The sequence below is a fragment of the Prosopis cineraria genome, unplaced genomic scaffold, assembly GCF_029017545.1.
Source record: "Prosopis cineraria cultivar Desert tree isolate PC_DT_omini unplaced genomic scaffold, ASM2901754v1 PC12, whole genome shotgun sequence".
NCBI classification, from domain to species: Eukaryota; Viridiplantae; Streptophyta; class Magnoliopsida; order Fabales; family Fabaceae; genus Prosopis; species Prosopis cineraria.
Genome location: NW_026555343.1, coordinates 42,229,896 through 42,347,525, shown reverse-complemented (window position 1 = coordinate 42,347,525; position 117,630 = coordinate 42,229,896). Strand labels below are relative to the sequence as shown.

General features: G+C 33.2%; 10 protein-coding genes and 1 long non-coding RNA gene across 13 annotated transcripts; 4 read left to right on the top strand and 7 right to left on the bottom strand.

Annotated features, from left to right (window-relative positions):
- Positions 1-9,339: 9,339 nt before the first annotated feature.
- LOC129289542 (uncharacterized protein At4g00950-like) lies at positions 9,340-10,399 on the top strand. Its single transcript, XM_054926319.1, has 2 exons — positions 9,340-9,994; positions 10,122-10,399. The coding sequence occupies exons 1-2, from the start codon at positions 9,392-9,394 to the stop codon at positions 10,209-10,211; spliced, it is 693 nt and encodes a 230-aa protein (XP_054782294.1). The 5' UTR covers positions 9,340-9,391; the 3' UTR covers positions 10,212-10,399.
- A 1,684-nt stretch (positions 10,400-12,083) lies between these two features.
- On the bottom strand, positions 12,084-14,347 carry LOC129288828 (uncharacterized). Its single transcript, XM_054925597.1, has 3 exons — positions 14,155-14,347; positions 12,762-12,844; positions 12,084-12,352 (listed from the first exon to the last, which is right to left on the bottom strand). Exons 1-3 carry the CDS (start codon positions 14,231-14,233, stop codon positions 12,317-12,319), a joined length of 198 nt encoding a protein of 65 aa, XP_054781572.1. The 5' UTR covers positions 14,234-14,347; the 3' UTR covers positions 12,084-12,316.
- A 9,785-nt stretch (positions 14,348-24,132) lies between these two features.
- Positions 24,133-26,184, top strand: LOC129289374 (uncharacterized). Its single transcript, XM_054926133.1, has 4 exons — positions 24,133-24,249; positions 24,297-24,473; positions 24,576-25,265; positions 25,402-26,184. The coding sequence occupies exons 1-4, from the start codon at positions 24,133-24,135 to the stop codon at positions 26,182-26,184; spliced, it is 1,767 nt and encodes a 588-aa protein (XP_054782108.1).
- A 6,294-nt stretch (positions 26,185-32,478) lies between these two features.
- Positions 32,479-35,522, bottom strand: LOC129288529 (uncharacterized). The gene is made up of 3 exons (XM_054925154.1): positions 35,278-35,522; positions 33,445-34,392; positions 32,479-33,217 (listed from the first exon to the last, which is right to left on the bottom strand). Exons 2-3 carry the CDS (start codon positions 34,362-34,364, stop codon positions 32,734-32,736), a joined length of 1,404 nt encoding a protein of 467 aa, XP_054781129.1. The 5' UTR covers positions 34,365-34,392; positions 35,278-35,522; the 3' UTR covers positions 32,479-32,733.
- Positions 35,523-41,606: 6,084 nt separating this feature from the next.
- LOC129287401 (uncharacterized) lies at positions 41,607-58,694 on the bottom strand. 3 transcript variants are annotated; one of them, XM_054923543.1, is made up of 16 exons: positions 58,047-58,684; positions 54,597-57,296; positions 53,889-54,303; positions 52,324-52,552; positions 51,790-51,954; positions 51,217-51,489; positions 50,853-51,098; positions 49,747-50,133; positions 48,247-49,653; positions 48,108-48,164; positions 46,781-47,209; positions 45,815-46,038; positions 45,243-45,376; positions 43,185-43,427; positions 42,928-43,106; positions 41,607-42,393 (listed from the first exon to the last, which is right to left on the bottom strand). In XM_054923543.1, exons 1-16 carry the CDS (start codon positions 58,435-58,437, stop codon positions 42,277-42,279), a joined length of 7,596 nt encoding a protein of 2,531 aa, XP_054779518.1. In that variant the 5' UTR covers positions 58,438-58,684; the 3' UTR covers positions 41,607-42,276. The 3 variants fall into 3 exon arrangements, 2 of the variants coding, with proteins under 2 accessions (XP_054779518.1, XP_054779519.1); XM_054923544.1 differs by having other exon boundaries at positions 54,597-57,276; positions 58,047-58,214; XR_008587701.1 differs by lacking the exons at positions 41,607-42,393; positions 42,928-43,106; positions 43,185-43,427; positions 45,243-45,376 and adding an exon at positions 46,254-46,363 and having other exon boundaries at positions 45,899-46,038; positions 58,047-58,694.
- Positions 58,695-71,947: 13,253 nt separating this feature from the next.
- Positions 71,948-72,770, bottom strand: LOC129289627 (LOB domain-containing protein 25-like). Its single transcript, XM_054926428.1, has 2 exons — positions 72,552-72,770; positions 71,948-72,436 (listed from the first exon to the last, which is right to left on the bottom strand). The coding sequence occupies exons 1-2, from the start codon at positions 72,717-72,719 to the stop codon at positions 72,074-72,076; spliced, it is 531 nt and encodes a 176-aa protein (XP_054782403.1). The 5' UTR covers positions 72,720-72,770; the 3' UTR covers positions 71,948-72,073.
- A 5,060-nt stretch (positions 72,771-77,830) lies between these two features.
- LOC129288899 (protein KINESIN LIGHT CHAIN-RELATED 1-like) lies at positions 77,831-82,526 on the bottom strand. Its single transcript, XM_054925711.1, has 3 exons — positions 81,358-82,526; positions 79,035-79,943; positions 77,831-78,406 (listed from the first exon to the last, which is right to left on the bottom strand). The coding sequence occupies exons 1-3, from the start codon at positions 81,927-81,929 to the stop codon at positions 78,172-78,174; spliced, it is 1,716 nt and encodes a 571-aa protein (XP_054781686.1). The 5' UTR covers positions 81,930-82,526; the 3' UTR covers positions 77,831-78,171.
- Positions 82,527-86,917: 4,391 nt separating this feature from the next.
- Positions 86,918-87,540, top strand: LOC129287874 (uncharacterized). Its single transcript, XM_054924138.1, has one exon. It carries the CDS (start codon positions 87,055-87,057, stop codon positions 87,301-87,303), a length of 249 nt encoding a protein of 82 aa, XP_054780113.1. The 5' UTR covers positions 86,918-87,054; the 3' UTR covers positions 87,304-87,540.
- Positions 87,541-92,989: 5,449 nt separating this feature from the next.
- LOC129288517 (uncharacterized) lies at positions 92,990-95,484 on the bottom strand. The gene is made up of 2 exons (XR_008588015.1): positions 93,705-95,484; positions 92,990-93,483 (listed from the first exon to the last, which is right to left on the bottom strand). It is a non-coding gene; the product is annotated as an uncharacterized LOC129288517 (long non-coding RNA).
- LOC129288515 (laccase-6) lies at positions 93,790-96,670 on the top strand. Its single transcript, XM_054925132.1, has 6 exons — positions 93,790-94,055; positions 94,164-94,315; positions 94,395-94,639; positions 94,936-95,064; positions 95,343-96,284; positions 96,359-96,670. Exons 1-6 carry the CDS (start codon positions 93,936-93,938, stop codon positions 96,487-96,489), a joined length of 1,719 nt encoding a protein of 572 aa, XP_054781107.1. The 5' UTR covers positions 93,790-93,935; the 3' UTR covers positions 96,490-96,670.
- Positions 96,671-97,771: 1,101 nt separating this feature from the next.
- On the bottom strand, positions 97,772-99,974 carry LOC129288516 (pyridoxine/pyridoxamine 5'-phosphate oxidase 2). The gene is made up of 7 exons (XM_054925133.1): positions 99,851-99,974; positions 99,723-99,772; positions 99,588-99,645; positions 99,079-99,105; positions 98,734-98,829; positions 98,230-98,397; positions 97,772-98,148 (listed from the first exon to the last, which is right to left on the bottom strand). Exons 1-7 carry the CDS (start codon positions 99,932-99,934, stop codon positions 98,047-98,049), a joined length of 585 nt encoding a protein of 194 aa, XP_054781108.1. The 5' UTR covers positions 99,935-99,974; the 3' UTR covers positions 97,772-98,046.
- Positions 99,975-117,630: the final 17,656 nt, after the last annotated feature.

Sequence of the window (117,630 nt, the reverse complement as noted above, 5' to 3'; positions counted from 1 at the left end):
ATAAAGAGGATATAAAGCTAGTTCGATCATGCACATTATCCAATTTGTTATATGTTATTAAGTTTGTGGCAAGTCATGATATTGGACTTGGCCATTGTCACATGATTGTTATTATTGTTGCAATCTACCTTGTATAATTAATTTGGCTATTGTCATATAGTTGTTAGCATTGTGGCAATGTGCCTTGTGATTTTGACTTATGAAAAGATAAGATTATGATGATTTATATGAAATAATATGAGTTATATATGAATTTGTGATATATGTGATTCTATGCCTTATATGTGTGCTTTGTTTTAAAAAAAATGTCAATTAATATGCAACTGCATAGGGTAGAGAAATCTTGGTTATTGAGTAGTTGTGTAAGGTCTCCCATTAAACTCCATAATCAAGGTAATTAATGAATTAACCCTTAAGGATTGCCAAAGATGTAAAATTACATAAAAGAGAAGAATGTTCAAATCATATATAATGGAATCCCAAAACTCAATTTTCAATCTTAAATCACACACTTAACATGTTTGAATTAGAGTTTGAAAGTGATGCCACAATTGGAAAACAAACGAGACCCAAAACAATGAGTTTCAAAACTCAAAGTACAGAAAGCGACACATGCACTGCGGCTTATGACATATACACCATGGCTTACCCTTCTCTGTGCCATGCATTCGATAGCATGGATTGAGGTGATATCATTTGCATGAATTCGATAGTATCAGTTGATATCATTTGAATTCGATAGCATTAGTTGATATCATTCGATAGTTTCAATTGCATGAATTCGATAGCATCAGTTGATATTATTTGACAATATAAGGAGCAAACTTTCAACGCGTCCCAAATCTCTATTTGACATTTGATTGAGGTGATTTTAGTGTTTACATGGAGCTTTCTTCTAACTCTAGCTAATAACATTAGTTTCACACTTAACTTCTTTTTCTATAAAAAGTTGCACACCAAAACTCATTTTACCATTTTTTTCACAAAAATCTCATAATTTTGGTGTCCCAACTCGAACATAAGTTTCAACCGACCATTCGACCACACTCAATGAACTCTAGCAGACCCATGTAATGTGTCACATACAATTAAAAATACATATATTTTAAAATCATCACTCAACCCCAATTTTCACAAAAACACAAGGGGGAAATTCTTGCATAAAATCATCATTCTCATTCTAAATCTTTCAAAATATACAAGTTCCTACTTACATAAGTATTTTGGCCTTATCCATGAGTTTACAACTAAAACTCACTAAACCAAGGCATAAAATACACAAGTTATACAGTTATACACAAACTAATGCAAGTAGTGCAAAACAATGACAAGTGATCCTAATTGGCAATTACATTAACATATACACATAAAAACAATAAAAGAGGCATACAAAAAGGATTACTCCATAATCCTAAGCCTCTGCGTATTTTTCTCGACTCAGATTTGATAAGCTAGATCTTGAAAATGTTGAAAAATAAAGGGTGAGTACAATCATTCAGTAACTAAGTTTTACCTAACCTATACAATTGCATATCAATTGTAAACAGATACAAATAGTCAAGAAACACAAATACCGCACATACAATGTACTTGGCCACTGTTCATAATACTAACAATCATGTGATCAGGCCTAAAAATACATATATTCATACTAATTTACAATGCAAATCACGAGATCGCAATAATACCAACCATGCGCCCTTAACACATGCCAGACTACAATACTAACAACCATATAGCTGAACTTATATGCATGATCATATGCCAACTTTATATCCTTATGTTACCTTTGACACAAAACTGGTGGCTATCATATGGCTACATCCTTCGCGGATTAACCCAGCCTTTCATTTGTTAGGAGCTACCCAACTAAGGTTAACTTATTCACTTATGTAATTCAGTTTTTCCCAATACTAATAACTATGGGGTATTGTACCCTTAATTTAGCCTTCTCATGAACTGGTGGAGACTAGTTAGATTTGAGTCCCTTATAGAATAAGTAAGACATTCCTAAATCAACTATGGAATACTGGCTACCTCCCGATTCTAACGATCGATGCTAAGGCGAGTTCCCAATTCCAACGGTCATTGCCAATACCACGTGGATTTAAATCAATCTACTCCTTTTCTTAGGTGAATTCTTTCCAATGATAATGCTATATACATTTCTCACATAATATGCATTACAAATAATCAATTCAAGGCACATAAACTCACATACTCATGTTCAAATATTCCACATACTCAACATATTACACATCACAATTATCCACCCACAATGATAAATATCAAGATTTTCCTTTCGCAAGTTAAACATATTGCCAACATGCATCATTAATTTAAATCATTAACCACATTTCTCAACACAATTAATATTTAACTATAAAAATTAGGTTTTTCTCGTTTATCTCAAAATTTTGAGAGGTCAAAAGTTTACCCCTCACACAAAACACTTTCAAAGCTTCTCTCAAGTTTGAATGGTGCCAAATTAAACCTTACTACATTCATAATACAAGAATACCATCATTATCTCATTTTGAGGATTTTCCAACACCAAACTCCACATATCTATTCTATCAATTTTGTAAATCACTACCCATTCATAACCAAAGGGTCCATTAGGCTCCATTAATACACATTATCATTTATAAATCTTTAAATTACCATTAATAAACCTAAAACTCTCCCAACTACCATATTTATTACAAAATTCTCATAAACATAAGTCACCCTAACTAACTCTTGATAAAATCATCAATATAGGATTTATATACCATAAACAACTCCCATTATTTTTATTTTAACTAATGGGATTGGATCTATACTCTTATGGACCAAAAATAAACTTTTTAACTTAAATCCTATCATAAATTTTCATAAATAAAGGAGAGAAAGGAAGAAGAAAGCATTATATACTTACCTTGTAAGTTAGGAAGCTCCACAATATCCCCAACAGGGTCTCAAGGTGTACCCTACAGAGCATTGGCTGTGTTCTTCATTTTCTATTCTCCTTCCCTTCTGATTTTGCATGTAAAGACAAGCTGATTTAATCAAAATTTTGGCTGAGTTACGGTGCATGCTGCCCTTCGTTATGACGTATGGCACAGAGAGGACATTACATTTGAATCTACCCCTATGCGTTGTGGCGGATTGACCACACACCACTACATGTGACATGAAGGGCAAAATTTTACTTTTTCTTCCTCTTTTTTTGCCTGGATAGCCTGCCATCTATCTGGACCAACTTTTAAGGTTAAAATCACAATAATTTACATAAATTAGGCCCCTCTGGCCACACACCTCATTAACTCACTAATCACACTCATTAGATTAACTAATTACAAGTAAATTTTTTTGAATGTTACAGGTTGTACTCACCCATATCTCTTAACATTTTATAACCTTTAACTTAGGTGATAAAAAGAAAAAAGTGTTAGAGATTTAGGAATCTATTTCCCATTGTAAATCCTCTTACTCTATAATAATGTGTAATTTATGATGATAATACCAACTTTGTCTATGTTTTGATCTTTACTTGCACTTTGTATTTTATATGGTCAATGCATTGTATTTTGGAGCTTTAAGGTTATCGTATAAGTTTGAGTAAACTTTCTAAAAGGCTAAGGTTTCAGTACAATTGTTGAATTGAATGAAAGCTCCTATTTGAGTATGAATATCATGTGTTAAGTAATGCTAGACCTCCCTTATCTATTTTTTATATCAAGGGGTTAAGAGCTGGAAATGATATATTAGAGTTATTTTATGCATGTGGTGTGTTGCACAGGCAGTCTTAGGTCCACTAAGTGTGTTTAGGTGTTAGTTGTAGTTTCTGGTAGAAGAGTTAGATTTTAGACACCCTATGTATTATGGAAAGTATGAAAATAAAGTTAGGTGTCCAACTCCTTTGTATAAAATTATTTGAGAGTAAGATTCATGGCACTAGCTAGTGTATGAAAGAGCTTTTTGTAGAAACCTATTTTGCCTTAATCGAATGTCGGACGAAGAATTGGGGCATATAGGGAGTTAGCGCCCACTAGTGTCACATAATAACAACATTATTATTAGTTCTATGCACCGTGCCGTAGTGTGAGGTGCCTGTGTTGTGGCAAGTCACACAGAGAGGAGCACGCCAAGCTGCGGCGCCTGCCTCTGTTTCATGTTGTTTAGATTTTCTAAAATTTCTTGCACTGCTTTTGATGTGAAATGTTATCTTATGCTTCTATAATTATCTTAATCTCTATTTTGGATCGATTATTGTCCTTAGAAATAATTTTGAATAGTTTGAACACTTGGGATCCTAATTTGTGAAAGAATACCATTTGAATTCAATAATGTTTTGAAAATGATTAATGGTAGGGTAACTTGTTGGGGTTAATCCCATGAAAATCTCAAGAGTGTTAAATATATGGATTATAAGAGAGACTTTACACCTACTTAACAATCGCATAGTTAATTGCATCAAATGCATAATTGCATAATAATTTTGATCACTTTGACCTTTATGTCTCATTCCCTATAGTTATAATTTTTATGAAAATTGGTCTAGTTGGAGAAGTACCTGAGGTGTAGTTCTGGTGTGTGGAACACCACTTGTTTTGTAAGCCTTTATATTGTTTTATGCATATCTTGCCAACTTTAAGGCATTTATTTTGTATTGTAAGCATGAACTCCCTATTTGGATGAGACATGTATTTGATTGCAATGAATTAGTTTTTGTGACATTCATTTCCTTTCTTAGTAAGTTCAAATTATTAATCAAGTGTTTGAGGTAGAAAAGTATTTTATGACTACATATGTTGTTTTATTTTTAAATTAACTGTGTTAGATGGCTATAATCCAACTTTGAAAGTCTTGAATGTATGTGTTAATGTGTTTGGGATGTGGTCAAGTATCCTACACTTTAGCTCTTAGCTTTGGTTTTAGTTCATAAGGTGTAACGTTATTTAGAAGTGTGTTTTGTCTTTAGATGGAACTTTATGGATAAAATTCTCACTTAGAGTGCTTTTTATACCAAACTAAAGCCATTATGTAGATTATTTAATAAGTTTCATGTAGATACTTGAATTACTTAAATTAGATATCTGTATAAAAAGTTATATTCATCCAAATTTTGAAAATACTATTCATATTGTCATCTATTTGATATAGTATTGTGAGTTGCAATGCATGCCTCGTTACTCGTGGCATATGGCATAGAGAAGGGAATATCTTTTCTATGTCATATGCCATAAAGTATGATACACATGTCACGGCGCATGACACGGCTTGGACATATTTCCTTCCCTTTATTTTCTAAATTTTGAAATGGTCTCTTTTGATCTTTTGATCCTTTTTTAATTTATTTTTGGACAATTTGGCCCTTAAGAACCATGTTTCATTTATGTTTACAATTTTTAACAAAATTAGTGGATTTCCACACTTGTTTTCAATAGAATCTCATTAGCTATACTTTATATGATTAAGTTTTCCATTAGTTTTTATTTGTTTAATTTATTTAATTTTTAAATTATCATGGTATGTCTATCTACTATGTTTAATATTTTTTTTACCATTATAGTCCTATTTATGAAATGCAATGTTTTCAGAACCAAATTGGATATTAAACCAAAAATGCCAGCTATTCATGGTTCGTATGGTCCAACCGGTTTAGACCAATGGTTAAATTGGTGATGTAATAATTAAATAAAAATAATATTAAAGTATATATAAAATAAATACAAGAAAAAATCTATAATATGTTAATAAAATGAGATAATACAATTATAAATTAACAATATTATAAATTATCATTTTATTACTTGACAAATATAGGTGAGTCTTGGTTAAATTAGATATAAATAGACTCAAAAGTATCTATATTTGCATTTATAATTGTCCACATTTTTATAAAAAAATGACCTCAAATCATATTTTATATACTTGAATTGTCAAATAATAAAGTTGGCCTTTAATAGGATCTAATTTTTGAATTTTTTTTATTTTTTAATATTTTGTTTAAAATTCTAAAAACTATTCCAGTTCTTGGTTCAACTCTAGTTTTTGACTCAATAGTGGCTCAACTTTGGTACAATTTGACTTAATTATGAAAATAGTTTTTTAGTCTAAATTGAGTCGTTAATAGCTCCGGTCGATAGTATGACTAGTTCGACCGTTTAGTTCTTAAGCCATTGGTGAAATGTTTTAATTGTAAGAAAAGTTCTATTTACCATGTTAAGCATTCATTAAGTGATTTTGGCTCTTAATTATCATGATCATCTCCTTTCTACCATGGTAAGGTTTTAAATTATTATCTAAAATATTTTATATCATGGTAAACCTTTATTTACTACGGTAGATTTTATAAAAATGAATTTTACTCTTTATTATTATGGTAGATACTTTTCTATCATGATAAATGTTTAATGGTTAATGTTGAACTACTTAAATATATTTTTGTGAAAAATTGAAGAAATTTTTAGGGTGTTACATATATGATGTCACTTAATTTACCAAAAATGTGCAAGTGCAAGTAAAATTTAAAACCAAAAAAACATGCCAATAGTTTGTTGTTCTAGTGGCAATGCCACCTCCATCATTAGGAAGAGGTTCTTAGTTCAAGTTCAATGTTGCATGTTTGTGTGGGTGCATGTGTCTCCTTTTTCTATAAAAAAAAATTAGGGAGAATTTCATTTAAGGATCAGAGAAGCATCATATCCTTAGGTGGCTTTCAAAAAATTTCAAAATATTAGTTTAGTCTTATGGGACTAATTGAAAATAAGTTAAAAGTAAAACAAATTAAAATACCCTCAGTTTAAATATTAAAAAAAACCACCAACCACCATCGCTGGTGATTGAAGCTTCGCTAGCGATAGCAGCCCTTGGACCTCTATCGCTAGAGTTTCGACCACCGGTTGGACCACCGTCACTGGAGCTTTAGCTGTCGGCTAGACCACTGTCAGTCGTGGTTGGAGAATTATGAAGAATTAATTTTTCCCAAGGTAGGTGTAGAACCCAAGATCTCTTGGTTCACCAAAAGGTTTTAGACCATGAAGCAACTCAACTTATTCAATCATATAATGCATAAAATTATATATATAATAAACCTTGTTTTCAAACTACTTAATTATTACATTACTTGTTAATTGCGTAACTTTATTTGTTAATAACTTAACAGGACTTGTTAATTATTTAACTTTTCTTGTTTACCCCATGACTCTTGTAACAGAAATAAATTACTTGCTAATCAGGTAACTATACTTGTTAATACTTTAACAAGACTTGTCAATTAAAAAAGACTACTTAAGTTCATTTTGTTTTCTTCTTATTAAACAAAAAATAATTATATCGCTCTTTTTTCTAAATAGATTGCTGCAAATACTAATGAGCAAAGCCCTTGATTAACAAGACTTAACATGTAACTTAGCCTAGGCGATGATTATTTAATTCAAGTATTAGAATCGTATCTATGATTTGAGGTTTTCTCCAATTTAACATTGAAAGTGACTAAATGCTTTCTACTTTTTGACTTTTGCATTTTGCCAAGCTGGCCTCAATCTTTTCTCCTGTTTTCAGCATCATCTAACAAACTATTTTCCCTTCTTTTACTTTTTTTTTTTAAATATAGTTAAGCCCCCAATGAAGATGTAAAGCTGGAAAACATTTGGATAGGAAGGAACTTTTATGTGTATTAAATTTATGAACATCTGAAAATCATAATGTCATATATCCAAGGATATTATACCTTCAAAATAATTCATTAATTACGAAATATAAAATATTATCTTCTTTGATCATTTTTAAAATATTAACTTAAACATCCCATAATTGTATCATAATTTTGAAAAAAAAAAAAGCATGTTCTCTAGTTCATTGGATCATCACATGAAGTAATTTTGTGGTTTAAATTAAACTAACGAAGCTTGAACAATTTGGAGCTAGGATAGAATCTATAATAATATGAATATTAGTTATTGAAATTTATTAAGCAAAAACAAAAATATATTTTATTAAGCGTGAGTTTTATTATTTAAATTTAAAATTGTAACATTTATTTTGACAAAAAATAAGAAGTAATGGCTGTCGTGTTCAAGTGAAATAGAAGTGATTTTGTGTGTTTTAAGCTTTTTATTATACTGTCGGTAAAAAGAGTTTTTTTTCTTATTATATTCCTATCATTTTTTCGGTCCGAGTCAACCATAGAGCAAGCTGCCAATTTACTGTGACAACCAAATGATGAGCCACCACTTTTTGATCTACAGTTTTTTTTTTGTCTTTTTCTCGGATTAGGTGAATTAAGTATTGCTAAATTCAAAAGGTATTAGGTAATTTGATTATTCATTTGGAATGCCTTCCATTTGCAAGTAGCATGACGTGCATAATTTTCAGCAATGCACATAATTTAAAATAAGAGAGGTAAATTTACAATACAACAACAACAAGCCTTTATCCCACTAGGTGGGGTCGGCTACATGGATTGCAAGACGCCATTGTGCTCTATCATTTATTAAGCTTTTAGAAATATTATTAATTAAGAGATCACGTTCAACAACTTCCAAGAGTGTTCTCTTAGGCCTTCCTCTACCTCTCTTAATCGGACTCAAAGTTATATGTTCCACTCTTCTCACTGGTGCCTCCCTTGGTCTTCTTTGTACATGCCCAAACCATCTCAACCGATTTTCTACCATTTTTTCCTCAATAGGTGCCACCCTCACTTTTTCACGTATGTGCTCATTTCGAATTTTATCTTTACGTGTATGTCCGCACATCCATCGTAACATTCTCATCTCTGCTACTCCAACTTTATGCTCTTGCTGTCCCGTTAGAGCCCAGCATTCACTACTATATAACATTGCCGGTCTGATAGCAGTACGATAAAACTAGAGAGGTAAATTTACAATGTCTGTTGTAAATAGTAATAAAGACGGAAGAAGAGAAGAGAAAAATCTAGAAGAAAATAAAAGAAAGAGAGAAGAGAGAGTTTTCTTAATATTTTATATATATATACTGATTTTATTATAGGAATAAATCAAACTTGATATTCATATCTTATTTAATATATATATATATATATATATAAAAACAAATCCTCGCCAAATCTAACTACACGTAAAATGAATTTTATATAAAACAAGATCAATTAATGATTTATTAAGTTCTGTTGGCCAAAAAAAAATTATTAAGTTCTGTATGTTTTGAAAAAATAAAAATATTAATCATGAAATGTTTAATGACATTAATTATTTTATTTAAGAATGTAAAAATATTTTGGTCTATAAAAATTTCGTTGTTTTATTTGATTATATTCACCCACGTTTTTTAAATGATTTAACATTAAAAAAAAAATAGCGCACACTGGCCAACCGCTAACCGGCCTAAACTAGAGCACTTGTGTACTCCACGTCTTCGCGGAGAAATGGGAATGGATTCCAAAGCAGAAGCAGCGGAGCAGAGCTCCACCATCAGCGTCCCTGTTCTACCCGTAATTCTCTCCTCCTCCTCGTCCGTCTCAACACCGCCGTCTCCGGATCCCTCCGGCACCCTCACTCCTCCCCTCCACTCCGCGGCTGCCGCCGTTCCCTTCCGATGGGAACAAGAGCCTGGAAAGCCCAAACACACCACCGCCATCGTCCCCTTCTCCATCTCTTCCCTCACCATCACCGACTCGTCCCCAAAATCCTTAGAACTCCCTCCCAGGCTCCTCGCTGTAGAGAATCCTCCTCACGGATTAGGTAGCAGCAGCAGATTTCGCTCTCCCTCTTTGAGAATGGGCTCCGATTGTTACGGTTCTTTCCGCGCTGAAGGAAGCTGGGCTGTGATTCGGAGCGGACGGCAAATCGGGTTCGGGGCGGGAGAGAAACGGCGGTGGTTTGGTTCTTGGAGGATGAAGAAGAGAGAGGTGAATGGTGGTAGTCACGTGTTCCCATCTTGTGGCGCTGATCATCGAAAGACTAGTGACGTTGTTGCCATTGGAGGCACTCGGAAGAACAGAGTGAAGATGAAAGGCACGGGTCTCTGGGTAACGATGATCATTTAATCTAATTTGACAAGATTTAAATCTTAAGATTGATTTCGTCTTATTTATAGCATATAGTGATATTTTGTCCAACAAGTGCTATGTATATAATAGTAAGTGAATGATGCAGGCATCAATATGGGAGGGGTTGAGGCAGATGGGAGTGTGGAGGAGTCAGAGCAAGACACTGAAGAAAGATGAATATGCATCGAGCCTCTAATTACCAATTTTCATGAGGCCGCGCTGCCTACTTCACCGTAAATTTGTGGTTTTATTTGATTTTCTTTATTACCTGAGTGAGTGTATGTGTGTTGTTCTTCTAGAATCAGTCTATGGCTGCTTAAATACGTGAAACTCTACATCCGCTATCCAGATTGTTATTTCACGGCCTAGCCTATTACAAAGTTATCTTTTCTGTATAAATTTTCTCCGAAAAATTACAAGTTATCTTTAAGAAAACGTTTTTTTTTTCATTTTAAAAAATGCCATGTTTCCCATTTTCATCCGCACGAGTGGAGCTGATTTAACGACCACTTGAAACCAGCCACGATGCGCAAAAACTAATGATTGAGCTTGTCTAAATATATGGTCGTATGATTTCCTTATAAATGCAAATATTTTATTTGATCTAGATCTTTATCGTTACATATATTATATATAGATGATATAAATAACAATTACGCATGAAGACCTTTTTTTTTTTTGGCCCAGAAATTATGCATGAAGACTGAAAGAAATATAAGTATATTGAATAATGTTAAAAATATAATCATACAAAAATTAAGAATATGCGAGTCATGATTTACTGTTTCAATTCCTCAACATCCTAATGTCCAAATTAATGTTTTTTAAATAGGCAAAGAATATATATCGGCAACATAGACTAAACTGCTAAAGAATAGAAGGTAAGCTTTGAGTTTTAATTTTAATAATTAACTTTTCCACTACACAGAGGTTGAGGATTAGCAACCAATTGCTTAAGAAGCAAGAACCTACAATTCACATAAACTTAAATCTGTAAATGGTGTAAAATTTTATTAAAGAGAAATGTAGGAACAAAATTCAGCAACACAGACCATTTGGCAAGAATATCCAAAATGTGTTTTCTATATCAATTCACCAAACATGTTCTTAGATGGGTCGAGATAGCAAGCAATTGAAGCCGTTGGTGATTTTCAGTTAGAACATCCAAAAGAATTTTTGAAGTAGAATTTGGATCCAAATGTTTGGTTTTCAATTTCTTCCAAGAAGTCCAATTTAAAACATGGTTGAATATGGTTTTGACCAACTCAATTTGTTTTTTTACTTTTAAAACTTACATTCTAAAAGCACACATATTTATTCAAACTAACAAAAAATTTATCTAAACACAAATATTATTACAATAACAAATTTATATCATATTAACTTTTACCAAATAGCCTTTAACAAATTAATTTTTGAAAAACTGAGAACCAAACACATTCTCATAAACATGATTCTTTTTCAAAACAAAATCATGTTCAAACTATAAGATGAAAACTCAGCCAAAAGTCAATTACCAAAACAAGAATATATCTATCAATCCTGTAAGTTAAATCTATCAATGATAAAGAGATCCTACATCTAAAAATTAAAAGATATGTCATGAATATATAAAACTTCAGGTGTCTAACCAAATGATTTAATCTATATTTTGGTGATGTAGACTATCTTCAAATATACTTATCCAAAGAATTTAACAAGATATCAATAGCCATTAGATTAAGGACAAAAAATTGAACAAGAAAAATGAAACACCAAAAAACAAGAGTTTGAAAAAGAGAGTAGAAGAAGAAGAAAAATTGAACAGACTAAGATTTTTGAAATTAAAAAAAAAAAAAGTGCAAGCCCAGGTGAGAAGAATAAGGAAGTAAAAGGAAAAAAAAAGTAGTAGAGGGGATGTTAAAGATAAAACAAGTCTCACAACTATGTTGGTTAAGTAAACTATTCTTAAGCATATTTAGCCAAAGAATTTGACAGAATCCCCTAAAAGCCACTCCATAAGGAATTCCGCGTAAAAAAATCCCTCGAGTTGACATGATGGAATTGGTTAGAAACTCAGAAACCGTGCTTGCTAATAAGACGCAATATTATTGAGGCAAATAAACTGATCGATATTCAATTCATCCCCTAAACTAAAACAAGAGATAGGGAAATCGCTGAAAATGCTTGTAAGGACAGGAATATGTTCACAATGGAATGCTGCCAATTCATATATAACATAATTGTCTTATTTTCTCCATCCCACTCTGTGAAAATTGAGCTCAAACGGGAAAGTAGTTAGAAAACCTGCCCTTGAGTGGATCACCCTTGCCTTTTACCAGTCATACCTGCGACCACCTGCGAGATGCAAGGCATCAATATCAAAAAACCGAGATGCAAGGCATCAATATTAGAAAACCTTTAGATGAGATGGAAGAAAAAGCAATTGTTGATTCATGGTCATGGTTGGTTGGCATCTATTGGTGGCATCAGTGACACTGTAGTGCTCTGCCTCAACCGGTAAAGACAGGGAAAATGGAACTTGGAGGTGATCCTAAAATGACAGACTGCAATGTTCCTATTGATAGCTCTAGTTACATGTTGAGCAGGGAATGGTATAGACATTAACAATAGAGTCAAGAAATATTGTATTTCAGTGAAATAACCAGGCACGTTTACCATGTAATCAGACAACAGAATCTGGCATCAATAGAACGGTTTTGACAGGGTAAAAGATTTTACAGGTTAGTGCAAGTATATCACTCACATCACTTAAAGCGGGTTGAGGGGGTTGCTTGGAAGCTTGATAGGAATCCAGTATGGGCCTCACAACAGCTGGAAGGAATAGACCTGACAATTTTGAACGGCATAGCAAGTTAATGAATTGCCAATAGAGAATGAATAATTTCATAAAATGAGAATAGCAAATTACATCTAATTATCAGTGCTAATGGAGAATATTTCAAGCATATCATGAGAAGAAAATAAGTAATCAGGTAAACATCCCGCTAGCTTGGATTTCTGTCTTACTCAGGCGGAGTGACCAGTGAGAATCATGAACTTGGAATGAATTCAAATCTCTTTTTATTTCTCCCCTATCATTAACAATTAATTCCACATATAAACTGAATTAATCTGAACAATCATGTAGCTATCTCAAACTAAAGCATAGAAGACTTGCAATGAATCACAGGCCAGAAGAACAAAGAACTACTTTCATCCACTGCGAACTGATCTTAACAAAGCTAAATTGGGGATCACTTGAGCCTGGTTCTAATACTGAACCTTTCTCTGATGCAGATTATGAGCCACTAGCAATCACGTTTCCAAAAATGCACTTATTACTGCAATGCTCATAACCTAGCATTTATTTTTCTTTTTGATGTCATTGTGTATCGAATAAGATACTAAGGTGTCATAAGTCCACCCTTGGTTATATAAAATTTAGCACCCCTCATACATGCATGCCAGACAGATAAGAGCCCTTCTTGTGGCATTATTTTCAATGAAAAAATTTACAAACATTTAAGAGAAACATTCGATGTAACTAATAAAGGCCACTGGAATGTCAAATTTATGTTTCGGTGTAGATTATTAGATGGTAACTAAAAACTCGTAAAGAACAAAGAGACAGAGGTACATTTCAGAATGACGAGGTAAACGACATTCCGATAATCCATCGTCACCAAACTACCATAGGCATTTAATTCTTGAAGCGTAGATGTTTTATTAAGGCACAATTCAACAACATAGACAACTAGTTTCATGACCCAGCATGAGGCAGCATGAAAAATTTAAGCGAACAACGACTAGTTGGGAAATGGGCATCTAAAAGAAAGGCGGTTTTAAATATAGACAATTAAGCGTTGAACGAGGCAGATGTTTCAATCGGAGAACCGTCTCAACTCAGATAGTCCAAATTCCTTTTATGAATCATGTTTCTTTTTAAGTAACCTTCTCGTTGCTCAACCAAGATTCAATTAATAAATCTAATGGGTAAGATTCAATATTCCTAATCTCACAAGCCATTGTCCAGGAAACGTTGAACATCAAACTCCCACCTTTTGAAATCACTCAGCTCCAGACCGGCGAGGATTGGAATTTTAGAGAGGAATAGGATTTAAGGATTAGGGTTTTCAGTGAGATACAGAGAGGCATACCAAAGCCAGCAATGAGACAGGAAGCTGCGACCACTGGTTCCTGAACGACGAACATCTTCAATCTCTCCATGACAGCCATTTTTGCCTCCTGTACCTCTCTTCCTTGGAGACGATGGAGTTCTCTGTCACCCCGCTATTTTCTCTCGAGGAGTCGAGCCTTGCTATGTTCTGTGCTTTCTTTTTCTTTTTTAATCCAAGCCATACCATAGTGTTACCGTAACTCAAATTGGATCTTATGTCTTGTGCTGAGCCCGGGGAAAAGAAAAAAAACAAAAAAAAGGAAAATGATCATAAAATTTTATCAAAATATATAAATAACAATCGATCTTATAAATATTATAATTCTTTTGAGGTTTTTATATACTTTTTTAATATTAATAATTAATAATTAAATTATTTTTTATTTAAAATAAAAAATAATAATTATGTAAAAAATTGTAATTTTTTATTTAATTCTTACTATTAACAGAATAAAAGTTGTAATTTCTTAAATAAAAGTTATAACTAGTTATTTTTAAAATTGGGACTTCAATGATAAAAGAAATTTTATGTGAGATGTTGTGATTTCTTATTCAATTCTTGCTATTTACAAAATAAAAGTTACTAATTATTTTGAAAACTTGAATTTTAATGATAAAAAAAATCATGTGACAAGTTGTAATTTTTTATTTAATTTTTATAATTCATCGAATTAAATTTGTGATTGCTTAAACAAAATTTATGATTGGGACTAGTTATTTTCAGAACTTATTTATCAATATAAAAGAAATTTTACGTGAGAAGTTGTAATTTTTTATTTAATTTTTGTGATTCACATAATAAAAATTATAATTTGAAAAATGGAGCCAGACAAACACATTATTTACACATTTATTAGCTTAAAAAGACCATTTTACACGCCTATTAAGTGTTCATATGCATTCAAATCACATTCTCAGTGCAAATTTGCCTCAATATTGAATTACATGCATTAAAGGTATTTTGATCATAAAATGTACTTTTCACCAGAATGAGGTTAAACTTAAGAATTATGTCTTTTGATGGGCTAAAATGATTAGTCAAATTAATTTTTATTGATTCATCCTATGTTGAAAGTTATTAAAGAAAGACAACATTTTAAAGTTGTTTCCCTAAGGGTTTTCTTTCCCTTTGATTTTTGTTCAAGTGTGTGCTTGTTTATACTTGTGTCTTGTAAAACTTTTATATTCATTTTCCTTAATTATTTTATTATTTGGATGAATTAAATATTTAGATCTTAGTTCAATTAAATAAATGTCACGTTATGGCTATTTGATTATTTGACTAAAAGAATTGAAGACATAATTCAAGGCAACCAAAGAAAGGCTTTCAAAGAGCAAAATAGGTGTGACATATTCAAATTTAAGGAGGTGCAAATTAGACTTAAAATAGTGCATTGTATTGGATCAAAACTCCAAAATCATTATTAGTTTTGGCTACTTGGGTTATTGTTTGAAGACCACAATCACTTTGCAAGTTTTCATAACTTTTCTCTCATTTTCTCTTATCCCATTTCATGCACAAGCCTCTGCATTCAGATCGCATACTAATTTTTCCATCTTCAAATATTTTCTCTCACTTTTACACTTGTTTAATTTTTCCATCCAATCATCCACTTATATCTCTCTCAATTTACAATCAAATCACACAAGACTACTCTTATTATTCTCCTCTCTAAAATATCATCCATACCCTTTTAAATATTCAAGGATTGAAGGCTCAAATCAACCATGGAAGAAGATAAGAGATTTGGCCAAATTAAGAACTTGATGGCTTCAAGTATAGTAATGGAAGGTTAGAGATCATGGAGGATTCATGGGAGGAGATGAAAGAGATAGAGTTCACACACACTTGGCTAAGGATCTTCTAACTATAGATTATCTTCATTTTACTTTAAGTTGTAATGCTAGATTTAGGTTACAATTTGATTGGCTTATGACTTTATTTGAGATCATCATCTTTTGTAATGAAAGAATGTAAACTCTATTGACTATTCATTTGCCTTATTCATAGCTTGAATTTCGTCCATAGCATGTTGCTACATAATCTTGAGTTAATGTGATATGATTTGTCTTGAATTAGCTTTTACATAATATTGTGGGTTAGTTCGTTGACTTGACTTGGGTTGTTGCATAATCTTGTGATGATTCCATGTCTTAAGCTTGCTTGACCATAGCAATGTTTAAGGAAAACACACTAGGACACTTAATCTAGATCGGTGGCCGTGTCTCCTTTCACCTTAATCTAGGGAATTGAGTTAGGTTAACTAACTAATCCAACTAAGTTTAATTAAATCTAGGTGGGACTTGATCTAGTGAGGAATGAAACCTTAGTTTATCACTTTAGTGAGTAGTAAAATCTCTACCATTGAATTTTTACGGATCTCCATAATTAACAAAGGGTATGTCATTCATTTCCTTTAGCTTAGTTTGCACTAGTGTTCTAGATAGCTTAGTATAGTTTAAACTTTAAACACTTAGGTAATTTGTCCACTTGGTAACCTCACATTTGAATAGGGAGATAACTTAAGGTTGACCTTTTGCTATATTAGGATTAAACTAGTAACTATTTTGAGAGGTGTGCAATTAGACTAATTAGACCTATTATTTTTATTTTAAATAAGGGACAATTTAGTCATCTAAGCTAAAATTATTAATGTCAAAAAGGTGCCTAGAGATTTTAAAGAAATTATGATATTTCGAAAAATCTAATTGTCATTTATATATTTCAATAGAATTTTATTATCATTTTTTCAAAAAAAGGTCACATCTTGTGCATCCTCCTTTTTCTCCCTAAATTAATAAATAAGGGTCATTTTTTGTGTGTTAAATTTTTGAGATTTTTTCTATCAAAAAAATTTGAGAATTTTTTATGTTTTTCTCCTTTGTAAGTTTTTTACTTTGAATAAGGATGGGAATAGATTAGGCCAAGCACTACTTAAACCTATATAGAAGCCATCTTTTTAGGCTCAGGCTTGAGCCTGTCATAAGAGGAATTGAGCATGAAGCCTTTTTAAAGACCTACTTAAGAGAATATCTTACCCACAACTCCATTAAATCTCCATTTACCTTTTTATCAAAACCTAATATTGAGGTTCGATTATTCGAACCTTTTCATGTACCATGAAAAAATTAGAAAAATAATTTGAGGCTTTACCCTCTAACAACCTTCTCAAAAAAATTAAAAAACAACTTAAGACATTATTTATCCTAGATAGTCCTACCCAAACCTCTGAATCACCAGCACCAAGAATTTTAATCATTAATGTTTTATCAAAACAAGAAGAAACCTCTTCATCATAACCAGTTCAGAGTCTTGAGATAAACCAAACCTCTTTTACTTAGAGGACACCTTCAAAATATTATTACCTGAAAGTCATAGCCTTAACCTCTTATTAGAACAACATTTGGATCAAAATTTTAAACATTTTAGTGCCAATAATATTTATGATGGAATATAGATGGCCAAAACGAATATAATATTCTCAACACCCTCTAACATATGACCATGGTAAGTACTGCTTACTAAACAACCTACAACTATATTGAAGAAGTCATAATTAACCTCTTTGTTGCAGGATTTTTCCGAATAACTTAAAGGATGGTGGGATAATTATGTCTCTCAAGAAGAAAAAGGCTAAATTTTTGGAGCTGTTAAAATAGAAACTGATAGGACCCCCATTACCTATAATGGAGAACTTATCCCTGATACTGTGAACACATTAATATTTACCAGAATTCAACATTTCATTAATGATCCTTCCTTATGAAAAGATAGATCTGCCGAACTACTTTCAAACCTTAAATGTAAGACTCTTGCTGACTTTAGATGGTATAGAGACACCTTCTTAATAAGAATATACACTCGTGAGGATAGCTAACAACCATTCTAGAAAGAAAAATTTCTGGCCTTCCAAAATCCTTAGGAGATAAGGTTAGGGAGAAAATTAGAAACTAAGCTAATGGAACCATTCCTTATGAACATTTAAGTTATGGGCAACTCATAGCTTATGTTTGAAAAGTTGTCCTAAAAATTTGTTAAGATGACAAGATCAATCATCAACTATCAACAGAACATGGCCAAAATAGAAAAGACTTAGGCTCTTTCTATAAACAATTTAGGTTTTTATCTTGTAAAAAACATAAACCTAAATCCGAAACCCCTTAAAAGGACTATCATATATCTCCAAGAAAAACCTCATACCAAAATCATAAACCAAATGAACTAGCCTAAAAACTTAAATGAGAATTTAAATTTAAACCCCCTATTGATCTCCCAAAAAATGAATTACATGTTACAAATGTGGTAAATCAAGTCACATATCAAAATATTATAGGTTAAGAAAGAAAATTAGGACCTTAAAAATTGATGAAAAAGAAAATATTTGATCAACTCAATAATCTTATGATAGAAACATTTGATGAAGAAAGCAGTGAGCAATCTTCTGAAGATCTCAATCAAATCCAAAATGATGACATTTCTTCTTTCGAAGAAGAAATTAATGTCATCACAAAAGAACAAGATTTCTTATTTGAAGTCATTAATGCCCTTTCGAATCCTGAAGAAAAAAGACTTTACCTTAATAAACTTAAAAAAATGTTAAGAGAAAACCCTCTTATTTGAACCTTAAAACTCCTCCTATTATAGCCAATAAATATAGTTTAATCGAAACCTTAAAAAGATTTAAACAAGTTCCAAAACTAGCCATAATGCAAGACCTCCAACATGAAGTAAATAACCATAAAATAGAAATCAAAGATCTTAAAATAGAACAAGAAAAACACAATATAGCCTTGGAAGAAATAAAATTTTCTAATATTCAAGAACCAAACTTTGAAAATCAACATGAAAATGAAGAAAAGCAAGGACAGAATAATGAAAATGAAGAACTCTCTGAACCTTTTCATAATTTAATTTCAAGATTAAAAGTCCAAAAGTTTTACATCAAAATTAAAATTATTATCAACCAAGAATTTGTTCTTGAACAATTAGCCCTATTTGATGCATGAGCATTTTTAAATTGTATCCAAAAAGGTCTTGTCCTAACTAAATATTTTGAAAAAACCACTAAAAGGTTAGGCATAGCTAGTGGGTCTAGGCTCCTTGTTCAGTATAAGGCAACCAATGTCATTGTAGGAAACCAAGGATTTCAAGTCCATACTCCATTCCTTTTGGTAAAAAATGTAAGAAATAAAACTATTTTAGGAACTCATTTCAATAGGAAAATTCTCCTTTTCTCCATTTCCTATGATGGAATAACCATTCAACATGTAAGTAAACCAGATCTCTTTGAATTCATTTCCAAACTAGTGATTAAAGAAGTTAATCACATTCTTATTAAAGAAAAACAAATTAATTTCTTATGGAAAGAAATTTCCTTAAAAAATATAGGGACTCAAGTAGCCAAATCAAAAGTCTAGCAAAAAGTCCAAACCCTTTTAACTCATATTCAATAATCCTAATGTTCTGATCTCTCTAATGCTTTCTAGGAGAGAAAGAAGCATTTAGTCAATCTACCTTATAACAATATTTTCATGAAGCCAAAATTCCAATAAAAGCAATACCAATCCAAATGAACTAAGAACTTCTTGAATTTTGTCAAAAGGAAATTCAAGAACTCTTCACCAAAAAATTAATCAAAAAGAGTCGTAGTCCTTGGTCTTGTGCTACCTTCTATACTAACAAAAATGTAGAAATAGAGAGAGAAGCTCTAAGGATAGTAATTAACTATAAGCCCCTCAATTAATCACTCCAATGGATTAAGTACCCTATTCCTAACAAAAAAGATCTTCTTAACTGCCTTTATTTGGCAAAAATATTTTTTAAGTTTGATATGAAATTTAGATTTTGACAAATTCAAATTGATGAAAATAATGGATATAAAACTACATTCATAGTTTCCTTTGGCAAATATGAATGGAATGTCATGCCATTAGGTCTGAAAAATGCCCCCTTTGAATTTTAGAGAATCATGAATGAAATTTTTAATTCATACACCAAATTTATTATTATTTACATTGATGATGTTCTAGTTTACTCTTGGTCAATTAATCATCATTTCAAACATATCCACATATTTGTTAATATTGTCAAAAGAAATGGCTTTGTTGTTTCAAAGATAAAAATTAGTCTTTTTCAAATCCAAATAAGATTCTTAGGTTACTATATTCATCAAGGAATGATTACTCCCATTGACCAAGCTATTCAAGTTGCTAATAAATTCCTAGATCAAATCATTGATAAAACCCAACTCCAGAAGTTTTTAGGGTGTTTAAATTATGGAGGAGATTTTCTCCCACAGTTAAACAACTTTATTAAACCTGTCCATGATCGCCTTAAGAAAAATTCTCTACCATGGACAAATACCCACACTTATATTATCAGACAAATCAAGTCACAATTTAAAGAGCTCTCGTGCCTAGCTTTGCCTAACCCACATGCATTAAAAGTAGTGGAAATTGATGCTTTTGATGTAGGATATGGAGGAACCCTCAAATAGAGACTTGATGGGAAAGAAAGCATTATTGCTTTCACATCAAAGCATTGGAATCTAACCCAGCAAAATTATTCAACTGTCAAAAAAAAAATTTAGCCATTGTTTTATGCATCACAAAATTTCAAAGTGATTTATTAAACCAAAAGTTTTTTGTTAGAGTTTATTGTAAATTGACTAGAGATGTTTTGCAAAAAAATGTTAAAACTAGTGCATCAAAATAAATTTTTGCTAGATGACAAGCTTTATTATGTGTTTTTGATTTTGAAATTGAATATACTTGAGGCTTTGCAAACTCTCTTTTAAATCTCACAGAGAATTTTTGTAAGGAAGGTAGAAATGCCTCCCAAGAAAGGAAAAGAGAAAATGAAGAATTTTGATTTAGCAGCACTATTGTTAACAGGGTAATTAGCCCAAAATCTAAATGAATCATCAACTTAACTATTAACCAAAAAAGTAGGGTCATCTACCCTAAAACCCCCTAAGCTAGAAATACCAACCTCTTCTAAATTAACTCCTAAACCAACCTCTTCAAAATCAACTACCTAAGCAACAACCACAAAATCATATGCCTTTCCTATTGAAACAATTTAAGCTTTAGCATCGCAATGATTAACCCATCTACCTAAACAAACATAGGCAGATATTGTTGAGGAAGAGGATTTAGACTTGATAACCCTTTCCCAGCTCATTGAAAACTTCAAAAATAAAGAGGTCATTATTACTAATCTAAGAAACAGATAAATGACTGAGTTACCCTTAACCAATTCACAAAACTAAAACTAGTTATATCCCACGGCTTGATAAAGCCACATATATTGTTCAAATTAAACTTGAATTTTTCCCTAAAAATCTAAACCATGTAGCCTCACAAATCTTTCCTCCAAGGTTCTGCTTCAAGCTAACAACGTTGAATAAAACTCAATAATTTTATGAACTTTCTTAATAGACACCAAGTCTATAACCTTGAGACATAAACCTAAAGAAAAGAATGGGATAAAATACCTATCCATTTAGACCCATTTTACACTTCAAATTAAAAAGGTCCTTACTCTTGCTGGCTGAGGCCAAAACCCTAGTAAACTAAAAAAATTCACTGTTACTTTTAACCCAGTTGGTTATAGCTATTGGGATTGTGTTGATGCTTGGCACAATATATTCTGGTATCAAAAAAAGAATAATGGCATCACATATGGTTCCTTTATTTCAGAAGGGACTGTAATCCTTATAAGTTTCCCTAATAGTTCATTAAATGGTGGGATTACTTTGGATTTATTGAAGAAATTTTAGCTCCTGTCATTAAACAAGGGTTTTCAACCTTTAAATAAAAAATTAACCTTGTAGATGATCCTTTTTTGATTCTTTTACATTTTTCATCAAAACTATCTTTATCATTGATATTTGCTTGGCATTACAAATATACTAATCCACCCAGCAAATACCTTATTCTCTAAAGGATTCCAAACATAAGGTAGTATGTAGACTTTGAAGACTAGAGAGCTAATGTCTCCACTATCCAATCATGATTTAAAAAGAACCCCTAATGACTCATAACCTTATAAACTAATATGTTTTTAAACCAGACAAGCCATATCCATGTATGCTTGGCTTCAACCTTAGACAAACAAACTTTTATTAACCAATTAAAAAATGCACTCTTTTTATTGGAAAAAGGACAGTCCATTGCAGCCTCTGCCTCTGCCTCTGCTTTAACTTCAAAAACTTTAGAGGAAGAAGATTATACATAAGAAAATGAAGATGAATTCTTTAGAATTAACCTCATAGAAGAGTAGGAAAAAATTTTTCAAAAAAGGTTGACCATTAACCATTGCTAACGGTCAAATAATGACTATCAAATGTTGACCAGATGGCAAGTCATTGACCATCAGATGAAGATAGTTAGATGAAGTATAAATCATTAGATTAAACAAATTTTGATCATTGAATTTTGTAACATTCTGAATTTCTTAATCCTATGATTAATTATTAACTAAGGGTAAAGTGGTAATTAGTGTGGGATTAGAGATTTGGATGATTACTTGATAATTTAACTCATTAAGATGTTGAATGAATAGATATGGGTGGAAAGATTTCATTTTGGGTTAAAGAAAGTACGCGTGGTGAGAATTAATTTCACTATACCACGTGTCGCTACTTGTATTGTATGTGCCGTGGCGCATAAACCAAAAAATAACTTCTTATGTAGTGAAATTTTAGAAATTTTGGATAGAAAAAATTTGAAAACGCATGAGAGGAGAAGAGAAGAAGGGCTGAAGTGTTAAGGCAAGCCATTTTACGTAATTGGAAGGTGCTTTTGATAGGTTACTTAATAGATAAGCTATGTATAACTCTTACCTTCCATTCTACACAAATTTCTCTAAAAATAAGTTATAGGAAAATTGAATCAGTGAAGTTTTAAGGGTTTAATTCTTTTTCAATAGTAATAAAAAGGTTCGTGTGAGTTAAATTAGAGCTCTGTGACTGGTTTAAAGCTGAACAGTAAAACTTTGAATTCATAGGCTCAATTTGGCCCTAAGAGAGAGATTTTAGGGTGAAAATTTGATTTGAATGAAATGAGACTAGTTGAGGTGATGAAAAGAAATAATCGAGTAGTAATGGACTTAATATGAATAAATGGAAAAGAATTTATAAATGAATATAGCTATAAGTAGTAAATATGTGTTTTTAGTCAAATTAAATTAAATAATTAAATTGTGTCAATTGTGTTTAGATTGACATATTGAATGTATGAGTTGAGAAAGGAGGCTTGTGATAAGCCATTGTGGTAGTTGAAATCCACAGGTAAGCTTTCGAGCAACAAAAGGGTTGAGGTAACTAAATAACTTCCTTTGTTTGACAATTTATTGTAATTATGTGTGAGTATGCTATGTAGTGCATAAAAGTATTTTGAGCTAAGTGTCACGTTTCGTCATTTTTCATAAGGTTAAAGAGATCCGAAATGCTCCAGAACCCTCCAGAAGGCTCCCAGCTAACCTTAAGAGTGCTAAAGAATGCAAGAACATTCTAGAAAAGCCTACACAACTCTAGCCTCAATATTTTAATATTGCCTCTAGATTCTTCCATTTAAATATCTAGATATTTGTTAAGAGAATTCTAGAGAATCAATTGTAACCGTAGGATAGATTTAATCTCCACCATCCATTAAGGAGGTGGGAACATTCTAGATCTAAAGGGAGGCCTATAAATACCTCATCCCTCCTCATTTGTAAATCATCCTTGAGTTCTCAAAGCTATAGAACTCTCACATTCTCCAAACTCTCTCTACTCTCCTTTGCCTTCAAGCTTTCCCTTTCCTTTACTTAGCCAAGCATCCTCCTTTCATACGAGTTAGGCTTACTTAGCAACTTCCAGTAAAGGTTGTCTAAGTGCCACACGGGTCGAAAGACTAACCCCGTGATAGTTGGTATCAAAGCTCGGTTCTACCGTTGTGCTTGAAGGAAGATACGATGGCAACTGAGAAAGGAAACGTCGTTGGCACGAAAGCACAGGAGCAAGCTCATGCACAACAGGAGCAAGCTCACCCCAGGTCCAAGCGAGAGCGAGGCCAGAGCAGGCACCCGCAGGTGAGTCCCTTGAACCTCATGTTGTTAGCTTGGAATCTAACATGGAGGAAGTGAGAACTACTATAGGGGGACTCAATGATCAACTTAACAATCTCATCCAAGAGAATGCTAAGATAACGCGGGCTGCCAAGTTGATGATTGCAGACCTTAACGATGATTTAAGGGAAGACATTCGTTCCCTCAGACGTGATCTCGCCGATCTCCGCAAATATGTAAGAGATGAGGTGCGAGGTCTACACTCAAATGGATGAGATTCGTCATGAATGGGAATCTATCACTGTGTGAGTAGCCCTATTAATGGTAGTACTTCAAACACCACTTCTCAGGGTCTGAAAGTGCCCAAGCCGGCCATGTACAATGGGGCTCGTAGTGCTACAATTGTGGAGAACTTTCTCTTTGGGCTAGAACAGTACTTCGAGGCCATGGGAGTCTCTAATGACTTGATCAGAATCAACAATGCTTCAACTTTTCTCCGAGATGCAGCCCAACTATGGTGGTGCAGAAAGCATGCTGAACGAGAGAAGGGCATCTGCACTCTCAACACATGGGAGCTGTTCAAGTCAGAACTCCGCAAGCACTTTGTTCCCCACAATGCTGAGACAGAGGCTAGAGGTAAGCTTCGCAGATTGAGACAAACTAGTAGTATTCCTGACTACATTAAAGAATTTACTACCATCGTGCTCGAGATCGAGGACCTGTCCGACAAGGAGGCTCTTTTCTACTTCATGGACGGACTTAAAGACTGGGCGAGAGTAGAACTCGATAGACGCAAAGTGCAAACTCTAGATGAGGCAATTGCTGCTGCTGAGTGCATAATCGACTACTCCACCAAGTCCAAAAAGCCTAATCCTAGTAACAGTGAAGGAGACAAAGGAGGACAAAAGAAGAATTTCGATCGTAAGGATGGTGGTACATTCTTTGGTGGGAGTTCTAGACAAGATAGACCACCCTCAATCAAGCGTGATGCTCAAAGTCACCGAAGCCATACTTCATGTGCGATGGTCCACACTGGACTCGTGATTGCCCCAACCGCAAGGCTATGAATGCCTTGGTTGCTGAGATGAAGGATAGCAGGGATAAAGAGTAACAGATCGACCTTGGTTCCCTCCAACATTTGAATTCCTTAACTGGACTCTTTTCCCATCCAAGAAGGAAGAGAAAGGTCTACTTTATGCTGATCTTGCTATTCAGGGCAAGTCTGCGTCTGCCATGCTCGACACAGGAGCATCCCACAACTTCATAGAGGTTGAAGAAGCCAAGAGATTAGGTATCCAGCTCAACAAGGGAGAAGGCACCATCAAGGCAGTGAACTCCCCAGCCAAACAAGTCCTTGGGATTGCCAAGGATGTGAAGGTGAAGATCGGGGACTGGCAAGGTACGTTAGACTTTACTGTTGTCCCTATGGATGATTTTAAAGTTGTGTTGGGACTTGCTTTCTTTTGCAAAGCACATGCCTTCCCTATTCCCGAAGCCAAGTCTATGGTGGTCATTGACTCTAACATGATCCGGGTAATTCCTTTGAAACGCTTGGAGAAACCCAACCCTATGATTTCTGCCTTGCAATTCAAGAGGAGTCTCAAGAACTCAGAAGGGTATATTGTCACTGTACGTTCATTGGCTGAGGAAGAGGATGGCCCAACCAAGCCACGGGAAACCTTGCCACCTTGCATCCAAGAGGTGCTACAGGAGTATAAGCACGTTATGCCCGATGAGTTGCCCAAGAAACTACCTCCTAGAAGAGAGGTAGACCATCAGATCGAGTTAGAGCCTGGTGCCAAACCACCTGCCTTGGCACCTTACCGCATGTCACCTCCAGAACTTGCAGAGTTAAGGAGACAACTGCAAGATCTCCTTGATTCTGGATATATTCAACCATCTAAGGCCCCATATGGTGCTCTAGTCCTCTTTCAGAAGAAGAAGGATGGATCGTTGTGAATGTGCATCGACTACAGGGCTTTGAACAAGATTACCATCAAGAATAAGTACCCGATACCTTTAATTACTGACTTGTTCGATCAGCTTGGAAAGGCCAGGTACTTCTCTAAGCTTGATCTTCAATCCGGGTACTATCAAGTACGCATCGCCGTAGGTGATGAGCTGAAGACAACCCGCGTAACGAGATATGGAGCATTTGAGTTCCTTGTCATGCCCTTTGGACTGACGAATGCCCTGGCAATGTTCTGCACACTCATGAACAAGTTTTTCCACCCTTACTTAGACCAGTTCGTGGTGGTATACTTGGATGACATTGTAGTGTACAGCAAGACTCTTGAAGAGCATGCTCAAAACTTGGAGAAAGTCTTCCAGGTACTCTCTGATCACGAACTCTATATTAAGTTGGAAAAATGCTCTTTTGCCAAACAAGAGGTGGACTTCTTAGGGCTTATGATCAAGGATGGGAAGCTCATGATGGACCCAACTAAGGTTCGAGCCATCCAAGAATGGCAGCCTCCTACCAAGTCCCAGAGTTAAGATCATTCCTTGGTCTGGTGAACTACTATCGGCGGTTCATCAAGGGGTATTCAACTATCGCTGCTCCATTAACAGATTTACTCAAGAAGAATAGATCTTGGTAATGGTCATCGGATTGCCAGGATGCTTTTAAAAAGCTGAGGCAGATGGTCGCGCAAGAGCCTGTTATGTCCTTGCCCGACTACTCCAAGCCGTTTGAGGTACACACCGATGCCTCAGACTTTGCAATAGGCGGCGTGTTAATGCAAGAAAGACACCCTATTGCGTATGAGAGCTGTAAGCTCAATGACATGGAGAGGCGCTACACGGTGCAAGAAAAAGAGATGTCTGCCATTATCCATTGTCTACGAACCTGGCGTCATTATTTACTTGGGAGCAAGTTCACTATTATGACAGACAATGTTGCTACGAGCTACTTCCAAACACAAAAGAAGCTCAGCCCGAAGCAAGCTCGCTGGCAAGATTTTCTTACTGAGTTTGATTATCGGTTGGAGTACAAGCCAGAAAAAGTGAACGTGGTGGCAGATGCCTTAAGCAGGAAAGCCGAGTTAGCCACTCTCTCAGCAAGCATGCCCCAGAATGACTTCCTTAAACGAATTAAGGAAGGTATGTCTCAGGACTCATCCGCAAGCGACTTAGTAAAGCTTGCTACCGAAGGCAAGACTCGAAGATTTTGGGTGAATGATGGAATACTCTACACCATTGGGAACCGAGTCTATGTGCCAAAATGGGGCAACCTTCGAAGGGATGTCCTAAAAGAGTGCCATGATTCCATGTGGGCCGGACATCCAGGTATAACCAGAACACTTCTCTCGTACAAAATCATTTCTATTGGCCACATATGCAAGACGATATCGAAGCATATGTGAGAACTTGCTTAGTGTGCCAACAAGATAAGGTTGAACAACAACATCCTGCTGGTTTACTCGAACCTTTGCCAGTGGTTGAGAGACCATGTGAGAGTGTCTCCATGGACTTTATAATTGCTCTCCCTAAGTCTGAAGGATGTGAGAGTATCATGGTGGTGGTTGATAAATTCAGCAAATATGCCACCTTTATACCAGCCCCAGCAGATTGCAAGGTCGATGAAGCGGCACGCTTATTTTTCAAGCATGTTGTGAAGCTATGGGGGATCCCTCACAACATCGTCAGTGATCGAGATCCCCGATTCACCGGGAAATTCTGGAGAGAACTTTTTAAGCTCTTGGGGACATATTTGAATTTCTCAACAAGTTTTCATCCTCAGAGCGATGGACAAACAAAGTGAATCAATGCTTTGTTAGAGCTCTACCTTCGGTACTATGTGAGCGCTCATCAACGAGATTGGGCTAAGTTGCTCGATGTGGCCCAATTCTCTTACAACTTGCAGCGAAGTGAGTCGACAGGTAAGAGCCCTTTTGAGATAGTTACCGGAAAACAACCTCTAACCCCCAACGCACTTGCCACACTATACAAGGGAAACAATCCAGCTGCCTATAAGTTTACCAAGGAATGGCAAGAAGAAGCCGACATTACTCGTGCATGCCTGGATAAAGCTTCCCGAAAAATGAAGAAGTAGCAGACAAGAAGTGGCGCCCCATTGAGTTTCAAGTAGGTGACTTGGTCATGGTTAAGTTATTGCCGAATTAATTCAAGTCACTATGCAAAGTCCACAAAGGCTTAGTCAGGAGATATGAAGGCCCTTTCCCTATCATCAAATGTGTGGGAGAGGTTGCGTACCAGGTACAACTCCCTCCCAAGCTTAAGATTCATCTTGTCATCCATGTTAGTCTCTTGAAGAAATACTATAGAGATGAAGAAGATCCATCTCAAGGTATCTCTAAGAGAGCACCGACAGCAGTCGTCACCGACTACGACAAGGAGATAGAAGAGATCCTTGCAGACAGGGTGATCAGGAAGAGAGGAGTTCCCAACTACACTGAGTACTTAATCAAGTGGAAGGGTCAACCAGACTTTGAAGCTAGTTGGGAACGTGAAGACCTCCTCTGGCAGTTCACTGACCAAATCCAATGCTACAAGGAGGAAGGCGCGACGAGGGCGTCGCGAAATTAAGTGGGGGAGAATGTCACGTTTCGTCATTTTTCACAAGGTTAAAGAGGTTCGGAATGCTCCAGAACCCTCCAGAAGGCTCCCAGCTAACCTTAAGAGTGTTAGAGAATGCAAGAACATTCTAGAAAAGCCTACACAACTCTAGCCTCAATATTTTAATATTGTCTCTAGATTCTTCCATTTAAATATCTAGATATTTGTTAAGAGAATTCTAGAGAATCAATTGTAACCGTAGGATAGATTTAATCTCCACCGTCCATTAAGGAGGTGGGAACATTCTAGATCTAAGGGGAGGCCTATAAATACCTCACCCCTCCTTATTTGTAAATCATCCTTGAGTTCTCAAAGCTATAGAAATCTCACATTCTCCAAACTCTCTCTACTCTCCTTTGCCTTCAAGCTTTCCCTTTCTTTTACTTAGCCAAGCATCCTTCTTTCATACGAGTTAGGCTTACTTAGCAACTTCCAGTGAAGGTTGTCTAAGTACCGCACGGGTCGAAAGACTAGCCCCGTGACATAAGCATGTTTTATAGTATTGTATGAATGTTGCATGAAAATGGCTTGTGAGCAAACAAATGACTAAGGAAAATGTGATTTCATATCGTATGTTTATATATATATATATATATATATATATATGTGAGAAAGTATATAAAGTGGTAATTTGAAACCTATGTAGTTCGAAAAGCATGATCATAGGGGTGGAAGTTCACTCGAGTAGAGAGGTGGTGATAAGACTATATGACATATTCCTCAGTTCTTAATAAGGTACGGTGTTAGAAAATTATACCTCCTTAGTACCTTTTAAGGTGCGGTGTTGGAGATGATCTCTTTAGTACCTGTTGAAGTGCGATGTTGGAGATATGGGACTCTTTAGTGTTTGTGTGATATGATGTTGGAGTCAACAATACCTCATTGTGTGTATTGGGAAAAACTATAATTCAAAAGTGAGATAGAACACCTTTGGCCGAGTGATACTACCACCAAAGGTGAGCTCAGGGTCAATAAGAGTGTATATTGATCTAAGATGAGTTTATGGTTTTGTGTCGGGGTAATTTAAAGGTTAAATCATTATTGATCATGCTATATGATGCAATATGTTGCTATATGCTGTAAAAGAGGACAAAAGTGGTGAAATGTCTAATATGAGTGTTAATTAAAATGAAATATGTGATTTGTTATATAATATGATATATTATGCTTTACTTTCATATAGTTGCATGTGATAATCAATAGGAGTGAGTTATTTCATTATTGAGATTTTTATCTTACTCCCGTGGTTACATTTTTCTAGGACAGAGCAGCGATCAAGGTAAGGGAAGAGAGTTTAGACCGGCATAGTAGTGCTATAGCTGCAAGACCCTTTTGACCTTGTGTAATGAACTAAACACTTGTGTATATTTGTAAATATGAATTGCCATAGGATTGCATGCATGCTTTGAGTAGTGACTCTGTGAAATCTTAGCCCATTTGTGTATATATGTAATAAAATGAATCAAGGGCTAAAGATTTGAATGTGTATGAGTTTAGAATGTTGTGTTTTTGGTGAATCTTAGTCTGTGTGTGAAATTATAATGAAATAAGTAATTTGAGACTAAGATTGAATTGTGAATATGATATAGATGTAGTTTTATATGAATTTGTAGAAAAAAAAAGCCAAATAGGCCAAGTTGTGCCAAGTAATGACAAATTGTGAAAATTTATGAAATGTGAAAATTGGCCGTTGAGGGGTCAAATTTCAATATATGAGTATGTTTGTGATATATTATAGTTAATCAAGTATATTAGGTTCTTTTAGACTTAATTCAAAGCCTTGTATGGTTTAATAAGAGAAAGGGATCGATTTGAGCACTTGGATGTATAAAATTTTTTAAAAAGTAACTTTTTGTACCCGGGTGTCTAAATTTTGATTAGACTATTAGATTGTATCCAAACATATCTCATTAGCTAACTTATGAGATAAGTTTCGTGTAGGCACTTGAATCACTTCAATCAAATGTCGTATTTGAAAACGACGCACGCCGAAAATTATTCATTTTACTGTCAAAATAATAGCAAAAATTTCAGATAGGCGTATAGCAGTGCATAGTGTCATATGCCACAGCGCATGGGATAAAAAGTTAGGCGTGTAGATCTATCCCACATGCCGCGACTCTCGTACTGCACGTTGTGGCGCACAAACCATTTTCCAACCTGATTTTTATAGTTTTAAGGCATGCAATTGGTAGTATGAATGCATATAAGTTGCTTTCGCTGTGTATTGTTCAAATATAATATGGTACTTGATTATTTTGTGAAATAAGTTTTTGGCCAAAGCTTTTCAAATAAATTCTTTGATTATTGATTAGTATGTTTAAGTAGTGATTCTATTAATCTTCTCCTGTATCGAGAATATATAGGGGAGGGTTACAGATTTTTTCCAAAGTCTATATGAACCCATGTAAGGTCCCTTTCAAGGGCAAGCTTTGATTGAGAGAGAGAGAGAGAGAGAGAGAGAGAGAGAGAGAGAGAGAGAGAGAGAGTCCTCTTTGTAAGCCTCCTTTTTCATCTTCTTTAATAAAATTTTCCATTAATCTTCATTTACTTTCTCATACTTCTGCATTTATATTCTCGCACTTTAATTTCTGTCTTCTTTTAAACTGTGCAGACTACTGTCATTCTAGTACTATTTTAAATTATAGTTCTTTACTTTCTGCATCTTTTGTCTATATCATGGGGTTACCGTCGTTCTAGCATTATTTTAGTTCTTTATTTTTTGTTGTTATTGTTATTTTTACAGTCTAACCCAGCAATTCATCTACATTGTACTTCTCTTCCCTATTCTTCTTTTCTCCCTCCCCCTTTCGGGCACTCTCCTCTTAAGAAATAGGCTTTGAAGAGCCTTCACTAGATTTTTAGCCTTTTTAAATCATTAACAAGGCTCAATCATTTAACTAAAAGAATATAAATTAAAATATAATAATACAAATTAAATGTAATTTAATAAATAAATAAAATATAATAGATATAAAAAATAAAAAGACTTAAATAGACCAAGCCTATAAACTTATAGGTTAGGTTTTGAAGAAATGGACCTTGCCTATTTTGCCAAATAGGCCTTAAAAATATGCCTATTTAGCTAAACAAGTTAGGCCCCAACTAAGCTAGGTTGTAGATCATCTAATAGGGCTGGATTTATTTTCACTCTTAATTTTAAATTAGATTGTATTACAAATAGTATTTATAGATATTGTGGCCAGTAACAGACAACAGTTGCACAGTAAGGTGAAATCCTGTTCATATAAAAGACATAAAATGATATAAAAGAATTATCCAATTATCCTTGTGATTGTGGGGAACAATAGTTTAAACTTAGGATTCTGCCTCACAAGACAGGTTTTAATTTCTTTTCCCTCTCGGCCAAGTTACGTTTTTAATTGTCGATACCAGTTGGCAAAAAGAAATACTGTCAATGCCAACTTGGATCATGAAATGAGTATTAACAATTGAACAGAACACTAGAGAGCCATTTAACCACACTAATGACTACATGTATCCAAACATGGGGCCATTTAGCTCGCTCCCCCAAAAATTCACTCCTCTGGCAAAGTGGCGGAGATCCTTGTCTTTTAATCTGAATATTCACACACACACTCACATTTCACAGAATTGTTCTTTACTGTTACTGTTTATTTGTACAAACGAGTGCATTAAAGTGGACGATCCAACTTGCTTGTCTTTGGAATCTAAAACCAATGACAAAGAAAAACTGTTCCACATGAAGTTCACCCCACAAAGATTTACGTACATCATCTCATTGATCCATTCATTACACGAAAACACACAAGAATTTACATCACAAGGACTCACAGGTCTGCAAAAGTAAATACACAGTCTGTTAACCAATACCCCTCGTTTGCCACCATTGTTCATGGCAAGAAGGACTATGTACCAAACCTTTTCAGAGAGAGAGGGAGAGAGAGACTATAAATGAGGTGACATCCAACCCACAGTCCATCCTAGAAGTATTCCAGCCCCAACAAGACTTAGTCCTAAGGCAAATGCAACAGCATACGTTGTAACATCTGTTTTTGCCTGGTCTTGCATTTCTTGACTGTCTCCCCCAAAATTCTGCTTTCTCTTTCGTGTTTTCCTTCCATTGCAAGACTTGGAAGGAAGTGCCGTGGGGAAGAGAGTGGAGACCAGCTGATCCTTACTATTTGCCTGAAAGTACAGAGTTTCCAGCTGCAACAGTTGAAGCCATTGCTTATATGCAAAAATCTGTGAGGCCTGTTTGAAAAAAAACTTCACAAGGTCCTCCTTTTCAGCAAAAGCTTGCCTCACTGCCTCTTCGGCTTCCCTTGCACGTTTTTGGGAATGATCCAATGCTTCCATAAGCTGAGCTCTACTTGGATCTCCCTCAAGGATTTTTTGCTTCTCCATGCTTTCATCATGAATTTCAGTAGTACTGTCACAAAATTTTAAGTTCAGACACATGAATCTAAACAGAGCATGATTACCTAGTTCCAACAACACATCCAGAATCCAACGGGAAAAGTTAATAATTCAAACAAGCTTCACTCACTCAACTAGTTAAATTACTTTCCTAGAATCCATGAGAGTGGTTTCAAAAAAGATATAAAAAGTTGGACCTATGCAAATTGCAAAACAACAGCATCCATCAGAGGAAAATACCTAGAAGATTTGTTGGAAGCAGAGTGCAAAATTTCTTCTTTGGCTGAAGGTCTCTGATTCCCATGCATTAGATTAGGATTCAAACATTCTCGTACATGAACAGACAAGTTGGAGGAGCCACTTGATTGGGCTTCCCAGTCAAAAGATGACGTCTTTATTTTGTCATCTTTAGCATTACATGGGTGTCTTCTAAGATACTTCTTCTGAGGTGGAGGAAGATCACAATTCTCAAAATGGCTAAGAGATTTCTGAGAAACAAAGAAAGCTAGTTCATCTCTATCTGTAGTCCGCCACCAAGGCTCAGTCTTGTCACTTTCAATCCAAGAGCAATCTGAACCCAAGCAGGAATCATTTGTTTTCTTGGACACTGAGCAGCCAACGGGATTGATCTCTACTGTCTCATGTTTACTCCTCATATCAGATAATTCACAATATTCTTCAGAATTCTTAATATATGCCTCTTGCATTTTGTCCTTGAAAACTTTCTTCGCATCATTGGTCTCAAAGTCACAGTGCATATAAGAGGATGAATGGTGGCTCTCATCACCAAATTGAGTAACTTCTCCTTTATATATTTCATTTCCATCAAGAGCTTTCAAAGTTTCCAATTCATCCATTAATGATGAATTCAAGTTCTCATATGTTGGGCACTTCTGGTACCCATAATTAGGTTGTGATTGCAACCACCACTTGGAAGCAGGCGATAGATTCGAAAATGAAGATTTTCTGTTAAAAGGCACGGCATTAACATTAAACTGATTTGATTCATTGGCTGCACTAGCAGGTCCAGCATCAACTGATTTTGATGTTGCACATGAAGATTGGCAACATGCTAACTTGGGAGCTCTTTTAGCATCTTCTTGAACAAAGCATCGATTAGCAGTTCGCTGCAATATGGCCCTTGCTTCTCCTGCTGCCATCTCCCTTACCTATTTTTCTTCATGGATTCTGTGTAAAACAGAAGAAAAAAATAGGGTTAAAAGTTGAACAACATAAGGACCTACACATTTTGAACAAAACAATACGGACCTGAAGTCACTAGAAGAGTGTAAAATGAATGAACATCATATGCACTTTTGTCAATGAATAGAAAAAGGCAAGATTCAACAACAATGTAGAAAGAAAGGGAACATATGCCATTGTGGCATAAATATCCTATCAAATACTCACATTTTAGAGCATGGAGAAGATTCTAGTTTATAAGTTCTAATTGTCATTGAAACAGATCAACGATATAATATGATGGCGTATAAGCAGCAATGACAATAAATTGTTTCACCCTGCACCAAGATCTCTCTTGCCAGTAAAATGTCTTTCAGAGTAAGATAAGATGAATGCTTGCACGGTGGGTTAACAGAAATCAGAAAGCTATGTTTAAGATCTCATAATATTTCCTCCTTCTAGTGTTCACTGATCAAACACGATACTTAAAAACATTAAAACAGGGTAACGATCAAACACAAAGTTCAAAGAGGCGAAGAAAAAATAACATAGAAATTGCATAGTCCGCTTCACCGCGAAATATGGGACCTCCTGTAAAAGATTGATCAAATCAGATCAAAACGGTCAACCCCACAAGAAATATTCATGACATGCATGAAAATTCAACTATCACCCAAATAGCATAGGAAACAAATACAGAAAAAGAGAATACAGAATCACCCAAAAATTTCAATATCCGAGAACAACACGATCACTGAAATAAGTCCAAATATAAGTTGGAAAACATACGCCATTTGATCAAATAATCACTATAAAGATGCCTAGGGTGACAATCATTTGATAGAAGTGAATAGCAAATCATAGGAAAACAGAAGGGTTGGGATTACTAACCAGAAGAGCAAATGGGTAAAATGTTGGAATGAAATTGGAGGAAGACAGGCAATCTGGTACTTGTAGATCAGACTGAAGAGAAGCTGGTGACGCTGATGAAGAATATGTAATTGAGATCCAAAAGAATCAGAAGAAAGTAGAAGATGAAGCTTGTCGGCTTTTTGTGCCTCTGTTTTCTCGTTATCATCCTATGCTGTCGGTTTCCATTGGCAACCTTTTGCCCCAGTCCAGTGACAGCTCCACGTTAGACTGTTACGACGCCGTTTCATGCGTCGCATTTTTCTCGGGCATGAGGGGCCGTTCATTGAACATCGAAGCCGCAGCTCCAGTCCAGTTTTTACACCATGCGTCTTTGTTGGACACATGCTAATGGAAATGTTTTTAATTGATAATGAGGTCGGAATTAATTTTTGAAAACCTTAGCCCAAAAAAATTAATTCATAAAAGAATTAATATATAATTTGAATCATGAATTATAAGTCTAATGGCAATTTAAATTTTAAACTTTTAAAAAATATATTTTAAATTTTAAATATTTTGAGTGGGAATAATTTTATCTCGTTATTAAATTTAAACAAATATTCATTAGTTTTTTTTTAAATTGAATTCTAATGTGTAATTTTGAAAAAATTTCACTAACCTTCTCTCTCTTACTCTCATTTGAAAAAAAAAATCACATATTAAACATTAATTTTTTAAAAATTGACGGGCGTTTGTTCAAATTTAATGAGGGGGCGAAATTGCTCTAATTTTAATTATTTAAAATTTAGAATATATTTTTTAAAAATTTAGAGTTTAAATCACATCATATTGTACATTAACCCTTCTTAAAAGGTAAGTTTTGGCAATAGAAAATAAAAAAAGGCATAAATATTGAATGATTTGATAGTGTCAAATATATAAAAAAATTATTTCATGTCAATTTTTTGTCAAACAACATGCAATAATTCCAAATAATCCAATCATCACATTTGTAGTTTCCTTCCATTTCTCCATCCTTAATCCCTCATCAAATGAGATGAGATCTTTTCTTGTTTGTGTTGTTATATTTTAAGTAATATTTAAGGTAGTTGATTTGCATTAATTTTCTAATTGAATATTCCGGACTTTACAATGATGCTCAATATAAAATATTTTAATTTCAATTTTTTTAAAAAAAAAGCTTAGATATTCCTTTGCCCGTTAGATATATAGTTAGAGAAAATTTTAGATAAATCCAATGCACCAAGTTATTTATAGTTCATTTAATAAAATTGCACCATTCAATTAAATAAAATCTTATATGTCATATTTTTAATAAATTTATTTTTATAATAAAATATCTATTTAATTTCTTAATTTTTTTACTATCATTTATATTTAATGTTATATAAATATCATATTTTTATTAAATAAATTATGAATGACTTGGTGCACTAAATTTGTATATGTACTTTATTCCAATCATTTCAAGATAATTGACTATTTTTATACATCACTTACCATGTTGCTAATTCGATTATTAATATTGATAATTTATTCGTTAAGTTTGAGGTCCATATGCTCTAATTTTTAATATATATATATATATATATTTTTTTTTTTTTGGACCAGTCTATTTTTTTTTTAAATATTGATAGCTTATTTTTTGATTGCCATTTCCTCAAATCCTCCGAGCCTTTGTCAAATTGGTAGGCTATTCTTGGAAACGGCGGGGTCCATGCCATATAATGGAGATCAAATATTCAGTGTTGCGCGAGATTGTTAAGCCGGTGGATTGTTGACATGTGGCGAATGGCGGCCGACAATGAACGATATAGATATGCTCCACGTTATCTGAGAAAGATAGCACCTCAACTCTTGCAAGGGTGTACATAGGAAAATCCTATATCTCAAGTCCCAACTACCATTTCAGCGGTTCAGCCCAAGTCCCAACTAGCATTTCAGCGGTTCAGCCGCTTTGTCATTTTATGTCTATAATTTATTAATTTTTGTATTTTACAAATAATGTCTTTATTAAAACTGAAAAATACTATTTCGATCCCAGCACTTTATTTGGATTGTAGAATAAGTTTTTATATTTTTTTTAATATTTTAAATTTCTATATTTTTATTTATATGTGTCTATAACATTAGTTTTTATATTTTTATAGAGACGTTGAGGTAACACAAATAATATTAATAATGCTAGCATGTCAATTAATACTATTAATTTTATACTCACGTGTCAAATTGACACTAACATGAAATTTTTAATAAGCAATTATTATTTTTTAAAAAATGTCTACATGAAATTTGTACATTTTGTTGATAATTCAAAAGGTTAAGATCAGCTTTTTTATTTCATCTAATGTAGTTTTTTTTTTCTTATTAAATAATTTCATGTTAGCATCATTTTGAAACATAAGCACAAAATTAATAGTATCAATTAATATGTCAGCATTATTAATATTGTTTATATCATATCAACATCTTTCTAAAAATGTAGGGATCAATATTGTAAATGGAGGAAAGTATAGAAACCTAGAGTACAAAAAACAAAGTACATGGACCTATACTAAAATCAAATAAAGTATAGAGATCAAAAGTAGTGTTTTTATTTAAACCCAACAAATTCGTCACCCCTTAAATGTTTTAAAATGACATGTAATTTTTAGGGAGAATTTCAATAAAAATTCTTGAATCATGCTTATTTAAATTCAAAGCCCATAAATTTTTAAAATTTAAATGTAGTCCAAGGCACTAATTTAATATTAAAGTTTTGAGAGAAATAATAAAATTATCTCTCATTTTAACTAATATCAAAACTTTCTTACTTCACTTATTCATTTCTTTAAAATAAAATCAAGTAAAAGTGTGACAATGAATAAATGAGATAGGGCAACAAACAACAACAATCTGTAAGTGAATAAATAGCATATAGTATAAGAACCAATAAGTTATCTTAAGATGATTTAAACACCTAAAATGAAAATAAATTAAGTAAGGCAATGAATAACATTTTATAAGTAAATTAACAAATGAAGTACAATAATGAACAAATAAGTAGGGAAGTTCTTATATTAATTTAAATGAAGGAAAATTTTATCATCTCTCTAAAAAATTTAATATCAAATTAGTTTCCTTACAGTAAAATTTCATAAATTTAAAGGCATTAAATTTAAATAAGCATGGTCTAAGGGTTTTTATTGAAATTCTTCCTAATTTTTATTAGTATTGTTTGATATTTGATTGATGCTTTTGTATGTGATCACGCACCAAGTTACTAATGATTTCTTTTGTTTAATATGAAAAATATAATCTTTAATTCCTATAATTTTATCGAATTTTATTTTTAATTCTTTTAGTTTTTTACCAAGGTTTTTAGTCCTTATAGTTTCAAAAAGATTGGGTGATATTTATTTTTAGATCTTTATAGTTTCAGTTTTTTCAATGCTTTGAGTTCATATAAGAACTAAAAATACTAAAAAAATTACGAAGATTAAAGAAAATTCAATAAAACTATAGAAATCAAAGATTATGTTTTCGATATTTAATGATCATTCCACAACATAAAATTGCTAGAAGCATATCAAGAAGAGAAATGCTGTGTCTCACCACAAAAGAATGTACTCCCATATTTTCAAATATAAGAGAAAATAGTCCATTCATATGGTTTAAAAAATTAGTTAAGTATAATAATTATATTTAAAACTTAAAAAACTAGACTAAATTATCCTTGTAATCAAAGAAAAGTGCATCTAGTTGTTTAGGACAAAGTTTGTAAACCAAATAATAATGGAAAACTTGGTGCTAGGCAAGTGCAATAGTAGAACAAAGCCTTTCAAATGAAGCTAGGTTGGGTTCTGATTAAACAACAAGAAGCTCTTTAAGTCCAAGTTGGTCGTAACAAGTATAAATGTGGCTCAAATGTGATTCCAAAGGTTGAAGGAAAAAGACCTAGCCCTAGCGTTTGAATCAAGATTAAATTCACTTGAGAGTCTATTAAGTCTAGAATTGTAATGAATGCTAATCGTCATGATGCCTCGTAGAAATGGAGCAGCTGTCAATATTTAGTCTAGTCAGCTTATGAATATTTAGACCCACCTCCTGCTAATTGTGTTACTACATAGAAAAAGATTTGGAAGCCATGGATCCCTGAAAGATGTAAGTTTTTTCTATGGTTATCTTACTACTGACTAACAGATCACGAGAAGCGAGTAACACATGTGGAGGAATGCTGCAAGATTTGCAAGGCAGCAATTAAGGACATCATGCATATGCTAGGGGGTTGTTTGAACACGAGAAGATTCTGGTTATATTTTCAGGACCACAGAGATAGAAGGTCATTTTTTGATGTAAATCTGCAACAATGGATCCAACTGAATATGTGCTCAACGGCAACCAAGCATGGTGTTCCTTAGAGCTCTAATTTCTTGATAACCTATTGGCTCATTTAGAGACAACAGAATGAGATGATTTTTCAAAGTAAAACTACTTCTAATGCTCTATAGATGCACAGACCTTAGTTATTATTAATACCTTCACAGAATATCGAAGTAAGCTTAAAGGTACAATGTAGAGAAAATAGGATGGGCGTTTGCTAAGTGGCACTTAGATTCTACCAAGTGATGATTGGCTCGAGCTTAATGTGGGCAGTGCCTTCTCTGCATGTACAAATGAGGTTGGCTGTGGTGGACTAGTGTGTGACTTTAAGGGAGAGTTCAAAACAACATTTATGTTTAAAATGATAGATGGGAACTCATTTTTTGCTGAACTCTAGGCTTGCTTGTGGGGGCTTAAATTAGCTTGGAACTTTAGCTATAGGAAGCTCATACTTGAATTTGATTCATGTGAAGCTATCAATGTATTTAATAGTGTTAATCCTCTTAACTATTTGAATGCTAAACTTCTTGTTGAAATTCAAGTGTTGCTAGCTCAAGAAAAGGTGGTACTTATTTAACAAATTTCAAGGGACGCCAATAAAGCTACTAACCTTTTTTCCAAGCTAGTTTTTTTTTTTTTTTTTGTGTTAATGGGTTTCACCCTGTCCCCTCCCCCCCCTTGACTTAGTTGTTATTTTGGTGCAAGACACTAGCACCAGTGTTTAGTTTCTTTCTTCTTGTGTATCCAAAAAAAAAAAAGAAAAATATTTACTTTATAAATGATAGGGAAAAATGTAATAAATGCTTTTTGAAATTTGTAGTTTTATTTATAAATAAAATAAAAAAAGACACATAATAATTTCTCTTATATTTGAAAACAAAAGGAATACAAGAAATTGTGAAAATAATTGTATATATAACACTGCTACAAATCAAAAGTGAAAATTTTCCATATTTGTTTCAAATTTTTAATACTATATATATAATATCAATATTTATAAAAAATAAAATAACAATGATTGTTTTATTATTGTATATTTATTTATTTTTACAAAAAATGCGGATGAAATAAATTTTTCCGTACATTTATGGGGGCCACTTTTTCGTGAGACAAAGCCTTGTGAATGCATTATCCTGTATTACTTAGGAGTACTTCAAGAATTGAGATATGATTAGTTCTGATCAATTCTATGTTATACAGACCTTGGTCCAATTTACTTGGTGAGTTGTTTTTTTTTTTTTGTTTTTTGGGCCATAGAAATAAATTTAATCGGTAAGATTCAAATAAAACATGATAAAGCGTCAAATCATGTTAAATCAGTGCCCCATCACAATGATGGAGTATGCATGTACACACAAAAATGATTTCAAATATGAAATGTTGAACTCTTTCGGCATCAGGGGGACAGGCAAGTGAAGTGGTTCCATTTGTATGCACACCCTTATAGTTAAACAATTCATATATATATATATATATATATAGGATTTTTAATAACATAATTCGGATATTTCTTTCATAGCCATTGAATGAATTGGCCATGAATATCTACACACTTGTGCTGCATTGAGTGACCTTTTATCAATTTTATATGATACCTGGATATATAAATTATATTTTTTATTACTCTTTCTATTAAAAAATGTAAAACATTTTTAATCAAATCTCACCCTTTAATAAAATAATTACCCACTTTAAAACTAATCATATCTCTTTATATTTATCTCTATTAAACAACCTACAATAAATATAAAATTATTATTAATAAGGGTAATTTTGAAAAAAAAATTAATTACACCTCAAAAGATTAAAAATACTTTACATTTTTTAACATTAAACTTCTCAAAAAATCTCTTACATTTTTTGACGGAGTATTTGATAAGCTCTAATGTATATTTTTCTCCATATATAAGTGGCGGATAATTTGACACTTAACATTGAGCATAGCAACACGTGAAATTTTTTTTAGAAGGAACACACAGCACAGCTAGTGGGAAGAGCAAGCTTATTATAAAGCTGATGCGTCAATTAATCTCACCATCATAAATTCCACCAACTCACTCTCAGAGTTTGTGTATATTATCAATTCTATAACTTGAAGTAAATGAAAGAATTCCCTTTTACATACGAACCGTAAGGCATGATTACAGATGGACATAGACCCTAGGCAACGGAGAAGCCTAACAGTCAGAAAAGGCCAAACTAGCACCCTCTAGACTACCTTAACAATTCCAACCAAAACCAACAACGAAAATACTAGCATTCTCTAAAAATCTTGTCAGCCTCAGGGCTTCCTTACCTTGAGAGAACTATGGTTTTTCTCAGAAAGGAAGGAGCGAAGTCAGCGTCAATATATACATATATATATATATATGTATATATGCTGTTCAAATAAGTGATGCGTTCACATGGATGAGAAGTTCATGATACAGGATGCATTACTCGTCCAAGTTAAGGACTGCTTCCTCGTTCTGTATAGGAGCTAACATATCTGTGGTCTCTGGATGTACTGGAGAATTCCTTCTTGCAAAAATGGCACCATCTTATGCCAGCGCTTGAGTCAGTTATCCATATAGTCTTAGAAACTTCTCACTGCTTATGCCCTTATGAAATATATTTGTAGCATGGAAAAAATCCCGAGCATGTGCCTCAGACGCATCATAATTTAACTTCGTGACGAAGCATGTTCCTATTCAGGGGCACCAACTTGACAGTTCCATCCCCACCACACGAAAGAAAACCATGAGAAACAACTTGGATGTCTGTAACAGCAGCCTGTAGCATTTTAAACAAAAAGGCTTATTGCACGCACATAACCAAGAAATTTATTTATTTATTTTTTGTATAAAAATTTGAATGATGCAGAAAACACGATGAGCTAAGTGTTAGTGTTTCTGATAAGTGTTCTAAGTGTTTAGTTGATTAGTGTGACTAAGCTGTAGTAGTAATTAGTTGATGGCGAACTTGTACACTATTCCGGTTGAGTAGTGAAATTTCTTGCTTCTCACATTTTCGTTCAACACAATGCAATTAGTGGATAACTACTTCCCAGGACCATCGTCAAAAGTTGAACCTAGGACATTTTTTTGTTGACAAAGTTTAATCTTAATAATTGTACCAACCATTGCTGTCCCTAGAGTAGATTACTTATGTTTGCGAAGTACTACTTTTTTCTTGTCTTAATTAAAATCGAAGCTTGGCACAATATCTATAGCCAGAGGCTCCTTTATTAAAGAAATGGTAAAGGCATGCAATGTCCAAGAACGAAAAAACATGATAACATGCTTTTATGCAGGTGTAAATCATTACCCGAACAACACCCCCAAATCCACGAGAGCTTGGCTGCAAGAAGGTGTGCTTTTCATGCAATTTTGACCACTGATAGACTAACTGGGTGCTCTTGACATCCCAGAGTTTGACATCTCCATCCTTACTACCAGTCAAAAACAAGCTGGTATTTGGGATGGCAGCTACTTTTGTGATGCTCCCTGTAATTGGAAAAGTTAGCAAGATGATTTAATTGTAGAGAAAACCATAACTATAGGGGCACAGAAACTCGTATTTACCTGAGTGAGCCTTCGGAATATACCAAAGCATCCCATTTACATTCTTGTCCTTGTCAGAATTCAATGACTTGGGGGTGCTTTGGATGCTGTTATCAGCGTACCTGTGCCTTTTAGCTTTTCCAGTAGCTATGTAACGGAAGTCATGAATTCCAACGTCACCATTTTTTCCACCAGTCACAATAAGAGGGGAAATAGAACCGCTTCCTAAGTCGTTATCTATTACAGAAAGGGAGCGAGCACCACCTTCACAAGAAAGAGCACCGTTGACACCATAAATACACATAAGCCAATCCTTATACATGAAATAAGAACTAATCTTTAGGCAGTAATTCATTGCATCCACATTGATAAAAAGACCCTCACCTCCCAAGACTTAAAAAAAAAAAAGGAAAAAAAATCAGTTCGCTCATAGCTAAGCCAAGTTCAGGGCCCATCCAAGTTTATGATTTAAGCTTACCTCAAGGCTAAAAATTTGCATTATATCAACGAAATACAGCCATGAGGAACATTATTGGTTTATTAGTTAAAGAGTTATACAACAAGATGAAGTTGTTTTATCCCTCTTCGTGAGGTCAACTATATGGATTGTGTGACTCCATCATGCTCTATAATTTACCAAACTTTTAAGAATATTATTAACTAAGAGGTCTCGGTCAACAGTTTCCAGAAATATTCTCTCGTCTTATTCTACCTCTCTTAACAAGATTCAAAATTATCCATTTCACTTTCCTCACCAATGCCTCCCGCAATCTTCTTTATACATATCCAAGTTCTCTTAAACGATTTTCTACCATCTTTTTCTCAATAGATGTTACACCCACTTTTTCTAATATATCTTCATTTTGAATTTTATCTTTACGTGTATGCCTGCATATCCATCTCAACTACTCCAACTTTATGCTCTTGCTGTCCCATTAAAGCCCAATATTCAATACTATATAACATAGTTAGTTTTACAACAATTTGATAAAACTTCCTTTTAAGTTTAGTAGATACTTTTCAATCACAAATAACTCATTTAACCTCTCTCCAATTAAATCACCCAAGTTGCATCCTATGTACAACATCCCCATCATGTTGGATAATAACTCTAAAATATCTAAATTTTTTCACTTGAAGTATAATTTGATCTTTCAATTTCACTTCCAAATTATTGCTGAGTGATCTCCCATCAAAATTACAATACAAATATTCTATCTTACTCCTGCTCGGGGCAAACCTTTTGACTCTAATGTCTTTCTCTATATCTCAAATTTACAATTAATCTCTTATCTTGTCTCTACAAAAAAAAAAAAATTATATCATCTGCAAAAAGCATGCATTTGGGAATAATAGTTGAAGAGTTATAACTCTGCATATTTGTACGCTAAACCAATTTTATGAGGATGTATCAAATTTAGACAGTGTAACTTTATTAACACATATAAAACTTAAGAAAAATGATAATAAAATCCTCTCAAATTATATAAATGACAATCAGGTCTCTCGAAATGCCATAACTTCACTAAACTCCCTGGGGACTTTTGTGTCAATAAATTTTATAGTAAAAAGACCATTTAACCTTTGTTGAAAATAATAAGCCTCAATCACAACCATTTTTTAACGAATAACAATTTTAGTTTTGTGAATTGCAAGAATTGAACAAGAAATCATTATTTGTCAAATGTAATTTCTATTATTGAAAAAAAATTCTCAAAATAATAAACTCCAATCACAACTTTTGTTTAAAAAATAACAAGTTTTGTTCTGTGAATCGCAAAAGTTAAACAAGAAATTACAATTTATTAAATGTGATTTCTGTTATTAAAAAACAAGTTCTCAAAATAACAAGTCCGAAACACTTTTGTTTAACGAATAGCAACTTTTATTTAAAGAATCGCAATAATTGAATAAAAAATCACAACTTATCAATAAGGATAAAATAGCCTTTTCAATTTAAAATTTATTGATACAAATGGAATTATAACATTTCAAGAGACCGGAATATTATTTATATAATTTGGAGGGATTTTATTGCCATTTTTCCTAAAACTTAAGTAACAAAAATTTGAGCAAAACCTTCATGACATAAAATTGAAGCTCGAGAGGTTGTTGCAGGAGCTAGAGTATCCCATATAACCACATTGAAATTATTTGAGCTATATCCAGCCACAGCCATTATTGATCCACTTGAAGGAAAGTAAGTTACATCCCTGAAAGCATACATGGAATAAAACTTAAGGTTAAATAAAAGGAGCAAGGGAAAGGGGGGCAAACTTGATGCACATTATACTTACAAAACATGCATTAAATGGTTGTTCATCACATTCATAATTGTGGATGAGAAGTTACAATTAATCCCATTTCTGATGACAATGAGTCCTGAATTTATTGTCATCCCTCAGTTTCAAGTGACATGTTTGATAACTAATTCTAGTAAAATCATGGCTTACAGTTTTAAATCTGATACAGAAAAGCATTACATAAAGAAAGCAGACTTGGATACTTTTCAATTTTCATCATATATATTGCAGATTGAAGAATAAAAAAAGTAACTTATTCACAAGGACAAAACTACTAATCCAAATGCAGCTTTAAGTCAAGCGGGGCAAACATTATAAATGGAAGCACCAAAAAAGTAAAATACATACGACGAGTGACCATTGAAGCAGAGGGATGATTCTGTTGGACGAACATTGCTCCTTCCTCCTACCTCTAGCTGCCATGTGCAGACAGTTCCATCTAACGCTGCAGTTGCAAATCGGTGTCCATAGTGATCAAACTTTAAAGCTGATACAGAAGCTAAAGCATATGGTGGAGGCACATTAGCAGCAGGAAGAACTCCATACGTAGCTTTAGCTTTATCTTTGTTGAACTGCGATTAGAGCAGTATTTATCAACCAGATACTAGAAATATTGACAACAAAGGCAATTGCCTTAATGCACTTGAGTAACTCAGATATTACATCCTATAATTGTATCCGTATGCTAGAATGCCTCTAGTATTAACAGAAAAATAGATTTTTTTCCTTAAAAAATTCCCCTTTTTCATTAATTCTATAATGCTAGGATCTCAAGCACACCAAATACCATGGTGGGAATAATTGGCACACTTCACATGAAGAACAACTATTATGTCTGAAGAGCAGCTTCAAAGTTTTCTTTCTTTTTTCCCTATGCCTCTGTCAGAAGGAAGACACCTAGAGCACCATGCTAAATGTTACTGGCTTATAGCTAGACTGGACGTAAACTTCTTGCAGATTGGAAAGAAAGTCCAGAACAAAATATTATTCAAGGGCAAGAAACTTCCATTTTATTTCTTTAGTATGCTTTTGCAAGAACATTTAGGGCTGTAGTGAAAATGTAATTTTGATCCTAGTTTTTGAATTAACTTTTTTGCAAGAACATTTGGGGTTGTAGTGAAAATGTAATTTTGATCCTAGTTTTTGAATTAACTGTTTTGGAAAAGGAAAGTATTAGTCTCCCTACTTAGGAAACTTCAAGAAAAGTTCAAGAGGGGGAAAAGGCCTAAAAAAAAGCTCCACACCTGCTAGTAAAAATACATGCACATCCAGGTTCAGCCACATTAATATGCACATCAACTTAATATTTCATACCTCCCACAGGTAAATGTGCGTATTGCTTGAACCAACCAAAAAGAGTGGCCTTAATGGATGACTGGACAATGTCCTTGTACTTATGTTTTCCACAGTTGCTGGTGGATCGACTAAATCTTCAAAGTCCCCCTGAATTTCCCAACCTAATCTAGCAGCCCCAGTTCCAGCATATTTGGAAATGCCAAATGCTCCACCAACTGTAAAGTCTCTGCTAGGCCTTGCTGAAAGGTCCACACCAACTGTGGCTCCACCCAGCCCAAGGTGTGCCCCTTTCTTGCTCCCAAGACCAACACCAGGGGAAACACATGTTGGAGCTGGAATGGATTCCGAACCTGCCCACCCATTTTGTGGCCAATCAGCCTCAGACCACAAATGAACTGATTTATCACCAGAAGGTATCCCGTCATCCATATGAAAGAATAGTATGCCCTGAATTAGATTGAAGGAAAAAACAAAAGAAAAGACACTTATGTACATTTTATGTCATTTTAAGAGAAGGACCACATACATTTGTAAAATTACTACGCAAAATGAGCATTGCAATAATCATCATTATTTCCATAGGGGAAAAAAAGGGTGGGGGGAGGATAACAAAACCTCCAAAATAAAAACAGGAAAAAAATAAGGGACAATATATTACAGGTCCTTACAATTTCACTCAATTTTGAATTAGGTCTTTATAGTTTATTTTGTTTTAATCAAACCCTTATAGTTTCATCTATTATATATAATGAATTATTAAATTTTACAAAAAAAAAAATTGCTCTTGGAGTTTGCAGAAAATTTAATTGAATACTTTTAGCCAAAATAAAAAAAAAATTGATTTAATCCATTGTTTATATTTTTATTATTATTTTTTAATGAAAATTCTACATGTATAAAAAATATTTAGAAGACAACCTAATTATATAAATTTTGAGTTATAAAAATTATGTAATTAATTCTAAAGTCTTATAATCATTTAATAAAAATATGAAAGTTTTTATTTTTTTAAAGGAAAAATTAATGGATTTTAACCTTCAAGGATTAAAAAATTTAATTGGTTAAACTATAAAAATTCAATTAAAACAAAATACACTGTAGAGACCTAATTCAAAATTGAGTAAACCTATAAGGACCTATAGATATGATTTCCAAAAAAATAATGCAAAAGAGGCTAAAAAATAAATAAAGTTTATCAATCTCCTGTATATCAGACAAAAAAAAAATATGTTAAAATAAAAACAAGCTGAGCACCAAACACAAGCCACTAACACAGGACAATTCGACATAAAAATTGTGATTTAAGAAGAAACAGAGAAACTAAGAATAGTGAGCAGGAAATGACCTTCCGATTGCTAGCAAGTGCAGCTTCCCGTTGATTAGTAGAGTTTATACACAATGCCTGCTCAAATGTAGCATCATGTCATTTTGTGACCTACATTACTGCCAATAAAAACAAGACCAAAAGAGAGAGAAGAAATCACCTCAAACAGTTCCCCATTTCTTTTGTGTATTTCTCTAGGACTCTGGAAAAGTGTGATATTTTTACTACTTGTATCTTTCTGGTGGGAATTTACAGAAGCATGGGCACCTTGAAACGCTCTTTTAACAGGTGACACAACTTCATGACTAGAACTGATGCCAACCTTACATCCATAATCATGTGCATCGTCAGTTTTATGTAGCTCTGTCAATTTTATATACATGTCATTCCATCCTTTAGTAGGAAAATGATCCAAATAATTTGACCAATCAAGTTTTTCCTGTGCAAAGCAGTCAGATATCAATTTTGGATCAGCACAGTGATCCCATAATATTTGATAAATCGAGTAGTTATCTTTTGTGTTAAATTCCAAATTGATTATCCCTTGACTTTGATCTTGATTGGACTCTGACAAACTAGGCCTTTTTAACCACTCAAAAGTCATTATGCTCAGATCATTTTCCAATTTCTGCCAGAGAAATGCTGCAAGTTTTTTGATATGATAAGAGGAAGTGTATGTAACAGTTGTCTTCAGTAGCTCACATAAGCTCAATGAAACCAACCTCATCTGCTCCAGAGAGTTGATACCATCAGAATCCAGAGCCAGGAGAGTTGATGCCTTACAATCATACTTTCTGTGAAAAGAACCAGACGGATTACCATCTTCATCTTCAAGTGTGTCAAGGATAGTATTCAAATTATATATCATGAATCTAGACATTTGCTTCCACAAGCAAGCCCCTAAAATCATCGATTTTTCATCATCAGGAATCAACTGCTTTACATTCGCAACATGTACATCTTGTCCACATCTTAAGGCATTGTCTACCAAAGAATGTTGAGCCTCCAATTCCATAATTTTTGGGATAAGTTTCTTCAGATTCACGATATCAACCTCATAAGGGTTACGGTCATCAGCATGAGCAATCAAGAAAGGTTGAACCATTAAAAAAATAGCTTCTAAGTTTTTTTGAAGCCAAGCTAATGAAAAGCGTAAATAATACTCAAACAGATTAAGAACATCAACAGTTTTCTCCATAATACTTTTGCTAAAAGAACCAAACCGGATCCTCAAAATGGCTTTTAAATGCCAAAGCGAAACCAGGACACCTTCAACAAAGTGAGACTCCCAAGCACTTGAAAACTTTAATTTACTTTCAATATGTGCACTGTTCTCAAAAAAAGTTAAAATTTGTTGGGAATTACCCATACTGCAGGCAGGAAAGAATCTTGAAAAGAAATAGGAGATTTCTATTGTAGACTTGTAAAGAGGTCTAAGCCAGGAGCAATACAATGCAGAAGCGTCAACTGTATCATTATTCTTATGAGATTGATCTCCTGGAGCACAACCAAATGCTATATCATATCCTATGTTCAGTAATCCCTGATGGCAAAGTGAGAGTAAAATCTGCAGGAAAGCACGAAAAGTAAGATTCTTCTCCAGAAGAATAATGTTTAAAGTGGCCAAAGGGTTTAGTCCAGATTATCGTGAATTACATACCATTCTTAGTAAACAGAATGGAGCCAATGAAAACCTCTGTTCAAACAGAGCAAGCCCAGCATACAATTTTTGCCTTAGATTTTCAAGTGATTTATCATACTGCATAATGGTTTCATCAGAATACGCCAATTCCCCATCACATCCTGCAACCTTATCTGGCCAACTTGGATGATCTCTTATCAGTTTTGATAAATACTGAAGTGCCAAGTTCAGTTTAGTATGGAATTCCAGATGCACAGACACATCAGCAGAAAGCCAGTTAGCTGATTTTCTTGGCAAAGGATTAAAATTACTAGATAGTGCCTCATTTCCAGCACCCAACTCACTCCCTTGATCTGCAGTCCCAACCATGCTCATAGAAGACGAGAAGCACTCCAATGCTTCAAGCTTGAAACAAGATATACATTTCATAAAATTACTCATCAGAAACATATTAGCATACACATGTAAGTTATATTGTTCGTGCATTTTATTGGCATTGTGTTGACACACAGTACTTCAGGGCCTGAAGCAAAACACGAAGTTGTTATCAATCAAATTTACACTTAGACACCACAATGAAAATGGTCTTGATGATTTACATGAGATATGGAAAGTTTGAAACAGTTCAAAAACTGGGAATTTACACTTCTAAGAATTCCTATAATGGTTAGTACTGGCTTTTTGGCTGGCCACTAGGAGCCTCTGCAAGACTTCTTCACCATAAAGCCTTTCCAGACTGACTAAACTGGTAGATGCATGGATTTACTTGAGAAAGGCATGAAAATCATACAATAAAATGATAGAGAAGAATTTCTTCTTGAAAGAATTGAATATATAAAATTAGAATATAACAAACTGGCTTTTATACAGTCAATAGTTACAAACCATTTATGAGAGCAGCAACACATGCAAGGCTATGACAGTTCAACAAGTATGTTAATCTAACAGTCTGACGTCCTCCTCAAATGAAGCCAATTGTGGAAGAGCACACATGCTACATGTCAACCAGAGCTAGACAAACATAGCATGAATCTCATTCAACTTATGACTGAAGTTTTAATATGTTTGTTAGAACTGGTAAGATATGCTAAGCAAAAAAATCAAGTCTCTTAAGATAAACTTACAGGAGTACCACATCTGTTTAGGGCAATTGCAGTCATAAGAGTAGCCCATCTCAGAAGGATAGCTGAATTTTGCTCCCCTACAGCATTCTTCAAACTATTCTTTGTTGCAAGCATTTGGCAATAAAAGCCAACGTTTGGGTCCAAAAAAGGATCACAGTTGGAGAGAACAATGGGGTCTTGAGCCACAGGATTTATTGAAACATCTAGCATTCTCCGAAAAGATGGATAGTAATTACCCAATTCCCACTACAAATCATGGAAAACTAGCTGTAATTGGAACATGCACAAGACAAGTATAAATGCAGAATATAAAGGAACCTTTTAATGATAAAAAATATTAATCAAATTTATTTATTTTAGGCACCTCCAGTAGGCTTGCAAGCCAGAAGTCCCCCTTTTCAATTGCAGATGGAAGTATATACTTTGTTATCAGGTGACGCTCCAATGATCCACCATGGCCCTCAACAAGTCGACAAATAACTAATGCAAGTTGTTCATCTCCAAGGTTCTTTGCACAAATATTTACAGCAGAAGAATGATCACCTCCAAGCAAAAAGAAAGCAATAGCCAGTTCCAGATGATGCTTCCCCAATAAGACATAAGCATTTTTTAAAGCAGCTGCTTTATTTTTCTCATCCTGTAATCAAATAACTATGTTACCTAAATAATTTTTTGGAGCATCAACAATAAAATAGTGCATGTTAACGAGGAAGTTTCACACTTGCATAATATACGTAAATAAAATTGGTACAGGGTTCCAAATTAGTAACAACAAAAACAAAATTCATAAAGGTAGCTTAATTCCTGACTATCTAATCAGCAGCCCTTATTGGCTTTACTGAACAATAAGAAAAAAGGATCAAAGTCCCAGACAATGAAAAAGATACACAAAAGATCAGGGTCATAGCAGCTGTTCTTGTCAGAATTTACAGAGTACCTCAAAATTGCGTGAGAGAAATCCCACTAAAGGCTTGTCTTTCTCATCCTTACTAATTTTGAAAAGTCCAGCCAATACTTGAGTCCTATTTAGTGCAATATATAGTAGTGCACAGTCCTTAGGATTTTTGTTCTTCAAATACTGTGCCCTTGCCAGTTTCTCCATCTAGAGTTAAGGGGGTAAAAGGGAAGCATTAGAATTTAGAACTGTTTAAATTGGACATGGTAATGAACAAACAGATACAATATAAAAGTAATAATCTAAAGATGAAAAGTTCATGTACAAATAACCAATCAATAAAATGCTGCCTTCTTGCTTATAAGTAATCCCTTTTCTTTTCCAGGCAACACAGCGTCAGCAGAAATTTAGAGTGTAACAGAAAGATTGAAAGAACCTTCAACGTCTCCCTGAGAAAGTATCATAATACTAGAAACTTCAAAATTCAACTTCAAAGCTTTATGAATAAATTTAAGATCTTGATTTTCCCCATATAGCACAGAGAGCACTGGGAAAAAGAAAAGGACTGAGCATTACCCTAGCACGCAATTGAGGTACATTGGCAAACCAAAAGCCAATACCCAAAGCTTGCATTTCTTTCCAAGATGGTTCACTAGGTATGACAGAACCAAACAAACTTTCTTGACAATCAGAGTGGTAAGCCCATACAAACAGCCTTGAGTTAACTATCAACTCTTCTGTAGTTGCAACTCTACCAAAAGTCCGGACAAAAAGCAGTTGCCGAAACCTTAATCCCACCCAAAACCTGCAAACACAAGAAAACCATTTATTAAACTGCATCATAGCAAGAGCATCTTTGTTGACAGTGCCAAACATGCCATATTGCTTATTTATTTCAATTTTATTCTGTATTTAGCTTTATTATCTCTCATTTATCTGGAAGTTAGTAGATGTTCTGCTTTCAGATTTCTTTGAAGGCATCCCTGAATTCTAGGACTATCCAAGCTATCTGTGGCATCTTAATTGTAACCACAGAGAGAGAAGCCATGACTCTCGCTGGTTTTTTGACACTCACTTCTACAATCTTAGGTTATTACTCTTATCTATGCATGAAGCTCTTAAGTTTTGCAGTTCTATCAAACAAGAATTACAATTCAGCAAATCTTTACAAGTGGACACTACAATTAGATTACTTAGCAGGTAACGTAAATACTAGTGGACATTATAGTTCCTAAAGGGGCAAAGGATACAAAGCTCTGTTGTTAACAATTTAGGTTAGAATAATTTATAAGCGAAGTGTGTAAGCTTTTAATTGAAATTTTATATTTCCTAGCCCATAATCAAATACTAGAAAAGGAGCTACCAATTAAGTTGGATTTCTCCCCTTATAGATTTAACATTAATCATCCTTTATCCTGTTTGCCCGAAAGAAAATATATATATATATATATATATATCCTTTATCCTGAATCAAGACTTAAAACACCATTTCTTCTTGATACCCAACAGAGCCTCGGACATCTGATTAACATTCTGTGTAGGCCCTAGCATGAGTTCCATAGGTCACAGATAACTTTCAGTGATAAGCTGATTGCTCATTCCTTTATAACTAAATTATTCTTATGCAAATGCAAAGGTGCATGATATAGAACTACGCGGATCAATTAGTACTAGAAGTCTCTGGAAAAAGGTAACATCAGGTAGGTGCCACTAAAGTTTTAATGCAATAACTAAAAAGCAAAAATATAAAAAGCAATGCAAAACACTTGAGCCACTAATGTCTCAGAATGTAAGCTTAGTTTTCCAAGAGTAGATCTCTTATGCACGTTGTTTTGCCTCCTGTGAGCAGTACAGGACAAGTGAAGCTTCAAGGTACATAAGAGATAAGAGTTGTTACAAGAGATTCAGTGCAGATTAAACTCAGTTTATTTTGTCCATTGTAGAGTTGGTAAATGCAGTTTGATCCAACCTTTTTTGTTTCTTCTGGCCGATTCTAGGGTTTCCATTTTGTTTACATTTAGAGAGGATATGCCATATGCTTTTCTTGACGTCTTCCAAAGGATTTCACTCATAAAAAAGAACAAAAATTCATATGAAAGCATAACAGAAAGCTAAACATTACTAAACTAACTTAGGGATACCTTCGTCCAGGCTCATCAAGACTTTGATATGCAGAAGATGAGTGTACACTATTAACTTCACTGAGCAGATCAATAACTGCAAGAATCAGTGTCTTTTTTATGTTGATAATAGCTTCTAAGTTAGGCAAATTTTCGAGCAATTTGTTGAAGCCATTGAGCTCAGATTTTGTTGAGGGTGTATTTTCAACAGTGAAACCTGAATGATATGGAAACTGCATGAAGCGGCTTTGAGCATCCACACTCCATTGGAATGCCCTATCTTGGGAACTTTCTGAAATAAGTCCTTCTAAATAATTCGACAATAAGATCACTGGAGGGCCAATTTTTTTGGAGATATAACTGTTTTCAGGAGTATAATTAGAAATCACAAATTCAAAAAGATGCCTCACAGCCACATATGCACGTTTCCAGTTGCCTGAAAACATTAGAGAAAAATTCCATGAATTATTTGATGCAACCTCCATTGCATGCCTCATAAGTGAATTCTTTCAAACAATATCAAAGCAGATTGGGAACAAAAATTGTCTTGCAAATCACAGAACAACCTGTTAACAGTAATTAGCAGCAGATTAATTGGAACACCATAAATTACCAAGTCAAGACGTCTTTTTATAAAGCAAGCTCTTATACTTTGCTTTTAAGTTGGATAAAGTCACTGACAGAAGAGAAAAGAATAAAGTTGGAGAACCAGAAATACTCATCCATTACCTGAACTTATATTAATAAGGAGTACATCAGGGTGATAAATAGGCAAAGATCCACTAAATTTTTCCACAATTTCAAAGATGCTCCATAAACCAGTGTAGGTACTAAGCTGGGCCTCCAATTGAGACTTAACCAGAAGTATGCTGCTATTTAGTTCATTGGCCTTCATATTACTTTTGATAGGCCGCATGGACTCACAGTCTCCACTGCTATCCCCAATTGACAGCTCTCTAAAGGTCCTGATGTCACTATCAGAGAAAAATGCAGCAAGCGTTTCCTCAAATGCACCACCCTTACAATTATAGAGATTTGCTTTTGATTCACATGAATGAGAATTAATCTGTTGCTTTTCACCCACATGGAACAACCAATTACTAAATATAGTAAAGTAATTCCTATGAACGACCACTGCTGTGGCTCTGGGCCCCCACAAGAAATCATTAATGGGAAGGGGAGTATGAGCAGATGCAACACAAACCCATATATTCATCTTGGAAAAGTTTCCAGATGTTAACAAAGTCAAACCATCATAACGCCTCTGAGCATATACTTGCAATTCATTTTGCAAACAAACCCCAAGCAATAACTGACCAGTCCCCAAAGTGAACCAGTTTAAAGTAATAACGTCACCATCAAAGGTTAGCTTATCCTCCAAAATAAAAGTCCCTGCACTGGTCAGGTTTACAGCATGCCATATATGGATGGCACTAACTGCATTTGAATTACTCCTGTTGCAGAATGTAGCAATCTTCTGACCATAATCAGTCAAACATATACCATCGATGGGACCTTTATGTGCAGCAAACGTACCTGCAAGCTCCCATGGCAAGTGCAAGGTTGATATGTTACCAGGCGTACTACTCCACAGTTTCAAGCTACCATCAGAGCAGCCTGTGACGAGGGTATATGCAGGATGACAACTACAATGATCATTTGCGAAACCAAAATTTTGTTGTTTTTGGCTAACAGTAGGCGGACAAGCCACAGCAAAACTAGTAACCAGACCATCAGTAACAGTAGTAGGAAACTCAGATGAGCAAGGATTGACCCTAATGCAGTATCTTTTACCAGCAAAAGTACTTTCAAATGCCCACATACTGTTGTCAGAAAGACTCTTAGCATCAAAATTGCATTCACAATAGCTTGTTGACATGTCAAATGAGTGCAAGGTAATTTCCCATGACAGGGCCTGAAATCCCCGCATCCAAATTGCCAAAAGCATAAACTTATGGTCAGAAAATGTTTTATTACAAGTGGAGTCCAAAGAAATTGCAAAGATATCAGTAGGGCCATGCTCATAAGGACCATGACCACTGAAAGGTATAGAGCAAAAGTAGTGGTGGTGCATGTTTTCTTCTTCAGTTTGACAAAATTTGACAATAAAACAATCAATGCCTCCAGCATGTCCCATGAAAAGAACCTTTTCATCATCAAATACTGAAGGTGCCCACCTCAAGCTTGTATATATGGAACAACAGTCTTGAGTTACAAGCTTTCCACAGAGTTGCCAAGTGGGAACCAAAGTTGGACATCCCACCATGCAGTTTGAAATCCCAGAAAGTGACCAAAAAAGTAGCAGTCCATTAGAATCCAGAGAAGCAGCAAGTTGAACTTCATATGTACAAGGATGAATAGAAACCTTTAAAATTCTCCCAACATGACCATCCAAATTTAAAACTCCGCCTTTCAAATGTGAGACGTTCTCAGTGTTGGAATTATCAAGGGAGTTTTCTGCAGCATCATTTAGTGATTGAATATAAAAAAATGACCGGATTAAGGAATTAGATGGCAATAACTGGACTAGAGAGCATGTAACTGGAGGGCCAGACCAGCGGTTCCTCAATAAAATGACTTTATTCAGAAGTAATACTTTTCTGAAATCAGATGAGTTGAACCTGTAAAGATTTCCTGTTTCAGGGTCACTGAGTTCATGTCTCCTCCACAACTTAACTCGGGGAAATCTAAGGGGGGAGAGGTCATCAAGACAGTGGATGGACCATAAGCTAAGTGACATTCCAGGACCAAATCCAACTAACCAATCACATGGTCCAACTTCATGGTCAAATCCTTCTTTGGAGAAAACTTGGATGGTTCCTTCAAAAATTTTAAATATCCCTCCACTTTCTGTTCCCCATGTCACAAATATATCTACACCGAGAGTTCCATTCAAGGCATGGTTAATCTCAATAACAGAAACAACACAATAGCGAGTCTTCCTCGCTTTTCCATCATCACCCTCACTCCATAACCTTAAAGTTCCATCTAAGCAACATGTCAGCAATACATGCCTAGCTGAGTGTCTCCCTTTCCGGTTTGATGGCATTCCTCTCAATGGTCTCCATTGAATCATTGTGACAGGTAGAGGATGATGTAGCTCAGATTTTGAATATTCAGAAAGTCCATTGCTTTGACTCACTAACACACATTTGCTTACCTTATTAACTAAAGACTCTTCTTCAATATGCTGTTTATTAGGATGTGCTGCAGTTGCTGAAGGGCCATCAATGGACCAGGCTGCACAAACAAGAGTTTGGGGCTCATCTGCTTTAAACTTCCATACTATTTCCCAACACCTGTTGCTCTTTTTCCAGAAAACCACCTCCATACCGCCAGATATTAATCCGTTGCCAGACCCTGTCCATCTGATAGCCTCAACCTTCATTTGATGTGCAAGCACTGCATTCTGGCTCCAACAAAAAGAACCTGAATATGAGTAACAAGATTGTGGTTTTAATATCTACAATTCAAATGGGACAAAAAAGGGAGTAAGAGCAAATGCTCATTCGACAATTAATTCTAGTCTAGGTTAACAGAGTATGCCATACTTCGAAGCTCTGTTGCACAATTGTTTTGTACATGAATAGAAATAAGTACCTGAATAGTTTTCTACGTTTCAGAAAGAATCACAAGCAAAAGGCAAACTTCTGATATTTTAAGAGATCTTAAATTTTCGAAAATATTCTACAAACAGTTTCATAAATTCATCTCATATTCTTGTCGGTAGGAAGCCTAGAAGTAACCTGGAAAGCCCCCAGACCCAACTCAAACTTTCCTCAGCATCAAAATAAATAAGTAAAGAAATAGGGGAGGAGAAGGAAATTAAAGAATCAAAACAGGGATCAGAAACCAAATTACATTGAAATCGATATGACTAATCATTTAAAAAGAAAAAGGCAAAAATAACAAAAGCTTGACTGCGACCATTGTAGCGTATCTCATCAACTTGTACATCTACAATGAACTTTATCAAGTAGAAAATGTAAACCTCAAATCCTCAGTTCTTCCAAATTGCAGAAATATCGATGGGTAAATGAAATGAACAAACAGTTGCACATGCGAACCTATTCCAACTTCGAATTCAGTGTTCGGTCCATTTTTATATCCCTCTTCAGTAATCAAATAAAATTCAAACTACTCAGTAGAGAACAAATAAATAAATAAACTTTCACTCACCTTTACACTTGAACGAATCATGCGAGAAAAGCCAGATACAATTTTCAGCTGCAGCCGCCAGCTCCCCAATGGATGGCGTCCCCGGAGACCAAGAAACGGCGGCCACGACAGACAAGGGGTCGCTGGAGAGCTCGAAGACTTGCCTTAAAATGGGACCAATATGAGATTCTTCGGCAGAGAGAGGAGAGGGGAAGTGGGAGATGACTAAGAGTGAAGCCGCTCCGTAGGCGATCCATGAATACCCGGAAAAATCCGGAAGCCAGTCGATGGTGGATTGGGAACCAGTGGGGGCAGGGGTGACGATCTCGGATCTGTGAAGGCCGAGAGGAAGGTGATCAATGGGATTGATGGTGGAAGGTGTGTTAAGAGAACCAGAGCTTGTCTCCGCCATTGTGAATCTTCGAACTCTTTATCAGCCACGCCAAGAGAAGTAGCATCTAGCAAAGGAAGAACCCTGAAGCAGCTGATGAACCACGAAGCATCAGGCAAGCTAGCACCAGGAACCTGTGACTTACACTCCCTCCATAATTCGCATTAGAATCGTAAAGTGGCATAATTCTACAGAACTATCCCGATGAAGTGAATCAAAGTGGGAAGAATGTTTGTTTTTCAAAGAATTTGATGTTGGTATTTCAACCAAAAAATGAAGTACATTTACAAGTAAATGGCATGATAAATACAGCGCGCGGAAAATTTCCGCGGGGTTATAAGAAGTTAAGAACTAACAAATGTTTTTCTCCATGATTTGCGTAATCAAATCAAATTATAATTTATAATATTATAGCCCTTCATTAAAATTAAATCTGCTTATAGTTTCAGGTCATAAAATCCGTTTATAAGGGAGGGAAAACTTAAAACCCGTTTCATACGCTGGAATTTGGAGCATGAATTTTTTTTTTTTAAATACAAAGTCATGGAAAACCGTGGAAGACAACCAAAATCTAGTCATATCTAAGATTAAGAGGCTTTTACAATCTTGCAAGGATCATCAAAAATTGTAACATCAAAGTTGTTATATATAATTAGTTGGATTCAATGATTTGTTTTTTTATATATAAGTAGTTTGTATATTACATACTTCAATACTATATTAATTGTGCACTATTAATGTCAAAAATGAGATATATAGCAACTTCAATATTTTAAAATAAAATTTTAATTTTTTTTAAAAAATAGTTGAATCACTATAGAATTATTGTGATTTATCTCGAATTTGAATTCGCCACATGACCTAAATCTACTCATTCAGTAAGTATATCTATAAAATCAGCATTTTTTTTTAACTTACATCAAATGTTTTTCTTAACAATTTAAATATTTTATATTTAAATGATAATTTAAATACCTATTAATTAAAGTAATTGTCGAGTAACTTATTTCAAATTTTAAATTTGTCGAGTTAAATTTTTATAATTTGTGAAAATTAAATTTATAATTTTATTATAAATTCTCCATTTATATTTTTAGTAAAATGTTAATTACAAGTATATCTTAATTCAAACTTTTTAATTTCAGACATAGTTATCTGGATTAATTAATTTTTTCAAATTGTGCAAATTGATTAAAATTTGCTCATACATAAAAGCAAACACGAAGAAGTTGATTGATTTAAATAATAAAATATTTTATTTTATAATTTATTATTTAAATTTATATATTATATACAATTAATTATCTTATACATATACAAAATATAAGTAACAAATGATAAATCTCCTACATTTACAAAAAAATATTAGATCTCATACACACTTTTTTTTTATGAGTCTCATACCTTTAAGTATTTTTACTGTGAGTCCCATATCTATTTTTTAATTTTTGTTGTAGGTTTCACATGATCTATTAATATACAAAGTTTAAATTAAAAAAGAAAAGAAAACATCATTGTTCATCCATATATAGATGAACAGTATCATGATACACTTATATATATATATATATATATGGAATCATAAAAAAATGTTTTTTATTATCATGAAAAATTTTCCATGTCAATTATTTAGTGGAATTGGCTTCATGTTAACCCTAAAGATTTCAAATTTTTTTGTTCCATACTCCAATTTTTCCCCCTCCCTCTTTGTTTAAATCACAGTCGCAATCAAGCTTCTTGCCATTTTCTTCATTTGTTAGCGACCTTCTCCTCCTATTATTGCTGATAACCTTCTCCCCTTATAATATAATCTAATTATCACACTAACTTAACCATATTTATCATCCATTAACTTGGTAATAAAAGATTCAATATCTAAAGCTTAATCATGGTGAAATAGAAACTAAAATTCAAATGAGATCCCAAGTTTTACAATTCAAAACTTAAAATATTTAAGCTAGGGATATCAGCTAGACATAAAAACTTTGCAAATAATATCAAAAAGGTCATTTAAGCATAAAAGGAGCAATGTGCCACAATTAGATGCTCTCTGCACCATATACTACAACACATTGCACAGCACATGACAACATCATGCTATCAAATGATAAATTCTAAGGTTGAATTCTGACATGTTCCAATTCTTCATCCAATATCCAATTGAGATAATTTATGTATCTACAAAAACTTTATTCAGTGAACTAGCTACTACCATTATTTTCATTTCAAAATTAGTTCATATCACCAAAATTGAACACCCAAAACAAAAACAACACCATTTTCACTCTTTAAATCCTTCCAGGTGTCTAAAAACCAACCAAAGTGCTAAAGCTCAAACAATCACCTAGACTAAACTCAAATGACCTAGAACAACTTGTGCAGCACACCACAACACACAAATCTCATTTTTACTGCCTAACCCCAATTTCATCAAAAAAATAAAAGGGGAGTTGATCATCATTTAATTTACGGAATAAATATTTAAAATCCTAAAAGAACTCTAAACATACTTACACCAATATTTTAACCCTAAACAAAGATGAATAACTTATACAAACTAATAAAGTGCGCAAAATACCAACAAATAACCACAAAAGTATGCAATGGTGCAAGTAATCAAAATGATCGTCCTAGTTAGGAGTGTCAATTTAATTACACATATATCAAAAGTATTATGATGCTTTACAAAGGGAAATCACGTTCTTAAGCCTTAAAAGCCTTTCCCTTGTCTTGCCTAGAGCTAATGCTTGAAAAATGTTAAATAAAGAGTGGGTAAAACTACTCAATAATTAAGATAATCTAAAACACGCTCATGCAAGTCAAATAACCATAAGCATGGAAATATCCATAATGCATAATTCATAATGTAATGATCATCCATTTCTCCAAATCTCCATCACTACTAACTAAATCCATGGACGACAAAGTAATTAGGGTCTAAACCTATGTGGCTAGGTTAGTTTGAGATCTCCAATCATGAGAGGTGACTAAGCTAAAGCCCTATACTTATTTTCAGACCATGGATTCCCCTATCTTGAACATAGGGAGTGTCATAAATCCCTGTTATCAACTTTGCTAGTTGGGATTTACGGGTAAGCCCTATCACTACGTTCGCTATATAGGGTTTAAAGGTAAAGTAAAGGACTAAACAATAAGGCTCGATGGTGTTGGTGAGATTCATGTAGATTCAAATCATTACTCCTCACTAAAGTAAACTCCTACTATCACTATGATCATTGCAATATCACATGCTATTATACTAATAACAAATTTCAATATCATTACCATGCTCATATTCATCTAAATTTACCAAATTCTAAAGAGTTTCAATCATTAATAGACAGCCAATTTTCATATTCAATTTCATTATCCCATTTTTATATAAAGCCACACTTATATATTTTCAAAACTCAAATAACATATATACATTGAGATATGTAGAAAATATAGTTTCAAAGTTCATGAAAACTTGTAATTAATTTAAAAAGTAATAATACAAAATAGATTCTCCCAATTACCTTAAATCGTTGATCACTTGAAAGTTACCTACATTACCACTTGTTTCTGAGCTAAATTCGATCTCTATAGAGCTTTACGAGGTTAATCTACATTTACCAATAGCAGTCGTCACTAATGGCACCATTTGTAGCTTCTAAATTCATACTTTAATAACTAAATTTGCTAACAAAAAATCTCAATCTCACAACTAATGAGTTTATTAATTCCCATTAATTTTATTTAACTCTTATTAATTTAAATAATCACTAATATGAATCCAATAATTTAAAATCACTTTTTAGACATTTAGGGCTTGTTCAAAATGGATGACCTAATCTTGTCACCTTGTAAAAACTTCTAAACTAGGAATAGGTTATTTAAACAACCCCTGTTAGTCCTATTAGAACTAATGAATTCAGACTCATAGCCTGAGGTTCAAAATAATCAATTTCAAACCCCCAATCCTAATCCAAATTTGTGTAGAGATAAGAGGAAAAGGTAAGGAAGCTATACCTAGATGGAATCAAACTTGAATCACCTTCAAAGTGCTTTAGAAATGAAGCCCTAATAGAGTAAAAACTGAGCTCCTTCATTCTTCTCAACTTTCTTTTTTTGTTCTTTAAACTAAGGATGCATGTTTTAATCTCACAATTAGAGCCATTAGCTGTGGTGCATGGACCAACCACTACGGCGGATGGTACAGAGATGAGCAACCCATTTTTGCTATAGTAAAACATCTTTAGGCCCTAATTAAAAGGCTAAAAATGAATTTAATAGACCTATTAGTCATCTCTAGCCATTCTTACACTAATCAATGCTCAATTTTATCTAATTATCATTGATCAGTTCACTTAATCCATGAATTAAAATCAAGGATATTACACCCCCCGATGTCAGCAACCTTTCACTAAACTACTAGCAAGCTTCCTATAACATATTAGATTATGTAAATTAAATAAGGTTAAATAAGTAAAATTTAGCATTAATTAGTTTAAGGATAGTTTAGACTGGCTAATGAACTTACTATATTCATTTTCAACCTATGGATTAGATTCGGTGGTGTTTTAGCCATTTGGGCCCAAATTAAGGAGTAGAATTCAAGCTGCCTATATGCCACTTGTCATGGCGAAGGGTATAGCTTGGTGAACAAGCAAAATTTTAAGATTAAAAATCACAAATGCGACATGTAAACCAAAAAAGAAACTAAAAAGAGAGAGTAACAAGAGAGAGGAAAGGCTTTGCTAAGGCTTGATATTCAGGGCTTTTGGAGGTATTTTCTCACTTGGCTTCATATAGGTAAATCTTCTACTCCATCTCTTCTTCCCTATACATGAATTTAAATCAAGATTTAAGGTTGGGAGAGTAAGATTTTTGGACCTAGGTCTATGGGTCCAAACCTGTTAGTTCTAACAAGATTAATAGGAGTTGTTTAAATATTTTATACCTAGTTTAGGAATTTTCAAAAGGTTGTGAGCTTGAATTATCCATTTTGGACAAACTTTAGGCCTCCAAAGGATGATTTTCAGATTATGAAAGGTTATATTAATGATTATTTGAATTAATGGGAACTAAATAAAGCTAATGGAAGTTAATAGACTAATTATATAAGAGATTTAAGTTGTAGTTAGGAAATTGATTATTAAAGTAAAAAAGTTTAGAAATTGGAAATGTTGTGTTGGATAACTAATAGTAATTAGCGATTGTTATAAATTATAGACTAACCTTGTGAAGCATTATAGAGCTTGAATTTAGCTCCAAAGCAAGTGAATTCTTAAGGGTTAACCTTTAAGCCCTCAAATGTTTGAGGTAATCAGATAAATTCTATTGCGTGTTATTACTTGTTAACTAATTATAGGTATTTGTAAAATTAAAAATATATTTTTATATGAGTTTATATGTATATATGTTGCTTTGATTTTTTTTTTTTCAAATATGCAAGTATGGCTTGTAGTTAAATGCAATTTTGAAATTTGAAAGTAAGAGTTTCCATTCTTGATTTTTGTAAATGTTGATGAATATGAATTTTTTGATGATAATCTTGTGATAACCTATAATATCCTCTCTAACATTATCAAATATATAGAACACAAGACATCATTACGATAACCAAGAATAATTAAATTCCTCGTGTATGGTTATCATAATACAAAGGTTTAGAAAATAGTTTAAGAAATTGTAATCCCAAGAAAATTATTTTTAAAAAGTTATTTGAGGTCAAACAATAATTTAAAACAAATTACACAAGATAACATAAGCATAGAAATCAATAACAACTCTTAAAAAAAATAATAGAATATTTTGGAAATGTCTAGACTTTATGCCATCCATAGCAGCATAAGCATTACTCGTCATGATGGATGGCACAGAGGGACAACATCCCTCTTTGTGCATTACGTCGTGGTGAATGCCTACTATCATGGCAACATTTCAAGACTACTTTTAAAGTGCGTCGTTTTGTCATTCAACATCCAATTTGAGTAATTCAAGTGTTCACACGAAGTTCTTTGAGCCGCTTAACTGTTAGCATCAGTCTCACACCCATACACCTTACTAATCAAAAGTTAGACACTTGGACACAAAATGGTCTACTTTCCTTTCAAAACAATAACTAAGGTGTCCAAACTCATATACCAAGTGTCAATAACCTTGGAAACACTAAAACCAACTCAAATAGACCACAAACAACTTGATTACACAATTAAACCACAATAACAACATTCCAATCACATTTTGGCCATTCAAACCCCAAATTCAGCATAAACCCAAAGGGTACCACAATTCACCATAAACATCTTTTTGGCCATTCAAACACATAATTAATATAAAAACAACACTTACACTAGTATCTCAACCTCTCACAAATATTACATCACAATTACAATATCTCAAGTCGAGATACCCACAATTTACAATAGTATTCATGTAAGTGACCTCAAAATGACATTTGGTCCTAAGTTGGCATAAGCATAAATAATTCATTACAAACCAAAAGAGAGAGGGAGAACCATACAATTACAAGTCCCTCAATTCTCCTTTGCACCTTCCTTTCATTTTCCCCTATTGAAGCTTTCACTTGTAAAATGTAACCATGAGGTGAGTTGAGAATTCAGTAACTAAATAGTCTAAACAAACTACTTATGAGTAAGGATAATAAATGCATGTGTGAAGTGGCAATCTATCATGTACTCAAAAAAACAAGTTCACATATACACATACGCATGACTATAAAATGATATGCATGATCACACGCTGTCTTATACCCTTCTTATATCTTCCGATTGAATCTATGGACTAACAATTTAATAGAACTAAATCCATGTGACTACATTGGCTCAAGCTCACTAATTGTAAGAGGTAGATTTGGCCAAAAGTGCCTTTACACACTATAGACCACAGATTTTCCCTTCCCACGAATAACCGGGGTACCCAATCTATCTCAAATAGTACTGAAACTTCTAAACAATAATAAATCTACGTACCGAGACCTCTACAATCTAGTGTACCATATGAATTTTCAAATAATGTCCTCAAATAAAGGGTGAACTCACACCCTCTCACAAATGATCATGCCAAACATATGCTCAACAATTTCACACATAGTAATAACATAAAATTGACTCTTGAATAATCATTTCCATTATAAAACATTTAATTTTACAAATACATATACATGAACATAGGATTTAGCACAAACTTTCAAAACTGCAACATATGCAAAACATAGTTATCCCATTCCACTTCACATAAAGGTTTCCAAATTATAATAACATTTTTTATATTAATACTATACTAGTCTAAAATAATAATGGTAGTTTTTGCAATCACCACACAACCATCCAAACACACAAATAGGAAATTTAGACAATTTGATTACTTCAGCCCTTTTACAACAAAAAGGTTTACTATGGTCAAAACTTAGCTCCACAAGTATTCACTAGTGTATTAATACTTGATCAATATTTAATTTATAAGATCAAACATTAAATCATTAATTCCCACTCTAATGAACCCTTTTTAGCATGATTTTAAGTATCTATTATACCCAAAACCTTACTTTAACACCATTAATTCTCCCATCACACTCTATTACCCCTATTTAACACTCAAACACACTAATAACACCAATCTTCTACCAACATTGATTTTAAACTCCTAATTTTCACTTAGGATTAATCCAAATCGTAACCAAAAATTTTAATTTATCACACAATCCATAAACCTAGATTTAAAAGGTTAATTTAATTCTCCAAGACTTTAACTAAGGTAATGAGTTTGATCATAGCCTAAGAGAATCAAAATTAAACCCCATATCCTTCTAAATTTATAGAAATTCACATAAAGGAGAAGAAAGAGATATAAGAAGCTTACCCAAGGATGAATCTTACTTAAAATACTTCTAAACAGCTCATAAGGTCAAGCCCTAGCAAGCACAAATTCGTTCACAGTTGCCTTTTTGCATTTTTCTCTTCCATTTTTCTACCTAAATTACAAGTCTAATGAGTATAGGTTTTATCCATCGACCATGACACATGGCGCATCCACCATAAAAGATGGCACAAATTATCCCAGCATAATTTTAGGCCCTTTTTATGCCACAATCCTCTCAAACTTTAACTTAGCCCTCTTTTAAGGCTATCAAATGATTCAAAAACCATATGAATCATCCAAAAAAATCATTAATTTGACATTCTCTTATTTTGACTAATTTTTCCTCGTAAACACTTGGAATTTTAAAGTTTGAAATTTAGGATAATACATAAGCCATATGAAATAGCATATGATGAGTTGCATGATCATATTGATAGTAGGAGTTCGCCTAGGTAAAGTAGTGATTTGTGTCCACTGGATCACGCCAACACCATGAGGCCTTAGCATTTGGTCCATTACTTTGCCTTTAAGCCCCACCTAGCAAAGGTGATAATAAAGTTTACCCTTAAACCCCAACTAGTAAAGTTGGTAACAGGGTCTTATAACACCCTTGTGTTAAAGATGGGGAATCCATGGTTCGAAAAAGAGCGTGGAGCCTTAGCTGAGTCACCTCTCCTGATTGAAAAGCTTGGACTATCTTGATCACATAAGATTAGCTCCTAATTACTTTGTAGCCTATGGATTCAATTAGCAGAGATGGAGGTTTGGAGATGTATATGATCATGCATTACATTGATTTATAGTAAAGAAATATTAATTGTTTTAAAATTGCCTACTATGTATGTCTGTAATTATTTGACTTGCATGATTATGTTATAGATGACTTTGGTTATTGACTAATTTTACTCACCCTATTATTCAATGTTTTACAAGCACTAACTCTGGTCAAGATAGGGGGAAGGCTTCCGAGGCTTCAGGATAAGTTATTCCCACTATAATGCCTTGTATTCTTTTTCTTGTGTGTAATTTATAATGATAATGCCAACTAGGTTATTTATTTTTGAGTGCTTGCACCATTTCATACGTTAAGTTATTTATTGGTTTTATTTTGTGCCCTGTGATAAAATGAACTTCTTGATAAGGCTTAGTCATGGCTAAAATACTAGCGCAAGTATGTTTAAGGTAATTGAAAGTTTGTAAATGATTATTTTGGTGATTTGAATTGTGATTACCTCCCCTTTACTTTTGATGAAACTAGGGTTGAGAATTGAAATTAATGTTTTGAAAGTATTGGTGTGTCATGGTACATTACACAGGTCATTCTAGGTCCATTAAGCTTGATTTAGGTAGTTGTAAGAGCTTATGATTTGATCTAGGGTTTAGACGCCTTTGTGTTGTGAGAAGTGTTAAAAGGCTTAAATTGTGTTTGGGTCTCTAACTCTTATGTATGATTGAGTTTTGAGATGAAACCATTGACATAGTTAGCTCTCTATTTGTGCTTTTATATGCATATTTAGATCACCTCAATTAGATGTCAAGTAGAGATTTGGTTTATGCTAGAATTTGGCCCCTATATTTATCATTTGCTGTGATACCTATATAACTCATCGCTGTGAATGGTGCCTTAATCGCGGCAAATTACATATAGGAGGCTCTCTGTGGCTTACATGTGTGTTGGCCATTATGAATGGTCTTAGCATGGTTTGTTATGGCGAGTGCATGGTTGGCTATGGCGAACAACCCAAAAATTTTGTGAAACATCATTTTTGCCCTTTTTTCAATTGTTTTTCTGAACGCGTGTTACTACATGCTTTTATGCACAATAAAACTTTGATTTTGTCTTTTAAATAGATTATTTATAAATGGTTAATGCTTGGGATCTCATTTTTAAAATATTTAATTATCAAGTAATTAGATTATTTGGTTAAACTCGGTTAGTATATCAGGATTTTGCACTTCTCATCATTTAGGAACCCTAATCATTATGTCCTTCCACTTTTGGACTATGACTTGTTTGACTATCAATTCATCATAAGATATAGTGTATCCTCCCCCCTTTGTCTCCATTTCTAAGACCACCGTTGTTGAAAAACAACATTGTACTCATTTGCCAACATTTAAAAGGTGACTGCCATGGAGTCGAGCTTTTAAGCAAACATTCCAAGGCTTTAGAACATGTGATGCCTCATCTCCTCTTCCCCTTCTTTGATTTGATTATGCACTTCATTATGCCCTCTAATAGTGTTCAATTTAAATTTTTTTTGCCATTCTACTTCCACAGTCTAATAATTATTTTTCTAATCAACGAATAGTAGTAGTGATTCTAGGTTTGTGTATGATGGGTTTTTTTAGAGATAATGGATTTTTTGGAAGGGCTATTTTCAGTATTTTCATACAAGAATTATATGGTCATACCAAATATATTTTTCAAACTAGTTCAATTTCCTTTTTTTTTTTTGCCATCTAGTTCCACTTTTACTTTTACCTCCATTTCCATTTCCAATTCAAATTCTATTTCCATTTCCATCTAAATTAATTCCATGCATCAAATGAGACCTATTCTTTTAGTACAAGGAATGGGAAAAACCCTATCGCCGATCAACAAAATTAAAATAAAGTTACTCCAATCTATGGGAGGATCCTTGAAAATGATAACCTTCGAATCTATATTTCAAGTAACATTTGCAATGCACTCATTGCGTGAATTAACTTTTTTATGAACATGTTTATAGCTAATTTCTCAATCTTTCATTAAAAGATTTATGATAGCATGCATATTATTAAAAATTAGGCAATTATTATCATGGATGTTCATGAGTTTAAAAAGAGTAAAAAGGTCTGTGTAAAACTTAATTTTTTTGAAAACATGAAGCTCACAAAGTTTTAAATCCCATGCATAGCCATGAGTTTAGCCTTCGTGATTATAATGTGTTCAAGTTTTTAGCAAAATTGCATTTCCACCTTCTTTCGTTATCTTTAATAAGCCCCCACAAAAAGCATGGCTTATAAATCCAAAAAACATCTTAAAGAAAAGTTGAACTTGCAAATGAAACATTAATCAAGGCATGATCGAATACTAAATATAAGTATATTTCTTAATAGAAATTTGAATATTGATTCACCATATTATGAGGAAATAGCTTATCCTACTAGATTTAACAACCGTTAGTTTTTTTGGATTAGTTTAACTAGGCAATGTTACTCCAAAACCCTATGTGCTACTTACACGTTTTCTAATATTTGGTCATACATGTGATTTTTGTTGCCTATTGTTATATTAAAAAGTAAATGTCATTAAAAGAATATTTCAATGCCACACATAATGTTTAAGCCATTTTAGCTGTATACTGATATTGTTTGGTGAATAGTAGTTTGTTAACATTTATATTTAGTGATAAGGTACAAAATGAATAATGAGAATTGAGATTAATGTCAAACTTTGTGAAGTTGATATGTATATTTGATGATTATCGTATAAAGTTAAGAATCTCATTTTCAGAGGAGAGGGGTGTGCAAAACCTCTTAAGCCCAATCACCGTGACTCATTTTAAAAATTAAGAGAATTCTCCACCAAGAAATAATAGATTCATGGCACTAACTTACACGAATATAAAAGTACTAACAATATTGAATCAGTCATTGAATCAATTCAAAAGTTAAAATTATAATCAAATCATGATTAAATTAATTATAAATAAAATATTTTATTAAAATAATTAAAATATTAATTTAATAATTTATTGATTCAATTAGGTGGGTTGATCTTTTATACTACGCTGTCATTTGATATTAGTAATTCAGTGCCTTGTGGGCAGAAGGGGACAAAACTGAAGGCCCGACTAAATGGTTAATGGACTAAGTCTAATTCGGGCCTATATAAGTCGACAGGGGCTGAATTGATAAGGGGGCCTGAAACCTCTTAATCCATCATCACCTGTTGATGAATAAGTAGAAGTGCATTAAATAATAGACTTGCTTAGAAGATAATGGTTCTGTCACTCGTACTGGTATTTAATGTAATTAAATAGAGAAGAATGTCCCATTTAACACCAAGGATACTTTCTTTCATAATTTCGGAATTTTGATCTGCTCTTCCTTGTGATGAAATTAACCCAGTCACAAAAAATTCATGTGAGACAAATGGAGACAATAACCTATCAGGGAAGAGAGGATCCAAAAATTGGTTTCACCAGGATCTGGCTGGTGCCGTCCAGCTAACTTTCTGTGCAGAAGACGTGTTTGTGTGAACTACATATATGAATGTTAAAGCAGCCAACAAGGATTTAGATTTAACAAGTGACTTAAATTCACTCACTAATCAATAAATATCTTAATTATAATTATTAAATTTTATCAATATTTAAAAGTGATTAACACATATTTTTTTATCACAAAATGTAAAACAACTCTTATAATCAGAACACGTATTCGCGTTTGTTGTTTCTTCCAAAAATTTGTAATTTAATTGAATGATTGTTATCACAACCTATAATATCAAATGAGATAATTCAATGTGAATCCAAATCCATCAATAAAGTCTAATTGAATCATGCGCGTCAAAAGCAGGGGATTACAAATTTATGATATAATATCTGCATGCAATGAAACTCTATATACCAGCAAACAAAGTTAGGCACATGGTATGTACTTGTTGATTTCTTCTGATATTTTTTTTGTTTTTAGCTTCCTATGGTCCATCCACGTGGCATGAATTTTCAAGACCAACATTGATTGAGAACAAGAAGCTAAGATAATCGTTTTTCGTTGCCAGAGTTTTAATCCGTTAATTTTCAACATACATATCTCAGCTGACACATACACTTTCAAAATTATCTGCGTCAATATAACCTAGCTATATCTATATTTTCATCACTTTTCTCTTCTTCATTTCCAATTATTATAATGCAAAAATGAACAATTAAGCATGCGTGATCGAGCCAATATCATACTAGAATAGTAAATATTTATTGAATGACTATAATTAGTAACGATGAAGGTGTGAATTGGCTGACTAAAATTTATTTCATTAGTCTGCATAGAGCTTTTGTGTATATACTTGCAAAATTGCTGCGCTACGCGATCATGATCATCAGAGCTTGCTTTTTCCTTTTTGAGTATGTTTTTCCCTCATAGCCTTTTGATTGAAAAAGGTGTTCTAGAAATTCCACGATACTAGTTCAATTTGATAGTAAAAGCGAGTATATATTGTAATATGTGCTTAGTCTGGAACTATATAAACGTACCCAGAATCGTCCTCTTTTATATGAAAAAGATGAGAAATATCATTATGCAAGATTAGAAATTAAATCATGCTTTTACTTTTAAAGAAGCAAACCAATATACAGACAGACAGACTCATCAAGCCAAACGTCTCATCATAAAACGTTTCTATCGACCCTTCTTTAGAGTGTAATCAAGGATCTTCTTCTTCTAAATTCGACTTAATTTTGTCACTTTTTACACCATTTTGATCGTGGCCTTGTTTATTGAAAAAAGAATTACATATGATTAGTCAGTATTAGTTCATTAGAATGCACACACATATATAAATTGTAATTAGTTAATCTGGTTTTTTGGATATAGTTTGTTGACCGGAGAAAAGTAGGAGTCATTAGTTTTTATGATATACACACACATATACAAACAGGTATCATGGCCTACAACATAGAAGATTCAACGAGCATACAGTATGCTAACTTGTCTGATCTTAGAAAGATTAAAGCGTTCTTGTTTGATATGACTACATCACTACACTATTAAGCTTAGTTTCCAGAAGACAAAGTAGGTAGCACTACAAGACCCAGTCGCCTTGCAGAGAGAATTGATCCATTATTGGGTCTAACGAGAGAGCAGCGTAATAGTCATCAAAGACAGCCACAGGGTCTTGGACAACATTGCTGGGAAACTGATGATGATGAGGAAGATGATGAAGAGAGTCCGCATGGTGGCCAATATTCATCAGCAACTCGTCTCTTTGTTCTCGCACCTCTGAAACCCTAGCCTTCATGGTCTCCACCTCCACCTTCAGCTGCTTCACCATCTTCTGCAGCTGCTTTATAGCCCCTGCACTGCCATACACTGGATCCCTCACCCTCGCCATTGCCTCGTACACTATAGCTTTCACTGCGTCCTCCCTCTTCGTCTCCTCCACCATCTTCATCATTAGATACGAACAGAAAACAAATCAATCAAACAACGCAAGCGCGCGTGTATATAGTTAATTATGTGCTTAATGGAAGATACTCAAGTCTTGATGAAACAAATCAGACCTGAATCATCTTGATAACGTTGCTAGCGCCGAAGACTCTGTGAACAACGGCGAACTTGTCAAGCTCGTCGGCCGGAAAGTATGGAGCAAGGAGGCACTTACTGTCACATCTCCGGCGAAGCATCTTGCAAGCTGCGCACGGTTGGTGGGGTTTCACTTCCATTTCCATGTTCTTGGGAATAACGCTGAGACATCATGTCGTGTGTGTATGTGTGTGCCAATATATAGAGAGAGAGAGATTAGATGAGGTGAGGTGAGAGGATGAAGTTGTTACGTATTGACAACCATAATTAGCATTGTGATCTTTTCCGGAAGTTTCCTTCTTTATACATGTGCATTAATATTTTCACTCAAATGTTAATTTATTTTTACTATCATTATCCAATAATTATTTAGGGGAATATCAATTAAGGATTAAGGATGGGTAGAGATTTAATTTCAGGTGTGTTCAATAATATTCTGAAATTTTAATTTAGTTTAAGAAAGAAAACTCAAAAGAATTTCTTCTGTAAAAAGATTAAAATAATTTTTATTTGTTATATAAAATCACCAGTTGTTAATTTTTTTACTTTCGCTTGTTAATTTATGCATATGAATTATAAATTATATGAGTTAATATGTCAATAATTATTAAAAATTTGATATAAGTTTTTTAATCATAAGCAACAATCAATTATTAAATTACTAATTTTATTTATTAATTTACTAATATCAGTTATAAATTATTGACAGGTCTTGTAATTTATTAATATTAATTATAAATTACTAACAAAATTTTAATTTACAATTGATGTTAGTAAATTACAAGTAAAGTTAATAAATTTATAACTAATGTTAGTAATTGTCTCACAAATGGATGTAATTCATAAGTAATATTGGTAAATTAACAAGTGTAATGAGAAAATTCACTATATAACACATAAAGAGTATTTTGATCTTTTCACCATTAAAATTATTATGTTTTTAAACCCACCTAAAATTAAATATATTCCCTAGTCCTTAGCTAAAATTTTCCCTAATAATTTAATTACTATTTTATTTAAAAGCATGAGAAGTATTTTTATACAATGTTTAATATTTTAGGGAAAATATGACTTAAGGACCATTGTAGCATATTTACTATTAAGATTATAAAATTTCACTATGTGAAATGACTGAATTATTTCTAAAGTTTAAAATAATCATTGAAACTTTATCATTGGGGACACTTTTATTAAAGGATTGAAGGATAATTGGTAAATGTAATTAAGGAGGGTTTTATCACATAATCCCTTGATTATCTAAAAAGCTTAATAGGCATCATATACACTATACATACATCTCAAGACCCAAATATAGGGTATTAGTAACTAATTTATGATTTTAAAAAATATTAGTTGAAACTTTAATTTTTTAAAACTTCAATACATCATTTTTTTAAAACAGAGTGATAAATAAAATAGGGAAACAATTAAAAAAAAGTCTAAAAATCGCCCAATGTTTATATTTTGGACTAAGTAAAGCTTCTAAAAGTTGTCTTATATTATGGTTCGTAGGGAGTATGTAGTAACTCAAGCTTCTAAATCATTTTCATGTTATAGCATAACAGTAGTCAATTACAAGTTAAAAGTTTTAAAATAGAATGTGTCGTTGTTAATAGTGAATGAGTTGTTGTCAAAGTCTGAATAGATACTTTTTTATAAATGATTAACATGTGTATAATTAAGCAAATCGTATCAATTTTTGTTAAAACCGAATGGATTGTTGTAAATTTGAATGTGTTATTGTTAAAACTCGAATGGATACTTATTGATGAAGGATGAACACTTATATAATTAAACTCATCCTATTCATTTTTATAAATTGTTAAAGCTTGAATGAATTATTATTAATTTTAAATACGTTGTTATCAAAACCTGAATGACTTGTTGTTTCTACACTTGCTTCATTAAACTTGTGCGTCAATTATCAATAAGTATCCATTTGAGTTTTAACAATAATTCATTTAAAATTAATAATAATTCATTCAGATTTTAACAAGTTAAAAAAACTGATAGGATATACTTAATTATAAAAGTGTTAGTCATTCATTAATAAGTATCATTTGAGTTGTGATAACGACCTATTCATTATCAACAACAACACATTCAAACTTTATAACAAGTAAAATGTAAGAAATTTTAAAGCTTTTAATTTATAATTAACCATACATTATTATGTTATAATATGAAAGTGATTTAAAAGCTTGAGTTGGCACGCGCGCACATACATACATATTTTCACCATGTATGCTTAAATGAGTTTGGTGGCTTGATGGTTATTAAATATTTTAAATGGCAATGAATTATGGGATCAAATTTCTCTAGCCACTTTTAACAATTATCTTAGTGTCATTGCCATTAGAGTTCCAGTAATCGACTGCTGGTGGCAAGGTCTTTGATAGCAATTTGGCGGCCGATGATAGTGGAAGCGTCTTTTTTTTTTTTTTAATTTTAAACTTTAATTTGATTATTTCGCGTAAAAAAATAAATTTTAGGTAAAAACGAAGGGGCCGCAGTAAAATTTTAAAATCTTACAGTCTTTGATTGATGCAGACGGATATAAAAATGCTACAGTGGTCCTTAAATAATATTTTATTTATTTATTATTATTTTTATACATCAAATAGGATGAACTCCTTGGGATGCAAACAGGATATTTAAGAACTAGAGTAAAAGTATTCTTGTAAATGCATTGACCATTGAGTCTCCACCGACAAGGAGATTAATTATAGAAAGCGCATTACCATTTTCTTTTTTAAAAAAACGTTAAACAAAAATGAAGAATGGAAGAGCAAATAGTTAGTTGAGGGTGGAGAATGGAGGGGCTATCTTCACTGAAAAATGCCACCAACATGAATCGTCAGAATGAATTTAACTATTTAAATTTAATAACTTTTAAAAGTATATATTAAATTATATTTTTTCTGTTAAAAATGTATTGTATTTTTAACTGAATCTTATTCCCCAATAAATAATTACCTATTTTTTAATTAATCTTATTTTTTTATATTTATTCATATTAAACATCCTATAATAAATATAGAGTTATTATTAATAGAGATATTTTAAAAAAAATAATATTATATTTTAAAAAATTAAAAATATTTTATATTTTTAAATATTTTATTTTTTAAAAAATGTTTTGTATTTTAAAACGGAAGGAGCATTGCTAATGTTGAGATTTTCAGGGATACAATGGTGAGACACAGCACCGGGCGAGCAGCAGGGGGAGGGTTGGACTTTTCAAAGATGGAAGTGGAAGTAAAGACCAAGACAAAAGCAGGGATTGATGTGGCTTGTTGAAAAAGAGAGGGATCATAATGACATGTCATATTCTCACTGTTGGGACAGAGGACCTAACCACAGTGACTCGAAAGAGGGTGGACGAATGGGCTCTTGCTATTGCTCAGTCACTGTCCACCATGTTCAAGACATCTCCCGTTATTTTGGTATTCGCTTCAGATCCAAGGCCTCGCCTTCTTCTCACAACTATCATTTTCAAGGTATCCTACTTCAAAATACTTAGAAATTGCAACTCGTTAACGTCTAGAAAGATTGCTGGCTAAGAAATTCATCATTCCTCTGGTCCTACACTCTTACTTTTTTTTACTGGCGGTTGGACTAGAAACTGATTACTGTTTAGTCCAGTGTAAGATCTAATTAATACGGCATATAATAAACCGGTGAAAACTGGTAAAAGTAGGGGGGGGGGGGGGAAATAACAGTCTCTGCAATCAAATTGGTTCTGAAAAATACTGATCTAACCTCATTGTGATACAAAAAAAGAGGCTAGCTAGTTGCTAAAAGCAACAGTCTTACTGCAGGTTACATATATTAGACAGAAAACAAAGGATTCCATATAGCATAAAGCGTATCAATTATTTGAAACTACATGTTCGTGTTGTGGCTGGAGGGAGCTAAAGCTGACCGATTTCAACTATATGTGACCATCCAGCCCTCATCATAAGATTTTAAACATGTACAACCTCCTAAAGAATCACAAAATAATCTCTCAAATTTATTTCATTTAAGTATATTGCATTTGTTTTTCACCAGCAGGCCCGCTGATTCTAAAAAACAAAGGAAATTTACCCGCCCACAGTTTTGAAGAGAGACGTCTTCTATTGTCAATGAACTATTTTTCATAACGAAAATTTGTTCAACTCTCTGAATAACACTATTATTTCTGATAATCAAATTATGCAACTAATCAGGACTAGGTGTACAATACAAGTAAGGGTATTGTTCTGTAGTAGAATAGTATATTATTTTTCCTCACTGTTCCTGTCCTATCATTGAAAATTGAAAAGAAAAAACAAAAAAGTTAGCTACCTTCGGCTTGACTTAGCATCGTATTACCATCTCATGTGCTCACCCCTTTAATGACTATGACCTTAACCAATCCTTGACAGCTGCGACATATCGAGAAGAAATATTCTTCATGGAATTCAAAGCTTCCATCAATAATCCGCTCTCGCTTCTACCTGCGTGACCATCATATTCAAGTTGAACATGTTCCGTATTAGGACTTCTCTCCTCGTGTTAAATCTTCTTCGCTTTGTTTTAGAAGTGCCTGGAAAATATGTACTCGCATGTTTAATCAGACGACAGACTGAGGCTGCAGAACAGAAAATGAATGTAAAGAAACAAAATAAGAATAATGCATCATAATACCTTACGAACCCTAAATTGACACCAACACAATAAAATAAACAATAGAAGTAAAATTTCTCAAGTATTTGTTATTAAATTCTATAATAAAAATTACGTGCGCGCAGTGATATTCGAAGAGCTTTCTTCTAAGACGGCTTAATTATAGAACGCTAAGCCGGAGGAAAAATCTTCTATATAGTAATGTTTTGATTGAAGAATCAGATGGTAAATATCACATATCAAATATGTGCATGTGATCTGATTCAAGTGTCTAACATATGCCGAACACGAATATGTCTCTCTCTTTTTTGAAATACTGATATTTTATTTTTACGAGTAATAGTTAACAAAACCTAGCTTGACCGTTTTGTTAATTTTCTGTTTCTGTGTATAAATGAAAAGAATTAGTCCAGAAGATATAGCAGCGCACAGAAAATTTAGTGATTTTTTCTCTCCTTAGTGGTACAAGAACTCTTGGCATTCCCCTCTCTAAAACAAGACTGAATCTGCACTCTCGGCTTCTTTCCTTAGCACAGTTTTATATTCCACGCACTGACGCACAGGGCTTCAGAGCAGGGGACAGAAATAGTGACATAAACCAACAAGGTGCAGAAACAAAAGTTTGTTTAATCAAGAATATACGTTTATCTTCTGGTGAACAATAACCGTATCACTGGCAAAAGGGGGGGAGGGGGGGAGCAGAATAAAAAAATCGGAAACATCTACCGGAAAAAAAAAAGGAAACAAAAACGAGTGACAATAGAAAATATAAAGCCAAAAAAAAAAGAAAAAGAAAAGCCTGTTTCATCTAAAAAACCTTTACAAATTCTCCTAGACACCGAATGTGAGAGGTTTCATTTTTCCCCCTTTATTCATCCATATATTTTTTCTTCATCACAAACAGAACAACATGGGAGAGGAAATAGAGTCAAGACAATGACCTCTCCTTCAAGTTCTCAAACCAAATGCAGCCCTTCTCTTCCTTCCTTCCTTCTCCATCTTTAGAAAGTTAGAATCTATAAGATTTTCAAGGGATTTGCCCTTTTTATTCCGAACTCTTCCTGCTTCTTTCAAAAGCTCATGTAGTCTTTTCTTTTCATCATCAGCATCTGGATTTGCTGTTCCAAGCTTTTCTTCTCTCACCTTTAGCGTCTGCTCCAATATCTCAATGGCATCGTCGACCCTGTATGCATCACACCAAAAAACCAAAAGAGAACAGGGAAGAAAAATTAATGTTAACCCATCAAGAAGTAATCAACATCGTCACATGTTCAGAAGTTCAATATTCCATTGATCACTAAATAAACTGGTTTGATCAATTCCTCCATGTGAAAGTGAGAATATGCTCACAAGTTAAAACTTTTTGACTGAAAACATGCCATGACATATAAAGCTTTAGGTGGTGTAATGAATGTGAGATTCTACCAGATTCAACAGTTGAAATTAAAGAAAACGCCTTAGGTGGTGTTTGGTTTGAGGAAACTTTTTAGATTCCCAAACACTCAAGAATTCACAACGAATATAAGCTAATGTACATTTATTGCATATGTCCTACATAGAAGGTTATTGAATATTTTTGTTACTCAGCTCTAACTACATAGAAAATAAGGATAATGACGTGCCAAAGATCACTTAAGTGATAAAATCTGTGCAAAAAAATTATGCATGTGTTTGAAAGAAGTCATTTGCCATTGATAAAGAAAGGGAAGAACCAGGCAAAAACAAGTGAATTTAACAAACATAATCGTGTAAAAGTGACACAGAGAGAGAGGGAGAAGGGGAGAGAGCAAATTACTATGAAAAATGATTACCTCCCCATGGCATCATATGTTGCTGCAAGGTTGCTATACACTCCTAAAGTGTCCAGGTGATATGTCCCACACTCCTCCTCCAATATCTCTCTTGCCTCCTCAAAAAGTTTGGCTGCCTCTCCTATTTTGTATAGTTGCACACAAGCCAGCCCCATTTGGTTCAACAAAACCCCAAAAAATGCAGATTGCCCCTCCCCACTAGCCCTCAGCTTAGTGATAGCACTTTCAAAAGAGTCCCGAGCCTCCATGTACCTCCCTACTGTGCAGAACATCACAGCCATTTGTGCTTCAATTCCTGCAATGGTCCTATACTGTCCACGGTTATCCTCCAATAACTTCATTGCCTTCTGCAAGAGCTTCAGTGCCTCTTCAGGCTCATTCAGAGCATCATAGATGGCAGAGATTTCAGTTAACCCGCTGGCAATCTCTTCAGGGGTTGTTCCAGGAACAGGTTTGGTATATATTCTCAAGGCATTTTCACAGTAGGATTTGGACTCTCGTAAATTTCCTGTCTTGTAGTGAAGGTCAGCAAGGCGAATGTATACTAATGCCACAGAACCATGGTTCTCGCTTCTGGTGGATTTGAACACACTGAGAGCTTTCTGATAGGCAAAGACAGCCTCATCAAAACGACAGAGTGACAGGTAAATATCGCCAATGCTAACATCAATAGATGCAACCTCATTGTCTTGTCCATTGGCAATCATTGATACACTGGCCAGGACAAGGTGCTCAAGTGCTGATTCATAATCTCCCCTTGCATCACATATGAGAGCCATCAGGCGCCGATCAGCTGCTTCGGGAAGGGACGCTGGGGAGCTATGCTCCCTGTGAATTTCAAGAGCCTTCTTGCAGAAGTTCTCAGCCTCATCAAATTGCATAGCCTGGACATGGGCTTCAGCTAAGTACCTATCAGGAATCAATTATTATGGGCACATTTCAACCACATCTCAATAGATTATGCAAATGAAAACAAATTAAAAAAAAAAAAGCGATAACAAAATAAATAGATATATACAGCGAAATGATCTGATACCTAGGTCCGCGGGTATCGGGTAGCGTCACTCGGAGTGGAGATAGTGACGACGTAATTTTGCATTTGTAGTGTATGGAATGGCTCTTGAGAATGGAATCATTAATTAAAAGAGTTTGTGCTATTTTAAATTATACTCAAAAGTAAATTAAATGGCATCCTTAATAAAAAATAATTAACCTAAACCTCAATGCTGCCTACGAATAAAATTATTACTTCTAATCATATGGGCAAAGTATGATTAACTCAAATCTTAAAGCTAACTCCGCACAAAATTATTCCTTCCAATCATGTGGCCCAAAACACCGATAATAACAATCACATGTATATATTTTAATAATCAACATATATCACATCCACCGATTGGACCAGGGACCACCGTCCAGCATGGATGGATATGGGGAGTCAAGACTCAAGATGAGCATTACGCCATGATCACTAATAAATAAAAAATAGTTTCTCATTTCCGTTCTTTTCCTCAAGAATTTCTTACGCCAGCAACTGGAGCCCTTGAGCTGAAATGCGTTCAGCTTAGAAGCTATGTTACTCTAAAATGGGTAAATATCATTAAAATATCTCTAAAAAAATTTAACATTTGATAAAGATTTTTATCAAGTAAATATTAATAAATAATAATTGAAGTTATTGTTTCAGCAAGTATTCTTGTTAAATTATTTCAGGGTCTTTGATTGATATTCTCCCTTCTAAAACTAGCACCTTTTGAATTCCAACCTTTATTAATTATACAAACAGTCAGCTTAAAAGCCTTCTTTATTTTCTTAAAAAATAAATTTCACATCGTTGCATTATATATTCAAATTTCAAAGAATAAATTAAAATGTTATAAAGTCTAAAAGAAAATAATACAAATTTAAATTTTAAAATACAACCACATGAGTGCAAATTTAATATAAGGATATTAATTTTTTTAATTCTTTTAAAAAAATAAATACAAGGTCAAACAAATAACTCAAACTCGCTAGTGAGGGAAAAAAAAAACATTTTGATAAAGTCACAAATTATTTTTGAGCTTATACAAGCCGGACTGAAAAGCCCTTTTTATATTACAAAGTAAAAACCCTTCGATTTTCAAAACCCAAATCTTAAAAAAAACAAAAAAGGTTCAAACAAGTTCCCGTATTTTAAGCCTAGTGATTTGTTAAAAAACCGAATAAATCATCGGACATATTTTTTCCAATTCTATTTTATGTATTAAATGGGATGCTGAAGTGAAAGGGACAAAGACTTTCTTGTTCGGCCCTCAACATAAAACATGGACATGGACTTTACCTGCAAGTCTCTGCGACTCTCGGGTCGGACTTTCCCAAAGCCTCCATTTGGACCCGCAATCCTGTGCTGTAACACTTAACAGACCGTTGGAGCTGCCCAATCATCGAATATGTGTCCCCTAATTGCATGTACCCGGAAAACTTCGCCATGGCGTGATCCGATCCTTTTCCAGGATCCGGAATCTCAATGGACCGCTCCAATTCGTGAATCGCCTCTCCGAACCGCCCCAAACTGCTGTAGATAGCCGCCACAACGTGCAAGCACATGGTAAGCTCCAGACCCGGACCCGAACAGCGCTCGAACGATTTGGACGCCCGGATCGCAAGGTCCAACGCCTTGTTCGGGTTCTCACCCGAAGCTATTGCGTCGCGGGCTAGCTTCAGAAGAAATGGACCCAGGTCCGGGTTGTCGAGGGAGGAATCGTCGGTGATCAGCTTTTCCTGTGCCTTCTTTAAGCTTCGCTGCACGATGGGTGAAGAAGATCTTTGTTCGCCGCCATTGGAATAATCGATAACGGAGACTCCCAAAGGGGTCGTATGAGGCGGGGTTTTCGCCGCAACTAGACCCGGCATGGCGTCAAATTGAAGACGATCCACAATTCACGATTCAATTTCTCGGGCTTGGGCTCTGATAAATAGGGAAAAGAGAATTTTGGCAAGATGAATTACCCAAATGAAAAGGAACCAAGGGTGAGATTGCCAGGCTAAGGCTATGGCGTCCTAATGTATATTAACAATTTAACATGGAAAGAAGACGGAATTGAGTATGGAATCATGGGAAGTGAGGTAAAGTGAGGTTAGATGATGGAATCGATTAGTGAGGAGGATAGTGGCGGAAGGTTGCGTGGAAGAGACTCCTCATGATCGTTGAGTCTGGATACTTTAATTTGAGAACAAGCTTCACCAAGAAGAAAGGTAAGAAGAGAGACACAAAATCCATGATTGATTGGAGAGTATGGGTATTGGAGTTGCAGAGAAGCCTCGACACGTTGTCACAGTTTCTTTTGTTCTTGTTCTTCTTCTTTGCTCCTGTTATGACGCTCCTTTCCAAAAGAATTTGCTTAGTCAGCGATTATTCCCGTGGCGGCGAGCCTAAGGATTATGGGGTTGGGTGCCAAGTTTTTTCTTTTTTAGATATATCTCTATGGATTATGGATTTATGGAGTCTGATCCGTTGCTCGGGATATTCGTCTTGTTTGTCAAAAATCGTAAATCCGTATTGATGATTTCTTACGAAGGAAAATGCGATACTTCTCAGATTCCATTTATATGATGGCATAACGTAATATTAGAGGATTTGTTGCGTGTAAACTCAATTTTGTTATTTATTTTAGCATAAATCAGTAAATTATTCCTAAATTTTAACATTCATTTATTATTTTTTTAATTTTTAAAAATGGTGCAGAACTTGTTTGTATTAACGTTTGGAAAACTACAGTTTGCATATATTATAGTTTGCAAACTTAAATTGGGCAAAAATAAGTTATTGTAATGCAGTTTTGTAATGCAGTTTATATTAAAATATTTTTTTATAAAAAGTTAATTCGAACAACTAAAACTTATTTAAATAATATAATTAAAAAGTAAGTCTAAATGTATAATAATTAAAAAGAACATGGGCTGGTTAAAAAAGGAAAAATTTTAATAAGGATTCATTAACCAAAATTAATTTTAATTAAAGCTTAAAATTTTGAAATCTCACTGCACATATGAGAGGATTGAAATGAAATTAAATAATTAACTGAAATGATTTTATTGTTTTTGATGAAGTAAGCATACTAAGTTACTAACAACCTGTGTAAGAAAAAATAAATGATTAATGTATAGAAATTGAACGATTATTGTAAGCAGAATGCGAGTTAAAAATTCATAATAATATTATGCTGTAGTGAAATTTCATCCACATTAATTATTTATTTTTATACATTAGTTATTAATTTTTTTATATAAATTCACGTGTCTAATTTCATTAAAAACAACAAGATCATTTCAGCCAGCTCTTTAGTTTCATTAAAAACCTAAAAAAGCATGAGTCTGGTGTCTCAAAAGTTATAAATAATAAAATTAAATATTAAAAGTAAACATGAAATAATAAATAGATTATTTAATAAACTTAAAGTGCATTAAATGTTACTAATAGTTAGACTTCGGCGTGACTAATGTAAAAGTGATTTGCAAATCACTTTCATCCAAACATATTTTTTTACCCGTGAATTGGCTTTTAAACCTACAAACTATAGTTTAAGCCAACTAAATGTAATTTCAAGCAATTTACTTTTATTATTAATAAAAATTAACTTTAATCATTAATTGACTATAAAATAATAAAAAAATATAAAAAATTATAGAAAAAAAATTAAAAAATTATAATAAAAGACCTAAAAATTATAAATAATGACCCAAAAATTATAAAAAAATGTCATTTTTTAGTTAATTAATGAATTAAAGTTAACTTTTGTTAATGATAAAAGTTAAATTGTATCATTTTTAAAATTTAAAAAAATAATTTACACACTAGACAAGTTCAAAACATATGATACTAGTAAATATAATGTTTAAAAAATAATTTATTTATTTACCTTTTATTTTATTTTATTCGATAACATTTTCCATGTAATAGAGTAAGTGTAAAGTGTGGGTCATTTTTTCATATACTACTTTTAAGAATTATATATATATATATATATATATATCTTACAAATGTTTATATCAATTATATTTTTTTAAATAAAATTGCTAAGTCACGTCAAATACAGTGCGCGTTTTACTCTATTTTTTTTTAATTCTTCCTTTCATCAATAAATATGCTATGAAACCATTATGTTAACCAGACGTTAGAACTGTACAAGTGTACATTATTTCTAGTAGTTTGGAGTTATAAGTTATACTATTAATGATGATTTTGTATAACTTCGAATAGTTTTCATAGATAACCCCTCTTGTTTTTGTTATAGGGCATTTTCTGAAAATATTTTCTGTCCTTATATATAAGGCACACTATTTTACATTTTTTTAATATTACTTATTTAAATTATTAACTATTAGAAAGAATATAATATAAATTTAAAAATTATTTCATTTAAATAGGGATAAAATTGAAAGTTTATTATATTTTCAAATCAAGTTAATGAGAAATTCTTGCAAGTATTTAGTGCACCATCCATGTTCCATCCACTAAAAACATGCCATTCATATTGCTGTAAATAAAAATTAATTCTGTCATTAATGATAATAAAAAGAAAAATCAAGAAATTAAATATGTATTTTATTTTAAAAATAAAGTCATCAAAAATAATAACATATAATTTTATGAGATTGAATTGTAATTTTATCGGATTGAGTATGAATGATGTGTGTATCAGGTTCATGCAAAAATTTCTCCAAAGGTTATAACTTACTTCCTTCATCCCTATATATAAAGTGTTCTTTGAAAATATATTTTGTATCTAAATATAATAAGTGTTATGATATTTTTGAATAATTAACCAACTTTTCCCTTGTCTTGAAAAATGGAGGAGATTTTTTTTTTCTGCATAAAAAAATGTAGGAGATATTAATCATATGATGTATCCCCTATCACAATGATATTAACTGTGACATTATTAGAAGGAAAATTAAAAAATTATTGTAATTTTACATGATTTCAATTAAATAAAAACCTTTTATTGTGTACAAAATTTAATTAAAAATATCTTATATATAAAAATGAATGGAGTAATGCCTTTTTTTAATTATGATGAGGTAATTGAATATGTTTATTTTTTTCATTTATAATTGAATATATCTTGTAATAAAGATGGGACGATATATATTGAGTAGATTTTATGATGTCTCTTGGATAAGTGGTAAATGTGTCCCTTGGCTCTCATTTGGTAAACATGAAAAAACAATGACTGTAAAAGGAAAGCCATAAATATTGAAAAAGACCATGATAACCCTATCACAAAATTCTCACCGCCAGGCTAATGGCCATCCCCATATACCAGGCATCTTCCGCCAACAGAGGTGATCAACAAAATCGATTAACACGAAGAGCCTCTTAATTCAGTAACACTTCCCTTTCTTTTAAAAGAAAGAGGTTATGAATTATATATTCAATACAATGAAAAATTGGGAGGACAAGTATGTGTTGTAGGGGGCAGAGAGGTCTTTCCATTTTTCCCCCTCCATTTTCCTTCACTTCCTTTATTCCCATCATTCAAATTATTTATTAAATAATTTTTTTAAATGATAAAATTAATTAATGATGGGGATAGGGGAAATGGAAAAAATAAAGAAAAGAAGTGAAGAGAGGGTAAGTGTGTATGTCTCTTTCTCATTGGGAAATAGTCTCCCTTTTTAGTGAGAAGAGATAGATATGCAAAATTGTGTAGGTGTTTGCATTTAATTCTTTTTTTTTAAAAAAAAAATGATTTATGGCCTGCGGAATAAACAAGATCAGCACCTCATACTGATGGTTCAGATTTCATACATAATCAACAAAATCACCATATATGTTGCTAGAAGAGGATTCAGGAATAATCTATCTGTCTTATATATAATGTATTTTTAACCAAATTTTACATATTAATAAATATTTATTATTTAATTAAACTTACATAAAAATACAATAATTTTTAATTTTATCACTCGTAATATTATAATTAATATCATAATGGTGTTAAAAAAAACATACAATTAACGATCTATTTTATTTTTCAAAATAAAGATAAAATTATTTAATTATTTAAAAATATCATTGTCATCCTTATATTCAAAACAAAATAATTTTTTAAAAAATACTTTATATATAGGACAGGGGAGTAATATTTTCATGGAGATATTTTCTTTCTAACTCTGTAAAAGTGTACGTTTATTTGGCACAAAAAATTGTTAAAAGTAAAAAAGTTAATAGTAAATTTATCTTTAAATAATTTATAAGAGAAAATAGGGATTGAGACAATGTGATGAGAGAAAATGAAGAATTAAAAAATTGAAGAAATGTAGTTTTCTCTCCATTACTTGTTTGAGCGAGAGAATATAGGAGGAATAAAAAATTGTTAATTTCATAAAGTTAATAATAACCTTATCATTTATAAAAAAATATTTTTATATAACAAAATTTAATATTTTAACATATTATTTATATAATTTTGATATGTATTAGTAATTAAGTAAAAATATAATTGTAAATTCTGTTATCTAGTAAAAATTATTTTATTCAATTTAAATTTTTATTTCTTAGATTATTAAATATATAATAATTTAAATTTTAAAGTGAAAGAAAAATTAGGATGAATAGAGGATAGTAATAGGTAAAAAATGAAAAGATTTAAGGATAAATTTAAAAATTAAATTTTTTCTATAAAATCTTTATATTTGGAGTGAAAAATTGAAGATAAAAATATATAAGTTTTATATATCATTTTTCTCTCAATTTATTTTTTCTCTCACTTTTTTCTTCTTAATCAAGTAAAAAAAAAAAAGTCTATTGTTCTCTCCCATTTTTCTCTTCCTCTACTTTTTCTCCCCAGCAAACACAGCATAGGGTAAATTTGTAACGTAAATTTCCACTGCTTTCGGTTTTAGCATATCCCTTCCCTTCCCTTGCCTTTTCTCGCTGATTAGCCATCCCCAACGCCTACCTCTCAAATCAAATCTCTTCGATTTCCTGAGCTCATAGCCCGATACTGAATCTCGAAACCTCGCCATATTGAGAATGGCCGACAATTGTGGGTTCATATCCTGTGAGAAGCTGGATCGCGCCGCCAATTGGCTCGGTACCAGCATGGCCTCCGCCTTCTTCGCATCCTTGGAACGATGCTCTTGTATCAACCTCAGCACCATCGATAACGACGATGACGACGACGCTTCCGAACGCCCTCTCATGCTTACCAAGCCCATTTCTCACGTCGCCTCTGAGGCCGACTCTCAACCTACTGATTCCGCCCACCTTCATCATGCGTGACGATGGTTCTCATCAGTAGCTCTGTCAGTTTTTCTTTTTTCGCAATTCACTGATCTAATAATTTTCTTTTGTGTATATAATGTCCGATTCGCTGCTGGGTTTTCAGTTTTTTTTTTTTTTCGCCCTCTTTCTTTTCTGTTTGCGGAGTTGTAAGGTTATTGTTTATGCCAACCCCTTGAATGTGAATATTTTTGTTTCAACACGTTAGTGGGAAGAGTTTATCCCCAATTTCAGCAATTCTCTCTCCCCCGCCGATTTATTTCTCGTATGATTGGCGTGTTTTGAACAATAATCTCATACCAACGACCTTTTTGTTACCTTACAGAGGAATACGGAGTTTGGAGTCTTTTAAACATATTCACTGGGGTAAGTAATCATGGATGGAGGTGTTAGATCTTTACTTATTTTGCTTGCTTTCAGTTCCTGCATTCGAAATTTGTGGTGATTGATAGCTAGCTTGTTCCTGCACTATCGTAGAATACACTGTGTCAGTTTTGTTTGTTCATTCTTGACATTTCAAGGGAATTATGGAGGCAACGGTGCTTCTACGATGAGTGAATGAGAACTTACATTCTAATAACTAAACAGCATCCATATAATCTTTTGATTCGAATATAAATTATCTTGTTGAAAGTCCCACAGCTCATGAACCCTTTCTCTGCTGCCTATTGCAAGGCATCTCAAGTAAATTATGTGACCTCTGAGCTTACTGCTGCTTGTATATCAATTTTTGGTTTTTTTTTTTTTTTGAATATGAACATGAAATATGCTCATTCAACAGAATGTGAAAACAACACAGGAGACAAAACAAACAAAAAGAAAAGCAAACCAACCACCCTTAATCCACTAATGGGTGGGGTATCAAAAATATTAAAGTCATTGGTAAACAATGGCCTAATTTAGCAAGGTAGTCAGCCATCAAAAGTATTAAAGTTATTGGGTAATTTATGACCTAATTTAGCAAGTAGTCAGTCATCCTATTATCATCCCTATATAAAAAGTTAAAGTTCACAGTCCAATTTCTACAAAGAATCAAATTTATGGAATTGATAATACTTTGAAAGGGGTGACAGCCATGGTTGTCTTTTGTGATTGTTGAGATTGCCTGTGTACAATCACAAAAAACTTCCGCAGTCTTGTACCTTTTTTGTCAACATAACTCAAGACCTTTGAAAATGCCAAACAATTCAGCAATGGTAGGGGGAATATGCCCTAGTTTCTGATTAAAACTCTGAATTCAGGTATTGTTTTTATCCTTCAAAAATCCTCCACATGAACTGTGGCCATCAGTAAGAGTAGACCCATCAACTTCAAGTCTAACTCCCTTGTATATCAATTTTATACGCTCATTCTTAGTCCTGTCTCTTGAGCTTATGGTATTACTCCTGAGAGTCCGGGCTGGATAATCAATTAATTTGCAAAAATGGTTGTGCGTAATTGATTTCTATAATTGCGTGCCTTAGAATTTGATTGAGGATGAGGTGCTTTATATGTGAAATTAACGCGATGTGTCATGGTTGGATGTTGATTTCAAATTTATGCGTGGAAATAATGCTTTGAAATCCTTTTTGTGGGTGGGTCAAGGGGTCCCTAATTCCTACTCTGTTTCTTGTGAAATTATGAACAGAAGAGATGCATGAAGTGGTCATGAAATGACTATACTGCAAAAAGGTTGACCGGAGGTTTTATGGAAAATTTTTTCTCTCACATCTTCCCTGTTGTGAGAAACTCTTACAATTAGTGAGAACCGTTTGAACAGGGATAGCTTCAAAATTGAAGCCTGCAAAGAGTGCTGTGAAATTGCATGTTCACTGTCCTTTTTGTGGCTGATCAATAATTATTGCTGAACTAACATTGGTTCTTCACCTCCCCCCCCCCCCTTTTTTCTGAAATTGAGATTTATCTCGTCTCAGTGCAGCAATTTGCTGCTAAAGATGCTATTCTTTGATTGTTGATGCAAGACTTCCTTTATTGCGTAACAAGTTGCTGCAAAAGAAGGTATTCTTTGATTGTTGAAGCAAGACTTCCTCGAAAGTTCTGAGAAATAGAAAGAAAATAATTTGACATTAAAATTACTACTCTAACAATATGGCTCCAGTTGTAACTTTAATGCTCTAGGCCATTCCGTCATCCCCGGGGGGGAGGGCCATTTGGGCAATTCTGAAACGATTCGCTGGGATTTCTTGAGGAAATACTTGTATTTGATGTGATATGATAGAATGCATCTATCTGTAACCAAGGACAGGAAAAGAAAAGGAATGAATACATTATTCTTTTTACGTTTGATTAGATTAAAAAATAGCAGGAAAAAATTGTAAAAAGTGATTTTCGTGCTCTTAATTAAAAACATTATTGTAAAAAGAAAAAAACTATGACAAATACATATTAGAACTTCATGGAACTTAATTAATACGTAGAAAATATGTAATAAACAATGTCAATCAACTAGTTCTTTTTCTTCTTCCTTAGAAGTACGAATGTTAAAGGTACAAATTATTGCATCAAAACATGGTAGAGACTAGATCCAGTCAAACCAAATTGAACATGGTTGGAGGAAAGGGAGCATTGCGGGTACAGATTGTCGGTGCTAATTGCCAAGTCAGATATAGATGTTACGTCCACACTGAAAATTTAAGAATCTTACGTTGTTAAGAAAAGTATAAAGTCGCTTAATTCGTTAACAAACTTACATGTCTTTTTTTTCATGAAATATATATAACATAATAAAGTCAGATTACAGGATAATTAAATCAAAAGAAAAAAACCAAGACAAGCACTGCAAAACGTCTAACAAAACGGGCTGTAGAATGACATGAGGAGCAAGGCGCTGCAACTTGTAAGGAGAGAAGCAATGACTATAAATTGAGTCGGGTAACCCATGGGTACTAATAAAAATAAATTCAATTGGTAAGGATTTGATTTATAACTTTTAAAATTATGAGATCGAACTTTGTTGTCAATATAATAATTTTTGTGACAAGCATTCTATAAATATTTATATAAGCGTTATTTAAATTTAGAAATATGTCATGGTCCTGTGAATTTCCATGCTCAACTCATTTGAACTTTTTTTTTTTTTAAAAAGAAAGAACGCATGGTTTTCCTAATAGCTTTAATTTTATCTCGTAAAATGTTAACATGTGCGCGTGTGTAGTTTGTTTTATGAAATTTAAAATTTATTCAGCTTAGCTTTAATATTAAAAACTACCGTATGAGGTAGCTTCTGAAAATAATAAACTCAATGAATAACAAAACAAAGGTAAAACGATTTTTTATTTTCTTTAAAACAAATAAATAACTCATATATGCTCATTAACATCTTTAGGATTAAAATAAATTAGGCTTAACAATTGAGGGATTTCCCAAATAAAAATAGTGAATTATTACTTGGCTGTTCTGTTGGGTGTTTGCATTGGAGCATTATTATTATGTCTTCTGGTTTATGAATAAATAACATGTTATTTCAGCTCTGCAGGAACCCACAGCGTTGAAGAGTAGCCGTGAAGCAAAGGGAAATCACTGCCTCAAACTCTCAAATCAATTGTAACATACATACCCTAATTTTTAAATGATATTGTGAGTGCCACTTTATTTATTCTGTATCCAATACCCTGATTTTCGTAATCTTTTAACAAATATTTCAAATGATACTTTAAAAATGATGAATTTCTTTTTGGCAAAAAAATGATGAATTTTGAGTAAAAACATTGAGGTCTCTTTTGGTTATTAAAATGAAATAAAATGAAATGAGTTAAAAAAATAAAAATAAAAATAAGATGATCAAAATGTGAAGGAGATAAATGAACCATATTTATAAGAGAGATAGATAATTTAATTCATGAAAATAAGAGTCATGATTTATGAGACTTTTGAAATGTATGATAATTCCTTCATTTGTGATCTAAAGTATTAAGTTTTATCATGCTTACTATAAAAGAAAAGAAAAATTAGTTCATTTTAGTTTTATTTTTCAATTCATTTTATTTCAATCCTTTCTAATAACCAAACAGAATTTAAGAATTAAGATCACATTTGCTTATTAGAATTGAAAAAATAAAAATAAAATGATCAAAGAATAAGGGAGGTGGATAATTTAATTCATGAAATTGAGAATCATGATTCATGAGATTTTTGAAAGATATGATGATTCTCATATTTATATAATATATTAATAACTTTTATCATGATTATTATAGGGAGAATATTGATTTAGTTCATTTTTATTTTAATTTTTTAATCTATTCTATTTCATTTAATTTTAGTAACCAAATGTGATCCAAGTATGTTTAAGTATTTGATGTATCCTTTGATTTACTACGAGTTTTTTTTTTTTTATTTTAAAAAAGTTAAATATGGTATAGGAAGCCATCCCCATTTGCATTTCCTCCCACTCTGTGCATGGAGGGACTAAGGAGCACTGACAACAACATCACACGCTCACCAGCAGCGTGGTTCCCAAGTCTCTCTCTCTCTTTTCTGACCTTATCTCTCTTTCTCTTTTCTGACCTGATCTCTCTCTCTCTCTATATATATACACACACACTTATTATATTATATTATATGTGCATGGCATGCATCAGACACAATCATCTCCTTGCTCCACCTTTGCACCCACAAAATAGCTGGATAAATTCTCAATTACGCTTTAGGGTAAGACCCAGCAATTATTATTTTCAAGTACACTCACTAGCAGGAAAATACACCAAGTTTACCAAAGTTTATTTATTAATATTTAGATATACTAATACATCTACTTCAAGAGCTGTTTATACAGAGATAGGTCAATAGGAATTCCTCTCATCTCAAAAAAATGCATTTTAAACTAACGTAGAGGTTAATTATAAATAAATATAGTAGCCTTTTTTCCATAAAAATTAGTTATCTGTAGATATTGATCCATGATTAAATTAGTCCACTTAAATGTTTATTTGGAGAAATAAAACTGCTCTCAATCATTAGCTTTTCACACATGTGATCAAGCAAATTATTGGATCATAGTTAGGTTAGGTTAGGTCCTTAATCAAATCACTTCTTAATGTTTCAATAGATATAAACATTTACTCCAACTGAAATTACTTTCAAAATTTCTAATGTTTTATTGAGCTGTCCATAGAAAAGAAGATGCAAAAACAGACAAATGGAAGCATGATGACTAACTGGAAAAAAAGCACTTCACTAAAATAGAACCTATTCATATTTTTTAAGGGAAACAAACTTCTTATTTTCATTTTCACTATGATTAAAAAAAATGCAAGAACTAGTAATAAAGGTTAATCTAACTAGTAAAAATTTAACCCTTAATCTATAAGATTGTAGAATCAAATCTTCTTGCCGATATGAGGACCTTATTGGTGATGATCCATAGATATATTTAAAAGTGTTTTTTGGAACTGAATGCATACTTTAACCCTAGTAAATCCCCAATACCCAACACATTTAAACTTTTTTGTATTAAAAACATGCAAGAATTTTTATACATATAAATTTTTCTTTTAAAAAAAAAATTTACTCTTAAGATTTCAAAACATATAGCCCTCGCACCCTCACGCACTCACAAAACTAACTGAATGAGTTTCTAACACATAATTTCAAAATAACAGCGTCTCTTCTGAGGGTGGCCCCTGTCCCATCACACAATTTTTTGCTTCCTTAATTTATAGTTTAAAATGTTTAAAGATCAAATATATTTCTCAGGATCAGGACACGATATATCTTGTCATTTCTTAATTACAGTGTGGATGAATCGAAGTTATTTGAAATACGTACAAATCAATCTCAACACTTCTTGAGGGAGCGAGTGCTGTAAAATTCACCAACAATGGTGGTCTTGGATGTTAAGGCGTGCAACAACTTTGCTTAGGATTGAGAAGGCAATGCCCACTAAAAGCACAACGAAGGAGACCTACCTTGCTCTCATCTTTTTCCTCAAATACAAAGGCACAAATCAACGTTCTGAGCTGTCTAAATCTTTGTCTTTTCAGAGCTTCATTTAATCTCCTCTTCAGAAATCAACACAACCAACCCCCCCAAAACACAAAAAACTAGAGTCACAAAAGACAATCAAAATATGGTTGCTCTGCGAGTTGAAACCCAAGCACTTTACAGCAACATTACAAGTAAAATCTGAAGGAGAATGCAGCCATGTAGTCCGATTTCCACAAAATGCTTTGCACGAGTCAACTTAGAACAATGATACCATAAAGAAAAAATAATTAGAAAAATCATAATGACACAAAATAATTAGAGCAGAAAGAGAGCAGCAGATTGCGGTGGGTGTCAGATATAAAACATGTTTATAAGCGTGTGTGCCCTCGATATTATGAGTCTAATGACATAATTTGCAATAGAAGATGTTGACAGGAAAGGTTGGGAGAAAAAGATAATAAAACAGAGAAAGTTACGCTGAAATCTTCCCCACCAATGGGGTCGTGTTGAATAATCACTTTCCCAACATCTTATAATCACCAATCCACGCTAGAGGAATCATGAAAGCTCACAAATAGAAGAGAAACTACATAATCTCTTTTTCTATTTTCCTTCCACAAAATAAATCAACCCACAGAGAGACCACCAGGTCTTTTTAAGGGCATCCCTTCTACCTCAAGCCTCCACCTCCAACACTACAACCAAAAATGGCCAACCCGGTCACCTTGTTTCTTCTGGGGCTAAGCGTAATGTCTACTCTCTACAATCTGAAACTTTTGGCAGATGGAAGGTCCGTGGGAGGACCAACCAGGTTCTATGATTTTAAGGTCTAATTTCTTACTCTTTAAGCATGCATTATACACCCATATCCAACATCCATTGGATTGCATTATACTTCATCTCTGTTCAGCTAATGAAGATGGTACTGTCTACAGGTACAAACCAAGAAAGTTACCAAACTCTGCAGCTCCAAAGACATTGTCACAATCAATGGCATGTTTCCAGGACCTGTGGTTTATGCTCAAGAAGATGATAGAATCATCGTTAAAGTTACCAATCAGACACCTTTCAATGTCACAATCCACTGGTAATCCATGTCAAACCTCATGCATAAAACTAACTCTTATATGATTTATGAACACCAGATTGAAATTTTGAAATCTTAGGCATGGTGTTCGGCAGAAGCTTTCATGCTGGTATGACGGGCCATCATATATTACACAATGTCCAATTCAAGCAGGTCAAGCTTTCACGTACAATTTTACAGTGGTGAAGCAGAAGGGTACATTCTTCTGGCATGCTCATGTTTCGTGGCTCCGAGGAACTGTTTATGGTGCCATGATTGTTTATCCAAAGGCTGGGTTCTCTTACCCGTTCAAGATTCCCTATCAAGAGCAAACAATCATACTGGGTAACCTAAAGATGTTCTTCCCACTTTTTTTTTTTTGGGGGGAGGATCACATCCAAAGATATCCTCAGGCATTCTGGGGCTAAATCTCCTCATGTGGCAATCTTTCAAAGGTTTACTTCCCCTACATCAACTTGGAGCATTTAGGATTTTATTTCTATAGTGCTCCCGGAAAGAATTGAACCCAACTTTTCAAAGAGATGCCATCTCCTTCTATGATTTTGAATTGAGTATTTATTTAGGTATGTTTTATGACTACATATAATACTGTTCTTTTGACTTGGATGGTAAAATGGCAGGGGAATATTGGCTAAAGGATCTTGTACAGATTGAACAAGCCACTCTAGCAAGTGGAGGAGCACCTCCAAGACCAGATGCATACACCATTAACGGTCATCCAGGCCCCAACTACAATTGCTCCACTAATGGTATATGAGATGGCAAACAATACTACAATCTGATCATGACGAGGATTGTGATATACTGTTATGTTGTCTAGACAACTTTAAATTACCTCACAGTTGGTTTTAATAATAGTCTCTAGAAAACAAAATGACTGATAACTTTAACCTAGTATAAATATACCTGACTTTACTTCTCTTCTAATATAATCTATCACAACTTGTAACTGCTTGAACTTTAAAGTTTCTGTCTCCGCTTTTCCTTTTTTTCTCCCCCTCATAGGTTTTTTCTCCCAACATTTCAGATGTCCACAAAATTGATGTCATTACCGGGAGGACCTATATGTTCAGACTCATTAATGCAGGTCTAAACACGGAGAACTTCTTTGCCATTGCTAACCACAAATTAACAATCGTGGAAGCCGATGCTGAATACACCAAGCCATTCACAACAGATATAGTAATGGTGGGACCAGGCCAGACAATGATTGCCCTAGTCACAGCTGATCAACCAGTAGGAAGATATTCCATTGCTGTGGCACCTTACAAGTCTGGAAGGATCGTTAATTATCAAAATACTTCAGCCATTGCTTATTTCCACTATATTGGTGCAGCACCTGATAGCTTATATTTATCAGCTAAACTACCTAAACTTGACGACAGCCTGGCTGTCAAGACATTCATGGATGGACTAAGGAGCCTCAATCAAGTCAATGTTTTCAAAGAGATTGATGAAAACTTATTCATTACCATTGGATTGAACGTCCAAATGTGTCATTCAAAGACACCAAATCAAAGCTGCCAAGCCATTAATGATGGTATCATGGCTGCTTCAATGAACAATATAAGTTTCATTCAGCCCAAGCTGTCAATTCTTGAAGCTTATTATAGGAAGATAAATGGATCGTATACTGAAGATTTTCCTGATGCGCCCTCTAAGCTCTATGACTTTGTATACGGGGCACCTAATAACATTCCATACAACACACAGTCATTGAACGGGACCAGAACAAAGGTCCTTGAATATGGCAGTAAGGTGCAACTCATTCTGCAGGACACTGGCACAGTAAACACTGAAAATCACCCAATGCATTTTCATGGTCACAGCTTTTATGTCATAGGTTATGGCACAGGGAACTATAACCCACAAACTGCAAAATTCAACTTAGTGGATCCCCCTTACATGAGCACAGTTGGAGTTCCAGTGGGTGGATGGGCAGCAATTCAATTCGTTGCTGATAATCCAGGTATAGAAATGTAAATGACCGTTTTATTTGTCTTTGTAGCTGTTTGGCTTCACGTTTCTATCCTTTTTCCGCAGGGGTATGGTATATGCACTGTCACATCGACATACACCAATCATGGGGGCTAGGAATGGTGTTTATTGTGAAGAATGGAAAAGGAGAGCAGGAATCCTTACCACACCCTCCAACAGACATGCCACAATGTTAAGACTACCGGAGGATCCTAACAATAGTACTAACTAATGTTGTGGCCTTTCTCCTTCTTCAGGATTCTTTAGCTCTAGCTTCCAAGTGAGCAACATGTGGGGCTAGTCCATTTCTTTAAGAAACATGAGATAACAGATGTAAAGAAGCAAGATTACTTGATTAAAGAGTTCTCTTTTCCTTTAGTTTGAACAAATTATATATGAGCTCGTACATCAGAATTGGACTTAGTTATTCTGACCAAAGTGATACATAGTTATTCTAGCTCTCACAAAAAAAGCACATTGAACTTAGTCAAGAGCTAAGGTGATTGTTGTTAGCCTCTCTGTTGGATATTTGTAGCACCATCAATGACCTGATACTTTCTATGCAATAAGATCACGAGTTGAAAGAGAGTATCCATGGTTAAGCATTATACAGTAGCCTTTACAAAAGATCAGCATTTGAGATATCTCATATGCGGACAGCAGGGAGAAGAAGAAATTATGTAAAAATCATAAAAATAGCAAGTAGATCTTAACAAGGTTAACGTATACCTTCATATTAGCTTTACCTGTTTTGCATGCACCCATTCTCTCAACATATTCCCCATTAAACATCGAGTCTCATGTATCAGCTGCAGCATTTTACATGACAACATGTAGATCTAGGATTTAAAGTATGACCGACATATTTAAATCACTGACGATGAGATGTCTTAGGCAACTAGATCTATCATATGCTAGTGCAAGAAAGTCATCAGTTCTTTGGAAGCAGATCTTACAAGAAAGTTCAAGTTAACTATTATGTGAGAGAATTTCTTCAGAATCAGCTGAATTTTTGTCAAGATGAGACATTCACTTCAAATGTACAATGAAACTGTTTCAAAACACTCATTATGTTCTAAAGAATCCAATGTGCAAATGGGAAAAATTATACAACCAACCAAATCCATTAATAATTATTTTGAAATAGAATCATAAATAATTTTTTTTAAAAAATTCATTTCCAAGAAGCCAGAACACCTCATATTGCAAGCCAGAAATTACATATTAAATAACTTAAAAAAATCTCATAGATAATATAAATAAATGTCTTGCAAGCTTCTCCCCTGAAAACCTAGATAGTCAAATTGGTTTTCTGCTTACAGTTTCTTCTTCAAATTGACGCTCTGCTCCACAGTTTAAGTGGGAAATGAAAAAAAGGAAAAAAAATCGCTTAGTAGGATTTTCCAGTAAATCCTCTTTTAGTTTTCACCATAATTCTAATTCTCAATAACATAATAATTTGCAAAACACTATTGTCCATGGACCAATTTGCATCTAATATCAATAGCTTTTGTATTCAGCAGATAAATACAAAGACCAATTTGCATCTAATACTAATAGTTTTTTTATTCAGCAGATAAATACAAATTTCAATCATTCAGACTTCAGAAACCTAAGAAGAATGGATTTATAATCCTGATCTAGCACACATGGTACTACAGTACCGAGAGAATCAGATGGGCAGTTTCCTGTTGGCTTCTCTCCCATACTTTTAGATCATGCAACTTCTCATTAGAACTTGTATCAAAGAGATGTTATGGGTTGACCCTCACAACACTCCAGCTTTTCTCTGCAGTGGCACTGACACTTGATTTATATGTCAGCCTCAAGTTACTCTTCAAATTCAAGTAATCAACCTGTAAATTATGGAAGACAAAGTGACTAATATGTGTGGGGAAAAGCTATGAATGATGCCAGACTCTGAGAGATATCACAACCTGATCCGGGTCTAGAATCAGCAAACAAAAGGCATCAACTGGACCAGTAGAAGGATCTAAAGATATTTCTGGCTGCATTTCTTCACTTAGACAGGGAAATCCTGGGTTAGGCCCCAAATACTGCAACCTTGATCTCAGTGAACTTGCAAACCAGGATTTCTCTCTTTGCTGCATTTGGTATCAATAAACTGAGGAAAAGATATGATGTACATATTGTACTCAATCTTGGGGAAAAAGAAAAAAGATCTGTGATGTGATATGACTGCTAAACAACATATTCATATGAATTATATAACAACTTAACAGTTAATCTTTGCAATAGTTGTATAGAAATTGATAATTAAATGTTCCAAATGAAGAAATTCTCCGTGAATCTCCTCTTCATTCTAATGAGGTATGTATAAATAAAGAAAAACGTCCATTATGTCACTTGAAAAGGAGTCCCAAATCACTTGATGGACACGAAATATGAATAAGGTGTCACCAGAAAGTGACCCATCAAACCTGAAGGTTTAAAGGGCTAGGATTCGATCCATCAATAGTATCTATTTGTCCATTTATCCGGAATTGCTCCCAGGAATCCGTGAAATACCAACATATCTAGAACAAGAAAAACAACATTTAGACTAACGGTGTACTCAGTAGGAGTGAAAATAGGAGAATTTACAATTCAATGAAAATTGACATGGCATGTTGATGACTAATGTTTTTAGAATGCATCTCTCATGTTCACTCCATTTTCTTTCCTCTAAACCTCCACTGCTAAGCATGCTACAATATGAACCCTTTATTTTTTTTCCTTCTTCGACAAGGTTAAGTAAAAGGTTCCTAGAAGATAGATTACCTCGCCGAGGAACAATGCTTGAGCTCTTCAATCTGTATTGTAAATAGAGAAATCCAATAAAGTGAATTTTCAATAAAACCACAAATCATAATACTCACGCCAGCAGCAACTCTGATGCAGAAATCAAATGAGTCATATGAGTAAATAGTGATTAACCAGATAGTAAATTAGCATATTTAAGCGAAAGTCCACACAAAGGATCAAAATTCCAAACAAACAGGAAATCCAATTCCTTAAATTGTTAGACCTCCACAAAAGTAATCTCTACCCAAGTTAATCCATAAGAAAGCTTGTTGCATGCCAGTGTTTCTAATATCTTCAAATCACTTGATAAAAACTAATTGTAATGAGCTTATACTTTCAAGTTTCACCGAATAACTTGTGCATTCAGTAATTTTAAACTGAGAGGTACTAAAACAAAATGCATTTACAAAATTATGACTCTACACTGAGGAAAAATAGAAGATTAAGAGTTTCCAGATACTAAAATAGATTTGAGTATAAAAGACATAACCTTGCGACTGCGGCCATCGGTATTTATTTGGATCTTATCAGTGCTGTCTTGGAATCCTCTGAAAGCCCCAAAAATAGCCCACACATCATAATATCATCAAACGAGCACAATAAAGAGTGAGTTACTGAAGAGAACCTGAAAACAACTGTGCGATTCGAAGGTCTTCCGTTAGTTCCAATCGTTGCCTGAAACACAAAGAAAACGATGTATTTATTCAGCAAAATGCAGCTGATGCGAACATAAAAGAACCAAAGGGCACGTACGAGCTGGAAGAAAGAAGAATGCTTAAGGTGACCGTTGGATTCCAAAGCGTTGATCAGAAGCTGCTTCCACGGTGCTATCGCCATTCCTGTAGCAGGGGAATTTGTTGCAGACACGCTCACTTTAACGTCGTCGTAAAAAGGATTTACATTATATTTATATATATATATATATATATAGTCTCTTCGTTGTAAATATTTTTCTATAAAAAAAATCAAATATGTACAATAAAACAATACAAAAAAGTTAAATAATAATTGCATGTAAGGGAAATAAAGAAGCAGTAAAAATATACTATGACCTAGTAGAGCTACACCAAAAATAGATTTCTCATGAAAAGAGCAAAAAAAATTGCTATGTTATATGTCTAAGCTTGTAACTAAATACTTACAATTCCATCCCTCAGCATAGTCCTAAATTAGAGAAAGTGAATTGAAGATTTTCTCTTTCAAGGGTTTTGTGCTTAGGAGATTAGCTTGAATTTGATGTCAAGGATCGATGTAAGCAATTATTGGATTAGCTGATGGACTCTTTGAATCAAGAGAGTGGTAAGAAGAAGAAGCAAAATCCTTCTGCACCATTGAACCAACCTGCTACCAATGACTCCATCATGGATGATCATATAGATAGTGAAAAAGAAGATTCTCCAAGCAAGATTCAAACAACTACAAAGGATAAGAGTGACAAAAATCCAAAGGAACCCATGCTAAAGGTTTCTATCATAATTGCGTGCTAGGTTTCATTAGGGTAGCTAATGGCGCTTAAGTTATGGAGGAGGAGACCTCTTTGAAGATATATATCACATTCTATGGAAGTTGCCACACCCTACTGATGAGATAAAAGAGCTCATGAAAATGTAGGCCCTACAATACCTATTACAAGTGACAATTCAAAGAATAGTGTAGGCCCTAGAAGTATGCATCGATCATTACTGTTGGGAAGAGGATGAATCTTGCAACTATGAAAAAATGGTTGTCTCGGATCTAGAATATCCCAAAATTCAAAATAATAGACTTACCAAATAATTATTTCACCATTCTTTTTACAAATAGGGAGAAGTGGAAAGCCTAATATCAAAAAGTTCTTTTCAAATGCCCCCAAATGATACAACAACATTCTATTATTGTCTAATGGTGGGATCCTTTTTTTAATGCCTATAGTAATGCTCTTGAAAGAGCTACTATTTGGATAAGAATTCCAAATATGAATATGTATTGTTATAACAAAAACATTGTTTGGACATTAAATGATCGAGTAGGAAGAACCTTGAAGACCTTACATGAGGTAGGGATGGGGATAGGGGTAGACATAAAAGGCTAATTTGCACAAGTCTATGTAGAAATAGATCTTTAAAAGAAGTTGGTGCCTAAAGTCATCTTTGAAAACACAGTTTACAAAGTGTAATATGAAGGGATTAGGCTCTTTTGCTTTGGATATAGGCGAGACGAACATTATTAAGATGATTGTCCTTAGAAACACGAGTAGTCTACTAGACGGAATAGAATCCAATTGGAATGCCATCACATCCCTACCCAGTGTCAGAGAAGAAGAATATCCCACCTGAGGATAAGGAAAATTTTAGAACTTAATTGATAACACCTAACTCGTACAAACCTAGCTTTTTAATGTCTAGAGATGGCATACATGACTTGACAAACCTCAATATAGGGAGGTATAGAGATGACAAAAGAGGGAATGAGGGGATATCACAATCACAATTTTTTGCTCTTGTGAATATGGATGAAGATAGTCAGGGCTCTGAGAAAGTTAATCCTATGACTAAAATGGCAATTTCTATTCAATTAGCTAACAACAAAATGCAATCTCAAGACACTCAATCGAGTATGGGAGTATAACAACAAATAGAGCTTGTCAATGAAGGTCAAGTCACTGAGTTAAAGATGTAAAGTTTCTCTTACTAATCTCCAATTAACTCCAAAATTCAAGGTAATCAAGGGATTTACCCAAAGTATGATTACCAGGTTTGTTAAAATTACAATTAGGATGCCAAGTTTTCAAAATTTAAAACTCTCTAAAATATCTTTACAAGTCAAAAAACAGAGTTCAATTAGTATATGGAAGTATGAAAATCCAAAAAGAGTAAAAGCATTTGCATAAAAGTAGAAAATAGTGAAACAATGCAGAAAACATGCATGCGACGCAGCTTGTTATACATGCATTACAGCATGTGAGCCTTTACACCATACGTTGCTGTACATTGCATATATTTGACAACATTTCAATTTTCATTTGATAACAGTAGGGGTAAACTTCTGACGTACCCTATGTCTTCATCTGATGTCCGATTGAGGTATTCTAAGTGTCCATAGAGAGCTTTCTCTTAGTTTTAGCTAATGGCACATGTTTCATAAAAAATTATTTCTCAGTCAAAAATTAGACACCTATTTCATAATTCTCTCTTTTTGACAATTCAAATACCTTTTGGGTGTCTTAATTTTATACCAAGTACCAAAAGCCATAAATACACCTTAGACCATACTTAATAGACTATTACAAACATATGGAAAACACCACACTATGACATGACACTTTAAACACATTTTTCATCACTCAACCCTTTAATCTCAAAACAGAAGGGGGATCCTTAATAACATAAATTATCGATTAATTATCATCTATCACATGTCATACTTTACTTGTATTAGTATTTTAGCCTTTTTAAATTTCATAATTCACACATATACTCAACCTAAGACCTAAAATACATCGTTTAACAAGAACAACACATAATGTAAGTGTTCATGTAAACTCCTAGTTCGCAATATTATTAATAAATATACATATATATTACTCAAATAAAGAGGCCTACAATTTTAAGATCAAGTCCTAAGCCTCAAATTTTTTTCCTCGATCTTAACCCAATGAGCTAACTCCTGTAATATTAAAGATAAAGGGATGAGTACAACTACTCAATAACCAAGGTTAATCTAAGTTTTAGTAATGCATGTTAATCAATTTAAATGCAAGTAGAAAACAAAGTCATACTCATGAAAATTCAATATGTTTGAGCACAAAATCACACTTCATATCATTATGAGCATATAATCACATGAGGCAATACAATAGCTCATTTTTCATTATTATATACTAATAACAAGTTTTCATCATAAGAGTTATAATGCAGATAATCATGTACCCTTTTATCATGATATGTATGATCACACCTCCCTTATATCTTCCTTATGCCTCTGATATGAAACCATAGGCTAAAATACACTAGGCTCGTCTAAGAGATAAGATTAGCTAGCCATTCATGCATGAAGAGCTACCCAGTCAAGGTTGCCTAACTCACTTATAGGTCATAATTTCTCCCAAATCTCATACTGTGGGGCGTCATTCTCCCTAAACTAAATTCCTCATACTCATTGAACAAGTGAGGTAATCCCTCGTTGAACAAGCGGGACAACAAGTATAAATAAATCCAGGCAAACCATTGAGCTTTGATGGAAGCCTTACCATATGGATTTCAACTTACTAATGTTCTTCCTAGGAAAACTCCCACCTGTCATAATCATGTGGTGCATAAATGCAATATCACATAGCATGCAAAATTATGTAATGTTCAAGCATGCTTAATATCATCATTGTACTCACATTGCACATGTTAATCACATAAACACATCTCAACAAGTCATTTAACTCTACTTTACTTTGTATTATTGACCTCCTCTCATGCCCATTTCATTGAACTTCATAAACACGTCATTAAACTCCACTTCAAAAACATTCATGAAACTCCTAATTTTTCACATTAATCGAACTTCACATTTTACACACATCATTTAACTCCATAAACCATATCATTGGATTTCGTACAATCTTGCATAATCATTGAACTCCATCACACATAATCATATTTTATTTTTAAGAAATTTTATGTCACATTTGCATTTCAAATAATTTCACATACTCTAAATATAACAATTTTAAATAATAAATCAATTAACACACAAAAGCATAAGAAAGAGTTTCTCTTGGTCACCTCAAACCTTTGAAAGGTCAAAGGTTTTTACCCCTCAAATTTACACTTTTAAAGCTTCACAAAGCTTGAATAGTACCAAAAGTGATCACTCTACATTTAACCATAACATTAATTATCAATACCCTTTTTTGTATAATTTTCAATATCTATTACTACACTTCTAAAACTCCTAATAGGATATTCTCTCCTTTTTAGACCTACCCATTAAATTCATTAACTCCCATTATGTCATAATAACTTCATTGAACTCTCAAATAACTATTAATGACATTTTTCAACTCACATCTACCACATTAATGGTGGATTTTTAGGCATTAATGGCTATCAACTACCAAAAACACATTCATTACCCTTTATAGCATTTAAAGCATCTAAACAACTCACATCAACCGTATTTAAGTTAATAAGTTAGGACCTATAGTCTTTATGGATCGAAAATCATTTTTCTCAACCAAACCCTAACTCCCAATATTAAGAAAATGCAAGATGGAGGAGAGATTTAAGCTTAGAAAATTTACCTCCAGTATTTAGAAGTTTCAAAAATACCCTTAATGCTTCCAAACCCTAAGCCCTAGTAGACCTTCTTGTGCTTCCTTCATGTATCTATTACTTTCTGTCTATTTTTGTGACTTAATTCTGCAAAATTTATACTGTGTGCTGCAGTGCCTGTCCCCATCTGCCACCACATGTGGTATAAATAAGGGCTCTTCGTGCTCTAATGGCCTGTGTGCCGAGGCATGATGTGCATACACCGTGACATGTGACACAGAGATGTTTCTCTTTATTTTCTCACTTTTTAATGCCTAGGTAGCCCAACTTTGCTTTAGACTCAATCCTAGACTGAAATTACAACCCAAAACACTTGTTATCTTTCTATAACCATACACTATATTAATTTACTTAATTAATCTCATTTACTCACTTAATTAGGATTTAAATTCTCTAGGATATTATAAAAGAAATTCTCTAATAGATTAGAGCAACATCAAGGCCGAAGGAAGGAAAATTGAAAGCCTAAAGCCACCAGATAAAAATATTTTGATAGAAGTAAAACTAGGCTTTTCACACTAAAAAAGATTGGGCCTATCCTAAGCACCCCATCCAAAATGCCAAGAAATGAGCAAAGGGTTCACTTAATTATGATAAGGAGTATCTCAAATGTGGGCTGTAATTTTGAAAATCCCAATTTAGACTTTAAGGGTCTAATAGAGAAGATTTAGCAAGGAAGCAAGCAAAATTTATCAAGAAGGTCATAATTGATTCTTTATCAATAGCTTTTAAGTCAGTCAAAAGGAAATGTAAACCACTTGAGTCACTGAACCCTATAATTCCTATAGAGGCTTAGCAAATAGTGATGTGAAACTAAGGAAAAGAGAAGGATTATATACTTCAATAAGGAAATATGGCAGTGACACTTAAGACTAGAAGTCGTGTATAATTATGCTTAAGTTACCTCTTTTCATGTTTTTTATGATAGTTTCATCTTGGAATTGTTGGGGCACTGGGGGTAAAGAATTTCCAATTTTAACCAAAGACATTATGAAAAATATAAAATTGATATTTTTTTGCCTGCTAGAATTGAGAATTAGTGGCTTTAATGTAGAGCGAGTTACCCATAAATTGGGCATCTCTAACTGGATTAGAATTGAAGTGATAGGCATTGCTAAGGGAATTTAGGTATTATGGAATGACCGAGACTTCTCTGTTAAGTATATCTAGTCTAGTACCTAACTTCTTCATTGTCATGTTACTAATATACACACTCTTGATTCCATAATTGTTTCCTTTATCTATAAGGAACTATAAGAGAGCTGTAGAAGAAGTCTTTAGGGACAATTAGAGATTATTACAATTGAAACTACAAAACCTTGGATAGCCCTTAATAACTTTGATTCTTACAAATCCTCTGTAAATATATGGGGGTGGCAACCTAAGCTATTCAAGTATGCACAGTTTTAATCAATGCCTTTTCATTACAGGACTAATTGACATCCTTATTATTGGCAGTTGGTTTACTTGAGAACGTGGAGGGATTAAAGACAAGTTAGACTGGGCATTTTGTAATTCCTTTTTGCTATGAATTTTCAACATTACAAAGCTATGAACCTTTTGAAATATAAATTTGATCATAAACTATTATTGGTGACTAACTAACATGATAATAGAAGACACAATGGTAAGTAGAACTTCATTTATAATACTACTTAAGCTTTGGAGGGAAGCTTTAAAAACCTAGTGAAAAACAATTGAAAGCATAAATCATGGTTTAATGGAGCAAGGCCTTTTCCTATAGAAGCAACAAATTAGAACAACTACACTCTTGGTAGAATTTTAAGAAAGAAGAGAGAGCTGTTGAAACAGATCAAAGGTATTGATAAAGCTCATGGAAGAAGTGATAGAAATGGCTTGCGAAAACTTAAGAATAAATTGTGAAATGATTATAATAAACTTTTAGTTTAAGAAGAATTAATTTGGTTTCAAAAGTCTTAATACAAATGGTTAAAACATGGGGATAAGAACACCAAGTTCTTTCATGCTTCAACTATTATAAGGAGGAGAAAAAAGAGAATTGAAGCCATTAAATCTGAACAATGAGACTAGATTTTTGATCAAGAGGTGCTGAAGATCAAAGCTGTTGAATTCTTTTAAGCTCTTTACACAAAATTCGAGCCTACTGCTAACATAGATTATATCCCCTGATCCTTTCCCAATCTATCATCCTAAGATCTTGCTGACATATAAAGGTCCCTCAGGGATGTGAGAATTGAAGAAGTAATTTTCTCTATATGGACATTCAAAGCTCCAAGTCTAGATGGTTTAACTGTTCATTTCTATTAGACTTATTAGGATATCATTGGTGATGAAGTGTGTAATTTTATCAAAAATCTTTTCTCCAACCTATCCAAAATTGCATATATCAATCAAACAAGCATTCGTTTAATTCCCAAGGTTAAGAAACTTACTTGTTTAAAAGAACTTTGACCCATTTCTCTTTGCAATGTTAGCTTGAAGATTATCACTAAAAGCATTGCAAACATATTGAAAAGGAATTTGGACTTTCTTATTAAGTCGAAGCAATGTAGTTTTATAGTTCGGTGTCAAAGTAGTTATAATATCATCATTGTTCAAGAGGCTATTCATATCATGAGAACTAAGAGAAAATAAAAAAGGTTATATGACTATCAAAGTAGATTTAGAGAAGTACTATAATTGATCACACACTCAAGAAAATTGTGTTTGGAGAACAATTCGCTAATATTATCATAACTTGTATTAACACTGCTATTATGAAGGTTATTTGGAATGGGGAGCACATAAGTACCTTTACTCCTTCGAGAGGGATTAGATAGGGTGACGCTATAAGCCCTTACATCTTTGTTCTATGCATAGAAAGATTCGAAATGATGATGCAGCAACTCTATGATAGAAACTAATGGAAGCCATTGAAATTGTTTGTGAGACACCTAAAAGTGTCTCACCTTTTCTTTACGAACAATATAATCCTTTTTGTTAAGGTTTTCTTAAGACAAGTGAACCTTATTAAGCAAGTTATGAAAATGTTTTGTAAAACTTTGGGGCATTGTATGAATCTTAGTAAAGCTAAATTTTTTACTCAAGAAGTGTTTGTTTTCAACATGCCTCTCAATTGAGCCAACAATTAGGTGTGGGTTTGACATCGGATCTTAGTAAATATCTAGGCATCATATTTCTTCATAAATGAGTCACCAAAGGCCTGTTCCTTCCTCTTATCCAAAAAGTCCAACAAAGATACTCCTCTTGAAAGAGTAAATGTCTCACTATGGCAGGTAGACCTGTCTTGATCAAATATGTTATTTCACCCCTACCTTCCTATCAAATGCAACTCATGCTACTTCCTAAGTGTATTCTTTTTAAGATTGAGAAATATAGTACAAATTTTCTTTAGAATAATAGAGATGATCACAAGAAGCAACATTTGATATCTTGGGCTAAGGTGAAAGATAAAAAACAACCAAGATGTCTTGGTTTAAAAGATCTATAAATGCAGAATAAGGCTTTTATTATGAAACTTTGTTGGGGCTTGATCAACAAATCAAAAAGTTTATGGCTCCAATGCTTAAAAACTAAATACAATTGTAGAGTAGGGGACTTTCTATTGGTGGTTAAGAAGAGATCGGCTTGTCATGTTTGGCATACTATTGTCAAGGTGTGGGGAAAGTTCCTTCAAGTTGTTTAAAAAAGAATCAATAATGGCACTACAACTAGTTTCTGTTGGGACTATTAGACAACATTAGAACATACCCTCATTGAATATGAGATTAAATTTGATCATCCTTTAGACCCCCAAGCTAAGGTGAGTGACTTTTTTCATCCTTCAAGTACTTGGAATAGAAATATGCTATTTCATTATTTCTCTATGGACATTGTTAATCGAATCTCCTGTGTTGAACCCCATACCTTCTAATAGAATGATACATTTTGGTGGAAAACTAGTAGTGATGGTAAGTTCTCAATTCACTCCGTTTACAACTTTTTGGCACACACAAAGACTATTAACAAAAATCCTTTATGGAATAGCTTATGGAAATGGCCTTTATCAGAAAAAATTAAATTTTTTTCTTTTGGCAAATCCTTTATGAGAGAATTCCTAGTAACAAATTAAGAGTAGACAAAGGGCTTAATGATGATCCAAATTGTCCTTTTGAGTGTGGCTATAAGGAAAATGCTATTCATATTTTAAGGGTTTGTTTGAGAGAAAAAAATATATGGAAGGAAATAATTAATCCTATTTATGATAATTGTTTTTTCTCTTGTTGCCTGCAGGAATGGATTAAATGGAATACAACATATTAAATTGGGGGTGGTTCTTTTCACAACTGGCCTTAGATTAAAGTGTTTAGGAATATATGCTAGCTTCTTTAGGTGAATAGATGCTCTGATATCTTTGAAGGAACCCAACATACTCCTATTGATAATATCAAAGTGTGTAAAAGATGGCTTGTAGAAGAAAGAAATTTAGAACATCTCACTATTCAACATGCTACAAGGTTAGATTGTCGAAGACACTGTTAGACTGCTCTAAGGTAGGGAACAATCAAAGTTGATGTGGATTTGTATCTCAACAAATGGAATAGTGCTACATGTAGAGGACTTGCCTAAAATGCTAAGGGTGAATGGATCGAAGGCTTTTCTTATAGCTAGGGAAGTATTTCAATTGCCATTGCTAAACTTAAAGCCATTAAATATGGGGTGGATTTGTGCTTAAATCTTGGCACTGACAAGGCAACAATTTATTTAGGCTCTCTTAGTACTATCAACCTTGTGTATAGAGGAGTGAACACAAGCCATCCATTTTTTGGTGATATTTTAGAAGTACAACATATATAAACCGCTTGGCAAAACTAGCTTAGAATTCTCCTAATGATTATTATTCTTGCATGACATACCTATAGGATTCACTAATTTACTCATTTCTTACTATAGTAGGGGTCTATCCCACCAAATCTTAATTGATGTTGTTAGTCTTTAGTGTCCTCTAGCTTTTGCTAGCCTTATCAATGGGGGGAAGGAAGTGAATCCACCCAAGATAATCTAAATCACAATTCCAACCTTTACAGCATTGATGAATCCAATGAAGCAAGCTACGAATAATAGGAAATCCTTGCAAATTCAAAAATGGAGATTTCTTGAAAATTATGCCTAGCAAGTAAACTTCATTCAATTTAATTCTTACTGTTATGAAAATTTATCTATTCTTCTTGAACTTTTGGCATTCCATCTTCCATGAATGTGATATAGTGATAGATCTTATCTGAGCCCCCAAAACATTATGATCTACAATTATCAATCCCAAAAAATAGCTCTTATCTTTTCTAAGAAACGAGGTTTTTGAAACTACTACAAGCCATTTTAATGAAAGCAATTTGACCCTTGAATTCCTATATGATCCCATTGGGAGTGATTTTGATTTTGTTGTAGAACTATATTTCTTTTATACCAAATTAGATGAATCAAAGTGAAAATACTTTTAAGGAGGTAAAACTCCTTATCCTTGATCAAGACTTATGTTATTCTCTTGAGCCATAGAATGAAACCTTGTCCAGTTAGGGAGGAATAAGAGATAGAAGGAGTACCAAACTAGATAGCCTTTGTAAAAGGGCATTTAGAAAAAGTGTGGTAAAGAGAGTCCAAAGCCTCATGACCAAAACAACAAAGCAAAGAGGAATCAAGATGATGAGTATATAGAATGTCTCCTGTAGGAATAGCTTTGTGAGGTAATTTTCAAACAAAGAGAATAGTTTTTTTAAGGAAGATGTAGCTTTTAGATAAAAGTTCAAAGGCCATGCAGAGGTTGTCTAGAAGGTTTCTAACCTTCAAATAAACTCAATATCCTTCTCTCATTGTATCCATCTCCCGAATCAAGTTTATTAAGAGACCCATATTTCCTTTACCTGCTCTTTACCATATAAACTCTTGACCGGATTAGCATTTCAACTAACAAGGCACCAAGATTGTGAGTTTGGAATCATCAAATCAGAAACTCTTAAAATTTGAGGATTGATTCATTTTAAATATAATAATCAAACTTTAACTAGTAACAGTTTAAACAAATTGGTTAATTCAAGTAATTATATCTAAAACTAAAATATTTAGACTGAAATCTAAAACAACACATATATGTAGAAATTAGATATATATTAACGTATTAATTGAGCTTCTTTATATAAATGTATTACAAAAAAATTATATAAACATCCTAATATATATATTATTCACACACTAACTATAGAAAGACGAGAAGAATATTGGATAAAAAAAATGCTATACACAGAGAGAATTTTTAGTTTGGAGGTATCCTGGTCACCTCTAATTCCAACATTAATAGATGTAACTTCAAAATTAATCAAAATCAAAATCAAAATCAAATGCATTCTTTCTTTCTTAACATTGGGCCTGAAAATACCACCATTAGGCCCGTGAATATTGTGTGTTTGTTTTGTACTCACAATATGGGGCCTTAAACCCAATACAGCATGTGGTTCTCCACATAAGCTACTCGATGTTCGTAATCTAATTAACTCTAAAAAAATTATTAATTTTTAATGGTAAAAAATGTATATGTCAAATTTATTATATGAAGTAACAAATTTTATATGAATTTCATAGAGAACAGTCACAGTTTTCATCCAAGTTTTTTTTTTAATAAAAAGATTAACTTATATTAACATAAAAAGAAAAGACAAAGTCAAAGTAACAACAAGAAAGCTAAATAAAAAAGGTAGGAAAATATTATGACATGTGTGATTTTAATTAGTCTTCTCAAGAACACAGCGATTACAAAGCTTCAAGAGGGAATCGATATCTCGCTATACAATTTTTTGAATTCCATTTGTTGAAGCAAATTTTATGAGTGCAATGTTGATCTCTTAATCTCCCAAGTGATCGGCTAAGGTTTCTAATCCAAATTTTAAACTCCTAAGACATGATTCCATGAATTGATTTGGTGGGAGGGAAGTAGATTTTTGAAACATCAGACTCTGAATTTTTACTTTATCGAAGAGGATATTTTTTTCCTTTGAATTTTTATGTCTTAATCTCCCATGCAAGCAATGAGGATTCGGTTTTTGGACAGATTGAAGACCCGTTCAAATCAAAAAGTTTCATCATACAGAATGTGGGAGGAGTCATGCTTGTATGTTTAGAATCCCAACTGCATGCACGTTTGAGGAAATTAAAATTTTCATTAAATTCCCCAATGACCTACTGAATAGAACACCTGGCTCCGCTTTAAACGAGCAAATTCCTTTCAAGCCAAATAAGATGAAATAAAGTGAAGATATTCTCCAAGATGATAAAATCTTACTTAATAAAAAAGGTTTTAGAGGTCCTTAGAATCTAATTTATTAAACTATAGTGTAATATCTTTGACAAGTGGATAGATAAAGTTCCAAATCAAACAACTCTAGAAAAAGGACAACAACAAAAAATATGATTTAAATTATTAGGACAGTTATAGCCAAAGGGCGTAAAGAATATTTGTCTGTAAATGATGATTAAGAAGAATGTTATCAATAGTGATTGTCTCATGGATTAACTTCTAGATAAGCAGAAGAGCTTTGAAAGACAAATTAAGTTTAAAAAAAAACTTCAAATTCTTTGTTAGCATGAGAACTGATATATCTTGAGTTGGTCGAGAGTAGCCCAAGTGAATAGAATAAATACTTTTTCTTGCACATTATCCTTTCAGAAATTGGAGTCTCCAAAATTATATTGCTTTGATAGAGTTAGCATCATACATAAATTTAATTAAGGACATGTTTCATTTAGCTATTGTTTAAGGGATTGAACTTGAGATGATTAAATCAGAAACTATGGAAATTTTCATGAGTAAAAATGGATTCAATTCGAGATTAAAGAATTGATTAAAAAAAGGAAAGTATGATTGAAGTTTATCACTAATAGAAAAAAAAAACTTTTATATAGGTGTTTTTTGGGGAGAAAATCATATATTACTTTACGTAGGCCTTAAGTCTAAAGATGTAGATTATAGGATCTAGATATCTACGCCTTATACCCATAATCACCAGTTGATTGCTTGATTATCATGTCTGATTGTCTTCTATTATAAGTGGTATAAGGTTTTTTTTTTTTTTTAATTCATCCCAAAAGACAATCAATTATTGGCCAATAAGGAGATCCATAAGTAAAACCCCCAATAGGAAGATAGCCCGACAACTTCTTTTTTTTTTTTTAAAAAAAAAAAAACTAAGTAACCATAAATAATAATATTTAACAACGCAATCATCTGACGAAGAAATGTGAACGGGGCTCTGCATGTTAGCCGTACATGAATATAAACTGCAAGATGATATTTAAGTTGCATATTATAGGATTTTGTAAATATCTAGTAATGTACGTGTACCATTTTTACCCTCTACTATCAAGTCAAACGTATTCGCCATGCATGGCCTTTACGTGATGAGGAAAATAATTTTCTGCGACAAGATTTGACTTTTCGCTATCGAAATCAAAATCAACATGCAGACAAGCTTAAGCTATTGTCAAACATTAGTTAGTCAAAATAATATTAAATAAAAGACGAATGAATTCAGCATTGGGATGAGTTGGTAGCACGTTAAGAGACTAAAAATCAGAGTTGAATTGGGATACTACATCGCTTATTGCATATATTTATTATCTATGAAATACCTTATTTCTTTTTATATCTGTAAACAATTCATTGCCTCAGGTAAAAAAAAAACAATTCATTGCCTCAAACTTAAACTCAAGGTCATGTGTTTAAAGGCTTGTTTGTGTAAGAATAAGAATTGAGTGATTTTTATATAATTTAAAAATTTTATAAAAAAAATGGGCTTGTTTTAACTTATGTCATGAAAAAATCCACTTAATGGGCTTGTTTTAACTCATGTCATGAAATTTTATAAGTGATTTTTTCACGAGGAAAGCTAAAAAACGGGGCTCTAAGTGGCTTTAGTCCTTTCTACTGGAATCAAAGTTTTTTGGTTAAAAAAAAAGGTATGTATATTTTTATGTTTAATTTCAAGACTCAAGTGGGCACATTCTCTTTTATTGTTTTTGGGCCATGCTCACTTGTGTTGGGCATCTTTTTGGATGAGGCCCAATTTAATTTTGCCCAAACAGTTTCATGTGATGACGATATGCATTGGACTTGACTAACAATACGATGACGGTTGCACTTGCGTCAATGTTTGATCACTCTCATGTTTCTCTCTTCTTTAATTTGCAACATTTGTCCTCAAATCAAATCAAATCAAACCACCGGCCCAGTTTGAAAATCCCATCATGATCAAATATTAGGATGTCGACTAATTTAGCATGCATCCAATTTTCATGATTCTATTTCCACGAATTGACGTTTATTAATTAATAATTAAAATATATAAAACTCTCATCAATTATGAAATAGTGGTATATAAATCACATCTTTAAAATTAATTTTCCTAACTTATTATTTTTTCCATTTGAACTACTTTTTCCATGAACTTGTCAACTACTTTTTTTTTTTTATCTTATTAACAAAAATTTGATGTCATATTGAGAAAAGACACACGACAGCTTACATAATATCTGATGTAAATTAATAATAACAAAAAATATTAATAAATTTTTTATAAAACTACTATTACTTTAAACTGAATGTCACATAAATTGCTCCGTATTTTTTCTTAATATGACATGATATTTTTATTAATAAAATAATTAAAAAAATAATAGTAAGGTTTTAGGGGAGTCTATGGTAAGAAAATAAAAAGTTATGGAAGTCAATTTTAAAATTTTAAATTTAAGAAAATTTTTGTATATTTTAACCTTAATTAATTGCATGCAAATCCATACCAACCTTTGATTTCCCCTTTCTTTCTGACACAAAATAAAAATTTCCACTTTAAATGTCCTTATTAATCTTCATTATATATATATATATACATATCCTTTTCAATTCAATCAAAGGTATTCTACGTTGATAAAAAAAATAAAGATATTTTATTTATAATAATTGAAAATATTATTATTCTTAATAAAAATTATAAAATTTGAAGGAATCTTCATTATTTACCAGCCACGAACAATATGGCTCGTTTCATACTCCTTTGTATATTTTTTATTCTCTCAGTGTTTTTTTACACATTTCAACTGAATTTCAAGGTTGAAACCACAATACCAATTACATTCCTTAAAAAGCTACAAGGTATTATCTATCACGCATACACATATATAGCTTCGGGAAAAAAACATGTATTCTTGCCACAAATTTTCAGAAAAAAATGAGCCCCTTTTGGTTTCAATTTTTAAAAATTATTTTCCATTTTTTTAAAAAATTGTTTTGGTAAGTGTATTGAATTGAAACATTTTCATGACTATTCTAATTGTCTGTCTTTAGAAACAAAAAAAAAACAAAAAAAGAAACAACTTAGATCTATTTTCATTTTCTTTTATTATTTTTAAAGCACAAAAGATTTGACTATTATCAATTATCTTCAATTATATATGGTCAACCATTATCATAGGCTATCATCATTCAACCATTTTTTAAAACTTTAAAAATAGTTTAAAAATAGATTTTCATCTTGTTTTGTTTGAAAAACAATTTTTAGAATTTCGTTTACAAAATAATTTTTTAAAATAAAAAATATATAGAACAAAACCAAATTAAGCAGCCTCTATATATCTATATATAAATGGGAATTGAATGTCCACTTTTAGTTATGATTATATTTTCCAGCACACTGCTGCTCAATGGGATTGAAGTCAGTAGTTGCATATGGCATCCAAGTGAAGTAAAGTAATCAGATCAATCACAAAAACTGAATTTTCAACATGTGTGTGTGAACAGAATAATTAAATAATCGATTATACCCTTCTTCTTATATTCAACGACTTTGAATAAAATAACCAAAACCTGTTTGACTCTCTTACCCAGTTGTATCATTGTATTAATTGTATTTGAAGACTTAATAAACACATGTCTTACATGAGTATTAATACATAATCAGACAAAAGAGATCATAAGAACACTATATATATATATATATATATATATATTCAAAGTACATATTTGGTCAAATTTTTGGATGGATCGAGTTCTTGCAAGAGACAATCTACACCTACAGGTGCCATACTTACAGGGTAAGGTAGCAACTGTGAAGTTTGAAACAGATTTCTTTTATGGTGGCTATAATTATATATATTTAATTTGTACGATGGCTTTAATATATACACAAATACATACATATGCATATATGTATGTATAAAGTATCAACGACTATAACCTTTGTTTAGATAAGGAAAAAATATAGAATGGAAGGAAAAATAGGAGAGAAAACTCTTAAAAATAGTGTAAAAAAACTATTTTTAAAAATGTCTTCTTCTAATTTTTTGGTAAAATGAAAATTTCTACTTCTACCTTTCTCTTCATCCTATTTTCTTTTCATTTTTCTCCTATCCAAAACAAACATATAAAGCTCCTTTCCAGTCAATTAATTGCATAGACTTGGTCTAACATTCTTGCCTCTTTGGAGTTCGGATCTGAACTAATTCTTTTAGGCGGTGTTATATATTACAGAGATTAATTAACTGTCCCAAAATCAAATTAAAATTATTCTTCAGTTTAACACGATAAACAATAGTTATAATGAAGGGTAGTATTTATTCTCCATAACAAAAAATTAAGGCAGGTTGATTCATCTTGATTCTAAATTTCTATATTTATAAATGAAAATGTATAGTTGGCACTTAGAGTGAAATCAAGTGATAACAATGAGGCACAGTATGTGCATACGCGGTGACCATAATTTAAATTTTTTTATTTAATAAAAATAATCTACTGATATGGTAAATGTTTTGGCCTGACATAATTAAAGTTAATAACATATTTATTGAAGTTTAATAATATTGACCCAATTACATTTTTTAAAAACAAAGCTCATCGAAATAACAAAATTTAATAGTATAATAATTAAAATATAAGCTGAGCTAAATTTTAAGTATTACGAGAATAAAACTCCGCAAGCACTGTTTAGTATATAATTTTGAAACATATCAAGACTACTTCTATTTCTCTCCTAAAATATTATTTATCTATGATATTTTATTCTTTTTTTCTGAATTATGATATTTTAATCATTGTTAATGCATTAAGATATCGTGAAGAGTTTCTTTTATGAAAATTGCATTTATAGAATGTCAAGAAATAGGCTTTGTTGGAATTTTGATTCTGTAGGATTCTTTATTATGAATTAATAAGTTTGTGTAAAACTTTAAAGGAAAAACCAGAGGGAGCAACGAGAAATAAATAGAGTCAATCCCTTAGGCAGTTTTGTAATTTTGTGTTTCCTTGTCTGTTCAAATTTAGAAAAATAGATACTCTTACGCATTATATTAACAACTGTATTATAGACCAAATAATGTTATATAAAATTAAAATTAGTGATTTTGCTGGAACACGAGTTTTATAAAACTTAAAGAATTTGTGAATGTCGTGATCAATCAAATATAAAATATACTCCTACTTTGAACATAAAATAGTTTATAAGCATTAAGCAACGTGTTTTCCAGCATAAAATATTTGTAGCTAGCAGAAAGACGCGTAGGTTATAATTGCATGTTTAGCTTGTAACCAAAGCCAAGCACGATGTAAGTCATGAAAAAATTATTTATTTCGAACTTATGTAAATGCATGAAATCCCCAACTTTGATCGTGTTAGAATGATTGGCACCTAATAAAGATGAATTGGGTGTCTTTGAAAATTTTAAAACGCATTTTCTCTGGATAATATCCAATAACACAGTGAAATTACATTGAAAACAAAAGCATGCTATGAAATATGAGATTTACAAATACATGCAACAAGTGAAAATAAGATAGCACAAGAAATTTATCGTAGTTATTCGACCAACCACTTGGCCTACACACACACATCCATACTCCAAGTAAATTAATTTCTTGATATTTTCAATTAACTTCTGCAAGTTTTCAAATTAAACAAGCTAGTACTTGTTACTACAGCGACAATAATTACTTAGTCTTGATATTCCTTTTTCAAAACCCTAACAAGTTGTATTCACTTCAAACTTACTCAATGATATTTCACCTCGATCGTATTCCTCTTGATAATGGAAGTAATAAAAGCTTAAGCCTCTTTCAAAGAGCATATATAGACGCAAGCTCAAAACAAAGCTAGTAAGATGAGAGCTTTGAAAAAAAAAAAGTGTGTCAACGCGCAAAAGATTATTTTTAGCATTTCAGTACTTATGAATCTC

Bases quoted from the DNA above. Each gene is read 5' to 3' on its own strand.
- LOC129289542 (XM_054926319.1), top strand. From the start codon at position 9,392: ATGGGAATGGATTCCAAAGCAGAAGCAGCGGAGCAGAGCTCCACCATC. The intron at 9,995-10,121 runs GTAACGATGATC...TGAATGATGCAG, and splicing joins TGAAAGGCACGGGTCTCTGG to GCATCAATATGGGAGGGGTT.
- LOC129288828 (XM_054925597.1), bottom strand. From the start codon at position 14,233: ATGGCTGTCATGGAGAGATTGAAGATGTTCGTCGTTCAGGAACCAGTG. The intron at 12,845-14,154 runs GTATGCCTCTCT...CAAAATTGTCAG, and splicing joins CTGTCTCATTGCTGGCTTTG to GTCTATTCCTTCCAGCTGTT. The intron at 12,353-12,761 runs GTGAGTGATATA...TGCATCTCGCAG, and splicing joins CTCAACCCGCTTTAAGTGAT to GTGGTCGCAGGTATGACTGG.
- LOC129289374 (XM_054926133.1), top strand. From the start codon at position 24,133: ATGGCAACTGAGAAAGGAAACGTCGTTGGCACGAAAGCACAGGAGCAA. The intron at 24,474-24,575 runs GTGCGAGGTCTA...ACCACTTCTCAG, and splicing joins GCAAATATGTAAGAGATGAG to GGTCTGAAAGTGCCCAAGCC. The intron at 25,266-25,401 runs GTGATTGCCCCA...CCATCCAAGAAG, and splicing joins CGATGGTCCACACTGGACTC to GAAGAGAAAGGTCTACTTTA.
- LOC129288529 (XM_054925154.1), bottom strand. From the start codon at position 34,364: ATGGCAGCAGGAGAAGCAAGGGCCATATTGCAGCGAACTGCTAATCGA. The intron at 33,218-33,444 runs GTATTTTCCTCT...ATTTTGTGACAG, and splicing joins GCTTCCAACAAATCTTCTAG to TACTACTGAAATTCATGATG.
- LOC129287401 (XM_054923543.1), bottom strand. From the start codon at position 58,437: ATGGCGGAGACAAGCTCTGGTTCTCTTAACACACCTTCCACCATCAAT. The intron at 52,553-53,888 runs GTATCCCTAAGT...TTGTGTTTGCAG, and splicing joins CTTGATGAGCCTGGACGAAG to GTTTTGGGTGGGATTAAGGT. The intron at 46,039-46,780 runs GTATGAAATATT...CTCTAATCGCAG, and splicing joins CGCACATTTACCTGTGGGAG to TTCAACAAAGATAAAGCTAA.
- LOC129289627 (XM_054926428.1), bottom strand. From the start codon at position 72,719: ATGGAAATGGAAGTGAAACCCCACCAACCGTGCGCAGCTTGCAAGATG. The intron at 72,437-72,551 runs GTCTGATTTGTT...CTAATGATGAAG, and splicing joins ACGTTATCAAGATGATTCAG to ATGGTGGAGGAGACGAAGAG.
- LOC129288899 (XM_054925711.1), bottom strand. From the start codon at position 81,929: ATGCCGGGTCTAGTTGCGGCGAAAACCCCGCCTCATACGACCCCTTTG. The intron at 79,944-81,357 runs GTAAAGTCCATG...GATTCCTGATAG, and splicing joins AGAGTCGCAGAGACTTGCAG to GTACTTAGCTGAAGCCCATG. The intron at 78,407-79,034 runs GTAATCATTTTT...TGATGCATACAG, and splicing joins ACATATGATGCCATGGGGAG to GGTCGACGATGCCATTGAGA.
- LOC129287874 (XM_054924138.1), top strand. From the start codon at position 87,055: ATGGCCGACAATTGTGGGTTCATATCCTGTGAGAAGCTGGATCGCGCC.
- LOC129288515 (XM_054925132.1), top strand. From the start codon at position 93,936: ATGGCCAACCCGGTCACCTTGTTTCTTCTGGGGCTAAGCGTAATGTCT. The intron at 95,065-95,342 runs GTATATGAGATG...CCAACATTTCAG, and splicing joins CTACAATTGCTCCACTAATG to ATGTCCACAAAATTGATGTC. The intron at 96,285-96,358 runs GTATAGAAATGT...CTTTTTCCGCAG, and splicing joins ATTCGTTGCTGATAATCCAG to GGGTATGGTATATGCACTGT.
- LOC129288516 (XM_054925133.1), bottom strand. From the start codon at position 99,934: ATGGCGATAGCACCGTGGAAGCAGCTTCTGATCAACGCTTTGGAATCC. The intron at 98,830-99,078 runs GCGAGGTAATCT...TTCTTGTTCTAG, and splicing joins AGCTCAAGCATTGTTCCTCG to ATATGTTGGTATTTCACGGA. The intron at 98,398-98,733 runs GTTTGATGGGTC...TACCAAATGCAG, and splicing joins CTAGCCCTTTAAACCTTCAG to CAAAGAGAGAAATCCTGGTT.